This window comes from Grampus griseus, assembly GCF_964374135.1.
Source record: "Grampus griseus genome assembly, chromosome: 4".
Lineage (NCBI taxonomy): Eukaryota > Metazoa > Chordata > Mammalia > Artiodactyla > Delphinidae > Grampus > Grampus griseus.
In genome coordinates, this window is record NC_138997.1 from 106069084 (window position 1) to 106213262 (window position 144179).

Here is a 144179-nt window from a genome sequence, read left to right on the forward strand (position 1 = left end):
AAAATAATTAGGAAATGATGCATTTTAAGTATTTATTACATTTGCTTTTAATATGTGTATTCAATTGTAATTTTATTTAATTTTTTTAGAAGACTGTGTTAACAACTGGCTTTCAAAATTCATGACATTTTTAACACTCAGCTCTGCTGTGTAGTGTGAGCCAACTCCAGTGCATCACCGTGTGTGGAAGGTCCCGTCATTACTGACTTTATGTTTAAAGACTTAGGGCTTTCTCTGAACACTGACAGTTACTAGATGACCTTGGGAAAGTTGTTTGACCTCGAGATCATTCCTCTCGTTTTCAAGTGGGGATGGTCATGCCTTCATCATAGTATCACTGTGAGGATTGATAAAGTGACCAGCCCTGTGACAAGACAGTAAACCTGCTCAGTAACTAAAAGTTTGCACCCTAGTTTTCCCCCTTCATACTTCCCGGGGCTCTATGCACAGACAGCTGCACTGGCCCCCATTCACTCTTCCCATCTCCGTCACTATCATTTCCAAGTTCTGTGCCCAGAGCTAATAGTGACCACATGATCTTCCTGATTAGGAGAATGCATACACGTGACAAGCAATAGTAAGTAACAAGGCTTTTCATGTATTAGCTCATTTGATTCTCATAACAGTTCTATGATGGAAGTGTTTTTATCCACCTTGTTTTGCAGATGGGGAAAATGCAGCACAGAGGGATCAGGTCACTTACCCAAGGTCACATTAAACCTATCCCACTTGAAGTGCACACAGATCCCATGGCCTCTTGGTACAATGCAGATCCTGGTTCTGTAGGGCTCAGGTGGTGCCTGGGATTCTACATTTCTAGCAAGCTCTTGGGGGATGCTGCTGGTCTAGGGACCGCATTTTGACTGGGGACGAATTGGACTGCTAGGCTGAAAAGGAGGCACTGTCACTTAGGTGATTCCAAAGCTCATGTGCTTATCTCCAATGATATTCAACTTCCTGGAAAATTAGAGCTCTGTGCCAAGCAGGAGTCTTCTGATGGGGGCTCCTGGGGGCACATGGTATCAGAAATGTCTGCAGAACAAGACAGGCAGCTCAGCTCCAGGAGCCTCTGTAAATAAGCTTCACATACCCAGGGCACCTGTCTTCTTCATGATGACAGTGTTTACCATTATTTGAGTCACTCACCAATGTGCTACACACCATACACCCAAGATGACTAATACCCCACACAAATTCCCCACCACTAGGCCCCTGCCTACATCTCACCCAGGCTTCGGCTGGAGAAAAAATTTAATGCCTCACCCCATCTGACCTCATTCACCAAAAGGCCATTGGATGGTCTTCCCAATCCATCCCTGCATTCAGTCCTCTTCAGCCATGCTGACCCCCTCACCTTGACTCAACTGCTCAACTGGCCTTCTGTCTTCAGGTTTTCACCCCAGCCATCCCTGGGGCTGGTTGCTCTTCCTGCAGATACCCCAGAGCTGACACCTGCACACCTCCTCATGGAATCCCACCTTGACCACCCCATGGAATAGTCACACCTGTCCACATGTCTTTCTGTGTATGGTGCTTGTCAGCTTTCTCCCCCACAAGGGTAAAACTCCTTTTCTGTTTTGTTCCAGGAAAGTTAGGAATCTTTATTTTGTTCACTGATATATCCCAACACCAAGAGCAATCCCTGGCCCATATCCTGCACTCAGAGGAAAAAAAACGTATTGTTGAATTAATTTTGAGAAAGATTTGCAGCCCAAATATTTATTGAGGAAGTATTGGATTCAAGCACTAAGTGTTTCGCATGCATTCTCTCATTTAATTCTTACAATGTTCTCAAAATATAGCAAAATCTAAACACCTCCCAGTGCTAAGTGATGCCATTAAAGAGTCCCTGGGAAGCACAGATAAGAGGATGTGTTATAACAATTAGATTCCACCCTGACTTTTCCATGTTTGATTGTGTTTTGATAAGTGCTTTGGAAACCAGTGTCACCAGACAATATGTTAAGATAGTTCTGCTGGGGCTTAGAGCTCATCAACGTGGGAAAGCAATTGGGTACAATGGACAGCATGTGAGTTCCAGGGTAAATCTGGGATCGTGGATCGTGCTCACCCCCCATTTCCATGAATCCTGGCACGATGTACTAGAAAGAAATGGTCCTTCAGTCAGACAGGCCTGACGTTGAATCCCAGCTTGGGCACTTATAGCTATGTGGCCACGGGCAACGTGTTTGGCCTCTCTGGGTGTTCTATTTTCCCACCTGTAAAATATAATGTATCAACAGGAAGAATTGAGGAAAGTGGTTGAAACACTAAGTAGTATTTTAGGTCAATTTGTCCATTCCTGATTTCAAACTCATGCTCCCTCACCAGGACCCTGATGGAAAGATCTGGTGTTAAAACTCAGCTCTGTCACGTCCCTCCAAGCTGTGTTGAACCATTCCTGTGGGTGGGGCTCCATACTAAGAGCAGGAAATACAGGAATGCCATCTTCTCACTGAGAGATGTGGGCAGGGTCCTTGAGTTCTGTCAACACTCAGTTGCTGAGAGGATAAAACAAGATGTGTGTGGAACGAGACCTGGCACTGTGTTCATCCGTGGACCTCGTGTAGAAAGTTGGAGATGTTTATACTTTCTCTACATACAGACAGAGATTTGAGGGGTCAGGCCCATTCAAGGACAGGCCAATGGTGCATGACAGCTGCCATTAGGGCACAGAGATGGGGCTGTAGAGAGAGAACTGTGGAGAGAATGTCAGGGACCAGATCATGAGAGGCCTATGTGCCACGTTCAAAACATAGACTGTAACCTTAGGCAGTGGAAACACCAGATTTTAGAATGAGGACTCCAGCTGCAGCTTGGCGGACAGGTTGAAGAAAAGGAGAAATGATGTAATGGAAGTAGAGTGATTACTGATAAGGGGCTGCAGATTCTAGAGCACAGAGGCGACGCCAAGCCCAGGAACTGTCACATTATAAAACTTCCTCCTCTCTCACCCCATTTCCCTTCTGTGCTTTGATTTCCCTTCCTTTTTCTTGGCCCTCTGGAGTCAGGAAGTGCTGGACTGGGAGATGGAGGAAAAGATACTGTCGTGAGGAGCCTCATTCTCTACATTCTAAGCACAAGGTCCCTCCCTGGCGCCCCTGCCGACCACCCTTTTACTCTTGGGTTTTTATGGAGTGTGTACTAACCAGGCACACATCGAGTTTTTGTTCTGAAGGTTTTTAAAAGATAAACATATTGCTTTTTTCCTGTTGCTTTCTATCATGCATCCAGAATCTTTCAGGCATGACCATCTATAAATTAAATTCCACTATGAATACATCTATGGACATATAAAAAGGGTAATTCACTGTTGTTATTGTGTTTGCTCATTACATACATTGATGGCCTATTAGAAGCTACATCCTCTGACAATCAAGACAGAGGTGGGGGGAAAAAGGAGAAAGCATTTGAAAAGATATGTAAGGCTTCTATTTCTTGGTTCATTTGTTTCCTTTTGCTGAATCAAAATTTAAATAACAACAAGCAAAAAAAAAAAAACAGGAGAAAAGGTTTCATAGGGTTTCTTGAAACCTGAACATAAAAGGATTCAGGATTACTTTCTTGTTTTCTAAATTAGGTTATCTTTCTTTTGTCTTTCTGGCCTCAAGGAGATTCAAAAGAAAAAGAGATTTTATTTAGAAGGCACACAAAGAGGCTTAATTAGAAGACAAGCACTGAGGAAGCCCAGGCGAAATGAAAGGGACCTCAGGCACCACGCATGGAAACAGGAGCGGATCCAGAATCTTCTGTGTCAGCCTCTGGTTAGCGTGGGCAAGCCACTTTACTTGTCTGGGCCCAAGTTTTCTCATCTGTAACATTAACAGGTTCAAGCAGATGATATGCGTAAGGGGCTGCAGATTCTAGAGCACAGAGGCGACGCCAAGCATGGAGCCCCATGCTCTGGGACTCTCTGAAGCTGTAACTCTGGGAGAGCAAAGAGTTACATTCAGACACCACCCTCCACTCTGCACCTGCAACCCACAGGCAGAGCTGGTCTATGCTAGAATATTCCGGCTCCATTTTCTGCCTTAATAAGCAAGAATTAGTAATTCCCTCCAGAGATTCCTGCCTCCATATATGGATCTTCTCATGAGAAACTGTTTGCTGCTAGTCTGTGTGAGGGGAATAGCAGGAATTAAGAGCTTTGGTGGGGGGATGTACACACCGATCATGATCACGCAGGTGGTAGCCCCTGAAAACTGAAGCCTGATCCATTTCATCAGAGAACCCACAGCTTCTTCCTGAGTCCAGAGAATCGGGAAGAAGAAGTGCAGCCCAAGCGGCTCCCAGAGGCCTGAAGGAAGCCCAGAGGTAGCTGGCCAGGTATGAATCTACGGGCAGCTGTCATAGCTGTGTACAAAGGGAAACTCAGGGAAGAGCCTGGTGGACTGTCCTGAAGCCAGGGAGCCATTCAAATCAGGAGTCAACAAAGATAGGAAGCCGTGGGGAAGAAAGAAAGACAGAGGAGGTGAGCTTCTTGCTCATTAGCTTGGTTCCCACTCACAGGCTGCCAGCTTCGCAAGGGTAGGACCTTTTGTGTCTTGTCCACCTGTGTCTCCAGGCATAAGACAATAACCAGCACATAATAGCTACTCAATAAATATTTGACTGAAGGATGGCGCCAGGGCCCACTGCTCAATTTCAATTCAGTTCAGTAGAGGACTTAAGTCTGAGAGGATTTTGTTCACAAGACCATGGGACAGAGCCTTTCAGGAGCTGTCAAAGAGGAGAGGGGCCGGGTCCAGGATGGGCTGGGGGCTTAGGAAACATGGCTGCCATCCACTAAGATAGAGAACAAGCACCGTTCTAGCTCACAGAGGGACTTAGGACATCTGCCTAGTCACATTTGGAAAACATAATTGGAAAAGATGGTATCTGTGCTGGGCCCAGCAGAACAAGGAGAATTTGATGATATGGAAAAGTTAGGAGAAGAGAAAGAGAGAGAAATGAATCTCAGGTAGAAGAGACCACATGAGAAGAGAGAGTTTCAGTGTGCTGTGTTTCAGGTAGCAAGAGGTTCGGTTTGCCTGGAACATAGGTTTGTAAAACAAAACTGGAGAGTTGAAATGATGGGTGAGATAAAATTAGCAGAGGATCTTTGAGTAGAAAGGGACTGATGTCAAGGAAACTGACAAGGAGCTCTTGAGACCCAGGCGAAAGATCTAGGGAGCTTCAGTGAGCACAGGACCCTTAAGTTAATTCATTCTGCCACTAAGTTCTCAAAGCATGTTATACACACACCCCTCTTATGCCATAGTTTTTAGGACTTTGCCACAAGACTTTCATCTGCTTATGAATCAGGACTCTTATTCCCCTTTGTTTAATGCAGGGACAGGAAAGTGTTCAGGATACACAGAGTAATGATGCTTCAGGGAACACACCAACCAGTCCCAAACTCCGATTTTACACATGGCATAACCATGACCGGGTTATAGTTAAGTAACATGATTGAGATAACACAGTGAGGCAGTGAAATATTTAGGGCCCGAACCCTAACCCTAACCCTAAGGTCACTGGACCAAACTCTCTTTCCTCTCCAGGTGGCTGTCCCTGACATTATTGTCCAAGGTTGTAGCTATAAGTTCCACAAATGGGAGACACTGGACAAGACAGACAGAAGGCTCTGAGCAATGCCCCCAACGTTGAAGCTGCTTTGGAATAAAAGTCTGTCTTGTATCTGGGTCATTCCCCTCACTTTCCACTATACACATACTGTCAGGCAGGGCAGGGACACCTCCGAATTTGGTGTGTTTTTATCTCCTGGTGTGTACAGACACAAGGAAGTACAGGATCTTACTGCATCCCCATCTGTGAGCAGAGTTTGAAATCATGCCTTATCATCAGCGTCTGCTTCCAAGTAAATGTAGCTTCCCATGAGATATCTAGGCATGGGTTTATTGCAACAATCCAGATAGGCAATTAGGCCACATCCCATGGACAACAGCATCCACTGTGTCTTCACTGGCAACTCAAATTCCACTATGACTCAGGCACCAGGAGAGAGAGAATGTCCCACAGTGGAGGCCAGGGCAACCTGCCAGGACCATCTCACACTCAGGCTTCCTGCAGAAACTTACTCAAAGCCGTGCTCAATTCTAGAGGGACACTTTAGGACAAAGAGTCTTCTGTGTGTACATCTTTCCCTGCTCCTCAGACACTGTAGCTTGGAGTGAAACATCTATTTTCTATATGGAGTCCGTTCCGTGAAGGAACAGGTTTCATACCAAGGTTTGTCTCAATAACCGGGGTGCTGAGTCTTTGTTTCTTCATCTGTAAAATAAGGATAACATGAGTATCTGATATGAAGCACTGTTGTGAGGATTAAATTAGAAGTATATTAGTCAAGGTTACATATATTGAGAGAGAGATTTATTTTAATGAATTGGCTTCCATGCTTATGGGGGCTGGCAAGTCTGAAATCTATAGGGCAGGTAAGAAGAGTGGATGTTGCAGTCTTGCACCCAATTCCATGGGACAGCAGACTGGAAACTAAGCCAGGGTTCCTATGTTGTAGCCTTGAGGCAGAATTTCTTCTTCAGGAAGGGAAACCTCAGCCTTTGCTCTTAAGGCCTTCAACTGATTGGATGAGACCCACCCACACTAGGGAGGGTCATCCACTTTATTCCAAGTTTGCTGATTTAAATGTTAATCACATCTAAGAAATACCTTCTCAGCAACATGTAGACTGCTGTTTGACCAAACAACTCGGCACCATAGCCTAGCCAAGTTGACAGGTAAAATTAACCATCACAAAGTCATGAGTAATAGCAACTCTCTCATTTCAACTCTCCACTGTGGTCAATTTATTACTGAATGGACCTTCCTCTCAAATTCTTCTGGGGAGGTCACCAGCTCAAATCTTCAGGGCTCATTCAAGCAATCTAAAAGTGCAAGAGAGTCGGGAATGAATGGGGAGGCTGCATGAGCTTGAGAAAATCAGCCCTATGTAAATATATTCAAACTCTAACTTTAAAAAAAAAAAATCTGTGTGGCTAGAAGCCTGCGTATGTCCTTCAACTTTTCTGGGTTCCGCAGTGCAAGCACATAAAAGGTATCCATCATCCAGGCTATGGCATGTCAAATCCCCAAGAACCTGGGCTTTCCTCAGATGCTCAGAGAGAGTGTTAAACATTTCCTAGGTTTAAAAGAAACTGTGTGCAGGAATACACAGCTTGAAGGAAGTTTGTACATACCACCCCCTTGGCTTAATGACCAAATAGAATGAACAAAATAGATATCCATCACTTGGAGAAGTTGTTTGTGACAACTAGTGCAGTGACTATTTTAAGAGAGTTAGAAGTATAGCATGCTGCTGCAAAAATAATTACAATGACCCCTCACATGCAACAGCAAAGAACCAGTGTCTTCTGGGATTAACTGAAAAACTTTTGAAAACAGGCCTGACATTTTCAGGAGTCACAGAAGGTTGTAAAACAGGCTGCAGAAAGATTCTAGCTTATTTGGTTTGCAGGTTTGCCAAATACCTTCTGAATGTTACTAACTGTTGTCGCCTCTACTCACACTTCTACATTGAGGGAGCAATATTATGTGGCAGACAGACACTAAAGTGGCCCCCAATTACCTCTTCTCCTGGTACTTATGTCCCTCCCTGTATAATCCATCCCCATCCCTCTTAATTGAGAGCGAGGCCTGTGACTGCTTCTAAGCAACAGGAGATGGCAAAAGTGATGAGACGTCATCTCTGTGATTACATTACATGAGATTGCAACTTTCCTCTTGTCTTCTTGGTTTGCACGTTTTGATAAAGCAAGTGGCCGTATTAGGGAGGCCCACGTGGCAAGGAACTGAGGGCATCCTCACACCAACAGACACCAAGGAAGTGATCTTCTCAGTCCAATAGGCCATAAGAAACTGAACTCCGCTAACAATCACATGTGCTTAGGACCAGATAGATCCTTTCCCAGTTGAGGTTTCAGATGAGACTCCAACTCTGGCTGACACTGTGAGGTCTCTGCAACCTCAACGGAGACCATAAAACAGAGGACCCAGCAAAGTCACGCTTACAATCCTGACCCACGAAAACTGTGAGTTAATAACCCACACTTTTGCCCTGGCTGAAATACTTTCATTATCAACTGTCTTTCTTGGTGCTTCTGGCTGTCCACCTCTGCTATTCCTTAATTATTTGAGTAAGAATTGGGTCCTAGATAATGAAAATGATCACTAACATGCAATCAACATGTGAGGGAGGGAGTTATTATATAACTCTGCCCTTCCTTGTGGGTAAAATGGAGATGATGAGATAAATTAGTGACTTATTCAGATAAAGTACAAGTGTGTGCTCTTAACCTTTGTGTCCACACCTCATCACATTCCACGGAGACTAGCATCTCTCTGACTTGCTTATCCACTCCTTCCTAGGGGACAACCTGCCCTCAGGATCATACTGCCCTTGGCCACATCCTTCCTTCCTTCCTCCTTCCATCCTCATTCTCTCCTAATGAAAAATATAGCCAAGACCTATGTTGATCATAGGACCTCAGACTCTAAAGAGTCAGAATGCAATATGATGTTACACTAGACTTTGGGAGTTTCGCCATAGCAACCTCCTTTGGGAATTGTCTCAGTTGAATGGAGTTGCCTCACCTGGGGCAGCTCACATCCACTAACTGGTCCACCTGGGAGTACCAAAACACAGGCCCCACCACAACTTGGAGTAGTTCTGAAGGGGCATCATACCAATCCAAGAGCACTGCCCAACTTTTCCCCATGCCCAATCCTGCTTCCTTCCCTTCCCTCCACAGGGGCGGATCCCAAGATCTCACCCTAATGGACTTCCTGCACCATCATCTCCTTCTCAGAGTGTTTCCTCAGGAGCCTAATATGCGGCAATTCCTCAGGAGATGGAGCATAAACAGAGCATGAGATAAAGAAATCCAACAGGACTGGGGAAAGACTAGGACTGACCTCATAGGACAGTTGTGAGCATTTGATGGATTAATATGTGTGAACTGGCAAACAATGGTTAGTAAATTGTAAATCTTATCTCAGTTTCAAGCTGTTGTTATTATCATAATTATAACATTATACATTATTGCTATTCATGATCTTGGAGTCAGCAATCCAGCTGCACAGGCCCTTGAAAGAGAATTATGGCTTAAGAGCAATTTGTGTGATTTCTCAGAAATCTGCAAGCTCAATGGGAGTGTATAGAATGAGAAGCTTCTGGAGAAAGCTAAACTTGATCTGAAAGTTTATTTAGAGAAGTGTAGTTTCACAACAGAAGAAATGGTAGTTCTCTTTCTGTTCTGGTCAGACTGTACCTGCCATGTTGCGTGTACCTGGGAGTACAGGTAAAGGTGAGAAATTAGAGGAAAATGGCCAGGACAGCTTGGAGCAGGCATCTTTAACTCTCAAAATAGGTTGCCCCGCCTTACTCTCCACCTCCCAGTTCACCATGTCATCTGTCTGGCAAATGCCTGTACATCCTCATTCATCACTCTGAAGAAGCCTTCCTTGACTACCCCCTCACTTAAAGATATGACCCATTTCTTTTCCTTTCTTTTTCCTTTTATCATTACACCTAATGTCTTGACCTGCTTGAGCTTTGGGTCTGATGCATCTTCTGTACCTTGGGACAGGTTAGATGTCCTGTGTGTTAGTTTCCTAGAGCTGTTGTAACAAATTACCATAAACCAGGGCTTAAAACGTCAGAAACGTATTCTCTCGCAGTTCTGGAGCCCAGAAGTCTGAAATCAATTCAGAGGGCTGTGCTCCCTCTGAAGGCTCTAGGGGAGCATCCTTCCTTTCCTCTTCCAGCTTTGGGTGGCTCCAGATGCTCCTCGGCCTGTGGCAGCATTACTCCAACATCTGCCTCTGTCTTCACGTGGGACATTCACATGCCCTTCTCCTCCATGTCTTCTCCTCTTCTAAGAACACCTGTCCTTGGATATAGAGCCACCCTAATCCAGGACGATCTCATCTCAAGATCTTACCTTGATTACATTTTCAAAGAACCTCTTCCCAAATAATTCACCATTTCTAGACAGACACATTTTTTTATAGACCCTCTTCAACACAGTACAGTCAGTATGTATTGATTCAACTACGCAGAACTGGCTTCTGTTAGATCTACCTGAAAAGTAAAGAGGATCTGGAGAGGGCAGACTCAGAGGGGGTGTGAGAAAGGGATGAAGCAATAAGACATGTGAAGGAGGACTGGATGGGTTTTGTCAACTGACCATGCAGGAGGGAGGTGTCAAAGAGAAAAAGGAGGGCTTCCTTGGTGGCGCAGTGGTTGGGAATCTGCCTGCCAATGCAGGGCACACAGGTTCAAACCCTGGTCCGGGAAGATTCCACATGCCGCAGGGCAACTGGGCCCATGAGCCACAACTACTGAGCCTGTGCATCTGGAGCCTGTGCTCTGCAACAAGAGAGGCCGCAACAGTGAGAGGCCCGCGCACTGCGATGAAGAGGGGCCCCCGCTCACCACAAATAGAGAAAGCCCTCACACAGAAACGAAGACCCAACACAGCCAAAAAAAAAAAAAAGAGAGAGAGAGAAAGGAAATCAGAGATCTCCGAAAAGTGTAGAACAAGAAGTGTTGGGTGTATAGTTAAGAAGAGAAGCTGGTTCCTGTGAGGTGATATGCTCTTTCTCAGAGGAGTAAGAGGTGATTTCAAGAACAATTCATTGGCTCACCCATTGACACTCTGTACCTCATTTTCCCCACAAACCTACAGCACTTCCCACTTTTCTGGGATGTGTTGAGTTCTCTGTGTAATAAATTAGCCTGTGTTCCTTCCCCTACTCTAGGGGAACATGAACACATACAAGGCACATACAAGGCAATATGATAAAAATATGATTGTTTATTTACTTGTTTATGGCCTATCTCCCAACAACAATAAAAGATTCACGAGGCAGACTTCATGTGTCTTCTTTAATGACTGCATACAGCCTGGCACAAGATAGATCCGATATTACTTGCTGAGTTAATGAATGAATGGATTCATGAACAAATGAATGAATGGTAAAACAGAGATATACCAAAAATACTAAAAGGGTTGAAAGAGGAAGCAGCACAGAAGACCTCATGGGGAATTAATATTTGAACTAAATCTTAAAGAATGGAAAGTATTTTGCCAGATCCAATGGAGGCAAAAGAAAAATGGAATCAATCATCTGGGAGCATACAAAAGTATGACGCAGAAAGAGGACAACGCGGGGGCCTGGCAGAGGGAGAGGGTGGCAGGAAATGAGAAAGCAAACAACAGAAATTGTATTCAAGGCCACTGGGGCAGGGATCTTGGTTATCATGGTAAAGAGTGTGGACTTTGTCCTGCAGAAATAGAGGCGTGGTGAGGATTTTCAAGCAGGGAGGTGACTCAATAATATTCTGCTAATTAGAAAGATGGTTGTTCTTACTGCAGTTTGGTGGGTGGATTGGAGCCCAGGTGGCTAGGGGGCCAACACCAAAGTCCAGACTGGAGAGAACTTAGTTCTAAAAGTAGAACTAAGACCGGGTATCACTTATGGGAGTGGAGAGAGAAGATGTTCGGGAATCGATTGTTAGGACCTGGTAACAAATTGTTGAGATGGTGAGGATGGAGAGGAGAGGAAAGAGAAGACTTAAGGTGAGTCCCCAGGCTGCTGGTTGGGAAACTATGTGAGCAATGGAGCTGCTCACTAGGAAAACTCACTAGGAAAAGGGCCTGGGTCTGACAGAGGACCAGAGGACCAGTGAGAAAGGTCCCAAAAATAGTTAGGTGTTCATGTTTAGAACTTAGAAATGAAGTCAGAATGCAGACATAGATTTACGACTAGAGCTTTAACACAGATAAATTTTTTTTAAAATGAAATAATAAAATATATGAAATAATACAATGATGAAATAATTGTGTAATCATGGAATAACAAAAGAAAAATAACAGAATAATGCCATCATCTTTCTAGATGATCAATTTACACAATGACAAAATATATCCAAACAACTCACTATTTTTTGTATTTATCATGCTGCAATCATTAGGCTTCACACAAAATCCTAGTTGGAGATAGAGTCTCAAGTCATCTTTTGGTATTTCCTGGAGACCTTTGTTCACATGTGCAGCCATGTACATCCACTGCAGGTCGGGCACTGACCCAAACCCTGGGCATGCAGAGTCCTGCAGTCCCTGCCCTCATGGAGATGGCAGTTCTGCAGCTTAGCAGACATGAATACAAGCTACATGTTAAACCAAAGGACAATGAAAGTTCAGACAAGTTCTGTGAAGGGGTCCGTCTCAGAGGGGAAGGAAGGTTTCTCTGAGGAAGTGATGTGAGCTGAACTCAGAAGCATGAGTTAGATGCAGGAGAAGAAGGAAGACAACAGGTGCTTGAAAAAAGAGGGACCAGTCCCTGGAAGAGACCTGGGGGAGGGAGGAGAGAAAATCTAAGGACCAAGAAGTAGCAGGTGTGGCCCAAGGGGAGAGAAGTAGGGGGGCAAAGGGGTCAGAGGAGCTACCCAGGTAGCTGCCAGGAACATTTGTGGAGGAAAGGATCATCCTTAAATGTCTGATAAAGCTCACGAAATGCCTGCACAAGAAATGGAAGTATATTAAACTTGGCTAATGAAATGAACGAGAGATGGTTTATGATAGAATGTCTTACTGAATTTAAACAAATTGACTCAATTTAAAATAAGTTAATCTCTTCATAGAAAATATCATCACAAAATGACTAAATTATACAGAAGTTCAATACAAATTATTTTAATCCAAGTTGCTATTTCTAAATCATCTGCCTCCCTAAACCGGATGATGTTTGCTAGTTTGGGGCCGAATTCAATTAACATAGGAAAGCATCTAGGACATTCCTTAGCACATAGGCACTGTCTTTGTTTGACAGCCCCCCTTTAACCAGGTGTGATGCTCTTCGCTGTACAGAGCGATGTCATGGACAATCAGAGAGCTTAAGGAGGGCACCGCCGTGACCTCCCTGATGTGGGAGTGCCCACGTCCTCATTCTGATGGGGGCGGTTATTCTACCCCACGCTATTGCCACTTGTAAAATAAAGCACTTACATTAAAAAAAAAAGTTAGAAGTAATTGGATTACTTTAAACTCAGATTTTGTTTAACCCCAGTGGAAATGCAAAGAGAGATTTCGAATTTCGTGCGAGATGCTAATTGCTTACATCTGACTGGGTGGTTGTTTCTATGAAGGAATGCACTTAATTATTTTTTTTTCCCCTCTCTTCTTACAATTTCCTGACTATAATCTATTTTCTTTCATCACAGGGGCAATAGAAAAACAACAAAAGAAGAATCCCGTGATTTGAAATTCCAGAACTTTCCTCTGCCAGAAATTAGGTCAGAATATTTCCTTCTTTGTTAATAGAGGAGTAAAAATTTTGATGCTGCAGCAAATTAGCTGACCAGCACGTGCACACACACGCACCCTCACAAACACACTCACGTACGTACACGCACACGCACGCACACGCATGCACACGCACACACACGAAATGTAAATGGGATAAAATTGTATTGCTGTCATTGTTCTTAAAGGTTACACGATGACCAAGGCCCAGAACAAGAAGGGACTTGACTCAGGTTGAACTGCCAGCAAGTATGTGATGCAGATATAGGCTATGAGGGAGGGATGGAGTGGGAGATGGGGGTTAGCAGATACAAGCTATTATATATAGAATGGATGGACAACAAGGTCCTACTGTATAGCACAGGGAACTTTAGTCAATATTCTGTGATAAACCACCATGGAAAAGAATATAAAAAAAGAATGTAGATATATGTAGAACTGAAACACTTTGCTGTACAGCAGAAATTAACACAACATTGTAAATCAACTATACTTCAATTTAAAAAAGTAAAGATCAGATGCAAGGAAAAACAGCCAATAAAAAAAATTTTTAATTGAAAGAAATTTTAAAAACAGGCCCCCAGGTGTCCACAGCATTTCAGACCAGGGCTATTTCCACCACCCACCCAGGTCTCTCAACAGCCCAAGAGACAGCCAGGGGGAAGCTTACATCCTGCAGCTGCTGAATGACTTAAGTGATGAATCATGGATGGATCAGGCCATGAGCTCACAGCCAGGTCTCGGAAGCGAGGAGACTAGAGGGAACCTTGTGCGCATTTGGTTTCTTTTCTTTGTCCTTCAATTGAGCAAAATATTTACTGAGCAATTATGGCATTAGGACTTGCACGGGCTCTTGAAAATGCAGAGATGAGAGGCAATGTCCTGTCTCCAAGGGGCTCACAACCAAGGCTTAGAGCTTAGAAGGAAAGCTACTTGATGAAATGACTGACAAGGGACCAATCCTGAAGCCAGCTCCAGCTCTGCACTGGCCAAGGTCTGATCCTGGACGGCACCCCAATGCTCAGAGGGATTGCAGGCCTCCCTCACCCAGCCAGAACCCCCTTGCCGAGCCCTCCAGAGCTGTCTCTGTGCCTAGAGGGACGCAAGGGTCTCTGACTGCTATACCAACCCTTGCAGCCCAGTGAACTTCAGCTCAAGTCAATTGCCAAACATCTGTTCAGTTCCTACTAAGTGCCAGGTACCAGAAGCAATCTTGACATGCTAAGATGTGCCTGAAGAAATATTTTCCCTAAGCAGAGTGGACGTGTGCCTATAAAACAGAATACTTGAAATATTTTCAAGATAACATTAAGCAAAGGAAAATTTGTGGCTGTTCTCAGACTTCTTCAATGTTTACATTAAACACAGTTGAATGCTGCATTTTAAGTTGGTTTTTCTTATTTCTTGACAATAGCAAGAGATGAGAGATGGAAGGGTTAGAAGTCTTCCTTCAAATGGAAATGGTTGCAGCAATTACATACATCAAAGTAATATTTACAGTTACATTTGAAAAAAAAAAAAAGAGAGAGAGGGCACAGTGCTTTTTTCCAAAGCAAATTATTTCAGGATACATCAGAGCATGCTCAAGATATATTAAAAAGAGCAGCAGATGATGTTTCTGCAACCTGTTCCAAACTATTTATAAACCCAAATTTTTAAAAAAAAATCCCTTATACACACAAATCTCTGTACCTTTGCATATTTTATAATGAAAGTATTATAGGAATATAAATTAGTAAATGAGATCTATAAATCAAATCAAAATGTGTGAAAACTACGTATTGGATCTACCATCATACCTTCATAACTATTAAATTGATGTTTTCGTTCTCCACACAAATTATAATTCTTATCAGCATCTGATGATGATCAAGTAAGGACAGTGCTACAGGTGGGCAGGGCAGCAGAACAGAACGGGTCTGTGGGTGCTGGATTGAAATTTCAGCTGACCTGTTTGCTAGCTCAGCAGCGACCTCACTCTGGCAACCCATTACCATCTCAATGCTTTGCGTATTTTAGAAATGGTATTTGAAAACCAAGGAGGAAAAGGTGGGGGGGATGAATTGGGAGATTGGGATTGACATATATACACTAATATGTATAAAATAGATAACTAATAAGAAAAAAAGAAAATATACAAATAAAAATGAAACATTGAGAAAAGAAAAACAAGAGTAGATTGAATTCCCTGGCGGTCCAGTGGTTAGGACTCTGTGCTTTCACTGCTGAGGTCCCAGGTTCAGTCCCTGGTTAGGGAACTAAGATCCCACAGGCAGCACAGCACAGCCAAAAGAAAACAAAAAATACAAGAATAGACTATTTTGACCACCAGGGATCTGTTGGACCTAAAACAGTTCCTGTGCTTGGGAAATAAATGCATGACCTCTGTAGTGTGCCTGGAAAATAGGAGGTTCTCAATAAATAACAAAGGCTAATAGCCACTGAGTACTCACCACGGGCTAGGCGCTGTTTTAAGAGCTTAATAGGCAGAGAAAGACAAATATCATATGATGTCACTTATATGTGGAATCTAAAAATAAATGGTACAAATGAACCTATTTACAAAACAGAAACTGAGTCACAGATGTAGAAAACAAACTTATGGCTACCAAGGGGGAAAGAAGGGGGAGGGATAAATTGGGAGATTGGAATTGACATGTACACACTACTGTATATAAAATAGATAACTAATAAGAACCTACTGTATAGCACAGGGAACTCTATTCAATACTCTGTAATGTGGGAACAAAATCTAAAAAAGAGGTGATATATGCATATGTATAACTGACTCACTTTGCTGTACACCTGAAACTAACACAATATTGTAAATCAACTATACTCCAGTAAAAAAATGAAAAAGAAAGAGCTTAATAGGTAGTGTCTCACTGCATCCTAGCGATCACATTCTTACTAGGTTTCCTTTTATAGGAGAGAAGAATGCAGACTGGAGAGGGTAAATAACTTCCTCGAAGCTGAATAGCTGGGTGTGGTATATAGTAAACAGTGGACATAATCGTTAGTACTAATCTCTGAAACAATCCGGGCACTCCACGTCACTGCCCTCACTATTCCATCCCTTAGTTACGTGTAGGGGTCAACTCTGGCGACAGAGGCAGAAGGGCTGTCCTTCCCCACCCACCCCCAAACTCAAACATGCGTTTGTACCTCCCCGTAAGGTACAAAGGAAAATATAAAGCTCCATGCTGGGGTTTCACACAGATGATACAGCCCAGGAGACTAACCAAGAAAAACACACGATCCCATGCACATCCATTACCCCCAACCTGTCAACAATATTATGATGAATGTTTCCTAGAATGTCCCATGGAATCTCTCTTGCTAAATCCCCAATACCCACTTCTATTCTGTGCCCTGTGCCCATGTGGAAAGAAACAGAAACATCCTGATGGATGTTTTCCAGTCAAGTCCAAACTTTTATCAATAGCTGAATGCCTAACCAGTACCAGAAACCATGAGAGGAGCTGTGGCATTTAATCCTCACAATAATTCTCTGAAGTAGGTAATAGTGTTCCCATTTCACAGATGAGGAAAGAGAGCCTGGGAGAGGTGACATGTCTTGGTCACAGTCACAGAGCTGGTAACCGTTCACAGCTGGATTTGCATTCCGAGTCTGACTTCAGATTGAGGGCCTCTTCTGGGTTCCAAGTTGCCGCATGTGAATTTTGTTTTCTAATCCTATGAGTCTCAAATCTACTCATGTCAAGACTCTCCACTATGAAGCAGGGGCACATGCATTAAACTCCTGAGAAGAACATCCACAGCCATAGCTACGAAGCCTCCTGGCGGCGATTCTTAGGGCTGGTCCCTGGGCCGGCAGCGTCAGCATCACCTGGGAGCTGCTTAGGGAGGCAGGATCTCAGGCCCCACCTACTGAATCAGAAACTTGGGTGTTGGAGTCCAAGCACTTGGGTTTAAACAAGCTCTCCCAGTGACTATGATGCCCATTCAAGTTTGAGAACCGCAGCATCAAGCATCGTTATCAAGAGGGCAAGTTTTGGAGCTGGAGCAAGAGACCTCTGGGCCCAGCTCTCTCGCTCTGCCTCTTCCCATTATGTAAATGAGACGGAGGGAAGACGATATAAGACAGGGACCCAGTGTGAGAGAGCGGGAGGGAGATGGGAGAGAATGTTGTCCCCACCTGGGAGAGATCCCTGCTTTGGGGACCAGGAAAATCAAAAATAAAGAAGACATAGCACCTGCCATCAAGATGCTCAGCCTCTTGTGGAGACAAACATAAAAAGGCATGTATAATAGATCACAAGATACTGTGCCACATGTGGGACAGAAGCAGATGCAGGCCTGTGGGAGCCCAACCAGGAGGCTAAGGAACGGAAGGGGAAGGGCTTTCCCAAGGCCACTTTCGAGAACGGAGCAAAGCCAAGGTTCACACTCCAAGTGCAAGTCTCTTTCTCCTCCATTCCTGATGGAGCTATTCCTAACAGTGTCACTCACATTTCCCACATTCAGACCCTTCCCAATTCATCATCTCATGGACTATTGATTTTTCCCTGCTGTCACTAAGACCTGCAGCAATAGTTAACTCCAGAGGACAAGGTACAGGTGGCTGTCATTTCTCACATCCCAGCAGGCCACTCCTCAAGGAGACGGCCTCCCTGTTCTATTCCGTGCACAGGGAGGCCCCTGTGCCAGCCTTCCTGACCAGGCACACCTGAGGTCACAGCTCGTGCCGGGTGGCCACAGCTGCTGGTCTTCTCTCGACTTCTCTGCAGCTGCCCTGGGTGTCTGCTCCCTCTGGACCCCTGTAGAAAGTGTCCTCCCAAAAGAGTTCACAAGCTTAGAGCTTTACAGAGGGTGCCAAGTGCTTTCAGAGGATGCATGCAATAGGGTGGTGTCCCGCCATCTTTCTGTGGTTGTCCACAAGGAGCTCCTATGCAGGAGATGCTCCGTAAACATTGCCGAAAGGAGGGGAGTACGAAGTGGGGAAGGAGGAAGAATAAGGTCAGGACCCAGCGGGACGCACCAGGATGCTGTGAGATTGTACTACTCCCAGTGCCTGGCATAGACTGGATCCTGAAATAGAGGATAAAAGAAACTTTTAACAGAAGGATAAGAATGGAAGAAGAGAGAGAAGACAGAACAAGCAGGGGAGAGACAGAGAGAGAGTGGAGGGGATGGTGGACTCAGGAGTTGCTCTGCCCACTGCAGCTAGAGTAGAACAGCAAGGCATCCTGCTCTGCTCCACTCACTCGTCTGCTGAATATCCATCAAACTGCCAAATAATTTTGTTTTCATCTTTCAATATTTGTCAGGAACACAGATAGCCCATGCACAGGGATTACAGCTTACCAGACATGCTTTTTGTCCTCAAAAAACTTAAAATCTAGTTGAAGAAAGAAAAAACCCAAGTAAAATTTAAGATAAAATTTTTATAAGAAATTAATAACTCTACACTGCTTTTTAACTATACTAAGTATGCTATTAGAGCCAGCAGTGCTGCCATAGGAGCTCAGAGGAGGGAAGGCCCAAGAGCCTTTGCAGGGCAGGATGCTGAGGGGGTAGGCGTGGGGTTGGACCTCCCCCAGCCAAGAGGGTCATGGGGGGTTTGAGCTTTTTACGGTTCGGAATAATGCCAAACACTGTCAATGTTTCCCTCGGGATCGCCTCAGGGAGATGCATCCTCCCAAATATTTTTTTGTAAAAACAAAATAGAACTCAGGAGATTCTTAGAACTAGTCAAGGACATCTTTCACAAAAAATGAATCCATAACACTTCTACACTGTTGGAGGGAATGTAAATTGGTGCAGCCACTATGGAGAACAGTATGGAGGTTCCTTAAAAAACTAAAAATAGAACTACTATACGACCCAGCCATCGCACTCCTGGGCGTATACCCAGAAAAGACAAAAACTCTCATTCAGAAAGGTACAGGCACCCCAGTGTTCATTGCAGCACTATTTACAATAGTCAAGACATGGAAGCAACCTAAATGTCCATTGACAGATGAGTGGATAAAGAAGATGTGGTACATGTATACATTAGAATATTGTATGTTCATAAAAAAGAATGAAATAATGCCATTTGCAGAAACTTGGATGGACCTAGAGATACTAAGTGAATAAGTCAGAGAAAGACAAATATCATATGATATCACTTATATGTGGCATCTAAAAAAAATGATAAAATGAACATTTACAAAATAGAAATAGATCCACAGACATAGAAAACAAACTTATGATTACCAAAGGGGAAGGAGGTGGAGGGATAAATTGGGAATTTGGGACTAGCAGATACATGCTACTATATATAAAATAGATAAACAACAAGGACCTACTGTATAGCACCGGGAACTATATGCAATATCTTATAATAGCCTAAAATAGAAAAGGATCTGAAAGAGAATATATATAACTGAATCGTTTTGCTGTACACCTGAATCATTATAAATCAACTATACTACAATTTAAAAAAGAATATTTCCATCACCCCTCCAAAAAGAGAATGAATCCACTTTTCACTTATTAAATATGAGTCTTGATCTGATTCCACCTTGGTGTGAATTTCATCTGCTTCAAAGGAATATGGAGTTGGGAGATGTTCTCCAACGTTGAATCTATAGTGAAAATGAAGAACCTATTCCCAGGGGGTTTTGTGTGGGAGGTATGCACACCCGTGTATCAGGTTCCTAATGTGCTGGGCACACTCCAGGCCTTGCTGGGGGAGCGTGAGTCTGTGTATAGACACAGACAGGGACTGCGGTGTGGCTCAAGGCTGTCTTACTCGAGGGATGCCCTCTTACCTGTGCTTTCCCTGCACCTGTGCACTTTGCCTTCATCCACTCATCCATCCTCTCCCTCATGCCCATTCAACAGCACGTTTTTGTGTACGAGCCATGTTCCAGGCACTGCCTTACGTACTTGGTCTCCCTTTTAGGAGTTGGGGGCCTGGTGTAGAAGGTTTGAGAAACGGCGTTGTGCTCTGTTCTGGTGATACAAGTGTGAGTTCCACCAGGCAGGTGCTAGGTGATCAGAAGAGAGCTTTGGTGGCCACGTGGGGAGGAAGAAAAACACCCAGTGTTGAGGCCTGTCACTACCTCTTACTAAGACTGTGACATCCCAGTCCTTCCCTTTCCACTCCATCATATGCGCTCCCGAATCACCTTCCTAACATGTGGCTCTGAGCATCCTTTATCCTCTGCCTTGCAAAGCTCCAGGACACCTCGAGATTGACACAGTCCTTCCAGCTTATCCTTCAGGTTACCTACTCTCCAAGCTCACTGTGCATTTCCACACCTTAGCTCCCATGGCTCCCTGATGCAAACCCTACCCTTCCCTCAGAGAGGTGGAGAGAAGAGGGTGAGCCTGCCATCAGACAGGCTGGATGGGACGCATGACACCAGTGACTCCCCCATGAGATTGACCTGGGCCTCTGTCAATCCATCTGCAAAATGAAAAGGCCAGTTTGTGGTCCCATCCAGCATAAACATCCCATCATAGCCCTAACACTGAGATAAAGATACTGTCCAACAAGAATTGCTAGGAAGTTTGGGTGAAATGATTTCTGTAAAGTGCACAATTCCCAACATGGAGTAGATAATGTTCAAAGAGCAGGAAGATGAGAATGAATTTAGAAACTTTACCTCCATTTTCATTTCTTTCTGGTTTATATTGAAAATGAGTTTACTGACTCTTAAAAAGATCAATCATCTTCCCCCAAATGAGAGAATTTTATTCTAGTCTTTTCCTTTCAGGGGCAGAGCTTAAAGTGAGGTATGGAGCTGAGCCAGTTAATCTTGGAGGTTTGAGAGGGGGGGATGAAATCACCCCAACCATTCCCCAAGGGTTTTGCTGCCGCATTCTGGACCAGTGGCGTGTGCCTGGGGAGACCCAGAGGGGCCCACACACACCAGACTCAAGGATGTGATGAGGAATTAGTCTCCATGCCAGGAGCCTGACCCTGGAGACAGGACCAAGTCCCATCTCTATGGGACTGGAATAACACACCATCCAAACTCTGTTCCCATAGATAAGAGAACATGGGTGCACTCTGCCCATTCCGTCAGATCAAGTTCTCCCAGGCAGCGAGGGTGGGGGGAGTTTAATTTAGTACCCTTTAAAAATTATTAAACCTTTTAAATTATTAAGAAGTATTAAAAATTCAAAATAATTTAGAAATTGAACATCTTCATTTAAAATGAGCCTTAAATATTGAAAACCACAAACCTCCGGAGGCCAGCTTTGTTCAGTTCATGCTCCATGCCTACCACGTGGACGGCTGCCTGTCCAAGCAGAAATAGAGAGGGAGACCTGCTTCACTCAGGCCCAGATGCAGAAAGGAGCAAGCGGGTGGGAAGGGCAGAAGGATGGCTGCCAAGCTACACACCATCCAGCTGCAGCTCGTTCACGTGTGGCCGTGTGATGGATGCTGTTGACTAAAGGAAGCCGGGGAGCATCTTTGTAATTCCCTGGCAAGAGGCAGCTTGCTAACACATGGGCCTTCCTTGAGCACTGAGAGAACACATCAAATCTCCAGCAAGTTTGCAAGCAGCATCTTTCATTAATCACCCTGGGCTGTCAGGCTGCAAAGAGTGTTAACACAGGAGCCTTTTCAGAGTGCTTGTCAGCTGCCGGTGTCGAGATATTGTCTGCACTCCAGCCAGACAGAGCCGTGGAGTCCGGCACGCCTCACCAGACCCCTCCTTCCAGCCTCCCTCTCCGCTTTCAGGCTCAGCTGAAATAACAACATCGTTCCCTGCTCTGCCACTGCTTCCTCTGCTAATCCATTTGGCTTGCAGTGACACACAGAGGGCCCTGGGGTGCACCGTCCCAGAGGATACGACATATGAATGAGCACCATCACTCTGGGGCCCCGCCAAGAGGAGTCAGCAGATAAACCGCTTCCAGACAGCCTTACAATTAGGAGGAAGCTTCCAGATGCAGGGAACTCAGTGGGCTGAGTTGTTGCATCGGCTAGTAATTAATAAGGCCAGTCCCGGTGCTCAGTTGCTTGCTGTGCCACTTTAGACACGTCACTTCTCTCTTCTAAGCTTTAGCTGCATCTGCAAAGTAGGGAAATCCCACCAGCCAGAACTGAGCCTTGCTTGTGCCTGAACAGGCATTCTTCCCTTCAGATCCACCCTTTTTAAGCTGTCCAAAGACCTCAGTCCCACCTCCAAGAATCTGAAACTTGGAACCACGAATTGGACATTACCTCCAACACACTTTCAACGTTAGTGATCTTTGATTCTAAAAATCGGGTGAGGGGAAAAATAAATAAAATAAAAATAAAAGTCAGCTGAGGCCAAGGTCGGAAGGAGGATGAAATCCTAATTTAAAACCTGAAGTGTGTACATGTCAGTCCCAAACTCCCAATCTATCCCTCGCCCCCACTCTTCTCCCCTGGTAACCATAAGTTCATCCTCTAAGTCTGTGAGTCTATTGATTTGTTGTAAATAAGTTCATTTGCAACATATTTTTTTAGATTCCACATATAAGCAATGTACATGTACATACTGCTGTATTTAAAATAGATTAGTTCTAACAAGGAACTACTGTATAGCACAGCGAACTCTGCTCGATATTATATAACAATCTAAATGGAAAAAGAATTTGAGAAGGAATAGATATCTGTATATATATCGCTGAATCACTTTGCTGTACACATGAAACTAATCTAACATTGTTAATCAACTATACTCCAATATAAAATAAAAAGTTAAGGAAAAAACAAACAAACAAAAAAATGATCTCAGGTCATCCAATGGAAAAGTACGGGCATTGTGATAGGGCTGACATGCTGAAGGAAACGACAATGACTTTGAAATAACATAGACTAAGGTCAAGTGGTGGAAGCAGATTTAAAACTCAATTCATGTCTAATCTTCAACATGATTCTGATATACGTCAATGGATTGAAAAATAAATCCTGGATGTATTGATGTGTCATGATAAAATGTGACAAAACAAAAACAAACAACAAACAAAAGCCCTGAAGCTCCTCCTAGGATCCAGGGAAGAGGGTGCCTCGTATTCAAAGTCCCTGGGCTCAGGATTGCATCCTGCCTGCTCTGAGGTGCTGCTTTCTGTCCGTGGCCTGGCCTGCCCTGCCTGCATCAAGCTCCCTGTACACAGTCGCAGAAACATATCATTTCCATGTCACATGTCAGGAGCTGCAAGTCTGGGGAGTCTTTTGAGGCTCTAATCAAAGACCAAGATGTCAGGGAAGGGGCTGCGAGTGGAAAGTGTCAAAAGAGATCTCTCAGGACCCAGATAAATGATCTGCTCCTTCCTGACCGATTTACTGTTAATTTCTGCAGCATCTCAGGCAACTTGAAAGAGCGCCAAGAGCTAACCACAAAGCATCCCAGACGGCAGCTGCAAAATCCCTCCAAAGCATGACTCTCCACTGCCTGCAGGCAAGGGCCCCAGGAGGCAACAAGGATCTGCGGGTCCAACAGGCTGGTGGCAATTCTCTTGCTTCCCATGGGACTGGGCAAGTCATGGAGCCCTCCGAGTCCTCTGTTTCCTCGTCTATAAACTTGGGACAGGGAGAGCTACCCAACAGAATCACTTTGAGTATTAACGTGGTGAGCAGAGAGCAACAGTCTGAGCTGGAAGTGGGACACGTGGGCTGTGATCTCCTGGTAACAATTATCTCCTAGTTTAACTATTCTGTGCCCGGTGTCGCAGCCACCAATGAGGCCTCATAAATATTTACAGCTGGCGTGTGTTGTGATGCTCAATTAATTGCTCCTGTGACGCACTTTGAGAGCCTCAGAGGATAGGTGCCATGCAAAGGGATTATTAAAGGCACAAACCAGTAAGCTCACAGAAGCCGCATCCTTCTGAGCTTTCCATTGCCCCAGGGCTTTTCAGATCATTGCCCCAGATCTAGGGGAAATGTGCTTTCAAAATCACACTGTCCAAGGCGGGATGTGGCAGCCAGGAGAAGACCTCGTTGGTCTTTCCAGATAACTTACCACCGAAGAAATGCAAACGGCCCAAAACCATTTGAAATAAATAATAGTTAATCTAACTAGGCATCAGGGAAGTGAAACAGATAAAATAAGGAATCAAGTAGGAAAAGTTGTTTTAAATGGTCGTAGATTTAATGGTGGTAAGATATGTTGAGATGGTCACTTCACACTCTGTAGATAAGAATATAAATTCATTCAACCCATCCAGAAGGCACCTGAGTGATATGAAACAAGGGGCCTAGGAGACCCACATTATCATTATCAGACACCTTCATCGCAGTTGCACTTGATAGAGTCTCTCCATGGAAACACTCAGAGATCAGATTAAAAAGCATATCATGTTGCAGCAAAGGTACACACTGCAACATGATTTACAATTGTAAAAATGAGCAGGAACCTAATTTCCCTCTCCAAAAATCACACAGCTGATAAATACCATGTTTTCGAGTAACAAAGATCTGCAATGCATTTTTAACATCAGGAGCCTATACATTCTTTTATATTATTTTTAGACATCTGTATATTGAAATGCATGAAGACATCTTCATACACGCGTTCACATATGTGCCTGAGGCTCGCCAAAATATCACCTGTGGTGTTGACTGTTATTTTCTTCTCCATGCAGTTTTCTATGTTCTCTGTAATGAGATGTTCCTTTCGGTCTAGAACAGCACAAACATAAAGGAAGTGTCCCATAAGTTGATTTGTGATCTGCGTTTGATGACTACCCACTCCTCCGGGGAGGATGGTGAATCGCTTGCAACTGACGCTTACCTTGGTTCTCTTTTCTGCCCTAGGTCATGGCCTCCAATCCACAGTGTCACAGGTGAGTCAGGGCCCCCCAGACACCTAAGCAGTGGGAATGTTAGCAGGAGTCTGTTACTCTTCTTTCCATTCTTTTGTTTTTCTTTGGATAAAACTATTGGCTGGTTCAAGGTGACACTGGTTACTTAGGGTCTTTCCCTCTGGTGGCTCCCAGGCTGGAAGTGTGTGACATCCACAGCTTTGGAGGCTGGCAGACGGCGCGGGAATCCTGGCTCTCCATTTCTTAGCTGTGCAGCCTTGGATGAAGCACAGATCCCTGTGGGCCTGAGTTCCTTCAACTGCAAAATGGGTATAAGTCTGCCTGAATGCCAGTATTGTGGCTACTCATCAGTGTTCATTCAACTAAACTGTACATAATGGGCTCCCCCCAAAATATGTGTTGAGTAAGTGAATGGTTCAGAAACCACATTTTATGCTTCTCCTGCATCTCTTTTCAGAGCCCAGTTCCTGTTACTAGACACAGAGTAAGACGCCACTAAAGTTTGAATAAAGTATGTACTTACTTTATAAAGTAAAGTAAAATAAAGTATACTCATATTGGAGTATTATTATATCAAGGAAAGTCCCATAGGACTAACTAGAAAACTGGTGGCTAGAAATAATGACTGGAATGAGACATAAAAAAAGAGAAATAGGGAGCTCCCTGACAGTCCAGTGGTTAAGACACTGCGCTTTCACTGCCACGGGCCTGGGTTCGATCCCTGGTGAGGGAATTAGGATCCCACAAGCTGTGTGGCCCATAATAAAAGAGAGATAAATAAAAGAGAGAGAGAAATACAGGAAGTGTGCAAAGAAGCAATAGATGCATTGGGAGTGATGTCATCTGCAAATCAATTCACAGGATTCATTATAGCACATGTTGGAGAATATAAGCAGCACCCAGCCACCCAGGGTGGCTTGCACAGCAGGGAGGAGAAGGAGGAAAAAGCAAAATCAATGCTGCAAGTAGGAATATAAATAAGAGACAAATGAGCACCCAGCTCTAATCCCTCTTGCAGAACGTGTTTTTCTTCTGAAGCTTCTCAGGTCCTAAGAAATGTTACATTCTCTCAAGGTAGATGTTTCCAAACTGTACTGAGTCCTTGGTGTCAAAAGTAGCCCCCCTCCAACTACTTGTCACCTCTCAGACCTTCCTACCATCCACTTAAAGTCTTGGGGGGACTGTAGAGAATTCTAAAGGGGATGGTGCTTGGAAATGAGGTTGCTAACCTGATTTGGTGACTGGTGAATTATAAATGTGACCTGTACCCCTCCCCCTTTGGGCTCATTCTCCACCTGCCTTAAGGTAGAAAAAAAACTGACAGGGGGGATTCCATTTCATTAACAACATTCTAGAGACACAAGCAGGGAAAAGAAAACAAATCAAAACCCCCCAAAAGTCAACTGAGATAAAGCTGCCCAGACCTGCCCATAGGCACTCAGATCTGTACCCTGACAAAAATACTTAGCAAACCACACCACCCCAGCCTATGCAAGCTTAGGCGCCAATACCAGTGTCTACTACACTATAACAAAACTGATATAATTAAAGATGCACATGATGATTTACATAAGAGACTGCTCATCGTGGTGCTATTTATAACATTCCCAGATACTTTAAAGTTGTTTGCAATTTTTTACCATGGGATTTGTTGAAAATGTGGTAGGGCATCTATATGAAAGAATATTACATAGCCATTAAAAATGATGACGTTGAAGCATATTCAGTGATGGGTATGTTATAGCATGCTATTATATGAAAGGGCAGGCAAGAAAACAGTGTGCATACATTTTGATCATATATACATAGATTATGTCATGTGTGTATGTGTTGTTAGTGATTTTCTGTAATCAAATATTTATAGTTGTTATCTTGGTATGGGGACGTTATAGTGATTTTTATTCTCCTCTTTTTTGCTTACCTGTATCTTATAATTTTTCTACAGCAGCATTTTTTTGTATACTAAAAACAATCTATCAAAAAAAAATTCTCTAGGCCTGGAGAAGACAGACACATATTCAAACTTGGACAATCTGTCTGTCAATACCAACATCTTCTATGAAGTTGATATATAGAGAACAGGGTCATGTTTTTCCGTAAAATAAACTCGGGAGATTTTCTCCTTCCACTTAATAAAAAATGAAATTGAGAGGATAGCCCTATTTAGAAAGTGAGGTTTTCTGTCTTAAGTTACCACACACAATAAAAACTGATAAAGATGTATATTGGTTGACTCAGACAGACAAGAAATTTCATTTTGTCCAGGAACACTTGTTTTGTTTTGTTTTTTCCTAAGGAAATCAATCTCTTTTTTTTAATTTATTTATTTTATTTATTTATTTTTGGCTGTGTTGGGTCTTTGTTGCAGCGCACCAGCTTTCTCTAGTTGCGGCGAGCGGGGGCTACTCTTCGTTGCGGTGCACAGGCTTCTCATTGCTGTGGCTTCTCTTGTTGTGGAGCACAGGCTCTAGGCATGCAGCTTCAGTAGTTGCGGCGCATGGGCTCAGTAGTTGTGGCTCGCGGGCTCTAGAGTGCAGGCTCAGTAGTTGTGGCACACGGATTTCATTGCTCTGCAGCATGTGGGATCTTCCCGGGCCAGGGCTCGAACCCATGTCCCCTGCATTGGCAGGCGGATTCTCAACCACTGTGCCAACAGGGAAGCCCAGGAAATCAATCTTAAACGTTGGTTTTTCCCACTTCTAAAAGAAAAATTAATACAAATTTTAGGACTAGAGGGAGGAAAGGCGGGTATGGAATATGTGAGCATCCAGTGCCTCCTTCTGGCCATTTCTAGATAATTCAGTACCTGTGTTAATTTATCAGAGGCTGGTTCTCTCCAAGATGTTGAGGAAATTGGTGAACAGAAACAAATTGAAACGTTAACAGTTGAATTGCAGGGAAAAGGTGTCCACCCAGTTCTTGTAAGCACAAGCCAGTACTCAAATCATCTAAGGTTGATATGCCCAAGGATTTACAATGTCTTCACAATTCATCATGTATCAGAATGACAGCAGTGAAAAATGCGTCTCATCAAGCCCACGCCAGGGTTTATGCTTTGGTAGAGCTATAGTGAGGCCAGAGAATCCTTACCTTTAACACGATAATTCTAATTCAGGTAGTTCTAGGACAGTCTTTTGAGAATCATTGACTGAAGCAAAAACATATATAGATAGGTGGATGAAAACTATCAAAGCTGTCTCCACCAAGAGGCAGCTGCCTTAACTATCACTGTTCATTCATCCATCCATCCATTCATTCAACCAATTGTGGTAGTTTCTTAATGTGACAGACACTCTAACCAGCTTTGGCCACAAGCTTTTAAAAAAGGAAATAAAAATGAAAATTTCTGGGGACTCAGCTAGTCTGAAATTCTAAAACTGTGCTCTACAGATGAGGAAACTAAGAACTAGAAAAGGGAAGTGAATTTCCAAGAGCCATCTAGTGAGAACATTAAGCCTGTTCTCACAACTCCCAATACATGTTTCCCATGTAACTGTGAGTTTAGACTATTTATGACTTGGAATTCACAGTTTATAATCTTCAGATCAAGAGACTGTGGTTCAGTGAATAAAACCAAAATTCCCGGAAGTGCTAGATGACTGAGCTGATAGATACATAGGTAGATAGATAGATAGACAGATAGATGATAGATGACAAAGTCAATATATAATAGATATATAACATACATACATTATATGTGTGTATATATATTCTATATCTCTATTTCTGTCTCTTTCTTTCCCTTCCTACTTCCCTCTTTTCTTCCCTTTTCTTTCTCTGCTCCCCTTGACTATACAAGTCATAGTCAAGGCTTATTGGACATCATAATCCTTTACTCAGAGACAGTGAAAATAACTCTAGGTAAATTCCTTCCTGCCTTTCCCTATAACCATGGATCGATGCCAAGCTGAAGATGTTCGAAAGTTTGGGAACTGCCAGGGTAAAGAGTGTAAACTATCCTACTCCACCATAGTGAGAGGAAGATCAGGCCAATGCCCTCCATCCCCAAATACTTTCAAGTTTTTAAAAGATAAAAATGGAGAAAGGCAGCATCTTGTAGAGGAAAGAACCAAGGGCTGTAAGTGTGGAGCTCAGAATTTGTATACTGGTTCTCTCATGATACCAGCAAGCTCTAGGATCTGTGAATGAGAGAAAATGAAAAGAAACTAACATAACTTTGTGCCAGACCTTTTATAAACTTATCTAATTTAGTTGTAAGGTACAGATTTTATTATCCTTGCTGTATAGATCAGCTAAATGAAGCCCAAGTGAAGTTAGGGAACTTGTAAAGACACCAGTAGTGTAGAGCTCAGATCCATCATAGCACACATGTTAAGTTAGGCACCAAATATTGTCAGCCTCGGTTTTCTCAGTCACTGAATCCCAGAGCTTCACGGCTAGAAGGGACCTCAGCTTGAAGAACCCTTCTGAAGAACTGACTGGTGCTCGTCAACACAGCTGAATGTTGGAAAAGGCACATACTTTGTTTGAAAATGGGCACTAAATAATGACCAAGATATAGATCTGAAGATCTAAAGATCTGGATTGAGTGAAAAAGATTTGGCCATGAAGTTGAACTTGAGAAGACATGAAACACAGAACACAGCAATTCCTTAGTGGCGCACTGAGCCAGGGAGTTACTTATATACGCTTCTCAACAGCTATTTGGGGTAGATACTCTTATTCCCACCCGGCTTACAAGCTTGCCTGAGGTCACACGGCCAGAAAGTGAAACGGCCAGGATTTGAACCTAGAACTTCTCATTCAGCTTCTGTGAAACATGTGTCCATGCCTTTGCTCAGAGGCTCTGCTACGTTATTGGTGAGCACCAAGACTGATTAAAAAAAAACATTTAAGACCGCAAGACACTTTAAAAAAGAAATCGTGGGGCTGAAACATGACACATGTTTATGTATTTTTTTTATGTAAGTCAAGACCAGACGCAAGCAGTCTAAGGCTGTTTGGCAACTCTTCTCCTCAGGGTCCTCAGAGACCCTGCCCCTCCTGCATCCCTCCCCGCCTCGAGTTGGCCTCCATACCATCGCCTAAAATAGTGATGTCTGCGCTCTGGGCTGCAGGAGGGATGAAGGGAAGGAGAAGAAGGAATGAATGCTGCACAGTAACTTCCCTCAAGAAAGTTTCCTGGAAATGGTGAGTTGATTTTCCACCTCTTCCATCAACCAAAACTTGAACTCATGCCCACATGAAGATTAGGACAGGTAATAAGGACTTACTCAAGGTGGCCATGTACCCAGCCAATCAGGAGGAGTTCTAGTACAGAGAAGCAAGGGAAAAATGGATATGCGGAGACACAGTGGTCTCTGCTCTGGAGCACTTAGTGACGGGAAGTTGGGATTCACTGGCCTCTTGTTTTTTTCTACATATTTATAAGTCCAGCTAGCAGCCTCTGGAATTGGAGGCAACCCTAACCCTCACCATTCCTCTCTCCCCCTGTGCCTCTCCCTCTGAAGTTTCATGACTGAAATGAAAGCAGAAGCGGGTTTCGCTTGGGGAAACTGTCTGGTTTAGAAATACAGTCATCTGAAAGGCCTGTTAACTCATTTCCCTTCCTAGAGAAACAGAAAGTTCTAGAACTCTGCAGGCTTCCTACTTTTACCCTTCTTCTCACACCAGGGAAGCATATTCTCTTCATGGGACTAGTTCGGGATTTTCTTCACCTTTGCCTATCCCATGGCAATGGCACTTGGGTGCTCAGCCAGCTACCCTGCCCCTTTAAAGGTACTAAATGGGGACGTAGACAAGGCACCAGCCTTGCACCTCCAGGGGTTTAAGTTCATGGAAGTGTTTATACGTGAAAATAGCCTGAGAGTCTCTCTTCCTCACTTTATTTAACTCACATGGCTCACCTTCCACTGGACAAGAGTGAGAGCTTCTATGTCACTAATTCTCAGACTTCTGAGACCAGAATAAGTATCACCATAGGAGCTTGTGTAAAAAGCAATTGATTTGTTCTGGGGCCCAAGTTTGCTTTCTTTCTTTCTTTTTTATAAAGCATCCAAGATGCCAATGGTCAGGGGACCTAAATTTGATGGGCATTGGTTGTACACCTTTGTCACACCTCTGCAGGCATGAGGTGTCCATGTTCACGACTAAAGTCTGGGGTAATTGCCTCTGTCAGTCAGGAAACCCCCCGAGCTTTACATGACACATATTCATCTTCACTTCCCCCTTAAAAATAACTGTTAGGGAAATGTTGCCTTTTGTAAAAAGATGTTTCCTTGAGGGTCACGTAGAAATCAGTTGTTCTCTGTGGCTGTTTGGTTCCAGAGGGCGATGAGGGACCCTCCACTGTCACAGCATCACCATCACTCTTCCAGGATGGTGATGTGGAAAGCTACTAAGCAGCTTCCCTCATCTTTCTAAAAAACGGCTCTCTCTGAGAAGCCAATCTATCCTTCAGTTCCAGGAAGACTCAAAGATTGGGAAGAATTTGGGGGACTGTTACTATGGTGAGGATCTGGGCCCAGCAAGAGGGAGCGCCAATCTCAAGTTCGCTCAGCAAGGGAGGGGATCAGGTTCTACTGAAAGTTCTGTCGCTGGTTCCAAGCTCTGGGTGTTTCCACAGCCGACTGTTCATTTATTGTCACTTACCATACACAGGGTTACAGGAGTGATCAAGAGCCTGGAATCTCACCACTGCCTCGGGGGAGACAAGCACCACCGTCTGTAACTGTGTGATATATTCATTGGCTTGCTTTGTTCTTACCTGCTAAGGAGAAGCTGAGCAGGGTGTATTCATCAAGGAGGACTAACATCTATAATGCATAAACTACAAACGTTAGTAGTTTAATAAAATAAAGGTTTATTTCTTGCTCACATCATAATCCAATGTAAACTGAAGGAGGTCTTTTTCCAAACATTCATTTGGGATTCACTCTCCTTTTACCCAGTGGTTTCCATCATCCCTGAGGGCCTTGGGGTCCTCTGCCTCTGGCCAGCCACTGAGGCAGGAATGAGAGGTGGAGAGTAAGCGGGCCAGCCTGGAGTGGAATCCGTCACACCTGCCTCATCCCAGTGTCCATAGCTCCATGCCAAGACCGCCCAGTGCAAGGGATGCCAGGAATTGTGCGCCAGCCGAGCGCCCACAGGAAGAGGAAAGGGGGTTTGGTGAGCACACAGCATTCTCACCACTGCCAGGCGCCTGAGCTAGTGATGACCGGGGCTGGAAGGTGCTCTTTAATTTTTAGCTGAGATTGGTAGTCAGGGAGTGTCCTCCAGAGGAGATGACATTTCAGACACAGTAGGATGGGTGAAAAGTATCCAGGCCTGGGCAGAGCTGAGGAGAGAACTTTCTGGACTCAGGGACACATGCGACATCTCTGAGGTAGATGTACTGGATGAACTTAAAAAGAGGCTGATATGGTTAGAGCTCAGAGGAGGAAGAAACTAGAAAGAGATGAGATCAGAAACAGGCCAGGCGGCAGGCTGTGCTGGCCTCTGGGAGCAACGGCAGGGAATCTGGACTATGTTTCATGGGCCATGAATGACACGTGCTGATTTACAGTTTTAAAACTATGCTTTTAAAATTGCATTTGCAGAACTCTGCATTGTTCATAACACAGGTAGGTACTGAGGGAGATAGAGATAAAAGATCATTCCTTCCCTATAGAAGGGCAGTGGACTTAAACAGCAAAGAAGTAATCAGACGCTGCTTCTTTTTATTTGCATAACGGTGAGTAAAACAGAAAATGACGGCTGTAACTGATTCAGTGAGATTACAGTGACCTGTAGTGGTCAGAAAGTGAAGCCCCAGGAGGATCTCAAAGTTTACTGAGCATTTTGGAAAACAAAATGGAGGAGGCAGGGACTCCAGGTGGAACCAACACGAGCAAAGACCCAGAAGTGGCACGCAGCATATTTGGGGAATCCAGGAGGGTCTGAGACTGCAATGCTGCTGAAAGAAGAGATCCTCACAGCTCTGCATGAGAATGTGGGTATAATGACTATGTTCAATGAAGCCAATATCCTAAAATGAAATGATATTGAACCCTGAATTAGACAGTGGAGCTGCTCTCCTAGATCACAAGTGCCAGAGCGGATCCCCAGTAAGTCTGTGCTCATTTGTGCCTGCCAGACCAGCTGGTGTTTAATGGGTGACATTATTAATTTAACTCAATTCATGAGAGAGTACAAATTGCTAAAGGGCTGGAAAACCTGTAGGTTTCTCTGCCAGGGATCTCACTATGGGTGTAATTGTGCTGGGACAGGGAGATGTTATTAGTGCCCCAGGGTAGTGTTTGCTGCTGGTCCTACCACCAGAATAGACTGTAACTGGTGGCAGGTGCAGACAGGATTCTCCTCCTCCTGGCTCATTATCTCAAGGAGATTAGCTCTGGCTTAACATTTCCCCCATGCACTGGTCCTAGGAAAATTCCATAGAACTGTGTTTCCACTGAGCCAAAGTTTCATTAATTTATACATTACACCCTACAGAAGACTTTGGCATGCTGGCACAAATTCACAGCTATTAATTTTGTATTTTGGTATGGGAAGAGAATTCAGGGTGAAAGGACAAAATTTAAGAACATGATGAAGCCAGACCAAAAGGTAGAAATACACATCATACCATGGTCCTCTGCACTATTTGGACGCAGCCTAGAGATTTGCCCTGAGAGTCTTAACAGCTAAAGGAGGAAGGGAAATGTGATCTCTTTTAAGATTGATGCTTTCCATTAAATCAAAGCAAAGAAGTGTGCAGCTTCTGGTCCTGAGACCTACTAGAAACTTCTCATATATATGCTAATAAAGAGAACATGATAAGAACATTTTCTGCCTACAATGTTCCCAAATTCAGACTAACAGCATGAAATTATACTGCAATTTAGGAAAATGAAGTGTATGAGGAAGCAAAAAAACCTGCAGGTCATGTGAGCAATTCTTTGGTGGTTTTGCATAATCTGAGGGTAAAATGTAAAACATCGAGCACTGAGTACACCAGATGACCTTCTGGCAATCTTTCATAGAACAAGTCTAAGGGAGGAAGTTGAGTGTCAAGAAACATCTGCTGAACAAGATTTATTCATCAAACTCCTATCAAGAACTCATTTGGGGCTTCCCTGGTGGCGCAGTGGTTGAGAGTCCACCTGCCGATGCAGCGGACACGGGTTCGTGCTCCGGTCCGGGAAGATCCCACATGCCGCGTAGCGGCTGGGCCCGTGAGCCATGGCCGCTGAGCCTGCGCGTCCGGAGCCTGTGCTCCGCAACGGGAGCGGCCACAACAGTGAGAGGCCCGCGTACCGCAAAAAAAAAAAAAAAAAAAACTGATTTGGTGAAGAGTGCCCTGCACCTCAAGCCAGGGATAGATGAATAAGTAGATATGGTCCCTACTCTTAAAATATGTAGAGTCTGTTCAAGAAGACAATGTGTGGACAGATTATTGCAAATGCAATGTGTGCCAGAGGGCAAGGGGAAACACATGTGGTCATTGGCTGAGATGCTGCTGAGTCATCACTTTGGGTGCTACTGATTGGGGGGCAGCGTTCCTTCTAACATTGTTTCTCTTTCAACGAGAAGGTTAGCTTGCTGTGGAAAGGCTTCTTAGTCGGGTATTGATTCTCTTTCCTCCTTTTCCATCGCCCCTGTTATGTAAGAGCAGCTGATAGAATGAGAAGCATGGAAATGTGCACTTCATTTTGAGCAATTACAGTCAAGAAAAATTAATTGAAATGAGCACAAGATTTCTGGAGAAAAACAAGGGCCCAGTCTTCCCGATGTTTTGCAATAACATTTTGGTCTCTTTTTGTTGGCAGGCCAGTACCAGACTATTAATGAGCCTCTTCTTGATGGCGTAAGTCAGCTGCTTTCCTTACCTATTTTGTCAGTGTTTGATATTTACAAAGTAAGTGGCTTTTATCAAGGTACTTAGTGAATTTAAAACAATTAAACTTTTCCAAATGGCATAATTCCCTGGCAGAGAAAACTGCATTTCAGTTCTTGGGTAGAAAACTGTATTCCTACAATATATATAAATCAAATCATCATGCTGTATGTCTTAAACTTATACAGTGATGTATGTCAATTATTTCTCAGTAAAACTGGAAAAATAAATAAATATTGAGGCATTAATATAGAGAAAGGGAAAAACATTACATTTCCATTCCTCAACTATACAATAAAGACAAAAATTAACTCACAATGGCCATTGTGAAGATTGAATAAGGTGAAAATACCAACACATGGTGCTGGCAAGTGTGTGATGAGAAAATCACTTCCTAAAACTCATGGTGAAATTTTAAATTGCAAGAAACTCTTTGGAAAGCAATTTCATAATATTAACTAACAAATATAAAAGTGTCCATTTTCTTAGGTCCCATAATTCTATGGTTGGGAATTTAAATTAAAGAATTAAGCTAAAATTTGGATTAATATTTAAATACTCATTTATATTTTATAATATATTTTAAATGGCAATACACTAGGATCATGCTAAATATTCAATAATAGAAGAATCATTGAATGTATTATGATATATTCATATTATGAAGTCAATAATATTTACAAAGAAGTTTAATGACAAGAAAATTTTAAATTTATAACATGAAATCAGATATCTAATACTATAAATAATTTAATTGTTAAATTATAATTTACATAATTTGAATACTTTTAACTAACCTATCTATAGATGATAAATGGGATAGATAGAAATGATAGAGATAGATAGATGATAAATAGATGATAGATAGATAGATAGATAGATAGATAGATAGATAGATAGATAGATAGACAGACAGGACTTACCTGTAAAATCATTGGTTCTTTACTATTTGAAAGACTTCTTTAAGAATTTGGATTTCCCTGGTGGCACAGTGGTTAAGAATCCGCCTGCCAATGCAAGGGACATGGGTTCGAGCCCTGGTTTGGGAAGATCCCACATGCCTTGGAGCAACTAAGCCTGTGCGCCACAACTACTGAGCCCATGTGCCACAACTACTGAAGCCCACATGCCTAGAGCCCATGCTCCGCAACAAAAGAAGCCACTGCAATAAGCCCACACATGACAACAAAGAGTAGCCCCTGCTCACATCAACTAGAGAAAGCCTGCACGCAGCAACAAAGACCCAATACAGCCAAAAATAAAAATAAATAAGTTTAAAAAAAAATTAAATTAAAGCTATGGCTCTTCATCCCAGGACACACACTCACACACACATACACACGATGAATCAATCAGTCACAAAATATTTTATAAAGTATAAGGCTTATATATACTGAGCTTTTAGTAAGAACCCTGATAGTGACAGTAGACAGATACTAGATAGGTTAACAGATAAATAGGTGTAATGCATTATATTTAAAATAAAACTCTGTCCCTTTCTCTTTCTGGGAAAAAATAAACCAAAATATTTATATTTGGTCCTGGGGACAAGTTTCTGAGGGTCTGATGTAGATTCTCTTCAGACCTGGAGCGGTGGTTGCTGTTCCTGCTGGCGTCCCTTTGTGCCCTGAGCCCATGAAGTCTAGCAAGGTGACGGGATTAAAGATGGGCTCTGTCTCACATCTCCAGTTCTTCCAGCAGGTCCAAGGCTTTCCCAAAGAGACTATGCTCTGAGGAGTCTTGGTTGCCATGATAGTATAAAAATGATGTCCTTGCAAAAATGTCTATCTGTCAAATCCCAAAGGAGTCAAATACTGGTGCTTCAACTCAGAGCTCACTTCTGTGTGCAGTTCTGGAGGAGAACAGCCCAGTCACCTCACTCACTTTGCCAGGTCAATTGTGAAAACTCCTGGAGTGCACCTCCCAGCATCTTTGCTTTGCCATGGGCACTCAGCTCCGCTGATACTCAGCACGTCAACTAGAGAGAAGGGATCTAACATGTCCTGAGCTCCTGTCATGGGCAGGCACCAAAGTAGAACCTTTATATACAATTTGCTCAATTAATCTCTGACTGCAACCAAATAAGGTAACTTTAGCTTTCTCCAATTTACAGACTGAAGTAAGGGAGGTTAAGTAACCTCCCCAAGGTCATAAAGTGGACTCACAGTTTAGATCTAGGATAGGATGACTCCATCTTGGATCCATGCTAACACTAAGCAGACCAGTCTCACCTGGTTTCCCATCCAAGGACTCCCAGTCTGATCCCTGCTTACCTCCTGAGACCTGACCAAGTAGGCAGGGTTTCAGGGCTATAATGACCTGTTGCTGGGGGCACAGCATGAGCGCAAATATGCAAATGTTTCTACTCCAACTTTGTGTTCAGTGACGTAATCTTTTTCCTTTGGGTCACCAAGCTCTCCCCTTCTAACCTGTTCCTGCTCTTAAATCACTATGTCACTCCCTGGTCTCCTGCACCTGAACTCCTTACGTTTGATAAACGGGCCCTTCAAAACTTGCCTAATTCCTCTGTTCATGTAAGACTCAAGCCTTGCTTTCCATAGGAAGCACTTGGGAAAATCAAGGGCTAGCACATTGAAAGTCAAAATTGTTGTCTTCAGTGGGTCCATCTCCTTCTTCATGCTGTCCCATGAAGAACACAGATTTACTAAATTGCACTCTATACCTCTTCATTGAATGAGCAGAGTTGCCTTGAGCCGAAGTGGAGCCCAAAATGTCCTCCAGATAGGGGCCTGGTGAGGTCCCCCCATGCTATTGCTTACCTGGAAAGCAGACTCATCCTGTAACTAGTCTTTACTTTTACCAAACTGCTTTGATAGAGTGATGATAAAAAAAAAAGACATACACTTGGAAGCTTGGGACTACAAAAGCACTTGTCTAAATATATTTCAGAATGAGAATAATGCCAACCTAGAATTTAAACTCAAGCCTATCTAATTCCAGGTTCCTACACTATAGTAAAATCACCTCATAGATATTTCTGCTTATACAATGAAATAGAGTACAGAAAGCACCTAACACATATAAAGTACTTAACAAATATTAGAGAGACTTTAAAGGGAGGAGAACAAACCATGATTGGTGACCTTCTCTTATCTCAAGCTTTTTTTAATAGTAGTTGTTATTACAGTAGCAGTCATAATAATATTTACAACTAGTGCTTAGTGAGTGCTGACCATCAGGTATTTTGCTAAAAATTTTACATTCATGATCTCAGTTAAGACACTTCTGGTTGAGTATGATGTTAACTGTGGGTTTGTCATATATGGCCTTTATTATGTTAAGGTATATGCCTCCTATACTCATTTTATTCAGTTTTTATCATAAACAGATGTTGAAACTTGTCAAATACTTTTATGCATCTATTGAAGTCAATATGTGATTTTTTTATCCTTCGTTTGGTTAATGTGGTGTATCGTGTTGATTGATTTGCAGATTGAACTATCCTTGCATCCTTGGAATAAATCTCATTTGATCGTGGTGTATGATCCTAATGTATTGTTGTATTTGATTTGCTCATTTTTTCTTTAATATCTTTATTGGAATATAATTGCTTTACAATGGTGTGTTAGTTTCTGCTTTATAACAAAGTGAATCAGCTATACCTATACATATATCCCCATATCTCCTCTCTCTTGCATCTTCCTCCGAAACTCCCTATCCCACCCCTCTAGGTGGACACAAAGCACCGTGGCTGCTTCCCACTAGCTATCTATTTTACATTTGGTAGTGTATATATGTCCATGCCACTCTCTCACTTCATCCCAGCTTACCCTTCCCCCTCCACATGTCCTCAAGTCCATTCTCTACATCTGCATCTTTATTCCTGTCCTGCCCCTACGTTCTTCAGAACCTTTTACTTTTTTTTAGATTTCATATATATGTGTTAGCATACAGTATTTGTTTTCTCTTTCTGACTTACCTTCACTCTGTATGACAGACTTGAGGTCCATCCACCTCACTACAAATAACTCAATTTCATTTCTTTTTATGGCTGAGTAATATTCCATTGTATATATGTGCCATATCTTCTTTATTCACTCACCTGTTGATGGACATGTAGGTTGCTTCCATGTCCTGGCTATTGTAGATAGAGCTGCCATGAACATTGTGGTACATGACTCTTTTTCAAGTATGGTTTTCTCAGGGTATATGCCCAGTAGTGGCATTGCTGGGTCATATGGTAGTTTTGTTTTTAGTTTTGTAAGGAACCTCCATACTGGTTGTATCAATTTAAATTCCCACCAACAGTGCAAGGGGGTTCCCTTTTCTCCACACTCTCTCCAGCATTTATTGTTTGTACATATTTCCATGATGCCATTCTGACTGGTGTGAGGTGATACCCCATTGTAGTTTTGACTTGCATTTCTCTAATGATTAGTGATGTTGAGCATCCTTTCATGTGTTTGCTGGCAATCTGTGTATCTTCTTTGGAGAAATGTCTATTTAGGTCTTCTGCCCATTTTTGGATTGGGTTGTTTGTTCTTTTTTGATATTGAGCTGCACGAGCTGCTTGTAAATTTTGGAGATTCATCCTTTGTCAGTTGCTTCATTTGCAAATATTTTCTCCCATTCTGAGGGTTGTCTTTTCGTCTTTTTATGGTTTCGTTTGCTGTGCAAAAGCTTTTAAGTTTCATTAGGTCCCATTTGTTTATTTTCATTTTTATTTCTATTTCTCTAGGAGGCGGGTCAAAAAGGATCTTGCTGTGATTTATGTCATAGAGTGTTCTGCCTATGTTTTACTCTAAGAGTTTTATAGTGTCCGGCCTTATATTTAGGTCTTGAATCCATTTTGAGTTTACTTTTCTGTATGGTGTTAGGGGGAGTTCTAATGTCATTCTTTTACAAGTAGCTGTCCACTTTTCCCGGCACCACTTATTGAAAAACCTGTCTTTTTTCCATTGTATATTCTTGCCTCCTTTATCAGAAATAAGGTGACCATATGTGTCAAGGTTTATCTCTGGGCTTTCTATCCTGTTCCTTTGATCTATATTTGTGTTTTTGTGCCAATATCATAAGTCTTGATTACTGTAACTTTGTAGTATAGTCTGAAGTCTGGGAGCCTGATTCCTCCAGCTCCGTTTTTCTTTCTCAAGATTGCTTTGGCTATTTGAGGTCTTTCTGTTTCCATACAAATTGTGAAAATTTTCGTTCTAGTTCTGTGAAAATTGCCATTGGTAGTTTGACAGGGATTGCATTGAATCTGTAGATTGCTTTGGGTATTATAGTCATTTTCACAACGTTGATTCTTCCAATCCAAGAACATGGTATATCTCTCCATCTGTTTGTATCGTCTTTAATTTCTTTCATCAGTGTCTTATAGTTTTCTGCATACAGGTCTTTGTCTCCTTAGGTAGATTTATTCCTAGCTATTTTATTCTTTTTGTTGCAATGGTAAATGGGAGTGTTTCCTTAATTTCTCTTTCAGATTTTTCATCATTAGTGTATAGGAATGCAAGAGATTTCTGTGCATTAATTTTTATCCTGCTACTTTACTAAATTCATTGATTAGCTCTAGTAGTTTTCCGGTAGCATCTTTAGGATTCTCTATGTATAGTATCATGTCATCCGCAAACAGTGACAGCTTTACTTCTTTTCCAGTTTGGATTCCTTTTATTTCTTTTTCTTCTCTGATTGCTGTGGCTAAAACTTCCAAAACAATGTTGAATAATAGTGGTGAGAGTGAACAACCTTGTCTTGTTCCTGATCTTAGAGGAAATGGTTTCAGTTTTTCACCATTGAGAATGATGTTGGCTGTGGGTTTGTCATATATGGCCTTTACTATGTTGAGGTAACATCCCTCTATACCGACTTTCTGGAGAGTTTTTATCATAAATCAGTGTTAAATTTTGTTGAAAGCTTTTTCTGCATCTATTGAGATGATCATGTGATTTTTCTCCTTCAATTTGTTAATATGGTATATCACATTGATTGATTTGCATATATTGAAGGATCCTTGCATTCCTGGGATAAACCCCACTTCATCATGGTGTATGATCCTTTTAATATGTCGCTGGATTCTGTTGCTAGTATTCTGTTACGGATTTTTGTATCTATGTTCATTAGTGGTATTGGCCTGTAGTTTTCTTTCTTTGTGACATCTTTGTCTGATTTTGGTATCAGGGTGATGGTGGCCTCATAGAATGAGTTTGATACTGTTCTTCCCTGTGCTATATTTTGGAAGAGTTTGAGAAGGATAAGTGTTAGCTCTTCTCTAAATGTTTGACAGAATTTGCCTGTGAAGCCATCTGGTCCTGGGCTTTTGTTTGTCAGAAGATTTTTAATCACAGTCTCAATTTCAGTGCTTGTGATTAGTCTGTTTATATTCTCTATATCTTCCTGCTTCAGCCTTAGAAGGTTGTGCTTTTCTAAGAATTTGTCCATTTCTTCCAGGTTGTCCATTTTATTAGCATATAGTTGCTTGTTGTAATCTCTCATGATGCTTTGTATTTCTGCAGTGTCGGTTGTTACATCTCCTTTTTCATTTCTAAATCTATTGATTTGTGTCTTCTCCCTTTTTTTCTTGATAAGTCTGGCTAGTGGTTTATCAATTATGTTTATCTTCTCAAAGAAACAGCTTTTAGTTTTATTGATCTTTGCTATTGTTTCCTTCATTTCTTTTTCATTTATTTCTGATCTGATTTTTATGATGTCTTTCCTTCTGCTAACTTTGGAGGGGTTTTTGTTCTACTTTGTCTAATTGCTTTTGGTGTAAGGTTAGGTTGTTGATTTGAGATGTTTCTTGCTTCTTAAGGTAGGATTGTATTGCTATAAACTTCCCTCTTAGAACTGCCTTTGCTGCATCCCATAGGTTTTCGGTCATCGTGTTTTCATTGTCTTTTGTTTCTAGGTATTTTTTTATTTCCTCTTTGATTTCTTCAGTGATCTCTTGGTTATTTAGTAGTTTTCCTACAGATTTTTTCCTGTAATTGATATCTACTCTCATAGCATTGTGGTCAGAAAAGATGCTTGACATGATTTCAATTGTCTTAGATTTACCAAGGCTTGATTTGTGACACAAGATAGATCTATCCTGGAGAATGTTCCATGAGCACCTGAGAAGAAAGTGTATTCTGTTATTTTTGGATGGAATGTCCTATAAATATCAATTAAGTCCATCTTGTTTAATGTATCATTTAAAGCTTGTGTTTCCTTATTTATTTTCATTTTGGGTGATGTGTCCATTGGTGAAAGTGGCATGTTAAAGTCCCCTACTATGATTGTGTTACTGTCGATTTCCCCTTGTATGGCTGTTAGCATTTGCCTTACATATTGAGGTGCACCTATGTTGGGTTCATAAATATTTACAATTGTTATATTGTCTTCTTGGATTGATCCCTTGATCATTATGTAGTGACCTTCTTTGTCCCTTGTAATAGTCTTTATTTTAAAGTCAGTTTTTTCTGATATGAAAATTGCTACTCCAGTTTTCTTTTGATTTCCATTTGCATGGAATAACTTTTTCCATCCCCTCACTTTCAGTCTGTATGTGTCCCTAGGCCTGAAGTGTGTCTCTTGTAGACAGAATATATACAGGTCTTGTTTTTATATCCATTCAGCCAGTCTGTGTCTTTTGGTTGGAGCATTTAATCCATTTACATTTAAGGTAGTTATCAATATGTATGTTCCTATTACCATTTTCTTAACTTTTTTGGTTTTGTTATTGTAGGTCTTTTCCTTCTCTTGTGTTTCCTGCCTAGAGAAGTTCCTTTAGCATTTGTTATAAAGCTGGTTTGGTGGTGCTGAATTCTCTTAACTTTTGCTTGTCTGTAAAGGTTTTAATTTCTCCATCAAATTTGAGTGAGATCCTTGCTGGGTAGAGTAATCTTGGTTGTAGGTTTTTCCCTTTCATCACTTTAAATATGTCCTGTCACTCCCTTCTGGCTTGCAGAGTTTCTGCTGAATGATCAGCTCTTAACCTTATGGGGATTCCCTTGTATGTTATTTGTTGCTTTTCCCTTTCTGCTTTTAATATTTTTCTTTGTATTTAATTTTTGATAGTTTGATTAATATGTGTCTTGGTGTGTTTCTCCTTGGATTTATCCTGTATGGAACTCCCTGTGCTTCCTGGACTTTTGACTATTTCCTTTCCCATATTAGGGAAGTTTTCAACTATAATCTCTTCAAATATTTTCTCAGACCCTTTCTTTTTCTCTTCTTCTTCTGGGACCCCTATAATTCGAATGTTGGCGCGTTTAATGTTGTCCCAGAGGTCTCTGATACTGTCCTCAATTCTTTTCATTCTTTTTTCTTTATTCTGCTCTGTGGCAGTCGTTTCCACTATTTTATCTTCCAGGTCTCTTATCCATTCTTCTGCCTCAGGTATTCTGCTATTGATTCCATCTAGAGAATTTTTAATTTCATTTATTGTGTAGTTCATCATTGTTTGTTTGCTCTTTAGTTCTTCTAGGTCCTTGGTAAATGTTTATTGTATTTTCTCCATTCTAGTTCCAAGATTTTGGATCATCTTTACTATCATTACTCTGTACTTTTTGTCAGGTAGACTGCCTATTTCCTCTTCATTTGTTTGGTCTGGTGAGTTTTTACCTTGCTCCTTCATCTGCTGTGTATTTCTCTGTGTTCTCATTTTGCTTAACTTACTGTGTTTGGGGTCTCCTTTTCACAGGCTGCAGTTTCATAGTTCCCGTTGTTTTTGGTGTCTGCCCCCAGTGGCTGAGGTTGGTTCAGTGGGTTGTGTAGGCTTCCTGGTGGTGGGGATTGGTGCCTGTGTTCTGGTGGATGAGGCTGGATCTTGTCTTTCTGGTGGGCAGGACCCCGTCTGGTGGTGTGTTTTGGGGTGTCTGTGACCTTAATATGATTTTAGGCAGCCTCTCTACTAATGGGTGGGGTTGCGTTCCTGTCTTGCTAGTTTTTTTGGCATAGGCTGTCCAGCACTGTAACTTGCTGCTCGTTGAGTGGAGTTGGGTCTTAGCATTGAGATGGAGCTCTCTGGGAGTGCTTTTGCCATTTGATATTACATGAAGCCGTGAGGTCTCTGGTGGAACAATGTCCTGAACTCAGCTCTCCCACCTCAGAGGCTCAGGCCTGACACCTGGCCAGAGCATCAAGACCCTGTCAGCCACATGGCTCAGAAGAAAAGGGAGAAAGAAAGAAAGAAAGAAAGAAAGAAAGAAAGAAAGAAAGAAAGAAAGAAAGAAAGAAAGAAAGAAAGAAAGAAAGAAAGAAAGAAAGAAAGAGAGGGAGGGAGGGAGGGAGGGAGGGAGGGAGGGAGGGAGGGAGGAAGGAAGGAAGGAAGGAAGGAAGGAAGGAAGAGAAAGAAAGAAAGAAAATATAATAAAATACAATAAAGTTATTAAAATAAAGAATTTTTTAAATTTAAAAAATTTTAAAGTAATAAAAATGAAAGTGCAACCAAACCAAAAAATATATCTATCAATAGTAATAAGTGCTAAAAACTATAATAATAAAAAAAAAATGACAGACAGAACTCTAAGACAAATGGTAAAAGCAAAGCTATACAGACAAAATCACACAAAGAAGCATACAAATACACACTCACAAAAAGAGGAAAAGGAAAAAATGTATATATTTTTTGGGAAGTCTGAGGTCTTCTGTCAGTGTTCAGTAGGTTTTCTGTAGGAGTTTTTCCACATATAGATGTATTTCTGATGCATTTGTGGGGAGGAAGCTGATCTCCACGTCTTACTCCTCCTCCATCTTGAATGTCTCCTGGACTTTTGTTTTTGAAATGTTTTTGATTACTGCTTTAATCTGCTTACTAGGGATCAGTCTATTCAGAAAATCTGGTTCTTCATGATTCAATCTTGGAAGGTTATATAATTCTAAGAATTTATATCCATTTCATTTTGGTTATCCAATTTGTTGGCATATAGCTATTCATAGTAGTCTCTTATAATCTTTTGTATTTCTGTGGTATTTGTTGTAACTTCTCTTTTGTTTCAGATTTTATTTATTTAAGCCTTCTCATTTTTTCTTAGTATATCTAGCTAAAGGTTTGCCCATTTCATTTATCTTTTCAAAGAAGCAGGTCTTAGTTTCATTCATCTTTTTCTGTTGTCTTTTTTTCTCTATTTCATTTACTTCTGCTCTAATTTTTCGTATTTTCTTCCTTCTACTGACTTTGGGCTTTGTTTTCTCTTCTTTTTCTAGCTATTTTATGTATAAGGTTATATTATTTATTCAAGATTTTTCTTATTTCTTGAGGTAGGCCTGTATTGCTACCTTCCCTCTTAGTACTGCTTGGCTGCATACATAGGTTTTGGTATGTCATATTTTCATTTTTATTTGTCCTCATGTGTTTTTTTTTTTTATTTCTCCTTTGAATTTTTCCATTAACCCAATATTTGTTCAGTAGCATGTTGTTTAGTCTTATGTTCATTTGTCTATACAGGTTGTATCCTTTTCTTCTCCCCCTCATATTTTTGTTGCCACAAAAACTTCCCTTTTTATGTTGTGAGTTCATTACCAAATTTAAGTAGCTATAGTTATTTTTAATGTTTTTTCCTTTAACCTTTATGCTATAATTAAGTGTTTAACAACCTATTCTGATATAGAGTTGCAATTTTCTGATTCTCTCTCTTTATCACATTACTCAAAGTTTTGTATACTTTTACCTTTTTGTTTCAAGTAGAAGAGCTCCTTTCAACATTTCTTGTAAGGCAGGTCTAGTGGTCATGAACTCCCTCAGGTTTTATTGTCTAGGAAAGCCTTTATTTCTCCTTTATATCTGAAAGATAACTTTGCTGGATAGAGTATTCTTGGCTCACAGTTTTTATCTTTCAGTATTTTGAGTATGTCATTCCTTTCTCTCATGGCCTACAGAGTTTCTGCTGAGAAGTCTGCTGATAGCCAAATGGGAGTACCTTTGTAGGTTACTGTCTTTTTTTTCCCTGAGTGCCTTTATTACTCTTTCTTTATCATTGACTTTTGACAGTTTTAATATAATGTGTCTTGGAGAAGGTCTTTTTGCATTAAGATAATTAGGTGTTCTATTAGCTTCGTGGACTTGTATATCCAGTTCCTTCCTCAGGTTTGGGAAGTTCTCAGCTATTATTTTTTTAAATAAGCTCTCTACTCCTTTCTCCCTCTCTTCCTTTTCCGGTATACCCGCTATCTTATGGTGCTTTTTTCTAATGCAATCAGATAATTCTTATAGAATTTCTTCATTTTTTAAAAAAATCTTAGTTCTCTCTCCTCTTCTACCTGAATCATTTTTAAATTTCTATCTTTGAGCTCATTGATTCTCTCTTCCACATTATCTGCTCTATTCCCAGTGCTTTCTAATGTATTCTTCATCTCATTTACTGAGTTCTCAAGCTCCAGAATTTCTGTTTGATTATTTTTTAGAGTTTTAGTCTCTTTGGTAAAGTATTCCTTCTGTCATTGGTTTTATTCCTGAGCCCATTGAACTCCTTTCTGAGTTTTCTTATGGCTTGTTGAGTTTCCTCATGACAGCTATTTTTAACTCTACCAGTTAGATCACAGTCTCCTGTGACTTAAATTTGGTTTCTGGATAATTGTCATATTCATTTTGTGATACTGTGTTACCATGGTTTTTCATGGTGCTTGATGAGTTGTTCCTCTACCAGTGCATTTGAAATAGTAAACACCTCTCTTGTTTAGGTAAAACTTTGATTACTTTGATTCTAAGAGTTCCACAGATTGGTAATTAGAGACCTTTCTTTTGTTTTTCAGTAGGTGCTGCTATAGCACGTTTTTGTTTTTTCTTATCTGAGCTGCCTATTTGAGAATCAGCAGTTTCCACCCTCCACTGCCTCTACCAGAGATTTCACTGATGCCCATGTCATTGCAGCTTATGTCTCTGGGATCACTGGTGCCTTGCTGATGTCAATGTCACTGCTGCTACTGGCATCTTCATGTCCAGTGTTGCTTGAGTTATCAGCAATGCTACTGTAGCAAGGGATGGGGAGCCATGGGCAGGGGGTGCCAGAATCACACACACACCTGGTGTTTGCAGGTCCTGCTGCTGCTGCTGCTGCTGCTGCCCAGTTCCTTATGGCCATGGGCACCACTGTAGCCAGGAAATAAGATTCGTGTACCACCTCTGCTGCTGCCACCAGGTTTTCTGGGGGTCAGAATTATGGGCACCACCTCTACTGTTCCCCTGATTATACTCTCTCTATGTATTCCGATCTACCTACCTTCAGATGTACAAACATGTGGATCTCTCTGGAGTCCTGGTGTCTTGGGCAGAGGAACCTTTGTTGAGTTATGGATGTTTTACTAGTTGTAGATTGAAGGGGAGAGACAAAGGGAGTGTCTCACACCATCATAACGCTGATGTCATTCTAGGGATAACGTTAGAATTCTGCCTACTACAAGAATTTAACTGCCTCAGATCCCAGACTCTCAAATCTTTAACTCCAAGCTAAGAGAATCCGTATTACTCCCCTAGCTAGCATGGTAGTCTATAATCTTTGTCATTATTGTACCTTTCCTTGACTCACTCAAACGTTCCCTCCTTAGGGAAGGAAATTAGCAGCAGTCCTCGATGGAGCAGAAGGCCACACAGACGAGGACTATGAAGACCTTGAGTTTCACATGGTAGAAGCACAGCAATCAGTGAAAATTTTACCAGCCAGGCCTATAAAGGAATCTGAATATGCAGGTAACATTTGGGGGCTGAAATCTAAAAATGCATGTCCGTGCTGCAATAATGCATAGCAACTAAAGCTGCAGGTTCTGAATTAAACAGCTCTAGTTTAAAATCATGCCTCTATGTCTTATTAGCTGTGTGACCTTGAGCAAGCATCTAAAAATCATTTTCTCTATCAGAAAACAGGGTTCATAATAAGAGAACTTACCCCCAGCGTGTTTTTTGAAGATCACATGTATGATGCATGCTGAGTTCTCACCAGAGGACTTAACACAGAGTCAGAGCTCTGTGACTATTGGTTATTATTATCATGATGCTCATCTTGAGTCCTAGAAACAACTGATGAGCATGACAGAACATTGACCAGCAGGAATGTGGGCAACATCTCTGTTAAGACAAAGTTTGCATAGAGGAGATTACAGTAAAAGGGAAGACTTTTTAATATGGCTGACCTGTTTTGCCAGTAACCAGCATATGAGTGCAACTAGGGCATGGCAACAAAACCAAGCTTTTTAAGAGAAAGAAGAGCTTATTACAAATCCACCTTTGCCTCTTTCTAACTGGGGTGTTTTGGGCAGCTCCAGCAAGTTCTCTGAACATTAGGTAAAGCACACTGCTGTAAGGGAAAAGAGAAAGCATTTGTGATTTCTGAGAGCCTGATCTACTAAAATGACTCTACTGGGGAGAATCACCTTGTAAATAATAATGATATTCCTTTCTTCATTTACTCAGCAAGCATTTACTGAGTATGTACTGTGTGCCAGTTATCACATTAAGATTGATCAAGTGACATAAAGATAAACAAAGCATAATCCATGTTCTCAGGAAGGTCACAATCTAATGGCAGAAAGACAGGTAAACAGATAAGTATGATAGAATAAGTTAAGTAGATAATGTATATAATTATGTTAAGTATATAATTAAGCATATGTTAAGTATATGACATGGAAAAGAGAGCCAGGGTGGTGTGCAGGTGTCTAGGAAGATTTTCGAAGGGCATGACACAGCCCAAGCCTTGACAGATGAGTAGGATTCTCCAAGTGGATAAGAGAATGAAGAATGTTCAGGTCCAGACTTTGACATTTACGTGTATGGACCAAGAGAAGTGACTTCTCCTCTTTGAACCTCAGTCTCTTCATCCGTTAAGTGGAAGTAGAATTACTTGCCTCATACCTATATTGTGATGATTCAATGAGTTTGTAGATAGGCAAATAGTTTATAAATTATAATATGCTGAGCCATGTAAAGTATGAACTTAAACTTTTTCTCTTCTCACAGATACACGTTATTTCAAGGGTGTGATGGACACACCCCTTTCCTTAGATGCCAAGACCTCTATCCCCACAGACAGGCAAACCCGGATGAGGCTGGAAGAAGTGAGTAAAGGCTTGACCATATGAACCAAACATATGGAGAGCACATCCTAGCAGCCTAGAGCTTCCCCATCTCTCATTCCCAAGGCATCTTGTTAGGTGATGAGCAGGTCAAGCTCAGTGAGGTGCAGGGGGATTAGACTGGTGGGGTCATCGTCCTGTAGAGTAAGCCTAGAAGGGAGAAGAACATTTGTTGAAGATTTTCTGTGAGCCAGGCAACAGGCTTTCCCCTGCACCTCATCTAATGCTCATCCTGTTCTCCGGAAGCAGAATTTAAACTCAAAGCTTTTTGATAATAACATCATTTTGCCCAGATTTTAGGCCCAAAGATTCCAACTGCTAATTATGTGGTAATAAGTACAGTCAGCCTTCCATATCTGCCAGTTCCCCATCTGCAGATTCAACCAAGGATTTAAAAAACAAAAATTCCACAAAGTTCCAAAAAGGAAAACTTGAATTTGCCACACACCAGCAAGTATTTACGTAGTATATACATTGTATTTACAACTATTTACATAGCATTTACATTGTATTCGGTATTATAAGTAATCTGGAGATGATTCAACCAACCAAGGATTGAGTAGTACCATAGTATGTACTTAGTGAAAAAAATCCAAGTGTAAGTGGACCCACACAGTTCAAACTCGTGTTATTCGTGGGTCAGCTGTATACAGGAGTATGTGTGTAGGTTATTTCCAAATACTATGCTATTTCATATAAAGGACTTGAGCATCCACAGATTTTTATATTCATGGGGATTCCTGAAACCAATCCCCTACAGATACCAAGGGATGACAGTAAGTCAAACAACCTCTCTGAGCCTCTTTGTAAACCCATCTAAAAAATAAGAATAAAAATCTCTGCCATGCTTACTTCAAAAAGCTGTTGAGACCACAAAAGATAATCTTATGAAAATATCTTGTAAATGTAAATGCTCTAAACACATATAGAATTTTATTTGTAATAACACTTTTGCTAATGTTTAATTTTCTTAATGCATAAATGCATAAAATACAAATTAATCATCCCTGGGGGTGCAGGGCTATTAGTCATAACATTTTGGGTACATTTCATGTCAATGTTTTCTATGCTGATAAGTTTTGCACAAGGGAGTCCTTATTATATAGCATACACCAGTTTTCTTTCCTTTTCACATTAACTTTCAGTCATAAAACAATCTCTCATGTGACAAAACAAGCATTAATAAGCATAATCTTTACAGATACATCACTCCCCATTATAAGATTTTTAATTATTTTACTTAACCACCGAGTGAAAACATTTTAAATGGTTTTAGTACATATTGTTAAATTTCTTCCTGAAAAATCATTTCAATTTACCCTCCCGGAAGCCCTATGTTGGAATTTCCACCTCATAGAATTCTCACCCAAACTGGATATCACATTTTTAATCATAATTTAAAAAAACAAAAAAGAGACTTCACTGTTCTTTTTTTAAATCTGTAGCACATTTATTAGTGAATGTGAACATGCTTTTGAATATTTATAACACATCTTCCTTGTGCATTATCTGTTCAAATAGTTTACCTACTTAACTTGAGGGTTTCTGTTAAATATTGACAAGAAAAGGAAACTACAAATTTTACCAAATAATGTCATTTACACAGAACACAGCCAATAGAGATTGGGAGAGCAAGATGAGGGATAAAATACTGAACACTTCCTCTTTACACAGACACCAAGCTAAACACTTGAATCATTCACTCAACAAATTCATTCAAGACATATGTGTTGGGTGCCTGCCATGGACCAGACAAAATTATAGGCATCAGTAAACCACCAAGGCCCTGCTCTCGTGAAACTTACATCTAGTGGGAGGAGGCCTGTGATAAATAAATAGGTAAATAATAGATACAAAGACAATATGTCAAGTGATGAGTGCTTTGAAAAAATAATGAAAGCAGGGCACTCATGGAAGGTCTTTCGGAGGATAGATGGCAATGAATGAATGAATGAATGACATTTAATCCTTAAAATGACCTTGCAAGACAAATGTTATAATCCCTATTTTAATGGCTCCAATACTTACCTTCTCTGAGCCTTTACTGTCTCAGCTATAAAAACTCATAGCTTTATGATAATACATACAAAATACAGTGCCTGGCACAAAGCAATCCGTTACTAAATGACACCTCCATGAGGACAGGGACCATTTTAGCCCCAGTACCCAGCACAGTGCCTTTATGTAAGAAGTTTTCAACAGATGTGGGTTAATTGGATAGAAATGAACAAACAAACTCTCAGGCATTTGATCTGAACCTTGAAATACGAATAGCCCGAAATATTAACAGGAAAAGAGACACAGTCTTCTTTCCCAGTTTGATTTCTATTCACATGGAACCCTTATTCCAGTCTGTTCCTCAAAGTTGTCACGTGAATATTTGCTACTATTCCCAAGATGTAAAACTGGGGCAGCCCCACAGGGGGCTGTTTGACAGGGAGGAGGACACTTCAGGGCTCTCATCACTAAAGCATGAAGCATATTCAGGGAACAATAGGAATTTTAGAGTCATTGGACCAGAGGCTAAAGACACAAGTTCTTATCTGGTTATAAAGAATAGAAAATTCTGACCTAGAAAGTTAAGTTTTTCTTTCCCTAAAAATCACTGATAATCCCCCTTTCCATGTAAGTAAACCTTCATGAGAAGAATGCTTTTTAAAAAAATAATAATTCTTATTTAATTTTTTTTAAAACAACTATGCCAGAATTTGTCTCCATTTGTATTACTTTATATCTTTTCATATTATCTTTGTAGCTTTCTGTTACAAATTTCTTCTTTTAGTTAGGTCACTTTGCAAGTGGAACTATAATCTCAACATATTAAGTCAAGTGAAATCTTGTGAGTAAAAGGATATGGGAGATTGAGCACAATTTTGGCCAGGAGGGAAGTTGTCTTATAAATTAATTATATAAGGACTTGGCCTCGATTCAGATAAAAAAGGAATTTTGCTTTTATAATCAATATTTGAATAATCAAGTTTTTATGGTAAGCAGATTTTTTTTATTATAACCTCATTCTCAGGAGTTAATTCTAATTCATTTTGCACATTTATGTTGAGATTAAACTCTCTGTGAAATGGATCTTCAACAATCCTTACAGGGGCCAGTTCTTACGATGACTCCTTAGACTGGTTACAACTGTCTTAAACCACTAGACCACTGTCCAACTTTTCATTTATTGAGCGCTTGCTGTGTACAAAGCACTACGTTCAACAATGGGGGTAAAAAAAAATTAGCCAATGCCCACAGTCTAATGGAGGAGGCATTGGCCCAAACAGGCAGCTTTGATGTAATACAAAGCGTTAAGACAGAAGTGACACAGGATGCAAAGAGCAGGGAGCTGCATCACTTAGTCCAGCCAGAGGCTTTTAAGAAGCCTTCTGGAGGAAGCAATGCAAAGCAGCCTTTGACATCAGTAACATATTGCACTGTAATCAGTAGTTCTGATCCGAGACCATTTTGACCCCTAGTGGTCATTTACAATGCCTGGAGACACTTTTGGTTGTCAGGACTTGGGGAGTGCTACTGACACGTGCTGGGTGGAGGGCAGGGATGCCGCTCAGTATAATGCAATAACACAGGGCAGCCCTCACAGCAGAGAATCATCCGACCCCAACTCTCAATGATGCTAAGGCTGAAAAACTTCTGTTGTAATTAAACGTGTGTTATAATATGTTGTAAACTCAGAACTGCGTGCATGTCTGAGTCTTCCTTCACCATCCAAGTTCTTATTCCTCTTTGTTCCCACATAATCCAGCATTGATACAGGTATAAAGTAGGCACTAGTAAATATTTATTTGATAGAAAAATGGGAGTAGTGCTGGGGGAGGGGCAGGAAATATTTCTAGGCCCAGGATCCTATGCTAATATCATCAGAGGGTACCTCCCCCTGCGGAAGATGCAATGCAAAGAAACTCTCTCATGCGAAAGATCCAAATGGATCCAAATGTTCAAAAGGGAAAGTGGACATTGGCCACCAAAGGGGAAAAGAACAGAAACACTAAGGAAGCCCCATCCCTAATACCCTAATCACGCACGGCCCAGCTGAGACAGAGACAATGGAGAACCTCTCCTGCTCCGGGCTAGCAATGGCAGGTGGGCAAGGGCATTGGGAGAGACCCGCTCTGCAGGGCAGGTGCACAGGGAAGGCTGAAAGCTGAGGATGCAACAAGAACTTTGCAAAACTCCAATAAAGATGTTTAAAAAAAAAGCTACTATAAAAATATAAAATAAAAACCCAGCACACCAGCCTCCATACCCTGGTGGAATTGGAAGCTGATGGTGTGACGAAGGAAGCCATAACAACAGCAAACACAAACCACGCTCAAGCCTTGACTAACTTGGCCAGCAGAAGAGCCACCACTTTCCAAGCATAAATAAGGTGTTTCAATGTTCCACAGAGGAAGAGGTGGACGTTGAACATTAAGACATGAGGTAACGGCGTTCAGTGACCCTTCCTCCCCATTCACCTTGGCCAACTCAACTTGGCACCAATAAAGTGTAACACTGAGACTCTCTATTAGTCAGGGTTCTCTAGAAACATAGGCGGTAGATGATAGATAGTTAGATAGATAGATAGATAGACAGATAGGTGATAGATAGATAGATGATAGGATAGATACAATAGAAAGACAGAAACATATAGACATATATAGCCATAGACATACACACATACATATAAATAAATTAGTGATTATGGAGGCTCAGTCCCACAATCTGCCATCAGAAAGCTGGAGACCCAGGAAAGTCAGTGGCATAAGTTCCAGCCTGAGTCCAAAGGCCTGAGCACCAAGAGAACCAATGATGTAAATCTCAGTCATCGAGGGCAGAAGACCTTCGTCCCTGGTCAACAGTCAGGCAGAGAGATCAAATTCTCCTTTCCCCTGCCTTTTTATTCTATTCAGGCCCTCAATGGACTGAATGATGCCCACTGGCATTGGGGAGGACAATATGCCTTACTCAGTCTACTGATCCAAATTCTAATCTCATCTGGAATCACTTTCACAGACACACAGAAATAATGTTTAATCAAATATCTGGATACCCTGTGACCCTGTCAATTTGACACATAAAACTAACCATCGTAGACCCCAATACTGATCTAGGCTTAAAGGCTTTCAAAGGCATTGGACATCATTAGGATGTCTCTATCATCTTCTTCACTCTCATGCCTAATAATTGTACAGCCATCCCTTAATAGTTCAGCAACACCTTTAATACTATTAATAATGACAGCTAACAATTATTCAGCTTCATTTGTGTCATTTCCCGTTCTAGGCACATTGACTGTCTCATGTAGTCCTGCCACCCTTGTGAGGTATCAGTTCTTTTGCTACCTCCACTTCACAGATGAGGAAACTGAGGCTTAGAAGGTTAAATGACTGGCCATGTTCTCATAGCCAGCACATGATGGACGTGAAATCCCAACACGGGCATCCACACGAGGCCACACACTGAACTGCCTGCTCCATCGCTTTCATGGACTTGATCATGAATGTTGAGCTTCACAATAATTCAATGACATGATTGACTAAATATTTTCCCTATTAAAAAGATGAAAAATCTAAGACTCATAATATGGTAAATGCTTTTCCAAAGTTTCACAGCAATAAGATTGGATTGGATCTCAATTGGATCTCAAACCAAGTATTTTTATGCCAAATTACCACCTGAGGCCACTACCCTCATTGCTGGCACAGTGGTACATGTATTTACACGTATTTACACGTATTTACACGTATTGACTGATTGCCTCCCATACTCATAGGGTGATCTATAAGAATGATGAGTCCAGGGACTTATGCCTTTACCTTGGGAATCATCAGATTACAGTTATATACTGAGTGGCAGGTCATGAGATGATATAGTCACAATTTAAGAAATAATGGTGCCACGTTGTCTTCTACAGGTGGAACAACCCATTTCCAGGGATATCAGAAGGCAACATGTTAAAGGTAAAGTCAAATCACAAAGTTTGAAATATAAGTATATTTGCATCTTTCTTTGCTTCCAAGATCCTCTTACATTTTTGCCTGTGGTCACAGATTTCTTCAACAAGGTTATCTATTGACTTAACCTTCATGAAATAACTAATTTTGGAAAGAGTCTCTCACGTCTTATGCCTTTTTATCACCTTACCTTATTAATGAAGAAATTGATCGTGAAAAGTCATATTCCATGTTGTGCAATTTGGGAAAGAGATTGTTTTGAAACATATGGGTTGCATCAGATACATAACTAAGTTATTTCTCTAAGCATACCCCTCTGTAAAATTGCAAGATAGAAATCTAATTTTAAAATGCTGATTAATTAACATGAAAATAGATTTTAAAGCTTCAGGCAAAGAAACTCAATTTGGAGATAAAGATACAGGTAAGAACCTGAAAGGAAATAATCAATTTCAGTAGTGCTAGAAGCACAAATGGAGGACAGCCAAAGAAATTTAATTGGATCCTATACATTATAGCTTCTCTCACCATTTCCCCCAATGTCCCCATATTCTCTTACAATATTCAGTTAGAAAAGATGACAATGCCATGATTTACATTTCCCAGTAACTGAAACATCGAAATCAACTTTTATGTGTCTGATGCTATATTCTATAACATATTATTAACATCACATTTTCTTTAATGGGAAAGTGTAATAGTTAGGGTCCTAAGGGGAAACAGATGGCACTCACCCAAATTAGGATAATTTAAGGAGGTTTATTTACAAAGGAACTATTGACTAAGGTGTGTGAGGTGTAGGAGAAGAATGAGGGGTGATGCAGAAACTGGGGCCAACAGCAGTGGTGCTGTCACCACCCCTAAGCCCAAAAGGATGAGGGGACAGCTACAGAAAACCAGAAGGAGCTCACCACCTTGAGAGGAGCAGTGACCATTGGTTGAGGAAACACCACCAGCCCATGTGGACCTCCCAGGGTGGGACTCAAGGGAATACATGCCCCAACCTCCCTCTCCAACTTTCCTCTGATCTCCTGTTCGGACTTCCTAATGGCTGAACCCAACCTGAAACCACGGGGCAAGGTAGCCTGCATGTGCTGGTTGGTCTCCCAGGATGGAGAGTGAGGTGGAGCAGGGCGGACAAGGTGAACAGTGGACCTGGAGGCACAAAGGGAAGATATGCACAAAGGGAAGCAAGGTGGAAGGAGCAATGAGAGGAGCCCAAGCCCAGGCTCTACTACTCCCTGGCTGTGTTACCTTAAGTAAGGCACCTAACCTTTCCGAGTCTTACTTTCCTCCTCTTGAAATGGGAAGTGGGCAGGGCTTTTCTGACTCATCAGTTCAATTGAATTAGCAGAGGCAGGAAACAAGAGCTGTTCCCTATTCCATCTCTCCTCTCCATCCTTCACAGCCTGACAGATCCCTGTCTATCTTCCCTCTAGACCACTCCTAAACCCCTCAAAATAGGGGAGATTTCCTATCAGTGCCTCTTTAGTCCTTAAACATGGAAATGCCTTCCATGCACACAGCACTTGATTCAGAGCTTTTCTCCATTAACTGATGTATTTTAATCCTTAGAAGACCACATGAATCATGTAGAGGAAGTTTTTTCATGCCTCTTGACAGAGAAAAGGAGCAGAGCACAGAGGCATCCCAGAGCAGATCATAATCATTTGATATATAGATGTCTTAGGTCCTAATAGAAGTTTTATAGGCAATTTATTGAGAAATGAGTCCTGGGGAGAAAGCAGACAAGAAATGGATTTCACAATTCCCCTCTTTTTTTAATAGTTCACTATAGACATGCACCTTCATTTCTTTGATTGCAGAATCTTCTTTGACCACTATTCTACATATATTAATATGTCTGTGTCACTATCAGGATGGTTCTAATTCCAATTCCAACATATGCAGGGGGGCAGTTTCCACCCACGCACCATCAAGCAATTCTCTGGATACCAGCTGGGTATCCTACAATTCAACCCAATTCTCACACTATCCACCCAGAGACAGCACCAAATTCTACAAGTTAAGGGCTCAGTGCTACCAGACCGTACCTCACCACCACTTCAGATGCCAGTCACAAGCCCAGATTGTCACCTGTGTTTCTATAGATGGGAGGTTCCAACCACTCCCTCCTTAGGTTCGATTAATTTGTTAGAGTGGCTCACAGAACTCAGAGAAACATTTTACTTATTAAATTACCAGTTTATTGTAAAAGGATATAACTCGGGAACAGTCAGGTGGAAGAGACATATAAGGGGAGGTATGAGGAAAAGGCAGGGATCTTCCATGCTTCCTGAATCTCTCAAACTCCAAACTTTTGGGGTTTTATAGAGGCTTCATTACATAGGCATGGTTGATTAAATCATTAGCCATTGTGGACTGAACTCAATCTCAAGCCACTCTCCTCTCCCTGGGACGGTGGCGGGGGCGGGGGGCCAAGGGAGGGTAGACATAGGGGACTGTAAGTTCTTCTAACCCTTTGATCCCGTGGTCTTCGGCTAACCACCACTGACAAACAGTCCCCATCATTAGATGGAGTCCAGAAGTAAGTCACCTCCTTAACGTAACAAAAGACACCTTGATAGCTCTCATCACTATGAAATTCCAAGGGATTTAGGAGCTCTGTGCCAGACACAGGGACGAAGACCCAATATATATTTCTTATTATAAATCCCAACATCACACCTATTCATCCATATATTCATCTATCAGCTTACAAATATTTGGAGTAGTCAACAAAAACTTGCATGGTAAAATGGAGGAAAAATTTTTTAAATCGTAGGAAGTATCTAGATAGACTGTAAGACTAAGGCAAAGATAAAATTCAGGCTGCTCGGGCACACATCACTACATTCTATTACAATTAAACTGCTAGTTTTTCTCTAAGCTTCCCGGTAACCTAAGCAAAAAAGCGATCACGCTTTTTTTATGTGAAATTAATTACCCAAAATAAAAAAAGAGCAAAGAAATTCCTCCAGGAGTGCAAGAAAGACACATCTTTCAGAGCTAAGTTAGTGCTGTCAATTTAATAAGGGTTGTTGGCTGATATCCAAGTAGCATGGCTATAAAATATGACTTTTTTAAAAGTAGACCCCAATGTAAACTGAAATCATAACTGCAGAGATGACCTCAGTGAAAGCAAGACTCACAGGAGTTGAGCTTGTAGGTTGCATGGAAAACTTCTTCAATAAGAGTTATTTCTTTATGTCTTCTTTTCCTGCACTTCCATAATTGATGGTTTTGTATTACCACCCAGAGCTCTAAGGTACTGTACAGAGAAAGGAGATGGAAAGGGGAAAAGTAATATGAATACCCCCATTTTTTGGATCAGGCATCTTGCTGGAAAATGCTTGAATGATTTATGTGTTTATTATAAAATTCTGTATTTTTGATGCAAACGCGTTCTCAGATAATTTATTCATTCTCACAAAATGTCATAGAGAAAAACATATTGCGTGGTTCAGTAATGGCAGAATTTTATGGTGATATTTTTCATCAAGTTGAGCAGTTGTAGATTTATGTTAATGTACATTTCATATTATTTTTCTTGCAATCATATTCTGACATTATCTGGAAACTGTCAGATTTCAAGAACTTATCTTCCCTGAAGCTTGGTATTTTTCTTTTTTTTTTTTCATTCCTAAAAATGGGTAAAAGTTTATTTGGAGGCAAAGTATGTATATAGTGTAAGTTGTTTATGATGAACCATTAATTAGCATTAACCACAGTTGCAGAAGAAATTGTCTCTTCAGGTGAAGATAGCTGTAATATTCAAAAATGGTGTGTCTTAGCTTCTTAATGCTGAGAATAAGTGAGCTTAAAATGAGTTTCTCTTTGGCTTCCATGTGAACCAAGCACAAACTTTAAACCAGTTTCCTTTGAGGTAAAAAGCATATCATATACAAGAATGAATTTATAATGAAATACAATGAACTATCCATGAGAAGAAGAAGGAATTATGCATAGATGGCTAAACACGGATATCCAGAAACATGAGCTTGGTTGAAAAGAAGCAAGATAGAATTCTACATAATGCCATCAAAAGACCTTTCTACTAGTTTGATTTTATTCGAATTTAGATGTCAAAGAGTTTAGAGTTAGTCTGGTTTTACCCCCTCATTTTATGCCAAGAAGCCTGGCAAGAGAAGGGGCTCACTCAAGGTCACAGAGCAAGCGGTCCTAGCCTGGACCAGAACTCAAGTTTTGTCAACTATGGCAATGTTTCCATGGTTTTACTATATTTGCTAGTATCTAAAATTTTTTCTGCAAACTCTCCCTGTTCCCTGATTTCCCACTCATCCAAACTATGCAATTTTTAGTGCAAAAGACATGAATTGAGGGATGATACTGTCCTCTAGTGGCAGAACACGGCAACACAAAACATCACAAAAAATGGTGGAATTTGCCATCCTATAGATTATTTCCTTAACGAATGACAAGCTTTAGGCCCCAGGCCTAGAAATGATAAGAAATAAATTTAAGATTATTCTCCTACTATTTTAGATTTAAATTTATTTCAGACACAGCCAGTGGCTCAAAAGTGATAGAGGTCATATACCTTTATTTGGGAGCAAAAAAGAAAGAAAGAAATAAAAAAGAAAAGTGAGAGAGGCATTGATACAATATTCAGTTCAAAGCCAATGTTATAAATGTTGTAAAATCACTCATTAATGGAACTACAGGACAGTATTTTGTCTCACCAACACACAGAGAAAAGAAAAAGCGTTTGAGTAGCAAATACACTCTTCAATAGTGAAATATAAAGTAGCCACAATTAGAAGAATTGAAAACAAGGCAGTTACAACATCGTGTGATAACTGCCAGGGGAGAATGCCACTTCTATTCACTTTGTGCCAGGGCACTGAGTCACAGAAGACCTTAGACCACGAGGAGTCCACAGTCTGGTCGGGTCTATACGAACTCAAAAAAGTACATACATACTTAATTCGGCCCCTGCAGAAGAACTGTGAATCCTGGGAAGGATTCACACAGCAACGGACATTGGGCTGAGGTGTGAGACAATGACCTTAGGGGAAGTTAATTATGTTTGAGATGTAGCAGCAGCTAAAATATGGTTGCATGAATGTTAGATTTGGGGACAAGGAGACCTGCGTTCAAATCCCAGCATTACCGCTTTCCAAATGTGAAATCTACAAGGAACGTAACCTCTCTAAGTTTGTTTCCTTATCTCTAAAAGGGAGGAAACGCACCTACATTGTAATACATCTGTCTGTTTTAAAGTTTATAACCAACGCAAATCCTATAGCATGGTTATTGACACGTGATGGACACTTGACAAAGGGATACTGACCTGAACTAATGGTTTCTGGAATTCATTCCTCCCTCTTTTACCCTCTGCCATTCTCCCTACACTGGAATGTATTCCTGCCTCTCTGTGTAGGCTGAAACTATCTCATGCTCTATCTACTTTGGTGTGGAGCATACACAATAAATCTGTTATCAATGAATATAAAAATAAGCTCCTCAATCACAAAGACCAAAGTTTACTAGACATTGTTTTCCTTACAGCAAACACATGGCACCGTGCTGAGCACATAGTGGATGCATGGTAAACACTAAAGCAACTCTAAAATTTAACCCATTTTAATAAAAGCGTATTAGATAAGCACGGCAGGCTGTCATAGGACCAACTAGAGACGAGCCTGTGATCCTCAGCCATGCGATCCCATTAGGTAGAGGCCCGCAAGAGGCAAGTCAAGAAGCCTGGTTGCTTCTGGCTCTGTCTCTGTCTGTGCTATGAATTTGTGAGTGCAAGTTCACATGCCTGATGAACAGGAAGGCCAAACAAACTGAAACATAGGAGTTTGGAGCAGAAAAAAGTTTATTGCAGGGCCATGCAAAGAGACTGGTGGCTCATCCTGTAAAAAATCTCGAGCTCCTGAAGGGTTTCAGCAAAGCATTTTTAAAAGCCAGGTGAGGGGGTGGCGGTCACAGGGTATGTGATCAGCTCATGCACAGTTCGCTGATTGGCTGATGGTGAAGGAACAGGGCAGTGTCACAGGGGTTAACATTATCAGTCCTTAGGCTCCAGGAGGCCTGGGGGCTGTGTGCTCATGGTCATAAAGTAGTTAACATCTTCCGTGTGGTGCAGGGTTTTCACATCCGTAAAAAAATTCAGGAAATGTGCATCAAATACACTTATCTATGTACTTCACAGAGAAGATAAAGCAGAGGATATGGCGGAAGGCCTGTCCCAGGAAGATCCCATAGGGTCCTGCTCCGTTACAAATTTAGGCAAATGATATTCCCTTACTGGCCCTTAATATCCCATCTATAGAAATGTGGGAGAACACAACGGCCTCTAGCATTTTGTGTATCCATGGATATGGTCCATACATACAAATCCACCCACCCCACTGCCCATGTCATCGCCTCTGAAACCTCAGTCCTTCCCTTCACCCTGCCTGCCCACCTTTCCTGAGATACCCAGGTCAGCGGAAAAGATGTCTCCTGGGCTTGTTTAGGAAAGATGCTTCTATCCCACATCTGTCACTAACAAGGTGCAGCTGTTGACATACATGTTCCTAAGAAACTGCACTTTCCAACCTTATTTGAGGAACTGTTAAATCTGGCAGGTCCCTCCCACATCCTTGGCTTTGCCTAACTTAATCCCTCCCCACTCAACCCAAAGAATGGTTTCAGCAATTTACTGCTGGAATTAATTTCTGAAAGTTTCCACAGACGTGGAGAGGTTTCTCAAACAGGCCTTGTGAAATATGCACTAGCCACTTGGATCGTAAGTTGCTTCTTTGGACGCTTCTGCAATTAATCATCAGGATGTGAAATCCTAAAGGTTCACTTTTATACATCATAAAACTTTTAAACATAATAAATACGGCGACTGAGGCCAGGTTTTATCCAATTTTGTTCAGAGTCTATGTCTCTAATTACAGAACATTACACGGATGGTATGTTTCCAAAAGCGTTGATTGTGATGATCATATTTCATAGATAAAGGGTACTGCGTATATTTAGCACAAATTGACTAGGAGCTAATTGAAAAACAAGTATCATTTTATTTAAGCTTGGCCATCCAAGGAACTGCACTTCATTATCTGCATTTTACAGACATGGAAACAAGCCCAGAACATTTAAATAATGTGCCCAAGATTACTCAGTAAGTGATTGAGGGGGGATTAGAACCCAACACGAATGATTTCAAAGATCCCATTTGTGACCACTCTATTGCATCATTGTCCCTTCTATCAAGAAACAAATTCTTGAAACCCACATATCTTCTCTTCCAACCATTTAAATCACAGATGAGGAAACCAAAGCTCAGAGAAGCCAAACAACTTGTACTAAGTCACGTGGCACATCAGTAGTAGCACTAAAACCAGATCACAAGCAGTGGTAAATGTGTAATATCCAAATCTCTGAAAAAAAGGTATGAGAACAAAGTTGGAGGACTGATGCTACTCAACATCAAGGCTTACTATAAAGCTCCAGGAATCAAGACAGTGTGGTATTAATGAAGGACTAGAAAAATAGATCAGTGGAACAGAACAGAGAACCCAGAAATAGACCCCCATAGAGTCAACTGACCTTTGATAAAGAAGCAAAGGCAATACAATGGAGCAGAGGTAGTCTTCTCCACAAATGGTGCTAAAACAATTGGATATCCACCTACAAAAATATAAATCTAGATACAGATCTTACACCCTTTGCAAAAATTAACTTGAAATGCGTCATAGACCTAAATTAAAAATCAAAACTATACAACTCACAGAAGATAGCATAGAAAACCTAGATAACCTTGGGTATGGTGATGCCTTTTTAGTTACAACACCAAAGACATGATCTATGATTGATAAGCTGAACTTGATCAAAATTTTAAAACTTCTGCTCTGCAAAAGACAATATAAGAGAATAAAAAGACAAGCCACAGACTGAGAGAAAGTATTTGCAAATGAAACATCTGATAAAAGACTATTCTCCAAACTATACAAAGAACTCTTAAAGCTCAACAATAAGAAAACAAACAGCCCAATTGGGAAAAAAAAAAATGTGTCAAAGACCTCAACAGAGACCTCACCAAAGAAGACATACAGGTGGCAAATAAGAATATGAAAACATGCTCCACATCATATGTCACCAGGGAAATGTAAATTGAAACAATAATGAGATACCCCATCCATCTATTAGAATGGCCCAAATCAAAACACTGATAACAGCAAATGCTGGTGAGGATGTGGAGCAACAGGAACTCTCATACACTGCTGGTGGGAATGCAAAATAGTACAGCCACTTTGGAAGACAGATTGGCAGTTTCCTACAAAACTGAACATACTCTTACCATGTGATCCAGCAATCACACTCCTTGGTATTTACCAAAGGAATTGAAATTTTATGTCCACACAAAAACCTACACACAGATGTTTATAGCAGCTTTATTCATGATTACCAAAAACTTGAAAGCAACCAAGATGTCCTTCAGTAGGTGAATGAATAAATAAACTGTGGTACAATCCAGACATTCCACTGTGGAATATTATTCAGTGCTAAAAAGAAATGAGCTATCAAAACACAAAAATACATAGGGGAAACTTAAATGCATATTACCAAGTGACAAAAGCCAATCTGAAAAGGCTACATATTATGTGATTCCAACTATATGACATTCTGGAAAAGGCAAAACTATGGTGGCAGTAAAAAGTTCAGTGATTACCAAGAGTCTGAGTTGGGGAGAGAGATAAATACATAGAGCACAGAAGATTTTTAGTGAAAATACTCTGTATGATATTATAATGATGAGTACATTATACATTTGTCCAAACCCATAGAATGTACACCAAGAGTGAGCCCTTAGGTAAACTATGGTCTTTGGGCGATTATGATGTATCCATGTAGCTTCATCCTTGGTAAAAAATGTAACATTTGGGCTAGTGATGTTGATAATGGGGGAGGTTATGCATGTGTGGGAGCAGGTGATAAATTGGAAATCTCTGTACCTTCCTTCCAATTCTGTTGTAAACCTAAAACTGCTCTAAAAAAAATAGTCTTTATTTTTTAAAAAAGTAATTATGCTCACCACAGACATATTAAAGAAAATATCGCATCTCAAAAAATAGTATGTACATACATGCATATATAGACCTATTATAAATTTTACTGATAAAAGGATGTATATAGCACACAGTTTTAAAATAATAGTAAAATATACAACACTCTATCATAAATTTTATATAGCCAATTGATTTTCACAGAGTGCTTTCACTGATTTTTTCTAAACTCTTGTATCTGCAGCCAAACGATGACTGCAATTGATGTAATTACATGAACAGCTTCTTAGCTGAGTCAGATGACAGTTTTTCAATATCAGAAGTATATTTCCTCAATTTTCCTCTTTTTACAATGTAATGCGACAACGTACAGACACAACACACTTTTATATTTAATTTGCTTTGTCAACATTTTCTCCATCTCTTTAAGTATAGACAAGCAGTAAAGCAATAAATCAAACCCTAATTTGCAGCATTTGCCAATTTCCATGGTGTAAATACTTCCCCTACAGCAGATTTCAAGCTACCAACATGATCATTGAACAGGTAGTTGGGAAGAGATACCATTTTTTAGTATTTCCATCATAGACACAATAGAGGTAAATAACTTCAACAGCATAGATAAATGTGGTAGAATAACTAGGAAGTCATGAGTTTTGAGCAGATGCTACCTTTGTTTTTGAAATAACTTAAGTGTACATTTACATAATTATTTTTTTAATAATGGCCGTGTTTAACACCTGCATGGCAAAATCTTGAAAAATTAACAACCAGCTCCTATAAGCTGGCACCAGTAACCCTCCCAGCCCCCCACCCCCACCCCGAAATGCCACATGCAGGTCTCGCGATACTCTAACTTCACAGAACCCTCTGAGGTTGAGAACTTGTTCATGACTTCACCCTAACAAGTTATGGAGGTAATAGATTCTACAGCAATGCTGTGTTCAGCTCACTACATTATCTCCCAAGAAGCAATACATTTTTCAGCAGAAGTGAAAACTGCCTTACTGCAGACTGAAGAGCAAAATAAGGACACAGTCTCGGCAGATGGTGCTAATTACACATGCAGCCAACAGATGGCGAGCATGCCAGCCTCCTCCTAGTGAAAACTGCTTGACTGAATGTCAAGATGCGAACTATCTCGAATAACAACTGTTTGGGTCTTCTGATGGGACAGGGAATTTTTCATAGCATTTGGGGTATTTGTGTACCTCCTCAGGAGGGTCGATTGCCATTTTCCCTCTAATCTTCCATTACACAATAATACTAGTTACAGTGGGGATGCATTCAAAGCCATCACGTGAACTTCATCAATTCATTTATTCCACATACGAAGTCCCATGAAGTATGAGTAACCATGTCTCACTCTTCCAGATGAGAAATTGCAACCGTTCCTCAATCCATTTGTTTATTTCATTAATATTTATTGAGATCCTGCCATGACCCTACCCATAGTAGTAGCAGAATCAAGGTTCAAACTCAAGAAACTCAGCTCCAAATCTCATCTTCTTCCAGTATGTCAAATACCTGAGTTGTTACTACTTTCTTGAAAAAGCCCCACCCCTGCAAAAAAAATATGGTTGAATTTTATCTGAATTATTATCAAAGCTGTATGACAGTATGACAAGTTATTTCACCTGGTTGATCTAGTTTTCTCCCTCGTGGAGTCCCTGAAGTTCGTTTCTACCTCTTAGTCTATAACGTTTCAGTTATCTAAGCAATAAATAAGAGAAGCTCATGGCATAAATTACTGCTGTTAGATATATTTGACATAGCTGAAGGCTTCAGGATTTTTGATATTGCATATAATATCAGAAACACATTTTAAAAAATATTTTAAACATCTTTATTGAGATACAGTGCACATACTATAAAATTCACTAATTTAAAATGTACAATTCAATGACTTTAGTATATTCATAGAATTCTGCAACTATCACCACAATCTAAGTTTAGAAAATTTTATCACCGAAAAAGAAAGCCTGTATCCATTAGAAGCCGTTCCTCAACCCTTGCCCTTCCCCAAGAAACCACTAATATACTTCCGATCTCTACGGGTTTGCCCATTCTAGATTTTTAAAATATAAATGAAATCATCCAATATGTAGTCTTTTGACTTCCCTCATTGAGTACAATGTTTTAGAAGTTCATCCATGTTGTAACATGTATCAGTACTTTATTCCTTTTTACTGACAAATAACATTCCATAGTACAGACATACTTGTTTATTCTTTCATCAGTTGATGGACATTTGGGTGTTTTTTTTACCTTTTGACTTTTACGAATACGGCTGTTATGAAAACTCATGTACAAGTTTTTGTATGGATGTATGTTTGCATTTCTCTTTGAGTATATACCCAGGAGTGGAATCTGCATACACACATTTTTTTTTTAACTTTTTTTTTTTTTTTTTTTTGGCTATGTTGGGTCTTCATTGCTGCGTGCAGGCTTTCTCTAGTTGCGGCGAGCAGGAGCTACTCTTCGTTGTGGTGCGCATGCTTCATTGCTTTTCTTATTGCAGCGTGAGGGCTCTAGGGCACGTGGGCTCAGTAATTGTGGCTCACAGGCTCTAGAGCACAGGCTCAGTAGTTGTGGCACACGGGCTTAGTTGCTCCGCGGCATGTGAGATCTGCCTAGACCAGGGATCAAACCAGTGTCCCCTGCATTGGCAGGTGGATTCTTAACCACTGCACCACCAGGGAAGTCCCCACACACAGTTTTTAAATGAAGGGGATACTAACTGATGCCAGGGAAAACCTTACATTATAATGAAGGCACACGACTCACAGACGGTGTAGGGAAAAGATGCACCACCGTTAAGGCAAGGTTCTCACCACAGCCTACAAGACCCTGTGTGATCTGGGCACCCCTCCACCTCCACCACCACTGTGGGGACAGTAGTGCCCCTTTGTGCTCATCCCACCTTTGAGTCTTTGCACTTGCTGCTCCCCCTGTCAGTGATACTCTTGCCCAGGTGTTCATATGGTGTGTTCCCTCACTTTCTTCAAGCCTCTGTTCTCATCACCTATCCACAAAGGCCTTCTGGGGTCTGTCTGAAAAATAGTAGCCCCGTCCGCCATCTCTCACTCACCCTACTTCATTTTTCTTTGTAGCACCTGTCATCACCTGACAACATATACTTTTGTTTATTTCTTTTCTATCTCCTACCACTGGAATGTAAGTTTACATGAGAATAGCAACTTTTTTTGACATTATATTCCCCAAAACCTACATCAATAAATGTATTAAAAATGAATCCATGCCTGACATACACTAAAACCTCAATAATAAGTAAATGAATAAAAGCAAGATAGATGTCCTTTTCTAAACTCACAGTCACTGAAGCAAATGGGATACATATCTCTGAAGCAATAAATGGAATGTTCCTATTGAATTCCAGATGCTCAGTCTTTTTATTGAATTCTTTTTCCAGTGAATTGAATTGATCCCCAATAGTTATAGTGGTAGCTATGAAAAAAGATGTCTTAGACAGCCAACATCTAGCTTCACAGGGAAAGTCATCAGAATAAGCCATAAGGTAGTTCCACAGGGAGCTCTACTGCTGAAGCCAATGCACAATAAAATGAGGGCAAGTTAGTTTTGTTTTCTAATTTCATGCCTTAAAGAAGCATCCTGTGGCCTAAGTTTTTTAGTAATATCATTGAAATAACCAAAGATCTAACATTAACTAGGTGGCCACAGTTGTTGAAATACGTTCTGGGTCATATTTTGTGTTTTTACAATGCCTGGAACATCTACGATTCATGTCTTCCATCAGTGTTTGAATTCATGCAGAGAAGTCTATCCTATCTGTTTAAAAGTGTTTTCCAAGAACAAAATAGGGAGAGTGGTAATTTTGTTCAATGAAGTAGTTATTTTTAGACCTGGAAGAACCCTTAAAATCATCCAGGACAGTATATGTTGTGTTATGCTGTTTTTGGCCAGCTGGACCTTTCCCCAAAAGAAATCTTAAGAGGAGATCCAGTGGGAAGTGAGTGGAGGTAGAGTCCCGCCAGTGACATGGGGTGATGAACCAGAAACCAGCCGCCCCATCCTGCCGTCCTGCAGTTTCCTTGGGAGTCCCCAGGGGGACCACAATGGACTCTTCATAGCAAAGTTAAAAAACACAGATTTAATCCAACCTTGTTGTCTCACAAATAAGGAAAGGAGGCTCAGCCAGTGCTCAGTTGAGTTTTAAGTCTCCTACAATAAGATACAGACATTGTCTCACTGACTCCTCCCACCCCCTATAAAGCAGCATTTATTTGGTCACATCCATTTTTACAGATAAGTGAGCATTACTTCCTCAAAGAGCTTTTTCTGACACCCCAGACTAACTTGTCTCCTGTGTGTTCCTTCAATACCATGCCCTCTCTTCTTGAAATTATCATCACGATTTTAATAGTGTTTTCAGTGCATCTCTACCCTCTTAGTTATAAGCCCTATGGCAGCAGGGACAGTGCCTCTCACCTTTCCAATTATGTCCCCAGAACCTGGAACTTGGCCTGTAAACAGAACAACTGTAAACACCTTGAAGAGAAGGATCGTGTTGTGCCTAGTGCCTGGTCCTGTGCACAGTTCAGAGTAGCAGCTCAATAACTGTCTTTGAGTAGAATTGAACTGTGGAAATAAAACTACCTAGAAGTTGGGAAAATCCTTTCCGGGCCTCATTCAGGCTGTTCTAGGATTGGGTGGTCTTGGGCAATTGTCTTACCGAGTTTGTCCTTAACTTTATCATTCGTAAAATAAAACAGTTGTTTTCTGGCGTCTTAGAAAACCCTTCCATCTGGAAAATTTCGTGATGCTATTTTCCTCTGCTTGGAAATGTCCGATGAAGGTGTGAGGCAGGGACTTGAATTAATAAGATGACTGTATATATAAAAGAATGCTAATCAAGAGTTAATGGTTAAGAGAGGACCTTAGGGGTCACACCACATGCCATGAAATCTTCATTCTACAATTTACTAACTGGGGGACTGGAGGTGAGGTACTTAACTTCCCCACACCCCAGTTTCTGCATCCAGAACAAAGGCAAGCATTGAATGAGGTCACATAACTAAAATATTTAGCATGGTGCTGGGTATCTAATAAGAGCTCAACAAATGTTCATTGGCGTTATCACCAAAATTATTCAAAGAGGAATGATTTCCATTTAAACATATGTGAAAATAGCTTGTTGACATTTTCCATAAACTCACTGATGTTCCTTCTTATGTTTTAGGAGACAAACCCACAAAGGGAAACAAGGTAAGAAAAAGCATTGAAATGCATTTGTTACCCACCCTTTGTTTTAGAAGCACAGGAATATGGACAATGTGAAAGTTTAGGTGGCACTTGAAATATATATCCTAGAAGTTTGGTTGGGATTTGTCATGTCTACCTGTAAACCAAAAAATCACTAACCATTTAGCTCTGCTCAAAGAACCAGGACTTTAATTTCTGATTCTCTTTCCTTTTGCAGACTCCTTTACCACCTCCTCGGTAAGACACTGAAAATAGAACTTTGTTTTGCTATATACTTAAATGATTAGTTCTATCATTTGAGAAAGAGAAACACAAACATCTGATACTGAAAGCTAATGAGTTGGTCAATGAACAAGATTAAATAAGCCTCATTCATCCATTTAATCATTCATTCATTCACAGTCATCTATTCAATCTACCTCCACTTATCGATCTTTAATGAATGCCTTGCTTCCCTGCTTCCTGTTTCTTTCCCTTTGTTTAGTACAGAAATCTCTCCTTCCTTTTAGTACAGAAATCTGCCAGAGAGTCCTGGCACTGGGAAATGCCTTCAAGGGACCTAGAGTACATAAGTATATAATCATATAAGTATATATATATTTATATATATAATACATATACAAATGCAAATATTATTATACTTATATATATGGAGGCAAAAGCAACAGACTTGATTTCTTAGGCTCTGAGTTAGTCACTCTGTTGTTCTGCTTGGGCCCGTGAGGACCTCCATCACAGCACTTACTTCCCTGGCTGGTCATCTTCTCACCACTTCTCTCTCTGCCCTCCCAGAGGGAAGCATCTTGAGCCAAGGACTGTCTTTTTCCTTTCTGCATCTCCAGCATCTACCAACAGTGCCCGATACACTTTGTGAATGAGTGAGGGCATGGGTGAATAAATGGGTGAGTGAGGCACCCATTGACTTTGGAACATTTTCCTATTTCTTTGGGGAGATTCAAAAGCTCATGTCTTCTAGTCTGGAGCAAAGGAAAGGCTGTAATCATATTTTTACTCCAGGCCTCCTAAAACTTCAACAGATGGCAGATTGATAAAGCTATGACACCCTATAGAAAAGTACATAACACTCTAAAAAATTGAACCAGACCAAAGGGCAAGTTGCAAAGAGAGAGATTTAAGCTGATTAGAAGAATGAGTATTCTGACATTCGAAGCTCCCTATAGAGAGCTGCCACCCCCCGCCCCCAAAACTGATGTTTCCAGCCCAAAGCTGAGGGCACAGCGGGCAGGGCTGTGTGAATTCCAGGTCTGAGGAGCCATCTGTGCAGCAAACCTTCTCAGGTCCCCACTGTGACTCTTCACACAGGCCGCCCATCACTCTTCCAAAGAAGTACCAGCCCCTGCCCCCTGAGCCGGCGAGCAGCAAGCCACTCTTCCCTCAGAGGTGCACCTTTGCCGAAGTCCAGAGAGAGTCCAGGTGAGAGTCTTGCTGTTGCTGGTGGTGAGATGACCAGGGAACGGGTGGGCAGGGGGAAGAGAGCAACAATAACCAAACCAGTCGCCTCTCTAAATGGGCTGCCCAACGTGGTGGGGACAGCCATCCCATACCTTGAGGGAAAGCACCTCAGAAACCTGTAGTTTGACTCCTTAATGGAAAATACACCTTCTTTGTAATAAAATCAGTTACTGGAAGAATGGCTCACTTACGATGTGAATTAGTTATTAAAGAAAATGTTATCATTGCCGGAACTGAAAGGGGTTCAGACTGTATGAGGACCAATATTGGCACGCAGCTTCCCATCTCCCAGGCCGGAGAAGTATAACCGCGCACGTGAAAACCCATTTGTCAAAAACGTGATTGCCTTTTTAACAAAGAAATATAAAAAATCCAACCCTCTGGTATTAAGTGCTGATGCCAGAGCCCCGCTCCCAAATGTATGGGGCACGGGGCAGCCGAGCAGCCAGCTCTGATCAAAAAATGTCACAAACACGAAAGGACCTCTTTTTCTTTTCCCCGAGAGAGTTTACATCTCCAAAATTACCTTATTTTAGAAGTCAAAACAGAGACTGGTGTTTCCCTCGTGTTGCTGCCCAGAGTGAGTGATGCTTTCTGACTGCGAGCTTGGATCAGCCGGTGAGGTGCAGGGCACTATTTCGTCCGTGAGCATTTCTCGTGCATACAGAAATTCAAAATATCAGGCACATTTGGCACTTCTGTGGAAAACCCTTTCATCACTGGTTCTGATGGCGGAACGTAAAAGAGCCGAAAATGCCATTTCCCCCTTAGTTTTTTTGGCAAATGCCTCTTCCCTTTCTGTCCTTTAGAAGCCCACACAAACATACATCTTCCATGCAGAAACCTCTCCTGCTCTTCCTCGTGCAATTTCCTCTCTCCCCTGTCCCCATCTCGAAACGCAGGTTCTCCTTCTTATAAACTAGCAGAGGAAGGGCAGCGGGGGCGGGGGGGGGGGGGGGGGCGGAAATGTCTTTGCTCCCAGGGGAGTTCATAGTGTCTGGAGACATTTTGTCGTGACAGCTTGAGTGCTGGGGATGTATCTAGTGGGTAGAGGCCAGGAATGCCGCCAAACACCCTGCAGTGTGCTGAACTCCCCCAGAACAAAGAGTAATGAGACCCAAAAGGTCAGTGGGCCAGAGACTGGGAAACTCTGCCCCAAGGCATATGACTTGCTTCTCTAAGCCCAAGGCTTTTCTCAGCAGTAAAGTGAGGTTAAGAATAATGCCTACTGCCTACCTCCTGGGCTAATGTGAGAATTAAATAAGATGATTTCTATCAAGTGCTTATCAGTACCTGCCTAGCACATATTTATTACCAACATGTGTTACAGTTACTACCTTGAGCCATTTTCTATTGGTGCCTTTGCCACCGCATATAATATATTTGGAAAGAAGTCTGTCCCTTTGACCTCAAAAGGAGGGGCTAACTCACTGCAGTATGCATATGTCCTAGAACCCCGCGAGGCAGTTTCCAGAGGGTCTGAGCCAGACCAAGAGTCACCAGATTTCCTCTCTTTTGATTTCTGTTTTCAAAGAATGAGTGTCTTGGAAACAACAACAGTAATAGAACATCATCTGAATTGGAAATGTGAAATGCATTGTCCCTAAAATTCCTGACCAAGTCGTCTAATATGACAAGAACTGGCCCAAACTCAGAGAAGGAGATAGAAAATAAGATGGGGCTTCCCTGGTGGCGCAGTGGTTGAGAGTCCGCCTGCCGATGCAGGGGACACGGGTTCGTGCCCCTGTCCAGGAAGATCCCACATGTCGCAGAGCGGCTGGGCCCGTAAGCCATGGCCACTGAGCCTGTGCGTCCGGAGCCTGTGCTCCACAACGGGAGAGGCCACAACAGTGAGAGACCCGCGTACTGCAAAAAAAAAAAAAAAGAAAATAGGATGAATAAATATCAAAGATGATGAGGTTGTTCAGTGTGGAGAAGAGAGGATTTTTATTTTCTTTCTGTTTCTTTACATTGGAAAGAGTAGGATATGGGAACCCAGCAGGACGGGGATTGGATCCCTGCTGAGCCACTTCTGGCTGTAAAATTTCAGGAAGCTCTTAAACAGTTCTGAGTCCTGCTTTCCTTATTGGTAAAAAGAAAATAACCAGCCCCATGAGATAGAATTGTGGTAAGGAGGTATGTGATTTTTCTAAAGTACTAGGATAATATCTGTCACAGCATAGGAAAGAAGAAAGAAAAACACTTAAACAGCATCTCCCATCTGTACCCGACAGAATTAGGCACCCATAACCCTATTTTGTCTTGAAATAGAAGCTATAGATTCTAGGGCAATGTTTCTCATCCTGGCTTTACATTGAAATAATTAGGTAAACTTTTTAAAAATTACTGTTCTCCAGGATCTGTTTTAATTGAGAGCATCTCTATAGGGCATTAGTATTTTTCAAAGCTCCCCAGATGAATCTGATGTACATCCAGGGCTAGGCGCCCAGAGGGACCCAGATTCGAGGGATATTTCTGCCACTCAAGCTTCGAAGGTGCTTAGGCCTTACCTGCCTGTGTCCAAGCTTCTAATGTCTAAAATAATACTCTCCAGATTTCCAGATGAGCCCCTCTGCTGTCTGGATCACACCAGCCTACTGTCAGCCATGTCAGTGGTGTTGGAATCTTTAGACTTTCGTGTTTTGTAACTTTGCAGTGTCTCTAGTTGTAGTTTACAGTGTTTAATCATGCTTAGATGTGATGAGAGCTGTGCTGGGTCTCTTCACCAGAGGATAGTTACATTTCATCTCATTGAATCCTTTCTGCAGCCCAATAAAGTGTGATTTTCTAAGGCTTGGAAAGGCCAAAGTGCCCAGCCCAGTAGAGGCATATAATAAGAACCTGGTAAAAATCACTTCCCTACTCACTGGGCACAAAATGTCATTAAGATTCAGAGAAGTTAGGTGACTCGGTCAAAATTATAGAGTTGGTATATGACTGTTGAGAGGGCAAAAACATGCAAAGCCCAGTGCAAGACACTGGGAATGCCACGAGGGCTAAGAGAGCTTTGCTTTATTCTATTTTATTTTATTGTTTAATTTTTATTGGCATATAATTTATTTACAATGTTGTGTTGGTTTCTGTTGTACAGCAAAGTGAATCAGTTATACATATACCTATATCAACTCTTTTTTTAGATTATTTTCCCATATAGATCATTACAGAATATTGAGTAGAGTTCCCTGTGCTATACAATAGGTCCTTATTAGTTATATATTTTATATACAGTAGTGTATATATGTCAATCCCAAGCTCCTAATTTATCTCTCTTCCCCCTTTCCCCCCTGGTAACCATAAGATTGTTTTCTACATCTGTGACTCTATTTTTGTTTTGTAAATAAGTTCATTTGCACCATGTTTTTTAGATTCCACATATAAGCAATATCATATGATATTTGTCTTTCTCTGTCTGACTTACTTCACTCAGTATGACCATCTCTAGACCCATCCACATTGCTTCCAATGGCATTAATTCGTTGTTTTTAATGGCTGAGTGATATTCCATTGTATATATGTACCACATCGTCTCTATCCATTCCTCTGTCAATGGACATTTAGGTTGCTTCCATGTCCTGGCTATTGTAAATAGTGCTGCAATGAACATTGGGATGCATGTATCTTTTCGAATTATGATTTTCTCTGGGAATATGCCCAGGAGTGGGAATGCTGGGTCATATGGTAGCTCTATTTTTAGTGTTTATAAGGAACCTCCTTACTGTTCTACATAGTAGCTGTACCAATTTACATTCCTACCAACAGTGTAGAAGGGTTCCCTTTTCTCCACACCCTTTACAGCATTTATTGTTTGTACATATTTTCATGATGCCATTCTGACTGGTGTGAGGTGATACCTCATTGTAGTTTTGATTTGCATTTCTCTACTAATTAGAGATACTGAGCATCTTTTCATGTGCCTTTTGGCCATGTGTATGTCTTCTTTGGAGAAATGTCTGTTTAGATCTTCCACCCATTTTTTTGATTGGGTTGTTTGTTTTTTTTGTTATTGAGCTGCATGAGTTGTTTGTATATGTTGGAGATTAATCCACCTGCTAGAGAAATGAAAATAGAAACAAAAATTTTAAAAATGCAATCTAATTAAACTTAAAAGCTTTTTCACAACAAAGGAAACCATAAACGAAACAAAAAGACAACCCACAGAATGGGAGAAAATATTTGCCAACGAAGAAACCGAGAGCTTTGCTTTAAGAGAGGTTTCAATTCATTTTTAGTTGGGCCCATCTAGGTAGTCAGATGGCCGTTACTAATGACCACATGTGAATGACCACGTGAGGCTGCTGTAAGGTTCACTTTCCATGAAAACAGAAAGAAGATTGGAGATCTGAGCTTCTTTGGCCAACGCAGGAAGAATAGTGCCCGCTGCCTTCCTAACAGCTGCTCCCTAGGCCCCTGCGATGAATCGCCCTCCCTGGGAGGCTGTGATTTACGTCCAGGAATCAACTGCATCAGTGAAGACAGCTGCAGCCTTACAATTGGCCGTGCTCACTGTGGATGACAGTGGTGGTCCCCGCTATTGTGTTTCAGTCCCCATTGGTCTCTGCCAGCTCTGCCCTTCTCTATTTTATAGCTAAGTCTTGACTTCACAAAACAATTGCTGAATTGAAGCATCTCAGTTAAGGAAAACGCCATTTAGAACATTCATTGACAACTTGAAACTAGGAGAGAATGTTGACATTTGGGGAATGTTGGTTAGACATTCTCAACCACTTATGGGTCATTATTATGATGTACTTTATATATTTTGTCAGCTTATTTTTTTTTTTTTTTTTACTTAAATAGATGTATTTAAGAGGGAAACATATCATCACCATAAACAACCACAACATAATTTCAGAGCAAAACTTTCAGCCTGGGGGAGGTTTTCTCTGTTAGAAGGGAAGAATAGTAAAGTTAGAGTGATGTTTAGGATATACTAACCGCCACATGGAAACTGTCTCCTTGACATAATTAGAAAGAAGAAAAAAAAAAGTTTCCAACTATGTATCCATTGTAATTTGAATACCATGGTCCATGCACCAAATAAAACTCACCCCGAGAAATCATGAGAGCAATCATCATTTGCTGTAGGTCTAGCTACACATGGCCCACTTTAGAGTCCTCAGCGCTGTGCAAAAAGCAATGCTACAAACCTTAATTTTCTGATGAGGACATAGAACTGCAGACTGGTCATCGAGCCATGAAATTTCCTTTAAACTTCAGCAAATTCAGGGGCCCAAGGTGGGGGATTCAGCCAAAATTTAAATAAAGTGTGTGATATTTTACCAACAAAACACTCACTTGCCTAACTAAGGTTTTACCTTTTCAACTAGTAATGCTGACGCTGCATCAGTTCAAGCAACCTTAGTGGCAAAAATGCATATTCTGATGATTTGGGTGGTGGAAAAAATCATTATACATATCAAGAAACCATAAAAAGAGAGAAAGTATGGATTACAAAGAAGGTAGACAAATTCACACTCATGAATGGAAACTATTGATTTTAAAGTGTAAACTTTATTATCATCATAGTTTTGCAAGATGTTGCCTTTGTGGGAAACTGGGTTTCTGGAGTTTCTTCTGAGACCCCTCCAATGGTCTGATGTCCACTTTATCAAATGCCATGTTGAATTCTTTCCCTATCATGCAGTTTCGTGTTTTTCCTGTCTCAGATCTCCTTTAATTATCAGCATCCTTTCTCTCATGCATGCCTTCCTGGGGTCCGGCTGTACCACAACTTCACATTTAAAACCTTTTATACTCCCTCAAAGCAAAAAATGAAGAGCTTTAAAATGAAGGTAATAATAGCAGGTCCTTCTGTGCTAATGAAACTTGACATAGAAAACCAAATGTCAGGAGAAATGATGATGTTATTTAAATTCTCTTAAAGTGAGAAGCAAGTTTATTCATGTCCTTTCTGTCACCACCTTTTATATTGGCTCATAACTTCTCCTTTTGCTTAGAAAATTATGAGAAAAATAAACAGGGTTTAATTTTATAGAACAGTGATAAATATCACACTGGACTATGGGCTATTAATTTGGCAATGAAAATGTAATCAAAGAGTTTTTAAGGACTCAGAATGATTTTATCTTGATCATTATGAACTATATTTTATGTAACACCATACTTCTTTTCCTTGCAGACAGATAAGCTTAAAGAACTTAAGTGAGGTAAGTAGCAATTGTGTCCTAAGAAACAAAGAAGGGAATTTTTGTGCAAAGTGTCTGTGATTGGCAAGATACTTAATTATCATAATAGAAATGCTCAATATGTATTAATATCCCTATTTTAAAGGTGATAAAACTAAAGCAAAACAAAGTAAGCTCAAGATTTTAAATCAAATTCCATTTTGCCACCATATTCTGTGTTTATTGGTACAGTGATGAGAAGACCATGTCCATGATCCATGGAGGACATCAGGTTTCTACCAAGGGCTTCCAGCCTCTAGCATTTCAGAAATAAATGTTGGAAATTGTGTAATACTTTGCTATTTGTTCTTCACAAGAGAGAGAGGACTGCAGAGTAGAAGGAATATGAGATACAGAGTTGCACAGACCTGAGTTAGATTCCCGCTCTGCCACCAACTACTTTGTGAACTTGGGCAAATCCTCCTGCCCCCACCCAACCACCCCGTTCTGTTCTGTTTTCCCAATAAAAAAATAGAGGTGGATATCCTCAACTTGGCAAAGCTGTTGTGACAAAGTCAGTCAGTCAGAGTCAGCACGTAAATGACCAGGCGAGCAGTAGAGGCCCAGTAAATGGCCTGAAGATCAGGTAAGATGGAACTATCTTAGAGCCCTCTTAGATGTTTACTTTCTTAAGCCCCCAGAGAAGTTCCTTAAGCAGATGGTAGGTCCTCACTTCACTCCCACTGGCCTCCTAAGGGATTTGGTTCTTATCTTAGTATTTGACCTTTGCTCTTACATCATCTAGAACGTAAAGGTTGATCCCTTTCTTTCTCTCCTTCTTTCTTTTGATGTTGAAAACTCAGACTCTGTGTACCAGTGCCAAATTGAATCTCGGAGACAGTGTTTTGGGTAAAGTAGAAAAGAATAGCTTTATTGCTTTGCCAGGCAAAGGGGGACACAGTGGGCTCCTGCCCTTGAAAACTGTGTGTCCCAACGCCGGAGGATTTGGTGAGGAGTTTTTATAGCAATAGTTCAAGGGCAGGGTTGCTGATAAGGATCAGGGTGTGGGCAGGGCCTGCATTTCTTTAACCGGGCCTCAGGTGGTCTCCTGATATGTTTCTGTGGTTTTCAAGGTTATCAAACTGTGACCTTCTCTCTGGAATGAAGAATGCTCCCTCAAGTAGTTAACATCTTCCAGTTGTTGGCGATTTTAGCTCTGCAGAAGAGCTCAAAGATATTGTTATGTGTATCCCTTGAAGGGGAACCAGGACCCTGCCCCAAGGCTGCACTATTGTTTCTTGACTGCTCCTCCCTTGTCTCGGTATCTCCTCCCTTCCCTGATTAGCAATTGTTTGAATCTGCCCTTTGGGACTCAGAGAAGGTCGTGGAGTCTGGAGTCTGTTCCCTATGAACAAGGAACAGGGAACACAGAAAGGCTTCTGTGCCCAGGAGCCCCACAGGATCCTGCTCGGTTTTACTTTCTCCCTTTTTTCTTCCTTCCTTTCTTCCTCTCTTTCTTTCTTTCTTTCTCTCTCTCTCTTCCTTCCTTTCTTCTTTCCTTCCTTCCTCCCTTCCTCCCTCCCTCCCTCTTTCTTTTTCTTTCTTTCTTTCTTTCTTTCTTTCTTTCTTTCTTTCTTTCTTTCTTTCTCTCTTCCTTCCTTCCTTTCTTCTTTCTTTCTTTCTTTCTTTCTTTCTCTCTATCTCTCTCTCTCTCTCTCTGTCTCTCTCTCTCTTTCTGGTGTTATGACAATGTTAAAATTAAGAGTCACATTTCTAGCTTGTCTGTCAAACAAGATATTTATGACCTCTAATCCACAAGACAATCATGTGAAGGAGAAAAACACGTGACTGCTAAATGAGAGGCGCTGTTCAAGACTTCACTCAGCTTACCCTCTTCTGGGAGTTGCTGGACTTCCCAAGTGCCACCAGGAAGGAGAAAGTTGGGGTGGTTCTCTGCTGCTGGGGAACCCACACATCTAGAAGAACTCCACCTCTTTCTTCCTATGGGTTGGTTTATGTGTCCCGAGTAGGCAGCTACTCAAGATGACTTATATCCATAACTCACCAGTCAGTCTAAAAGGACAATAGCCCCACCAATCACAAACAAGCAAGAAGGAAATGGAGAGGTCAGTCTTAAACAGCAGGGACCATGCAGGACTCTTTGTTTTTCTTGCAACTTTGGTTGGCCTTCTGCTAGAAGTTGATATTATCTAAAGAACAACAAGGCCTAGTGGAAAAACACGTTCTTCCTCCTTATCTTTTGCCAAGACACTTCCTCTTTGTTTGTTTGTGCTGAGAGTCAAGGCCATTTCTCTATTCCAAAAGCCCATCTCATAGGGCACATGCCATGCTTGTGTGAGTGTTAAGTGCTTGCTCAAATTATATCTTGGGGACCAGAATTCATTCCAGCAGAAATGATGTGCCATCTGCCCCAATTCAAATTCACATAGCACTTTATAGTTTTCAAAAAGTAGAAATTTATTGTCTCCTTTAATTCTTAAAGAAGGAAAGAAAAAAAACCCTAAGAGAAAAAGAAGCTTCAGAGAGGTGACAAGAATTGCCAGGGTTCCCACAGCTGGCAGATGGAGCCACCCTAGAAAGCCCAGAGTCCCGATCTAAGCCCCATGCCCATGACTTTGCCCTAGAGAATACAGAGGCACCCCTGAGGTGAAATAGTGGGGAAAAAAGGAAGTAAGGAAGGAAGGAAAGGATGAGAGGGAGGGAAGGTGAGAAATAATAAAGAAGGCATTACTATTTAACTTGAATATGCTAATTTTCTAACCAAAAAAAAGTTAAAGTAGGGAAACTAGAGAGATTTCACTCCATTTTTCTAATTGCATTTGATTTTAAATTCAGAGCCCTCAAGCAAAATATTGGCTGGGTCTCAATTCAATAAAAAAAAATTGCTCCCCCAGACAGATGGCTTCCAGGCTATTTTTACAGCAAGGCTTTCTCCCCTCCTTTGACAAGCCTGAGAACCACAGCCGCAAATGATTGAGCACTTTGAACTGCCAGGTTCAAAGTCCTGAGGAAGACTCAGTGGGGAAGCTTTCAAAACACCCATAAAAATGGATTCATTCATTACCCTTTTTACATAGCCTATAGTTTTGCCTTTATTTGCTGTCCATGATGAAATGTATGTCCTCTTTCCAGAAAACTAGGGGATGCCAAGCTCTTTGAAACAAAAGGGCTTGTCTGGGCTTCCTTGGTGGCGCAGTGGTTGAGAATCCACCTGCCGATGCAGGGGACGCGGGTTCGTGCCCCGGTCCGGGAAGATCCCACATGCCGCGGAGCGGCTGGGCCCGTGAGCCATGGCCGTTGAGCCTGTGCGTCCAGAGCCTGTGCTCTGCAACGGGAGAGGCCACAGCAGTGAGAGGCCCGCGTACCACAAAAAAAAAAAAAAAAAAAGGGCTTGTCTGTTGGTTAGCCTTAGAAAAGATGTACAATGCCTCTCTAAGCTATTTATTGGTAAGTGATTCTTGTCTATGAAGCCAATGTGAGTCAGGAGACCTGGGCTCCAGGGTCAGCTCAGCCACAAGATAACTCTGAGAATCTGAGCAAATGGCACCACCTCTTCGGACCTCATCTGCAAACCACTGACTTTAACTTTTCGTGGACCTCAGACCCCTTTGAAATTTTGATGAAAGGTATAATAAAACTTCCTCACCCCAGAAAAAAAAAATGCACATATTTATAGAGGAAAAAAAATTTAGCTTTTCATGTCAGAAGGTTCATGGACCCCACGAGGCCATCCAAGGACCTCTTACATCCCCCAAGTTAAGAAGCTTTAGTCCAAATGATACCTGTGGACTTCCTCAGCTGATGCAATGCATGAAATGGACTTTAGAAAATTATTTGCAGTTAAGTAAATACTTCAGCAAATACTATACTTCTTGCGGCATTTTGATTCTTCAAGAACATAATAGGACTCAAGAATACAAGTCCCATAAGCACATAGACTTTCATAATGAAGAATGATCAAGAATTCTACTACTATTAAGGAAAAAAAGAGAATGAAAATGTTTGAGAAGAGAAATGGCTACGTTTAACAAGAATACTGTGAATATTTTCATGCTAATTTTTAAAAATAAAAATTCCAAAACAGGTATAAAGAAAATTAACTATGGCTTTCATCACTTAAACACAACCTCTATTAATATAATATTTTATCATATCTCTTCAAATCCTTTTTTCTACAAAATATGTCATAAGCCCAGTTTTTAATCCTGAACAATTTTATGTAACTTTGAGATATACTTACAGAGTAATCTTATTCCATACTCTACGTAAATACTTGCAATGCATTTCTAACATTCCAATAGTGAGTATAGCACCAAAAATTACTTAATAGTTCTCACTTAGAGGCTTATGTAGATTGTTTCCAGTGTTTCAATATTATAAGTAATGATGTACTGCACATCTTTGTACATGGAACTTGATCCAGATTTCAGGTTGTTGTCTAAGAAAAAGAAACTCATCAATGGAATTTTGGGGATAAGAATAAGAGTATTTCTAAGGCTCTTAATAGCTATGGTTAAATTGGTTTCCAAGAGTCAAAGCAATTTATAGTCCCATCAGCAGACTGTATATTTGCCTGTTACATCACACAAAGAGTATAAAATTTTTATTTTTGCTTAGTCTTTTGGAGGATTATTCGTAGATTTTTAAAAATCTATCCTAAAAAAACTAACCAACTGCTCTAAAAACATACATAGTATAATGTAAAATTCTCTGTCACTAAGAGTAACTCAATGTTTTGTTTTTTTTTAATTCAATACAGGTTCTTGGAACAGAGAAAGGTGAACTATTTATGTTTGTTTTCTTATCCTAATATCATTAGGTTAAGTCCTATTTCCAGGTTAATAGCATTAGTCATTTTTTTAAACGATTACTTGTTTCAGGGCCTGGGCTGTATGGACACGTACGTGGGTGCATGATGACGTGATCCAGATGGTTCCAGGACCTCAGAGTCTATTCAGGAGTCCTGTGGTCTGAACAGGGTGATTTAAATTGGGGGTGGGGTAGAGGTCTTTCTTCAGCTACAGGCTACTGACAAGGAGGCACACTGTCACCCCCTGCCACTTGGGAAAGACATTGCTGGCCTGCTGCTCCAGAGAAGCTCTTGGTCTCTCCATCTTTGATGTCACCCGTGCATACACACATAAGCCCTCATGCGTGCACGCATACACACTGCGGATGTCACTGTTGTGGAAGCATGCAATCCAACACTTGCTAGATGGCAGGATGCTAATCTGGTGATACCTTCATGCCCACATTTGGGATACTGTTCACCATTCACTTAGAATGATGAGTTATGTCCAGAGCCAAAGGACCTGAGCTACGGCCCAAAGAGTTAACACAGGCAGCCTAGTTTGACAAAGCAACATTGGGCTAAGATTTCAGAGGCTCACCACCAGCTCACTGCGTGTTTTGACCAAGTTGCACTGATTCTGTGAGTCTCAAGTCTGCTCTTTTTACATTGAGAAAGTTAGACTGGAGTGGGACCTAACCTGGGTTTGTGGATTCCCAAGGGTTTCTGATAGAGGAGTGAGGGTCTGTTGGCAATTCTAAATAATTTTAAAATCTAAAGGAAACTGCACCCTTTTCCACAATAAAGCTCAGCATCCTACTGAAATGTTGAGGAGTTGTCGCCTCAGGCTTCAGTGATTATAAACCCAGCAACGTGACATTGATCAGCTCACAGAGGTGGCTGTTGATGACCTGAAATGATTTTATGGGATGTATGACTAGTGGACCAGTCACTGACTCCAATCACTTTTCAAGTAATGACAGCCCTTCTGTCAAAGGTGTTGAGTTTGTGATCAGCCTTGGACACAGCACAGAGTAACAGCCAAAATTAAGACATGTCAGTGTTTATGCTTCCTTAACTTTACTACTTACCACTGCAACTAGAAGAGTGTTTTATGGGATTCCCTATCATAGTATTATTATGTGCCCTTGGTAATTCTGGATGGCTAGTTAAAATCTATCCAGGATGAAAAGGAAATAAAAAGTGGTAACACCAATGACATATGTAATTACTGAATAAGTCCAGTTCCTGTGGTTGTCAAAACTTTTCAAAACTTGAAGATCAAAGGGGAACAACTGAGAAAACTCACGTCTGGTGGGAACCAGGTGGAAACCGCTGGTCTATAATAGAATCCTGGGAGCTCTCCTGCCCTATCACCGCAGAGATAGGAGAATTCAGGTGTGCCTGGGCCAGCATCAGGCATCCCCCTACCCTACATTGCTCAGAATAGTTCTTAAGCTTAACATTTTTGTTTATGTTTCTATGTAAGTTTTCATTTGAATGGAGAATTCAACCTCAGTCCACTTCCACTTCAAGCCCTTCCAATACCAAATACCTTCCAATGAAATATTCTATATATTGGCAAGTTCAAGGATGAGTTCCAAATTTAATATTTTTATAATATTATTGAATATTCAACATTCAAAGCAATTTTTATAGCCTCAGGGAGAAGCCAGTCCCAGGAGCCACGGTTACTGCAGAACACGTGGGTTACAGTTTCCACTAACCATGAACAGCTTACTCTTAATAATCAGAGATTACTTGGATGAAATTATAGCAGTTCCGCTAGACTTCTAATGGTCCCCTATCATTTTCCTTTTGCAACCTGCCCAAATTCTGTGACGCCTTTACACAGTTCCTCATCATCAGATGAAGCCTGAATTATCTCACCTGTCACAAAACCAAAGTCCTCAAGAGATTTCTCTTGCCATTACCAGGTAAGGAGCCAGGAATCCCTTGCTGGGTCCCAGCTTGGGGGTCAGGTTATGTGTTGTCTGGGATGATGACTCACAGAGGCTTCCTGAGAAAGAGAAACTCTGGCCTTTCATAATGAGGCCCAGTGTTGAGGCCCCAGGGAAACCTGTGAATCATTGTTGTTGTTGAAGTTAATAACATTGTTCTTCCTGCACTTTATAAGCGATTGATTGCATGTTAGAGACGATATTTGAAAACATGGATATTAAGTAGGGAGGATTAACTGGAATGGAGGCTAGTCAACCCTGGAAGAAAAGTTGGCTTTTCTAACTAGTCTCAGTGGATGACACACAGAAACTGACGATTACTTTGGAAAAGCACTTTATAAATGGCCAGGGGTTGAAAATGCCATTATCTGATTAAAATCTTGCCTGATCAGGTTATTGTGACAAATGTCATCCCAACAGAAGAGTCAAGGAGACTAGTAAGGCTCAGGCTGGTGATTCATTGGCCAAGGTCACGTACATTAGTGGTAGCTTCCTTAACATACAGTCTCCAAAATTAGTGCTATCAGACCCTCGTGACCCCAGTCTGACCAGTGGCTCCAGCTCAGTTCATGTTACTCTCCACCGCCTCCAACACAGGACACTTGCATGTGCTATTCCTCTGCCTATAACAGCACACCCCCATATTTCCCTCTCTCCACCCTCTCCCTACTTGGAAAACTCCTCTTTATCCATCAGACCACAGCTTAAAGCCACCCTGAATACAAGAGGTAGTTCTGACCCATTCCCCAAAGGGAATAAATGAGGCCCAGAGAGACTGAGTCTCTTGCCATTGAAATCAAGTCCAACTCCACTCTTCAGTAGCCCATGATGCCTACACTGACTTGATTTTAAAAATGCAGCCCATAAATCTTGACTTTCCTTAGTGCCTGCCCACAGTTAAGGTGCTCTTTTATTATTTAATAATACGCTGTTTGTGACGGAATAGAGTATTGCTTAAGAGGGAGCCCCTGGAATCATACTGCCTGGCTTCCTCACTTACAAACCGTGTGGCCTTGGGCAATGTCACTCACCTTCCATGTGAAGCTGAGAGCAGGGCCAGACCTGTTCAACCTGCCCATGTGCCCGCTAACCACCAGCTCTCAATGCCATTGCCAGGCCCTGTATGTCAGGGGCATGGTCTCCATCCCCCACTCCCTTCCTCTCTCTCACTTTCTTGTCCTATTTCACACCTTCAGCAACTTTGTTCTCAGTCTTTGATCTGTGGACATTAGGACTGCAGTTTCATAACTCTTATTAGGCTGTTTTCAGTTTAAGACCCAATCTGACACAAAACTCTTGCCCATACAATAAGTACATACTCTTTCTTAATGTAATTTTCTGAAAGGAAACAAAAACACATCATATTATAGTGAAAAGATGAGATTTTAGTTGGGCCCACATCTGTAGTAGTTGTTATTCAGTGTGGTTTGGCTTCTTTTGTTTGTTTGTTTAATTGAACAAAGTCTCCTGATTTTTCTTCCTCTCTTAACTGGCTGCTTCTTCTAAGTCTCCCTTTTAGGCTTTTTCCAAAACTGAACTCTGAATGTTGGTATTCCTCAGATCCTTCTGATGTCCTTTTTTCTATCAGTAAGAGTGTAGGCAGTTCATCCATCCCTACAGTGTCAAGGGTCAACTCTATGTTGATAATTACTAACTCTCTATTCTCTGCCCCAACCACCCTTCCTAGCCCCAGACCCATATATCCAGCTACCCAATGGGCAGTTTTCCTTAAATCAGTGACAGATATCTCAAACTCAGTGTTAGAAACTGAACTCTTCATTTCTACTTTCATTTCTGGACCAACGCTCTCCTCCTACAAACTTTCTCACCTCAGTAAATGGTATACTGTCTTTCCCATCTTCACTCTTCCCATCCAAATCATTAAAAACTCCCAAAATTCTCAAATCTCAACTCAAAATGGGTCTTGAGTCTATCCATTTCTACCCATTTCCCCAGCTCCCAACATAAACCAGCCACCATCAACTCTTGCTTAAACAGTAGCCTTCTAATGAAACAGTAGCCTTCTAATGATACATCTTCATACCCTACCTTCCATCCATAAGGAACTACTTTCTGGTCTCTTGAAGAATAAACCATGTTTTCTTGCCTCTGAGCCTTTGCACCTGCTGTTCCCTCTGCCTGGAACACACCGTTACTCCTCACCAATCTCCTATTCACCTTTCAGAAGTCAGCTCAGTTAGCATATGTCCCAGGAAGACTTTCCTGAGAATCAAATCTATTTTGTCTGGATTGTGACCTTCTTCTGCTACCACAGGATCTTCTGCTGTGCTCACCTCAATTGTGGTGTTTACCCCAAATTGTGATTATGGTATAATCATGTCTTCCCTCCATAAATTAAGCTGCTTTAGGATAGAGGCCATGTCTTATTCATTTGATATCCCCCAAAACATATCACGTACTTGGTAAATGCTCAATAAATGTTTATAAAATGAAAGAATTATTTCTATTTCAGTTTAGGTAGTTTTTTTTTTACTTATATTTTTATAAACTTTGTACACAAAACCTAGAATATCCTCAGAGGATATCCCTATTCTCTCAATATTTTCTAAAAATCCTGAAAAATTAGGGCAGTGAAATTTTGCTATCTGTGATTATTTTTCCAGATATTTAAAAAATTGTACACTGGCTCCTAGTAAAGGGATCCTGATTTTAACAGAATCGAAGGCTTAGATAGCAGGAGAAGTCTAACCAGTGATGACAGCACAGTGTGGTGGTTCAATGATCTAATGGCATTTTTATCTACCAAGCAAATCATAAGACCCCAGGCTTCCGTGGAAATAACAAAAACCAGATATGTACTCAGTTGATTTCATTGGTGCTGCAAAAGGGCTAGATTTCATTGAATTAACCCAGAGGCTTTGTTCAATTGTACAGTCGTGGCATAGAACATGCTCCATGTAATTAGATTTAACTGTAGGAGCAACTAAAGTTTAAAATGACAATGCCAACAACAATACAAAATGAACCAGAAAATCAGAGCTGCATGTTACACAAAGCCAAACATTAAGTAAAGCACCAAGTAAAGCCATTGGTAAACAGTCTTTTTTTTAAATAAATCTATTTATTTATTTATCTTATTTTTGGCTATGTTCGGTCTTCATTGCTGCACGTGGGCTTTCTCTAGTTGCGGTGAGCAGGGGCTACTCTTCGCTGTGGTATGCGGGCTTCTCATTGCAGTGGCTTCTCTGTGCTGCAGACCATGGGCTCTAGGCACATGGGCTTCAGTTGTGGCACACAGGCTCAATAGTTATGACGCATGGGCTCAGCTGCTCCGCGGCATGTGGGATCTTCCCCGACCAGGGCTCAATCCCATGTCCCCTGCATTGGCAGGTGGATTCCTAACCACTGCACCACCAGGGAAGTCCCAGTAAACAGTCTTTGTGTGTTTAGAAATGCATATCATTTTATTGCCTTTTATTATGCATATCATTTTATTGCCTTTTATTATGTTTTTATAATCCCTTTTTCTTTATCAATTTCCTTGTAATAATCCACAATTTTCTTACCTAGCTCACATTAAGAAGGAATAAAATAATTTCTATTCTTTTCTTCTTTGCTATGGCTGACTCTCCTTCAATTGGTAAACAACTACTATAGAGTAGGAGCCCCATCCAGCTACATAGCATTTTCTATAGTGACTGTAGCTACAACGCAAGTCTAAATTCATAGCTTCCAAAAGTAAAGAATTTTGATGTGTGCTCACTGAAGTGACATGGAAGGAACTTATGTGGTTAAGTCGCTTTGTTCCATATCTAATGTTCATCTGTATTGAGAAAGGAAGGAACCAGCATTTTATCAACCTTACAAAACAGACAATTTTTCATCCAGTAAAATATAAAGTGCTCTGTAAATATGACAGGCCATGAGTACTGACCCAGCGTGGGAAATACTAACGTTCTTTCAATTGTAACATTTCCTTTAGCTCTTCATTCGTGACTCACAACCAGAGTGTACAAAACAGAGGTAAGAACACTTTATGAAATAATTATAGAAATAAGTAGGTTAAGTCATACACTGCTATATTCCTGCATCGTGACTTAGCTTTTGTGAATCTCAGAGTCTCTGAGCTGATGCATGTAGATATAATTCGCTTGTTTTCATTGATAGGCAGCATTGCATCGCATTAATATAATGTTTATCCATAGTTAAATACCATCACTTAGGTGTTTCCAGTTTTTTCCTCTTATGAATGTTAGTTTGTTGTGAACAATATCATTGATGTCTTCCCCTGTGTATAATATGTACATGTTTTCCCAAATACTTAATATGATAAGTTCTTTTTCTAAGAGTGAAATGGCCATGTCTTAGAATATTCCTCTCTTCAGTGGCACTAGATGTATTTTCCAAAGTAGTGTATCACTTTGTTTCACCAAAAGCGTGTGAGACCCCATCGTTCCCCATCCTTTCCAACAGTTGTTTTTTGGCAAACTTTTAGTTTTTGTCAATCCATTCGGTGTAAAATAACTTTATCTTAAGAAGAGTCTGTGAAATGGAGAAAATAAAACTGACCTCTCTTACTAATTGATTGTAAAGATAAAAATCAGAAGCATACCATGTCCATGGAGATATCAAAAGCAGCATATAAATATAGTGTTATATTACTGTTGATGATGGGTTTTGATATTGTTAGTATTATTTGGCCCAAACTAGATCTGTCATGTTCTTTTTTCTTTCTTTCTTCAATCCTATGCCATGGATATTCTGTGTTCAGGTCTAATCTTTTGATCTCTTTCTTCTGAGCCACAAGAGAGGGCTTTAGGGCTGGAGAAAATGAACTCCATGGGATACAGTGGGAAGACCGAGGGCTCTACTGACCTTGGTCCCAGTTCTGCCTCTCTGAGCTTCACCCTCCTCCATCCATAAAATTCAAATAATGATATTAACTCTCAGAGTTAATACACACACACACACACCCCACACACAGAGCCCTCACTTTGCACATAGTAGGCAACTGACACATTTTAATATCCTTCCTTCTTTTTTGCATTCCCTTTCCCTCTCCAGGGATTCTCCACCTAACTGATCCTGTGAGACCAAGAGTTTCCTCCCTGGCCTCCATCATGTCTTTATTTCTCTTCTACCCTATGCCATCTGGGCCTTAGGTTGAAAACTAATTTGGCCCATGTACACATTTCTAATAAGAGTTTCCCAAGAAAGAACTCTTTTTCTAAAGTGCGATGAACAAAGGGGGCTGTGATTAACCCAATGGCTCAATCCCTGGAAATTAAATGATAGGAACAGTAGTCCTAGAGGCCATATCTTGGTGTATGAAAATGAAAAGACTTGGAGTATCCAGGTGGAAGGTTCAAGGCCTGAATGGGCCCAGAAAGGGCTTTACTGATGGGGGTTTTGAGAATGGAAATGTTGCAGAGATAGAGAAGCAGAATCATAGATCAAAGAGGAATCCAGAGTCTTAACCTGAAAGACAAAATCTTGCACAAATAGAGAGTCGGGACCTTCAAGTTGGTGGAGGACTAAGACGTGGAGATCACCTTCCTCCCCATAAATACATCAGAAATACATCTACACGTGGAACAACTCCTACAGAACACCTACTGAACACCGGCAGAAGACCTCAGACTTCCCAAAAGGCAAGAAAATCCCCACGTACCTGGGTAGGACAAAAGAAAAAAGAAAAAACAGAGACAAAAGAATAGGGATGGGACCTGCACCTCTGGGAGGGAACTGTAAAGGAGGAAAAGCTTCCACACACTAGGAAGCCCCTTCACTGGCGGAGACTGGGGATGGACAGGGGGGAAGATTCGGAGCCATGGAGGAGAGCACAGCAACAGGGGTGCAGAGGGCAAAGCGGAGAGATTCCTGCACAGAGGATCAGCGCCGACCATCACTCACCAGCCTGAGGCTTGTCTGCTCACCCGCTGGGACGGGTGGGGACTGGGAGCTGATGCTCCAGCTTCAGAAGTCAGACCCCAGGGAGAGGACTGGGGTTGGCTGCGTGAACACAGCCTGAAGGGGGCAAGTGCACCACAGCTAGCTGGGAGGGAGTGTGGAAAAAGCTCTGGACCTACCTAAGAGGCAAGAGACCATTGTTTTGGGGTGTGCGAGGAGAGGGGATTCCTTCCCTGTCTGTCCACAGAAGGCAGAGCACTGCCTAAATTAGCTCCAGAGATGGGCGCAAGCCATAGCTATCAACTCAGACACCAGAGACAGGCATGAAACCCTAATGCTGCTACTTCAGCCCCCAAAAATCCTGTGTGCAAGCATAGGTCACTATCCACATGTGCCACCTGTCCCACCGACCCCAGGAGCCTAGCAGCCTGCCACTGCCAGGGTCCCGTGATCCAGGGACAACTTCCCCAGGAAAACACATGGCACTCCTCAGGCTTTTGCAATGTCACACTGGTCTCTGCCACCTCAGGCTCAACCTGCATTCCAATTATAACTACAGTACCCCTCCCTCCCCACGGCATGAGTGAGCCAGAGACCCCTAATCAGCCGCTGCTTTAAACCCATCCTGTCTGGGTGGGAACAGAAGCCTGAGGGTGACCTACATGCAGAGGTGGGGCCCAAACTAAAGCTGAACCCCAGGAGCTGTGCGAGCAAAGAAGAGAAAGGGAAATTTCTCAATGCAGCCTCAGGAACAGCGGATTAAATCCCCACAACAAATTTGAGGTACCCTGCATCTGTGGAATACCTGAATAGACAATGAATGTTCCCAAAATTGAGGCGGTATATTCTGGGCACAACTGTAGACTTGGGGTTTGCTGTCTGCGACTGACTTGTTTCTGATTTCTATGTTTATCTTAGTATAGTTTTTAGTGCTTTTTAGTGCTTGTTATCATTGGTGGATTTCTTTATTGGTTTGGTTGCTCTCTTCTTTTTTTTTATTTTTTATTTTAATATAAAGGCAGCACATGCACCTCAATATCAAAGAAACAAACAACTCAATCCGAAAATGAGCAGATCTAAATAGACATTTCTCCAGAGAAGATATACATATTGTCAACAAACACATGAAAGGATGCTAAACATCACTAATCATTAGAGAAATACAAATCAAAACTACAGTGAGGTATCACCTCACACTGGTCAGAATGGCCATCATCAAAATATATACAAACACTAAATGCTCGAGAGGGTGTGGAGAAAAGGGAACCCTCTTGCACTGTTGGTGGGAATGTAAGTTGATACAGCCACTATGGAGAACAGTATGGAGGTTCCTTAAAAAACTAAAAATAGAACTACCAACAATACAAAACAAAGTAGAACTACCATATGACCCAGCAATCCCGCTACTGGGCATATACCCTGAGAAAACCATAATTCAAAAAGAGTCAGGTACCACAATGTTCATTGCAGCACTATTTACAATAGCCAGGACATGGAAGCAACCTAAGTGTCCATCGATAGATGAATGGATAAAGAAGATGTGGCACATATAAACAATGGAATATTACTCAGCCATAAAAAGAAAGGAAATTGAGTTATTTGTAATGAGGTGAATGGACCTAGAGTCTGTCATACAGAGTGAAGTAAGCCAGAAAGAGAAAAACAAATACTTCCTGCTAACACATATATATGGAATCTTAAAAAAAAAAAAAAAAGGTTCTGAAGAACCTAAGGGCAGGACAGGAATAAAGACACAGACGTAGAGAATGGACTTGAGGACACGGGGAGGGGGATGGGTAAGCTGAGACGAAGTGAGAAAGTAGCACTGACATATATACACTACCATATGTAAAATAGCTAGCTAGTGGGAAGCAGCCGCATAGCACAGGGAGATCAGCTCGGTGCTTTGTCTCCACCTAGAGGGGTGGGATAGGGAGGGTGGGAGGGAGACAGAAGAGGGAGGGGATATGGGGATAGATGTATACTTATAGTTGATTTACTTTGTTATACAGCAGAAACTAACATAACACTGTAAAGCAATTATACTCCAATAAAGATGTTAAAAAGAAAATATTGCTAAAAATAAAGAACAATTAAGGAATGGAACAGCAGTGTTAGTGAAGTGGGACGGTCTTCAAAGTCATGAGTCCAGTCAAGTACCCTCTGGCTGGAGTGGATCATTAGTACTGGGGTCATGTAGATTGTTCTCTACTCATCTTAGAAAAAACAGGCTGCTTAAAGAAATGGCCTGGGGTGGACGAAGGAAATGTTTTGGCCTCCAGTGCCTTCAAATACCATTAATTCCTTTTTTAGTCAACAAATATCTCAATTTGCTATACAGCAGAAACTAAATTGTAAATCAACTATACTCCAATAAAAATTAATTTTTAAAAATATTTTAAGAACAACAAAAAAACCCCAAATATCCATCAAGCACATGGTTTATACCCCATTGGGCTGGGCCCTAAGTGTACAGAATAGAGACAGCCCCATCCTTTAACTACCCAGTGCTTGAACTCTGTGATGCTATCAGCTTACTGAGTGATGTTCATTCTCCTGGGTAAAAATTCACCCTTGGGTCATCAGTGCTTTGCAGAAATTAGATGTACAGAAAATAGCACACAATCCAGGCACACATAGAGTTCTGAGTCTAGTGGGCTCGCTAAAGCTTACTGGTTTTAAGTTGAACACTTCAGATGAGGGAGACAGTACTCTTCACTTAGACTCATGATAACTACTTCTCTGTCAATGTAGATATCATTATCCTTATCCAACAAATGAGAAAATATTCAGTTACTCTTGATAGCTAAGTTACTACTTGATAAACAGACTTTGCTCAATTCTCTGATAAATGAATTCAAGCTAAGCTATTAAGAGGCTAAGTAGATGGATCTCAGGACAAAAAGAAAATGATTTTGATATATTGGAAGAGAATCCAGAAAGGTTTGGTGATACTCCAAATAGTAACATTACTCTCTAAATTTGGGGTGGTGGATGATTTCTTTTCTCTTTTGTTTGTTTTAGTTTTTGTTCATTAATGTTTTCCTTTCTATCTGCATTTTATAAATGTTCTTTGAAATATATGACTCTTTACTTAGAAAATTATTTTTTAAATTTTATGTAAGGGTAAGGTTAAAATTTGCTAATAAGTATGGAGAGCTGCTTAAAACAATGGTTTTATTCTAAGTTTCAAAAGAAACATCTAGAGCTGTTTAATAACACTAACAGCAGTAGCATTTATTGAGTGACTAGTGTGGATCAGGCACTGTACTAAGAGTTTTATATACATGAGAATTTTCAAATATTAGTAAATATTGATATCAGTATGGTTCTACAACCCATACCGTTTTTATTAGACTACCCTAATTTTATTGCCCACCTACAGATTGTTCTCTTTATTGTTCTTCCATCTACGCTGTGTCAACCTCTTTTTTAATGTAAGCCTCTATTCTCCAAGTAGGACAGTCCTATTTCTTGCAGTTATAAAACTCAAATGCAATGTTTTATATAAAGAAAACTTTCCAAAGATTACTGCCATTACTTAAGAACAAAATCAATTAAATACTTGTAGGGGATTACATACTCAGAATTTTATTCATTTATTAAGCAAAAATCCATCCAGGCCTTCAGGGGAAATAGCATGGCAAAGTTGTTTTTTTGTTTGTTTGTTTTGTTTTTTTTAACTCATTCTCTGAATAGACTACAAATGCACATAGCTGTTTCCAAATTCTTTTTCAAGTAGGATTTTTAAATATTCAAGCAAGGCCCTCAGAGTTGAAATATATTAAATCAGTTGCCACAATATCAAGAAAAATTCATAATCACTGAACTCTTATTACATATGCCACACAAACTGATACGAAACGCTGATAATGGTTATTTTTTTACTCTGAAGTATGTTCTTACTGTTTCAATCCATGTTGAAAAGATAGCTATGGCCATTTAAATAATGTCTCTATGTATTGATTCACTATGATTTAAAATAAAGTTGTTAAAGTCTTTTTTTTATATTTCAATAACTCTTTTAGTTTTCTCTTGGTTAGGATTTGCCTGGTCTACGGTTCTCCATCCTTTCATTAGTGATCCTTTTGTGCCATTATATTTCAGATGTGTAATTAGCACAGACCTGGAATTTTTAAACCAATCTGCACCTGATTTTTAAGTGTTAAACTTACACCATTGATATTTATTGTAATTACTAATATTTTTTAATCAATTTTTATATTTTGTTGTGCCTCCTATTTGCCAATTTTATTGACTTTTTTTTCTTTTCCTGCCATATATTGGATTCATTTCTTTACTCCTCTTTTTTTCTCTTTCTAGAAAGTTATACAAATTCTATTCTTCCATTGCTTACCTTCAGTGTTTAGCTAAATAAATAAATAGTATGCTTGAATTTTAAAACTCTGAAGTTCATATCCTCTTCCCAACAATACAGCAAACTTAAGATGATTTTGCTCTGATGGTATGGATGCTGTACTGTGTTTGAAAGTAGAGCTCTTTTCCTTATAAAATAAAATTTGAAAAGGCAGAAATGTCTTTAGCATTATTCCTATTTTTAGTCATAAATTGGTGAGTGAAATTAACTTACTATGATGAATGTAATTTCAACTTTAATTGATCAAACACTTATCTAAAACAAACATTTTGATACATGTAATTCCCTATATTCTTAGACTCCTCATTAAAAGCCACAAACCTTGGAACCCTTGAAATAGAACTTTCAATGTTGCAGGAGTATTCTTTGCTCTTCTTAGTAAGCCTACAGAGAAATTTGGCATTTTGATGACAAAGAGCAGCATAAATACATACATAACTTGCGTTACAATAACTGGCATATAAAAATTTGCTAATGTTTTATTTAGTATTTTGTCTCAAAAATATACTGTGTGAATATAACTATTCCATTTTTTTCAATGCTCTTATTAATCTACTAACCAGAACTATAACTTGGGTAATAGACTGTTTTCTAGACTGAATTAAGACTAAATAGCTTATTATTCTGCCTTAATACTAATCACCCCTTTTCCATTTTATATGTTATTACTGTCTAATATTTTATTTTGATATTGTTTTTATACCCTCAAAGCCTTATAATTTGTATACACTTAATCCTTGCTTTAAATTACTAATATATTTATAAATATCTTTTTTTAAGTATTCCTTCTAACACCTCACTCCTTCCTTGTGGGCTTAATTTCTTGAAATTCATTTTTTATTAGTGTTTACTGGAATGACACAGTGGAAATGTTATTTTTATTGAAGTACGTAGAGAAAATACCACATCAAAACTGGACAAGTGTTTCAATGAACTTTTTGTATTCTGTTACTTTAAAATCCATCGATCTATCTTCCCTTCTAAAGAATCTTTTACACAGGCATGATTTTGTAGCATCATATATTAGTCACTTGGAAAGCAGTGGTTCACAGACCTGAGCAGTTATTTTCTATGTTAACTTATTTTAGTACATAATATTGTTTTAAATCACATTTGCACGTAACACCTCCAATCTCATCAGAAAAGTCAAACTGTGGATATGCTATTCAGTCACGGTGGCAGATACAAGTTTTTCCAAATTCCAGTTTGCACTTGAAAAGTCTAATTTTAAAATTGGCCACAAATACTACCAGTTGCTTTCCATGAAGTGACAGGCTTACTTTGTTCATTTTTATTAAAGTATCTGCCAAGTGCCCAAGTCTGAATAATGATAGTCTGTGTTAGTCATTCTTTCAGGTTAAAAATGATGTTCCATTAAAACAAAAATTTATTCTTTTACATTTAAAAAATGGTGTTTTCTGAGTTGGGAACAAGCTTGGCTTGTTAAAGAAACTGAACAGAGTTCTTTATGGTTAAAACAGTGTGGAGGATGGGGGCTGGATGAAGAAATAAAAGAAAGATTATCTGGGACCTTATTGACAGAAGTTAAAACGTTTGGATTTTCTTCCAGGTGTAAAGGAAATCATGGAAGGATTTGTACTGGGGGGCGGGGAGGTGGCAAAGTCAGAATTACATTTTTTAAAGATGACTCTGGATACCCTAAAGAGACAGGGGCAAAAGCTGAAGCAAGAGAACAGTCTAGAGGAGACTGCTGTCTGTAGTGAGATGATGGTGGTACAGACCAAGGTTGCCATAGACACAGGAGGGAGGGATGGGTTCCAGCTCCTTGTCAGAGGGACGCAGTCATATTTAAATGTGAATTTATTTTTCCAGATCATAAAGAAAGCATGCAGTCCTATCCTCCTCAGAGATGTCCGTCTTCAGCCAGCTATGGCCCTCTGGAAAATTCGCTACGTTGTAAAAACACGAGCAGGAAGAAACCTCTCCCCACAAGGTCTGACGAAGAGGTAAAACAGACACTTCTCTGCAATATTTTTCTAGATGAACTTAGCATCTAAAGAGAGCTTTCTTGAACAGTGCTTAAAAGGAGATCATTATGACTGGATCTGAGTGTTCCCCTTCTGGCTATGTATTATTGGGCTTTAATATTTTTTTAAGTATTTTGCTATATAACTTTTTTTTTTTTTTTTTTTTTTTTGCTGTACGCGGACATCTCACTGTTGTGGCCTCTCCCGTTGCGGAGCACAGGCTCCGGACATGCAGGCTCAGCGGCCATGGCTCACAGGCCCAGCCGCTCCGCAGCAATGTGGGATCTTCCCGGACTGGGCCACGAACCCGTGTCCCCTGCAACGGCAGGCGGACTCTCAACCACTGCGCCACCAGGGAAGCCCTCACTAGATTCTTTAACTTGCATATTTCCAGATTCTAAAAGTGCTTTTTTAAAATTAATCCAAAAAATAGAGATTTAGGACTGTTTTATATTTATTGACTGTTCAGTAATCTTTTAGAATTGATGGGTATTTACATATTGCAATTGTTTTTCCAACAAAAGATCCACGTATTGTATGCTCATTTCATTTGAACAGTCTAGGAAGCATGTGTTGAGCACTTATTCTATACCAGACAACCTGCTAGAAGCTATGGTCTCTGCCCCAGAGGAGACATACAGAGGAGGGAGAGATGAAAATAGATAGTAGATGGATTCTTGCTTGCCCTTCATTTATTTCCTGGTCTCTTTCTAAAATATTCTCCATCCCTACAATCAGTTCTCAGACCACGTTGCACTTATACTTACCTATATGGGGGGATAAAACTTTCTTTGTAAATTCTATGCTCTTTCCTCAATCATCTTGCAACATTACTTATTAAAGTCTTTCACAATAAGGCACAAAAAGACATGCTTCGTCTGGGTCTCCATCCCATATCCTCATATGCTCAGGGTTCTGCTACAGAGCTTGCAAAAGATTTTAAGCAGAAGCAGAGTACATAGAATACCTCTGTGGTCAATTGCTCATAATCCCTACAGCGTCCCAAGCGCCATTGGTTGTCCTTATATTTACATTAATTTTGACCTTAATTCTAAAAGAAGTCTCATACAGCTAAGTTTGACTTTGGGGAATGTTTTGCACATAATTCTTTTGTTGCCCCTTCTTATAGACCTGGTTTCCTTTTCCTCATCATCTCCTTCATAAGCGCTGGAATCCCAGGGTCCTAACTAGATGTCTATCCAAAAGTTACATCCCTCCCAGAGCCTGGATTCCTCAAGCATGGGAAAGTCTTGCACTAAATAAGGATTGCCCTGATTTCAACTATTTGAACGCACCTTTATGATCTGTGGCCTATCCATGTACTATCAATAATAATGTTATACTTAATCAAGTTAACTTTTTACATTTTATATCACTACTCCAAATAGAAAACCAGTATTACATACATATAAAGTAATCTTTTTTTTTTAATTTATTTTATTTATTTATTTTGGGCTGTGTTGGGTCTTCGTTGCTATCCACAGGCTTTCTCTAGTTGCAGTGAGCAGGGACTACTCTTCATTGTGGTGCACGTGCTTCTCATTGTGGTGGCCTCTCTTGTTGCGGAGCACGGGCTTTAGGCACACGGGCTTCAGGAATTGTGACACGCGGGCTTCTGTAGTTGTGGCTCGCAGGCTCTAGAGCACAGGCTCAGTAGTTGTGGCACACAGACTTAGCTGCTCCGCGGCATGTGGGATCTTCCCAGACCAGGGATCGAACCTGTGTCCCCTGCATTGGCAGTGGATTCTTAACCACTGCACCACCGGGGAAGTCCCAGAAAGTAATATTAAAACTAATTGCAGCATTCTACTTCTAGGTATATACCCAAAAGAAATGAAAGCAGGGACTCAAACAGATTTTTGTACATCCATGTTGACAGCAGCACTATTTATAATAGCCAAGTGGTAGAAACAACCCAAATGTCCATCAACAAATAAATGGATACAGAAAATGTAGTAACATTATTCAGCTGTAAAAAAGAATGAAATTCTGACAGGTGCTACAACATAGATGAACCTTAAAAACATGATACTAAGTGAAATGAGTCAGACACAAAAGGACAAATATATGATTCTCGTTATATGAGGGTAAAATAAGTAAATTCATAGAGACAGAAAGTAGAATGGTGGTTACAAGGGGCTAGGGGAGGAGATAATGGGAGTTGTTGTTGAAGGTGTACAGAGTTTCAGTTTGGGATGATGAAAATATTTTAGAGCTGGATCGTGGTGCTGGCTGCAAAGAAATGTGAACGTGCTCAATGCCACTGCATTGTATGAACAATTGAAAATGGTTAAGTGGTAAATCTTATGATGTGTATATTTTATCACATTTTTGAAAAAAATTTTATTGTAGCTCAAACAAAACAAGGCTATTAAATTGTAGCAGGAGCGGTGGAATAGGGAGGGTGGGAGGGAGGGAGATGCAAGAGGGAAGAGATATGGGGATATATGTATATGTATAGCTGATTCACTGTGTTATAAATCAGAAACAAACACACCATTGTAAAGTAATTATACTCCAATAAAGATGTTAAAAAAAAATTGTAGCAGGATGCCATCACTCGCTAATGAGTCTCAGCATAAGGAGAGATTAGAAATACCAGAGAGATATTAAGGACAAAATAGCACCAAAATGAAATGCCCCTCTTGGATTATTCAAAGGGCTAGAAAGAGAACTGAAAGGGAACCACTTCCCACCCGCCCCAGGTAATTCAGAGTTATCTAATTCTGTGTTTGAGCAGCACCTAAACTCACCAGCCAGCACTCATGATCACACCTGGAGAACTACGGGGTTATAAAACCTCTAAGTGTCTTCCAGCTTGAACAAATAAACAAAATCAGAGTAGATGAAGCACACCATGACGGAGCCCTGCCAAGCCCCGGGACTGGCAGAGAGGCCCCCAGAAGCAGCAGACCACTATCAGCTCAGAGAGCTCCCAGTTCTGCAGAGAGATGCCCTTTCTGAGCTGCCCTTTGTTTCTGGAGCCTGTTGCCTGGCTTTGCTGGAGTGGAACAGGTCCTGCCTCTGGACCTTCCAGCACCAACCCTCTGCTAGGGGTAGGGACTAGGTAAAGGAATTCATTCCAAAGGAGGCCTCATATAAGAGGTGACTTTGCCCCAAAACTTGATGGAAGAGCATGGCAGAGCCAGGGAGAAGGAGAGTGAGGAGAAGGAGGGATTCCAGGCAGGCGGCGGGGCTAGCTCATGCCAAGCCCTGAAGCTGTGTGTGTCTAGACAACAGCAAGCACATCTGGCTTGTCCTCAGACTGGGGAGCAGGGCAGGGAGAGGAAGTGAGGCTGGAGAGTTGGGAGGGAAGCTAACTCATGCCTTTCCCAGTGGCGCTCACATATGTTTGCTGTACCCATCATTGGAAGGATCAAGATTGTGCTGGGAGGACCAGGTACTTTGGGAGACCAAAGACCTGATGTCACATCCCTAGTTCTTGCCACATGTAACAGAAGTTGACTTCCTGAGCCTCCACTGTCCTGGCAATGCCTGCCTCACAGGATTCTTGCAGGCATGGACTGGGATAATGAATGAGGGATATCCTTGGAGACGTTGGACTCATGCAAAGGATTATTTAATATTATTATCCTTGGGACTCGGTAAAGGCATTGCAGATCCATGGTGCATCTCTGACTGCCCTTCCTTCTCTCTGTTATGTGGATTTTACAATCAAAAGAAATAAATTAGTATAAATAAGGTAGTATGGCACAAGGAGAAAGCCAGACAGACGAGGGTTCAAATCCCAGTACTACTACATGGGACTTTAGGCAATTGGCATAAAGATGCTCTCAATCTGTACCTGTCTTCCCCTCCCCTGCTGTTTCTATGGTGCCTAGGGCCTCACAGGGATCATAAACAATATATATCCTACCTCAATAAGCTTCAGCAGGTACAGGTTCAGACAGCATTGACAGATAAATGGTTTATTATCCATTTTGAGTTTGGTGCCAAAGCACCTTTCTCAGTAGATGGAGTGACATTTCTGGTTACTCTCAATGACAGACAGATTTTGTCATGCCAATTTTGTAATTCCTAAGCTGCCATTACATTTTCTGTGTCTAACTCAAGATCCGGGGACAGAAATTTTATACTGCGTATCTCCCATAAATCCAACTGTGATTTGGCACTAGTGGAATAAAAACAAATTTTAATTAATAATTAATCGTTTCTTTTGACCCTAAAATATTCATCATTTAAACCTGTACTGCAGGATATCCGGCACAACGAATGGTACATTGGAGAATACAGTCGCCAGGCAGTGGAAGAGGCATTGATGAAGAAGAACAAGGTAATGGCTTCTCCTGTTGTTGTTTCTGTAGTCATCCTATGGTTTTCTGCCCATAGGTCACAGGATGTAACAAGCAGTGCGCTTTGATGTAGTTCCTGCCTCACCCTGTATTTCTCATCGTTGGGGAGGTTGTCGTTGAAAGTGGGCTTTCAAACAGAGTTTTAGATTTGAGACTTGGTTGTACCACTTATCAGCTGCGTGACTTTCTCAAGTTCCTACATATCTGTAAATGCAGGTTTCTTTCTTTGTTAAATGAAAATAGTAAAATCAACCCTAAGGAACTATTTTGGAGATCAAATGTGGAAGCTGGGGTATAAATGGAGGTTGCAATGGAAGGTGCCATCCTCCTGCTTTGTTCAAATTTCATCTCCTTCCTACATGTCTGCCCAAGGTACAGTTGGGTTTTTATGTCTCACTTCTTCAGGAAAGGAGCAGGGATCGTGAATGCTGTAATAGTCAGTATGTGATAGGTTATGCTGTAGTAACAAACAGCCCTGAGATCTCAGTTGCTTAGCATAACAGAACTTTATTTTTTGTTTAAGCTCCATGCTCAAGACAGGTTTGGGTGGGTAGACCCAGACTGCTAGAGGCTCCATCTCAATGTATGCTCACACCAATCACATACTGCCTCTCAACACATCCTCTCAAATTTAACATGCCACATCTTTGCTCACATTTCATTGGCCAGAGTAAGTCCCATGACCAGACCTAACTTCAAAGAGGGTGAAAAAAGTACAAAGCTACATGTGACCAAAAAAAGAGGAAACCTGTGATATTTGTGATCAGAGCAAATGACTACTGCAACCATCATCACAAATAGAAAATAGTTATTAAGCAACTACTCTACTATGTGCAGAGAACTATACTAGATTGTTTAGAAATGGTAGAAAGGCTCTCAAGACTGATGCGACACCAAAACCTATCCTCAACTAACCAATACAATGGTCACTGCTGAATGAGGAAACACAAAAATGAATGAGTTAGTTAATTAGTGGATGGCTGAATAAATGATAGGTCCTCAAAAAATTTAATAAAGCCTAGCTTTTAGAATTAATATTAAAAAATTAAATAAGATAAATTATATGTAAGTTACTATGGTAAACAGAAAATGCTCCCCCTATCACGATATATCCACATTCTAATCCCCAATACCTGTGACTATGTCACCTTATTTGGAAAAGGAATTTGCAGGTGGGATTAAGTTAGGAATCTTGAGATAGGGAGATTATTCTGGATTATTGGGGAGGGTTTAATATAATCACAAGGGTCCCTATAAGAGAGAGGCAGCAGTATCAGAGTTAGACATAGAGGGCCACAGGTAAAGGCACAAGTGGTGGCTTCTAGAAGCCGGAAAAAACAAGGAAATGCATTTTCCCTTAGAGTTTCTAGAAAGAACACAGCTTGGCTGAGACCTTGATTTTAGCCTAGTGAGACCCATGTTGGACTTCAACCCCCAGAATTGTAAGAGAATAAATTTGTGATGTAGTCCTTTAAGTTCATAGGAATTTGTTATAGCAACAGTAGGAAATTAATACAGTTGTTAAAGTATCTTGAACACATTAGGAATTAATGAAACTATGTCATGCTCTAGATAAGGAAACCGATGCTAAGGTTTCAATTACAAGGTAGAGAAAGTGGCAGAATCTATATTCATGATCAGTCCTCTTTTCACAAAGTCACAGCTGCCTCTAGTAGCCACTAGAGTTCTTTACATTCTGGAAGGGGAGTCATAGGTGGCTGGGTGGTGCCTTGGCTGGAGCACCCTCCCTTCCCTCTCCCCAGGGAATCTCATGCACAACTGACCTCTGCTGGGTCTAATGGTGGCACAGTGGTTCCAGCTCCGACCCTGTCTCTTCTTGGCTAATCAGCGGTCGGTCACACTCTCTTAGCCTCTTTCCCAAGGGAAAATAGCTCTTAGAAGACCTGCTTCCGGGAGCCCCTGTGTGGACGGTACTAAAAGGGCAATGTACATGCCACATAATGTCCTTCCAGCTATGTTTGGGCACTCTCAACGCTCCCTTGCCCTATTCTCTGTGCCTGTTTCTGCCTCCTCCCAAAAAGCACTGAGAAACAGAAACTCAGTTGAATGACTTCATATTTTCCTATTTTGTTTGTCTCAGTTAGTTTTGTCAAAACGTGTTTCCCATTTATGTAAGATAATTTAATTCAAATTGCAGGACTGCCCAGATTCATTGTGACAAACTCATTGCAGAGTCTAAGATGATAAACCCCAAAACTGGCCACATGTCTTGGCCTCCTCTCCCTTTGTGATCTTTGGCAATGTTCTGTGTTTGAGTCTTTTTTTTTTTTAATTTTTTTTTCTTATTGAAGTATAGTTGATTTACAATGTTGTGTTAATTACGGCTGTACAGTAAAGTGATTCAGTTATACACATATGACACAAAAGAACCTATCTATGAAACAGAAACAGACTCAGGGACATAGAGAACAGACTGGTGGTTGCTAAGGGGGAGGGGGATGGAAGAGGGATGGAGTGGGAGGTTGGGGTTAGCAGATGTAAGCTTTTATGTATAGAGTGGATAGACAACAAGGTCCTACTGTATAGCACAGAGAACTATATTCAATATCCTATGATAAACCATAACGGAAAAGAATTTAAAAAAAAAAAAGAATGTGCTTGAGTCTTAAGGCTTTAATTACAGCTGAATGTTTTTGGCAGAACAGGTTCCAGAAAATTCCTTGAATCCACTTTATGTACTTGGAGGTTGGTATATTTATAGAAAGAATTTCACCTTGACTTTCAGGTATTCCATTGATTAGCTGTGATGTGTGAGAGGATCCACTTAGACAATTAGACCCTAATTCCCTTACCTGTAAAATGGGGATAAAATACCTCCTCAAATTTTATGTAAGGATCAAATGAAATGTGTGTAAAGTGCATGGCATCTTGAGAGCAGTTTTCAGTAAACCTTAGCTGCCAGCATCATCATGGCATCACTGTAGTTTTATAGTATTGTTTATAAATTTAATATACTTATAGTATTGTTATACAGTATTATAATCATTATTATATATGTACACATAATATCTATAAATATTAGTTACAGATATATATAAACATATAGATATGAAATATATTCTATAGAGGAGATTATATATATAACAGCTATTATAAATATAAATTATCATATATAATATCTATCTATATAAAGAATAGATAGTAAGTACCACACACACCTAATTAGATTTATTCTTTATGGATTATTTATAACCACCTACACAGAAATCTATGCAATTACAGTTACAGATTTTTCAGTATTTTTCGTCATATAAATGACACAATGTAACCACAAAACTAAACCTTGTACGTGTGTGTATGTTTAGGAGGATTGCTCCATTTCTTAGCCTTTTACGACCAGACCTTCATCCTAAGCTACTCTCCAGGGTGTGCCTGATTATTTTATATTATATTTATAGTTGGCCTACTCACATCCCTCAGACTATTTCATACTGTTGACCTTCTTTTGGAAACCCTCGCTCTCCCCCCCCCTCCACTTCTATGACACTGAAGCTTCTGGGTTTCTGTCTGTCTTTGAGACATCTCCTTAGAATACTTCCTGTCTCTTCTTGCTTACCCTGAACATCCTTTTACCTCACCTCAGCCTATATTTTCTTCTCCTTCATACAGTCTCTTCACTCATTTTGACACCAGTGACTTTGAAGCCCCACATCTGTTTTGGGGACCCTAGTCCTATGTTGACATCTCCCCACGCAGAGTAGCAACTTATAATGTTCAAAGCCTCTCCTGCTCAAAGCCTGTGATGGCTCCCACTGTCTCTAGGATAATAACCTGAACGTCAACAGAACAGGAAATGGGAACATTGGCAGATGGAGGGAGGCACCCCCAAGGAGGGAAGATGCCGGTGCATCTATCCTTGAACATCATGCTACAGTTGTCGGCGTGTTGCTGAGGACAGCAGGGAATATTGGAAGATTTCGAAGTAGGGGGTGTTGTAATCTGACTGGTGCACTTCTCAGAAAATTAAGAACCCTTTAGGCAAACTAACCCTCAATAAATACTTACTGAATTAAATTGAATAAAGAACTGGTTTGCCAAACACTAAAGCCATTTGGGAATCTCAGGCATACAAGCTTCACTACTGCCACGGTTGGGAGGTTGGATTCTGATTCTGATGCCTGAGAAGATCATTGTTCTTCCTTTTGCTTCAGGATGGCACCTTCTTGGTCCGAGACTGTTCCACAAAATCCAGGGCGGAGCCCTATGTGTTGGTGGTGTTTTATGGGAACAAAGTCTACAATGTGAAAATCCGCTTCCTGGAGAGGAATCAGCAGTTTGCCCTGGGAACAGGGCTCAGAGGAGACGAGGTGTGTATAACCCAATGATTTCCCTTTTCCAGGCTAAGGACAACAACACGGGGAGAACTAGGGGATGCTGGCCGAGTCACCCCCATATCCCCCTGACTGCAGCACTGGAAAGAGCCACCCTGGAGGTGCAGAATGTAATCTAATCCTTCCAGCCCCTTCCACAAGCATTCCCGCTCATGTCTTAGCTCATGGGGCTGGCAGCCAATCCTGACCCTTCCATGCACCCTCTATCCTGCTTTGCCCATTAAAGACAACTCATTCTGTAAAACACATCTACATTCTGCCTGCCAGAAAGCCTCCACTGAGCCCCACGTTAATGCCACACTCCTTCCCCACCCATCGCTGAACTCCCACTGCAGCCATTTCTGATGACATCTGATGGCGTTAGGTAGGTGTGTGTCCCTACATTGAATATGACCTCAATCACAGCATCCAGTGCTACACTGAGCATGCCTGTGCTTGGTACACATCTGCTAACAGGTGGCTAGGTGAAAGAATGACTCAATTAAAGCATTAATTAATAACTGTATAAATAAATCAGAGAGAACAGGGAAAGGAGATTGATTTTCGCTGTGTTTATACTAGGCTTGGTCTGTCTGCATTATCTTATTTTAACCCTCAACAACTCTTCGATATAATGGTCATCCCTATCTTAGATGTAGGGAAACTGAGGCTTAGAAAATTAAGTAAATGGCTAGAGATGCACAGGTAGTGAGAGGGCAAACGGAGGCTGGTCTTTCAATTCTTCTAGGAAGGAAGGAAGGAAGGAAAGAAGGGAGGGAGGGAAGGAAGGAAGGAGGGAAGGGAAAAAGGGAGGGAAGGAAAGGCAGAGCTCAAATTCTGTCACCATTTACTAAGTATGTGAGCTCAGGCCAGTCACTTAACTTGTCTGAGCTTTAGTTTCTTCAACTGTAAATGTTCTTTTCAAGTCTAGACTTCTATAATTCAGTGATTCTCCCTTAGCATCTCCAGACCTCAATTTTATCTGTTGGTATATATTATGGGCTGAACTGTGTGCCCCTCCCAAATTCCTATGTAAAAATTCTAGCCCCCAGCACCTCAGAATGTGACCGTATTTGGAGATAGGGTCTTTAAAGAGGTGACTAAGGTAAAGTGAGGTCACTAGGGTGGGCCCTGATCCAATATGAGTAGTGCCCTTATGAGAAGAGGAGATTAGGACACAGACACACACAGATGTGAAGTCACAGGGAGAAAAGGGCCATTTACAAGCCAAGGAGAAACCTCAGAAGAAACCAACCCTGCTGACACCTTGATCTTGGACTTCTGGCCTCCAGATCTGTGAGAAAATGAATTTCTGTCATTTAAGTCGCTCTACCCCCACCCCGGTCGGTGGTACTTTATTATGGAGGCCCAAGAAAACTGGAACAGTATGAAACCAGAACTGTCACACAAATATCTATTGTTCTTCAATAGATATCAAAATAAGGACTATTGCCAGGGCTACCAAAATGCTTCACGAAGGCGTGTGTGTGAAGATTCCAGCTTAAACCCAGGGTCTGACCCAGAGTCCTTTTCTGAGACTCATATGTGGCTGGAGAGGTGTGGTCAGCACCCGCTAGGCTACCTACCATAGGATCAGTTCACCATCCTTTGCTCCAGCCTGAGAATGTTTTGGCATAAAGGAGAACATGAGTGAATAAATAGATTAATACATAAATCTGTCAAATATTGCCACAGTAAGAAAGGGTTACAGCAAAACTAAAAAGAGAAGTAGCCAATTTTTTCTTTTGTGATGAGGATTAGTGAGTTAATGAATGTAAAACGCTCAGAACACTGATTACTGACATATCGCTAAATGTTAGTTATGATTTTTTTTCATTATTATCACTGAGTCATGGCAATAACTAAAACATGGTTCCCCTTAGGTCCAGATATATATGGCTAATGGAATTTCCAGCTCAGTATCCCTTTATCCTCCTGTATTTTCTTCCAGCTCATAGACGTTCTCATTAAAAAAAAACCAAAAAGCTTTTTTCCCAACAAGCCATACTTTGGTCTGCTTATAAAAGAGAAGAAACAGTGACCCTGTGATAACTTCCTAATAGTGTTGAATCAGATTGCCAGCCAGTTCCCTGCAGGCCTCAGCCGGTTGTCATAATGACAGCCCCTGGATTAGACCACCAGCTTTCAGGTGAGCTGCTCTAATTATTGTCACCAAGGACCCCTTAAGAATTCAAATGCCTATGTATAATTGAATCACTTTGCTGTACACCTGGAACATTGTAAATCAGCTATACTTCAATTAAAAAATAAAAATTAAAAAAATAAAATAGACATCATTTTCCTAGATTTTTATATTTGCAGTATTTTTAGGCCAAAAATATTGTAATATTTTGAGATTTTTTTCTCAATCTAAATAAATTTTCATTTATATAACCTAAAAAAAAGAAAAAAAAAGAATTCAAATGTCCATTTTAACACTTTTTGTGTTATTATGGAATTTTCTCCTCTCATGCAACCCCCAAGCAAAAGTCTCCTTTTCATATGTTTATTTAACACTTACATACGTTTATTATGCACAGGCGCTATTCTGTGCAGTTAACAATTATTCATTAACTTGATCGGTTTAATCCCATAGCAACCCTGTGGGGTAGGTGCTGTTGATACATTTAACAGATGGTGAAATTGAGGCACAGAAATGTGAAGTAACTGGCCCACAGCCACAGCTAGTACATGCCAAAGCTGGGGTTTAATATAGTCTGCAAAAATATTGACTTTCTCACATAGTCTCAGATAGCATCATAGCAAATGCAAATGATCCCCAGCCCATTTGAAAACAGCCCAGAATTTCAGTTGAAAAAAAGCTAAGATTTCCATGGAGCTTACTGTGTGCCAGGCCCTGGGTGAAAAAATCACAATTTACAGGTAGTTTTTCCTGCCTCTCTTCTGAACAAGCCGTGCCCTGGTGTAAGAGGGGGATGATCTAGATTGTTCTCAGCTCCTGCACACCTTTCACAGTTCGAGCCCTTTGCCTTGCTGAGGAAGAATCTCCCATCTCTAAGAAAAGATAAAGAATTTGCTACAGCAAGGCTCTGCTAAATGCAAGCCAGGTACTACTAGCTACTTCATCTGGTGTTTGAATAAAGAAGTAGCATCTTAGTCCAACTCTGCAGGAGAAACGTAATGAGGCACAGGGTTTTCAAGGATAATTTTGATTTCCTGTGGCTTTTTGATTGTCTTTCAAACTTTAGACTTTATCCCCACATACAATGCAGTGACACCTATTCCAAGGGAGGTATTCTGAGTGTAAGATGAGATGCTGTAAAGAGAGTGCCAGATACATAGAGGCAGGTGCTAAGTATCATTTCTCTCTTAAATGATACCCTAAAGCCCTTTCACTGGGTCTGTGTGTCCCGGACACAGATGAAAAGCTCACATGGAGCCATGAGAATTGCAGGAGAAACCTGGACGGGTCCCCTGGGAAGGCACAGCTTGTCGACACCTGTCACAAGCACAGAAGGCCAGCAAATCCACACATGCCTGCAAAGAATGAGACTGGGAAGGTCCATTTTGCTGTATATTATAAATTTGGGTCATTCTGCTAGCCATGTGGCTAGAAACTCGTGTCTGAACTTAGATTCAGGGAGCACCCAGTATATTCGTTTTCTGAGATTGCTGTAACAAAATGCCACAAATTGGTAGCTTAAAACAATAAATATGTATTCTTTTGAAGTTCTGGAGTCTAGAAATCTGAAATCAAGGTATTGACAGGCCACCCTTCTTCTGGAGTCTCTGGGGGAAGATCCTTCCAGCCTCTTCCAGCTTCTGGTGGCTGTCAGCAAACTGTGGCTTTCTTGGCTTGTGGCCATATCACTCTGATCTCTGCCTCTGAGGTCACACGCCTTCTCCTCTTCTCCATGTGAATCTCCCTCTGTTTCTATCTTACGAGGATTCAGGATTCAGGATATCTGCTTTTAGAGATAACCTAGGATCAGCCCCTCTCTCAAGACCTTCCTCCCAAGATACTTAATGTAACCCTAACTTTGCCATGTAAAGTAATATTCACTCTTTTGCTTAGAAGGTCATATTCACAGCTTCCAGGAATTAGGACATGGGATATCTTTTGGAGGCCACCTTTCAGCCCGGGTCTCTCATTTGTTCAGTTTTGGGGCCAAGCCTTAATTTTATGCCTACATTATGCTAGATTCAATGCTTCATTCTGAGGACACAGAGCAGAGCAAGGCAGAGTCCCTGCCATCCAGGGGATACTCTGTTAATCTCTGCCCATCTATGCACGCACCTATTTATCACCTGGTAGAACACTGGCGGCTCTGGACCAGCCAGCAGGGCACCTGCTTGTGAATAACCTGCAGAGCTTTACCTGCTGCCAAGTTTTAGAAATCACATTTGTCAACATTTCTGTGGAGTCTAGTAGAAGCGAGCAATTTTAATCGGACCGTTCCTTGTCCTGCAAATGTTTGTGATAAGTTGCTAAAAAATTATGATAGACGTTTAGTTGATAAATTCAAGTTCAAAGACTAGGAAGCAGAGACAATTAACCAATGAGTTTATTTCTCACTTCCCTAGTCTGCTTCTCTCTCCTCCTTCTGTCTTTGCACCTCTCTATCTTCCTCTTTTTCTCTTTTCTTCTTTCACTCCCATGTGTGTATCCAAGCAGATTGATTAAGCTTTCTGGCAGTGAAACATTGCCTATCATTGGTATTTAGGGCAATCACAAAAGGTTTAAACAAATTTTAAGATCTAATATTAGGATGGTATTTGCTGTCCTCCTGAAAAAAGGAATTTAATATAAAAGTAAGAGCTTAATTATAATCTTTTTAAAAATAATCTTTAGGGTAATATACCAGTTGTTAGCCTATCACTAGAAGTCAGTAATAAGAAATGACAGAATAACTTATTTATTCCTTCCTTGCTTGCTTCCTACTACTTGTTAAAATTACACTTTCATATAAAATATCATCCCTGCAGTAACTGTAAATAATTAGTATTCAGTTCACTATTTTGGGACCATCCTAAAGAAAACAGGACTGAGATTATAAAGCAAGATTAATCTTTTTCCCTCTAAAGATTAATCCCAGGATAGAGAATTTCCTTTGTGCCATGTGGGTTACCCAATTTTGTAGAAGAGTTCTGCATGGAAAATCTCTTTTCATAAATTATTTTTTGTTCCAAGTATGAAGAAAGAGAAAGAAAATTCTGTCCTTAATTTATGACTAGAAATGAAATACAAAAACGTCCTTCCTTTCTTCCTAAAGGCTTACAATGAGAGTCTATAAACTTCTACAGTGATTTCATGGCTCTTTCATCATGTTCTTGGCAAACTTGGAAGGGAGGAGGTCATAGCAATGACTGACATTTACTGAGCAGTCACTGCAGAAAGAGCTCCCTTCTAAATGCTGTGTATGTCAACTCAATGAACCCTCACAATGACCCTCAGAGGTAGGTCCTAATATTACCATCACTTCTCCTAGACAGAGAAACTGAGACAGAGAGTGTAAGAAACTTGCCCAAGGACACACCGCTAGTGGGTGGGAAAGCCTTGCTTGGAACTCAGGCATTTGGGCTCCACAGCCCTCCACTTACAACTACTGTAGCAGAACAATTACTGTCCCTGCTGGACAACCACCTTACCTTAACATCAGGTAGAGACTAGTATTGATTGTGTACTTACTAGGGGTGGTCAAATAGGTTATCTCATTGAAAACTCTGCCACAGATCCAGTATCGGGCTCAGAGGGGCAAGTTACTTACAGATTTAATCAGAACTCTTTTCAGATGAAAAGACAAACCAACTCAATGAGCTTAAGGGTGTGGGCGGAGGTTTGTTGACTCAGTTCCCAAGAAGAACAGGAATGGAATGGATGCAGGGACTGGTCAATATCAGGAAGGCCCCGGGAGGACTGTGTGAGGTTCTCAAGCCCCAGGTTGATTATTTCCACAGCAAATTAACCCTAAATGAAATGATCTATCTGGATAGGGAATTACTTTCTGTCTGCCCCAGCCTGAATGCAATGCATGAATCCCCATGAGGACACGGACCTTGACAATCTCATTCCCTCTTGAGTATCCCTCAGGCTTGCAAACGTTTCTGTGCTGGGCAGAGGGAGGATGTACAAAACTAAAGAGAATCAAAGTCGTCCCCAATGCAGCTCCCTCCTTCAGGCTGCATCATCTGGACACTGCTCTGTTGGAACAGTGGGTTCACAAGCCACAAGCAAAGCTGCATCAGGGAAGAAACTGATACACGTCCAGAAAAACCAGATTGCATTCCTGGTCCTGCCCTCTGGCTATGTAACAAGTGAAGCAAGCCAGTCTTCACTCTGAGCTGCAGTTCCCTTGGCTCTTCAGGGAAGGTCCGCTCTTCCCTCCCTGTTCACTTCACAGTGTTGCCCTAAGTTACAAAAGGCAGGTCGTGCAAGCTCTTTCTTCCTGATCATCTCCAAATAGCCCCTTTCAAGAACTCAGCCAAACTCATCAGAATTCCTATCTGTGCCCACGTGTTCTCAACACCTGCACACTCGTCTTCCTCTGCTCTTAGGATCTTTAAACCCACTTTGTCCACTTGGCTCACCCAGAATGTGTAGCCCATTTCAAGTCTGTATCTTCCACAAAGCACTTCCTGATTCTCCTACACTTGAAATCATCTTACTTTCCATTAAATCACCCCAGCACTTTATCTGTACATCTCTAGAAACATAAAAGTGTAATGATTCACTGTCACCTCATTATTTCACAAGAAGCCCAGGGAAGGAACCTAAGTTGGCCAAGAACTACCAGGAGCCCTGTGGTCATCAGTATTCTTTCCTTTTTTTTTTTATTAATTTATTTTATTTTTGGCTGTGTTGGGTCTTCGTTTCTGCATGCCGGCTTTCTCTAGTTGGGGTGAGCGGGGCCTCCTCTTCGCTGCTGTGTGAGGGCTTCTCACTGCGGGGGCTCCTCTTGTTGCGGAGCAGAGGCTCTAGGCGTGCAGGCTTCAGTAGTTGTGGCTCACGGGCTCTAGAGTCCAGGCTCAGTAGTTGTGGCACACAGGCTCTAGGGCACAGGCTCAGTAGTTGTGGCTCGCGGGCTCTAGAGTGCAGGCTCAGTAGTTGTGGCGCACGGGCCTAGTTGCTCCGTGGCATGTGGGATCTTCCCGGACCAGGGCTCAAACCCGTGTCCTCTGCATTGGCAGGCAGATTCTTAACCACTGCACCACAGGGAAGCCCATCAGTGTTCTTTCTGATTAGTCTAGAATGCTTTAGAACAAGAGGGGTGTACAGGAGAGAGATTTCACCGCAGACCTTTCCCATTAATTTACGAAGTGAAGGTCAAACCCTGATCTTCTAGATTTTAGTATGTCACAGTTGGGGACAAGGTAAGGGAGGCACCAGGGATTCTCTGTGGCTGACTGCTGTGTAATTAACCCATCCGAACTGCTTACGGTAGGAACATGTAACCACAGAGTGGAGCTTGTCCAGTGTAACCTGATTCTGGTGAACATTCCGTGGGTGGGAAGTTTCGAGAGCTGCGGAGGGCTCACTTTTGGTCACCTTCGTTACCTTAATCTTATCACTGATCCTTCAAGGGCTTCTTTGTCACATCCATTAAAAAAAAAAAACATAAAAACATTTTCTGTTACCCCTTTACAATCTAAAAAACATTAAATGAGTTAACCTCTTCCCTAAATAAAACGAAGCATGTTAGGCTGCACTTTAATCGACAGACACAAAGGTACCTAAATTTTCATTAACTTTCTCTTCTGTGTTTCAGAAGTTTGACTCAGTGGAAGACATCATCGAACACTACAAGTATTTTCCTATTATACTCATTGACGGGAAGGATAAAACTGGGATCCACAGGGAACAGTGTTACCTGACTCAGCCCCTCCCTCTCAACAGACACGTCTCATTTATGTAGCCTGGTCTTTGTTTCATCTTCAGTTCAGTGGATCCAATGCCTCTATCATTTTTTTCCTTTATTTCAAAAGATTGTTTTCTGTGGTTTCAAGGGATTACTTCTCTGATTCTGTAGAAAAGAAAAACATTCTATCATGGAAATTGGAAAATCAATTGTGGTTTTGAAAGCTCTAATTGCAGAAGAAATATTTATAAGATGAAAAAATAAAAACTGGCTTTTAAAAAATATCTTCTAAAGAAAAAAACAAAAACACGGTCCTTATGCTCATGTTACAGATGAGCAGCAAAGGTTACAGGAAGCTATTGCTTCAATGTTTGCAGCTGGCAACTGACAAGTCTAGGTAAGAGTCCCAAATCTGTGATTTTTATAGGACTCGGTGCTGCCTTTCTTTATTTCAAAATTGTTTGGACTTGTGCATTTACAATGTTTTCATGATTCCTTATGCTAAAGATGTTGGTGAATGTTAGCTCTATTTTATTTGTAATTCTGGAAATTCAATTTTAGTGAAGGGTGTGGTATGGAAAAACAAATCACTTGTGAACACCACTTGAAAGATAGAAATCAGAAATATTTTTAGTATGGTGTGAAATGGCCATAGGACCATCTCCAGCCTACTCTGTTTAGAGTAGCTTTAAGCCCAGTGGAATTAGCAAATTCACAGAAAGGGAGGAAGCTTAAGTCTGAGTGAAAGTATAAATTTTTAATTCCATTTGTGGACTTCCATTCAAAGGAAAAGAACTGTCCTCGAATTAGTGCTAGTGTCTTGCAGGAACTTGACACATGTCATGATGTTGTCCCCACTCAAAGCTAAGAGGATTACATTTTCTTCCTGTTTCACAACACAGATGAGGAAACAGGCTCAAAGACGTCATTGATCTTACTCAATATAAGAAGAGATCCCAGATTTTTATCCATGTGCCTAGTTTCATCCAAGCATATCTTCCCCTGTACATTCTCTGCCCTAGGGAATTTTATAATCAAGTGGAAAAGTTAAATTTAAAAGAGACAGAGAGAAACAATTTGAAAATGCCGATTTACCCACGTTAAAATATATAAATAAACAAACTCTTGTAGTGGTGTAAAGTTTAAAAACAAAAAAGTGCTGATTGAAATTAATAGTACACAATGATTTCAAATGTTTCCAAAGCCTACATGTGAAATATATGGAGTATTTATGTAATTGTAGCTTTAATGCAGAAGTAAAGCCAGAAAGAATGAGAAGGCAAGAGATATCAATGAAAACAATACAAATGAAGCCCAGGACCAGCATAGAAACAGACTCTGCAGAGAGGACACAGGCTTGAGGGCAGAAAGAATATGACCCTCACCCTAAAAAGTTATTGAAAGATTACAGATGACTCTGCTGCACTTCTCACCGGGGCCATGCCATTCAATGCTGTGTTCGCAAGAAATGTTTCAGAGTTTCCTCAGGCACTGTTGTTGTTAAAGTCCATGAACATCAGGTGGTGGTTAGCACTGTATGAGGCTTACATTTTAAAAAATGCTTTATCACCTATTATTCATAAGTGCATGAGATGATGATAAAGGAAAAAGAAGTAGAGCCATCTTAAAATGCTCACAATGCTTATACATATGAAAATCTCTGGAAAGAAATATAACATTCATAATAGTGACAATTTGGGGGGGCCACGTTAGTTGAGTCTTCTGGAACTCAGATGCCAAGACAAGAGTTACAAGTGCTAATATTTATTGGAGGAAATGCCTAAGAAAGATCAAGGGAAGATGTAATAGGAATAGACAGGAGAGACACCTGTGAGAGGAACAGGGAAGGAGAGAGGAATGGGCAGGAAAAGCATCAGACTGAGATGCAGCTCTGGGAGAGGCTTGGCTAGCCCATTGGTGAGATCCAGAGCAAAGACTGCCCACAGAGGAGAGTGCCCCGTGTTGTGCAGAAATGGCCAGGTCTTAGTCACCATTATGCCAAGTCATTGCCAGAGGCTGCCCAGGAAAACATGACCTTCACATGCTCTGGGAGACCCAGAAGGTGCTATTAGCTGCAGGCCGACAAAAAACTTTTTGATCAGCATGTTCTTATTTCAAGAGAGATTCAAGGGGCTCACCTCCATGTCTGCCACAGTGACATTCTAATTTTCAGTGTTGATTGTAATAAGGACATTTTGCTTGTAATTGATTACTAAAGAATAAGAATATATAAATGTCAATTGTACTTGATTTTTACAACAATTCTGTAAAGAAGGCAGGGCAGGTATTCATAACCCATTTTATAATTGAGGAAACTATGTCTCCTTGGCCAAAATCTTAGAGTGACATACTTGTGGCTGGAACCAAGGTCTTCATACACAATTTTTCTGTTTAGTGTCTAGATGGTCATTGAATCTGTAATTGAAAGTCCAGTGATTTGGGCTTGGCATGCCTAAATTCCAAAGAGTTTTAATCCCTTTTCAACCATTATTTCATTTTCAGTTGTAAAGTGTCGCTTGCCTAGGCTCAATATAGTAGTGGAATTTTACCTTTATCTGATTATAGCATCTATTCATTCAAGATATTACATTTGACTAAATAACTTCCATTCTGGATCAGTTTATATCTTCCTCATATTTAATAATATCTTGTCATAAGCACTTGTTTGTGTACTGCATATGTATTCATTACTATGCATTCTTGTAGATATTAGAATAATAGCAGTGAATTAAGTGGGAGAAACAGACAACAAATAAGTATACAATGAATAAGACAATCTTAAGTTGGTTTCCCATTACTTTGTTGTATTTCTTTAACACTTATCACTAAGTGCTTGTGAGCAGGGCCAATATTAGATATTTTGATGAAGCTCATTGAATTGGCTTTAAAAAGTTTTGAACCAGAAAATTTTTAATTTTCCCAAAGTTACTTGGAAAACTGCCTCTCTTGGGGGTATGTGTGTGTGAATAACCATGTCATAGCTGAAATCAATTAAATCTTCTCTTCAAATTACTATAGAGGAATCAAATTTTACCCCATTGCCAAATTTAGTTCATTGCTCTGTGTGTGTGTGTGTGTGTGTGTACACATACACGCATTTTTTTACAAGATAGTCTATGCAGTATATGATTAGCACTATATTTCTGTATCTACTTTTTTATCCTGAATATTTGTTCTAGCTAAGCACATTTCCTTTCTTTTTTTGCACATTATGGCTCTAACTTAAATTAAAGCAAATAAGTAATTAAATGTCATAATATATCTGAAACTGAGTATTAAAATAAATTTAAAATACAGTTTAATTTTGTTTGAGTCATGCTCTATTACCTCTAACGCCCTTTTGAAATCAAATTTTGGGTTAATTTATGACAAAGTTTCTTGAACAATTTTTGACATACAAGCATATGCTGGATTTGGGAGATAAAGGCCAAAAAGACCTAATCCCTGTGCTAGAGAGCTAAGAGCCTAGCAGACAAGATACACATATCATTAAAATCATGCAGTGCAGAATAATAGATTTGGTAATTCTCTCCCTCCTACCACCATCGCATTGGTAGGCCTGGATGTGTGGGGCAGGGTGTAATCAGGGAAAACTGCCCAGGGGATGTGTCTAAGTAGAGAGCTAAAGGATGGCCCTAGGACTGCAAGCTTTAGAATTACAAAAACCTTGTCAGTTTGTTTTTGAGCACTCTTATCTTTAGGGCACTATTCTAGGTCATTCTTATACTACTGAAGCAGTGACTACCTGTTGAATGGGTAAGTGAACACAATAGAAATAGAGGTAGCTTCCCTGGGGAAAGAACAAATGACTTATTAAGTGGCTCTGGGGAAATTTCAACTATTAGTTGGAACCCTGTAGTGTAGGTACCTGACAATTAGCTTTTTTGATTATAATGTAAGTGCCTGACATTAAGCTTTTGACTGCTGAGGCATCCATTTCAAAGACATCCATCTTGGAAAGAACACATTTCCATCTACACAACTAGATAAAGAGCCAGGCTGCCCCAAGCATGAGTCTTCCTCATTGGAAAGCTCTGGTGGACCTAGATAACTGACTGACCCACTGCTTGCTTTTCCCTTCCTGTGCTTTAATTCCTGCTTTTATGTTTTAATTTCACCAATAAAGAGTGAACCTTCAAAACCCCAGTACCCCACCATCAACCCCAATAAAGGCGGAGAGAGCACCAGTGAAACAGGAGGGAAGGGGGCAGGGCACAACCTTTAAAAGAATGATATAGCCATAGTACATGACAAAGACTGGTTAGAACCAACTGGGTCCAAGATGGCAGAAGATTCAACTTCCAGTGGACCTTGAGCCTCATTATACTCTTACTGTAATACATTAGCTTGCTAAATGACATACCCACCAGTGCCATGACAGTTCTGACTGAGGCCAACCATAAAAGGTCCAAAAGTGGTGGCCCAATTCCTGGAAATCCCCGCCTCTTTCCCAAAATAGTTGAAATAATCCCATTCATTAGCCTATGAAATTACCCACCCCATAAAAATTAACCATGTCATCTTTCAAGGCCTCTTGCCTCTTGCCTTCCGAGATGGCCCACACTCTGTCTGTGGAGTGTGTTTCTCTCTAAATAAATCTGATTCTTACCTATCACTTCATCTCCGAATTCCTTCGCTACAAAGAAAGAAACTTAAATTCACCAGCAACACCAGGCTCACACATTCATATTCTCTCTCTCTCTCTCTCCCACCTCTCCCCCTGCCCCCTGAACATTGCTAAGTGGTGCAGGACATGGCTTGTACCCTCCAGGACATGTGAGTAATAAACCTTGTTTCTTCTAAGTTCCCTGATAGTAGTTGCTGAGGTGTGTCTTGCAATCATAAGAACCAAAAGGGCTGGTCCAGCCTCAGCATTGGCTTCAGTTGGGGACATGTCTGTGAGGCTTGCCACAAGTAGCCCAGAGGAGTGCCCTCTGCCATTTCTAGAAAATAGCATCAGTATGGATAGGCTGAGACCAACCCAAAACAAACATAAATCAATGCAGCACTTTGAAAAGCAATTTCACAGTATTCAGTAAAATATAAAATATGTACCCACTGCAATAAGACTTCCAGTTAAAACATGGCTATATATGAACTTATCTTTCATCTCTCTGGAAACACCACTTTAATGACAATAAATAAATTGAAAAGGCAAGAACATAGGATAAAAAGAATAGAAAAAAATATGACAGATGAAGAAAGACATCAACAAAATTTCAGATGAGAGAAATTAAATGGACAATGCATAGTAACTGAGTTAACAAAACTTTAAAAAGCTAAAATGTAAGCCTGCTAGGAGGCAATTCAACAAGAAACAAACTGGTTTCTGTCAACTGAAAAAAATGCACAACCTATTCGGCAGACATTCTTAGGACTTCGAGCCCGGGAGACAGCCTCTCAGATAATGCTGAGAAAACTGTTCTGAGGAGGAAGGGGGGATGCCAGGATATACAGGAGTTTCTGTAACAACACCAGGTAATCTGAGCAAAGGATTACTGTTAATAAAAGAAAACCAGACGTCTCAAGTTAAGGAAGTTAGCGCTTTTCTGTGTATGGGAAGATACAAAGAGTCCAGGCTCACTAAAACCATCCCTTTGATATGCACCTCAGCTGTCTGGGGCCAGTATCCTGTGTTTTCTCATCCTGAGTCTCCTCAGGGTACACTGCGGGGAGAGGGGTGTGGGTGGGGTGGGGTGCTGTAGCACTTGACTGCCAAATGGCAGGCATTCCTGGTTTCCATCCTGAGCTCCCTCAGGGTTCACTGTTGGGGATGGCTGCAATTGCTGATGACTGCAGCATCCTTTGTTTATTGATGTGGTAGGCAGCGTTCTTAGTCCACATTTCCATTACAAAAATCTGGAAAGGCTCAGAAATTGAAGTCACTGGTAACACTTAAATGCTGGTAAAGGGACTTGGGTGAAAAGGAGATTCACTGATGGTCATTATAAGTTTTAATCAACACCCCTCCCCTAGAAACCAGAGGCTTCCTCAGCCAGGCTACTATTCCTCACTCACCCTGGTGTCCATCCAGAGAATACATCTACAGAAAATGTTCAGAAAATATTTAAATACAAAAAATACATGCAAGATACTGCTGAAAATGGTAAGCGTGTGCTGTGCTGAAAAATAGGGTTTAAGTGAAAGTGTCATTCCAAAGTTTTAGAACTCCAACCCGTTTGAAATACTTTGTTCCCAGGAGAAGGAGAATCATAACCCTAAACCAAGAGAACAGATTAATTCTGCCACAAATACTAGCATGTGCTGGTCCCCAACAAAACAGCCTGATCCCCACTCTATCATGCTACAGTGAAGTCCCACCCATAAACATACATGTTCCAACTAGCATTTTTGTACCTCACTCTTAAGTCAAGACCTTGGAGAAGATATGAAAGACATTAAACAAAACCTACAAACTGGAAAAAAATTACAGGGAAAGATAAAATGTGAGATGCTGAAGAAAACTAAAAGAGAAATACAGTTGATATGAGCAGAGAGATAAGACATTGAGTCCACAAAACATGAATAGAATGCTATTTAAATAAAAATATGCAGAAGTAAAAATTGAGAGTACTAAAAGAAAAAAACAGAAAAAATCCCAGTGATAGTTGGAAATCTTAATATACATTTCTCAGAAACTGATAAAGTAAGCAAGCAAAAATGAATAGAACTATAGAATATTTTAACAACACCAAAAGCCAACTAGACCTGTCATTTACAGAGTAGTTCACAAAACACATATAGAATACACATTTATTTTTTTTCTAGTTCACATAGAACTTTCTCACCAAGAAAGATCATCTTCTGGGACCTAAAATGAGTTTAATAATCTTTAAAGGACTAGGAAAAAATAAAAAAAGAAAGGAAGGAAGAAAAGAAAAAGAGTTAAATTAGAAATAAATAACACTAGTATATCTGGAAAAATCTCCAAATATTTGGAAATTAAGCAACACATTTCTAAACTACCCATGGTCAAAGAAGAAAACACAACAAACATCCAGAAATATTTCAAAATGAAACACAGTATGCCAAAATTTGAGGAATATAACCACCCTTTAAATATAATGATTTAATATAAGCATTCATAGCTTAAAAGCCTTAAATGTTTATATTAGAAGAAAAAGGTAGATAATCAAGCATCTAATTTTCACTTTAAGCTATAAAGAAAGTATAAACTAAGCCCAAAGTAAGTAGGAAGAAGGAAATAATAAAGATAAGAACAGAAGTCAAGAAAACAAAAACACAAACAGAAAAACAACAAAGCCAAAACCTGGCTTTCTTTAAAGTTTAAGAAAATTAATAAATAACTGGCTAAAATAATTTTTAAAAAGGTAAAACAAAACACAAATTACAAACATAAGAAATAAAAGAAGAGACAACACAACAGATCCTACAGACATTGAAAGGCTATTAAAGAAATAGCAGAAGACCTTTATTCCAGTGAAATTGAAAAATTAACTCCACAGATACAAGACTAATACAAAAAGAAATTTAAATCTGAACAGCACTTCATCTTTAAAGGAAATTGGAAACTTTCCCAGACAAAAAAAGCTCTGGACTATGGTAGATTCTGTCAAAAATTTTTAAAAGTAATAATATCAAACTTATGAACTTTTTCAGAAAATAGAGAAAGAAGAAATACTTCCCAACTATTTTTATAAGGCATAAACCCAATCATAAATAAATGAACAAATAAGCAAATAAGCCTGACTCCGATAATATAAAGAAAGAAAATTACATATTAATATGTCTCACAAGCATAGATACAAAACTCCTTAGCAGAATATTAGCAAATCAGTGGGGAGAAAACTTGTTGACCTAAGTAATTTTAGAACTGCATGGAGACTATAATTAAAGACAAGAAGGTGCTTCCCTGGTGGCGCAGTGGTTGAGAGTCCACCTGCCGATGCAGGGGACATGGGTTCATGCCCCGGTCTGGGAAGATTCCACATGCCACAGAGCGGCTAGGCCCGTGAGCCATGGCCACTGAGCCTGTGCGTCCAGAGCCTGTGCTCCACAATGAGAGAGGCCACAACAGTGAGAGGCCCGCATACCACAAAAAAAAAGAAAAAAAAAAAAGAACAAAGTTGGAGGACCCACACTTCCTGATTTCAAAGCATACTACAAAGCAACAGTAATTAAGACAGTGTGGTACTTGCATAAAGACAGACATAGAGACCAATGGAACAGAATTGAGAGCCCACCAATAAAGCCTTGCATAGATAACCAAATGATCTTTGACAAGAGAACCAAGACTATATACTGGGGAAAGGACAGTTCTTTCGACAAATTGTGTTTGGAATATTGGATATTCACATGCAAAAAAAGAAGTTGGATCCTCACCTTAGACCATATACAAAAATTAACTCAAAATAGATTATAGAACTAAATGTAAGATCTAAAACTATAAAATTCCTTGAAGAAAATATAGGAGAAAAGCTTCAGGACACTGGATTTTGCAATGAATTTTAGATATGATACCATAAGCAGCAAGAAAAGCAAAACTAGACAAATATGACTACATCAAACTTAAAAATTTCTGTGCAGCAAAGGAAAGACTCAACAGAGTGAAAGGGCAACCTGCAGAATGGGAAAAAGTATTTGCAAATCATGTGTACCTGATAAGGAGTAAATATCCAGATTATACTAAAACTCCTACAACTCAACCATAATAACAAACAAATAACCTGATTTAAAAATGGGTATAGGACTAGAATAGACATTTCTTCAAAGTATATATACAAATGGTCAACAAGCATATGAAAACATCACTAATCATCAACATCACTAATCATCAGGGAGATGCAAATCAAAATCTCACACCCATTAGTATGCTCACTATCTAAAAAATAGAAATAACAAGTGTGGGCAAGGATGTGAAGAAATTGGAACCCTGTGCACTGTTTGTGGGAATGTGAAAAGGTTTGGCTGGTATGGAAAACAGTATGGAGGTTGCTCCAAAAATTAAAAATAGAATTACCATATGATCCAGCAATCCCATTTCTTGGTATAGATACAAAATAATTGAAAACAGGATATTGAAGAGATATTTGCACATCCATATTGATTGCAGCATTATTTACAATAGTCAAGAGGTGGAAGCAACCTAAATGTCAATCAATGAATGAATAAAGAAAGAAAATTTGGTATATCCATACAATGGAATATTATTCAGCTTTAAAAAGGAATGAAATTCTATCATACTATATGACATGGATGAACCTTGACAACTTATGCTAAGTGAAATAAGCCAGTCATAAAAACACAAATAATGCATGATTCCACTTGTATGAGGTATCTAAAGTAGTCAACCTTGTAGAAACAGAAAGTAGAATGTGGTTACCAGGAGCTGAGAGGAAGGAGGAAATGGGGAGCTATTGTTTAGTGAGTACAGAGTTTCAATTTTTCAAGATGACAAACTTCTAGAGATCTGTTGCACAAAAATGTGCAAATAGTTAACATCATTGTGTTATATACTAAAAAGTGGTTAAGATGGTAAATTGTACATTATGTGTATTGACAAAATGTGTGTGTATATACATATACATGTGTGTATATGTGTGTGTGTATGTGTGTGTGTGTGTATAAAATGGTGAGAATCTCACGACCAAATAGGGTTTACCCTAGGAATGCAATGTTGAGATAACATTTGAAAATCAATGTAATTTTCCACATTAACAAATTAAATGAGAAAATTATTTGATCATATGAACAATTGCAGAAGAAGCATTTGAAAATAATTCATAATAAAACTATTGACAAGCTAGAAATAGAAAATTTACTCAGTTTGATTAAAGGGATCTACCAAAGAAAACCCTTCAGTTAACATGATACTTAATCATGAGATATAGAACACTGAAAAGGAAAGGAATAAGTGGCATCTTTAATCCATTCTTCCCTGTTACCTGGGAGAAGCCCCTGGAAAAGACAGAAGACAGGTGACCTAATTCAATTTCCTTGTAAACATAAAATAACAAAACTCCTGACAAAGAATCTAATGGTATTTGCTGACAGGGAAATCCTTACCTATAGAATACATTTTGAAGGATGGATAGTAGTTTACTACTAGGTTGTAGTAAACAGCCTAGAGCCTATGGATTTATGGAGCATTGCTCTCTGGAAAATGTCATATAACTATCTGAGTATAAAATAGAGATGTTTCTCACAGCAATATCTTTTTGGATCCCCCTCCTAGAGTAATGAAAATAAAAACCAAAATAAACAAATGGAGCCTAATTTAACCTAAAAGCTTTTGCACAGCAAAGGAAACCATAAACAAAATGAAAAACAACACAATGGGGGAAAATATTTGCACATATTTCATGACTTAAATGGCGCACTGATGTGTAAGTAATGTGAATGGCACTCATTACTTTAAAAAGCACAAGAGGAAATCTAATGTGGCAAAAAGTACCTAGAGGGCTTCCCTGGTGGTGCAGTGGTTGAGAGTCCGCCGGCCAATGCAGGGGACGTGGGTTCATGACCCAGTACGGGAAGATCCCACATGCTGCAGAGCAGCTGGGCCCTTGAGCCATGGCCGCTGAGCCTGCACGTCCGGAGCCTGTGCTCCACAATGGGAGAGGCCACAACAGTGAGAGGCCCGTATACCGCAAAAACAAAAAAGTACCTAGAAAATTCTGTCAATGTTTCTGAAACTGTGCTTGCTTCATTCATGTAATTTGACTACTTGTAGCCTTTAAATTATTAGTAAAGTTTAATAGTGCTTAACATTTCTGATTTGGTGTGTCTGCTTTGATAATCTGATGTTTGTGTTACCTCAAATATGTTCACACTAAAATCAGAAACAGGCAAAGATGTGTGCTTTCACCACTTCTATTCATCATTGTACTAGTGGTTCTAGCTAGCACAATAAGACAAGAAAAAGTAACAAATATAAGGCATAAAGATAAGAAAGGAGGAGGTAGATCTGTCTTTGTTCAGAGATGACGTGCTTCTATATGTTAAATAACCCTAAAAGATCTATAATACAAACTATTAGAATAATAAATTTAGCAATGCCAAAAGATAGAAGGTCAATATACCAAAAGTAATTGTATATCTATATCTTAGAAACTATTGATCGGAAAATAATGTTCAATTCCATTTTGAATAACATTAATATATTTAGGAATAAACTAAATAAAAAATATGTAGTATCTCTCCACTAAAAACTAAAATAATTATGGAGAGAAATTAAAGAAGACTTAAATAAATGGAGAGAGGTGCCATATTCATGAATTAGAAGACTCTATACTGTTAAAATGTCACTTCTCCCTATATTTATCTAAAAATCCTAGCAGACTCCTATAGAAATTGAAAAGGTGATTCTAAAATTCATATGAAATTGCAAAGAATTAAATCTAGCTAAAATAATCTTGAAAACGAAGAACAAAGCTGAAGGACTTACACTACTTGATTTCAAGGCATTATATTAAAGCTACAGTAACCATAAATAGTCTCATATGTATGGTCAATTATTTTTGGCAAAGGCACCAAAGTTATTCAATGGAAAAGGATAGTTCTTTCCATAAATTGTGCTGGAAATACTAGATATCCATATCCACAAAAAACAAAACAAAACAAAACCCTCAATCTCAAACAAAACAAAGACATAGAAATGAATCATAGATATAAATGTAAAAGCTAAAACTATAAAACTGCTAGAAGAAAACAGGAATATACTTTTGACCTTGGGTAGGCAATGATTCTTTGTTATGACACCAAAAGCAAATAACCATAAAGGAAAAAACTTGATAAACTGGATTCTATTTTAAAAAAATAAGTTGGGGGCTTCCCTGGTGGCACAGTGGTTGAGAGTCCGCCTGCCAATGCAGGCGACACGGGTTCGTGCCCCGGTCCGGGAAGATCCCACATGCCGCGGAGCAGCTGGGCCCGTGAGCCATGGCCGCTGAGCCTGCGCGTCTGGAGCCTGTGCTCCGCAAAGGGAGAGGCCACAACAGTGAGAGGCCCGCGTACCGCAAAAAATAAAATAAAATAAAATAAAAAATAAAAATAAGTTGGATTTCATCAAAATTAAAACTTTCTACTCTTCAAAAAAGACTGTTAAGAAAATAAGAGGCTAGAGTTCCTTAAAAAACTAAAAATAGAGCTACCATATGATCCTGCAATCCCAGTCTTGGTATATATATGGAGAAATACATAATTTGAAAAGCTATGTGCACCCCAATGTTCATTGCAGTACTATTTACAATAGCCAAGACACGGAAGAAACCTAAGTATCCATCGACAGAGGAATGAGTAGAGAAGATGTGGTATACATATACAATGGAATATTACTCATCCATAAAAAATAATGAAATAATGCCATATGCAGCAACATTGATGGACCTAGAGATTATAACACTAAGTGAAGTGAGCCAGGCAGAGAAAGACAAATATCATATGATATTGTTTATATGTGGAATCTACAAAAAAAATGATACAAATGAACTTATTTACAAAACAGAAATAGACTCATGGACATAGAAAACAAACTTATCATCACCAAAAGAGAGGTAGGGATGGATTAATTAAGAGTTTGGGATTAAAATATACACACTACTATATATAAAATAGATAACCAACAAGGACCTATTGTATAGCACAGGGAACTCAACTCAATATCTTGTAATAACCTATAATGGAAGAGAATGTAAAAAAAGAATATATATATATATATATATATATATATATATAACTGAATCACTTTGCTGTATACCTGAAACTAACACAACATTGTAAATCATCACTTTAATAAATATTTTTTAAATTAAAATTGAAAATTTTTAAAAATTTTAAAAAGAGATACTTAGGCTTGAAACTGTCACATAATGAAAGCAAATGTATTTTTTCAACTTATTAAAATTATCAGAATAACAAAACAGAAGAGGCAAATCTCAGGTGGGGAGAAAATATTGTACATATATTAGATATATATTTCTTATCTAAAAAATATAAAGAACTTGTACAAAAAGACTTGAATAAACACTTCACAAAATAAGAAATATATAAATGGCCAATAAATATATGAAAAGATGCTCAACATTATTAGTTATTAGAGAAATGAGAACAGTTGAGTATGGTTGCCCCTGGAGACCCAAATTAGAGAAAGGAGATAAGGAAGAAGGAAGATGACTCTTGTTTTCCATTGTAAATGTTTAGTACTATTTGACTTTCCAAAACTAGGGGACTTTTTAAAGCAAACATTAATTTTTTTAAATGAGCACATCTTATGAATCCAATGTGTTAGTCTGGTCCTTATAGGAAAGAGAACTTATCCCAAATGTTCAAACCAAGAGCTTTTCATGAAAAGAATACTTAAGAATAGGCAGGGAGAAGGAAATAATGGATGGCGAAATACCCATAAACCAGAAATAGTGGGATCCTGTTACCTTGCTTTTGGCTGATTGGAAGAGAAGAGGAAACAGAAGTGCTGGAGCCATCAGACCTGGAACAGGGGAGGGGGAGTGGCCCAGATGGAGCTGCAGTCATGGAAGGATGGGGCTACTGCCAGATATATGCCACTGTAACAAATGGGAAAATATCCAGATCCCTCAAATCTCCTGCCAGGGACTCTCATTGGCCAAACCCAGTTTAAAGGCAGTAGGTAGTATAGTCCACAGATATCAGCATCCCAGAACAGAGCAGTCAAATAAGGATGGAGAATGGGTTGGAGAACAACCAGCAAACCAACAATTCCACATTTTAGATACCCCCTTGAGAAATTCTTGCACATTTGTGATGAGATGTACACAAAAAGACATGAACAAAGATGTTTTCTTTAGTATTGTCTATATTAGCAAAACGTTATGTTCCCTTGGAAGAAAACTATACACCCATGAAGAGGAAAGAGCTAGATGCTATCTTTCAAACTAAATAGGTCTCAAGAACAAATATATAATATTCTCTCAGTAAATTTTTCAACTACATAAAACAACATCATATATTGTTCATGGGTACATGTAAAAAGTAAAAAGTATGACTCATGGATTGTGTGTGGACACATTACATATATGATATGGATACAAGGAAATGAGACTGGGAAGATCAAATGATACTAAACTACATTTCAAGAATCCTAATATATGAGCAGTAGCAAGAAAAACTACAATCCTGCAGCCTGTGGAACAAAAAACACATTCACAGAGAGAAAGACAAAATGAAAAGGCAGCGGGCTACGTACCACATGAAGGAACAAGATAAAACCCCAGAAAAACAACTAAATGAAGTGAAGATAGGCAACCATCCAGAAAAAAGAATTCAGAATAATGATAGTGAAGATGATCCAGGACCTTGGAAAAAGAATGAAGGCAAAGATTGAGAAGAAGCAAGAAATGTTTAACAAAGACCTAGAAGAATTAAAAAACAAACACCTAGAAGAATTGAAGAACAAACAAACAGAGATGAACAATACAATAACTGAAATGAAAAATACACTAGAAGGAATCAATAGCAGAATAACTGAGGCAGAAGAATGGATAAATGACCTGGAAGACAGAATGGTGTAATTCACTGCCACAGAACAGAGTAAAGAAAAAAGAATGAAAAGAAATAAAGACAGCATAAGACACCTCTGGGACAACATTAAACATAACATTCGCATTATAGGGGTCTCAGAAAGAGAAAAGAGAGAGAAAGGACCCAAGAAAATATTTGAAGAGATTATAGATGAAAACTTCCCTAACATGGGAAAGGAAATAGCCACCCAAGTCCAGGAAGGGCAGAGTCCCAGGCAGGATAAACCCAAGGAGAAACATGCCGAGACACACAGTAATCAAATTGACAAAAATTAAAGAGAAAGAAAAATTATTGAAAGAAACAAGGGAAAAATGACAAATAACATACAAAGGAACTCCAATAAGGTTAACAGCTGATTTCTCAGCAGAAACTCTACAAGCCAGAAGGGAGTGGCATGATATATTTAAAGTGATGAAAAGGGAGAACCTACAACCAAGGTTACTCTACCAGGCAAGGATCTCATTCAGATTTGAGAAACAAATCAAAAGCTTTACAGACAAGCAAAAGCTGAGAGAATTCAGCACCACCAAACCAGCTCTACAACAAATGCTAAAGGAACTTCTCTAAGTGGGAAACACAAGAGAAGAAAAGGACCTACAAAAACAAACCCATAACAATTAAGAAAATGGTAATAGGAACATACATACTGATAATTACCTTAAATGTGAATGGATTAAATGCTCCAACCAAAAGACACAGGCTCACTGAATGGATACAAAAACAAGACCCATATATATGCTGTCTACAAAGGACCCACTTCAGACCTAGGGACACATACAAACTGAAAGTGACGGGATGGAAAAAGATATTCCATGCAAATGGAAATCAAAAGAAAGCTGGATAGCAATACTCATATCAGATAAAATTGACTTTAAAATAAAGAATGTTACAAAAAACAAGGAAGGACACTACATAATGATGAAGGGATCAATCCGAGAGGAAGACATAACAATTATAAATATATATGCACCCAACATAGGAGCACCTCAATACATAAGGCAACTGCTAACAGCTATAAAAGAGGAAATTGACAGTAACACAATAATAGTGGGAGATTTTAACACTTCACTTACACCAATGGACAGAATGTCCAGAAAGAAAATTAATAAGGAAACACAAGTTTAAATGACACAATAGACCAGATAGATTTAACTGATATATACAGGACATTCCATCCGAAAACAGCAGATTACACTTTCTTCTCAAGTGCTCATGGAACACTTTTCAGGATAGATCATATCTTGGATCACAAATCAAGCCTCGGTAAATTTAAGAAAAATTGAAATCATATCAAGTACCTTTTCCGACCAAAATGCTATGAGACTAGATATCAATTACAGGAAAAACATCTGTAAAAAATATAAACACATGGAGGCTAAACAATACGTTACTAAATAACCAAGAGATCACGGAAGAAATCAAAGAGGAAATCAAAAAATACCTAGAGACAGATTACAACAAAAGCATGATGATCCAAAACCTATGGGATGCACCAAAAGCAGTTCTAAGAGGGAAGTTTATAGCAATACAAGCCTATCTCAAGAACCAAAAAAACTTTCAAGTACACAATCTAACCTTATACCTAAAGGAACTAGAGAAAGAAGAACAAACAAAACACAAAGTTAGTAGAAGGAAAGAAATTATAAAGATCAGAGCAGAAATAAATGAACTAGAAACAAAGAAAACAATAGCAAACATCAATAAAACTAAAAGCTGGTTCTTTGAGAAGATAAACAAAATTGAAAAACCATTAGCCAGACTCATCAAGAAAAAGAGGGACTGGACTCAATAAAATTAGCAATGAAAAAAGAGAAGTTACAACAGATACCACAGAAATACAAAGCATCCTAAGAGACTACTACAAGCAACTCTATGCCAATAAAATGGACAACCTGGAAGAAACGGACAAATTCTTAGAGAGGTATAACCTCCTAAGACTGAACCATGAAGAATTAGAAAATATGAGCAGCCAATCACAAGCAATGAAATTGAAACAGTGATTAAAAATCTTGCAACAAACAAAAGTCCAGGACCAGATGACTTCACAGGTGAATTCTATCAAACATTTAGAGAAGAGCTAACAACCATCCTTCTCAAACTCTTCCAAAAAATTGCAGAGGAAGGAACACTCCCAAATTCATTCTATGAGGCCACCATCACCCCGATATCAAAACCAGACAGAGATACTACAAAAAAAGAAAATTACAGACCACTATCACTGATGAATATAAATGCAAAAATCCTCAAAAAAATACTAGCAAACAGAATCCAACAACACATTAAAAAGATCATACACCATGACCAAGTGGGATTTATCCCAGGGATGCAAGCCTTCTTCAAAATACACAAATCAGTCAATGTGATACACCATATTAACAAGCTGAAGAAGAAAACCTATATGATCATCTCAATAGATGCAGAAAAAGCTTTCAACAAAATTCAACACCGATTTATGATAAAAACTCTCCATAAAGTTGGCATAGAGGGATTTTACCTCAACATAATAAAGGCCATATACAACAAACCCACAGCAAACATCATTCTCAATGGTGAAAAACTGTAAGCATTTCCTCTAAGATCAGGAACAAGACAAGGATGTCCACTCTTGCCACTATTATTCAACATAGTTTTGGAAGTCCTAGCCATGGCAATCAGACAAGAAAAAGAAATAAAAGGAATGCAAATTGGAAAAGAAGAAGTAAAACTGTCACTGTCTGCAGATGACATGATACTATACATAGAGATTCTTAAAGATGCCACCAGAAAACTACTAGAGCTAATCAACAAATCTGGTAAATTGCAGGATACAAACTTAATGCACAGAAATCTCTTGCATTCCTATACACTAATGATGAAAAATCTGAAAGAGAAATTAAGGAAACACTCCCATTTACCACTGCAACAAAAAGAATAAAATATCTAGGAATAAACCTACCTAGGGAGACAAAAGACCTGAATGCAGAAAACTATAAGACACTGATGAAAGAAATTAAAGATGATACAAACAGATGGAGAGATATACTATGTTACTGGACTGAAAGAATCAACATTGTGAAAATGACTATATTACCCAAAGCAATCTACAGACTCAATGCAATCCCTATCAAATTACCAATGGCATTTTTTACAGAACTAAAACAAAAAATCTTAAAATTTGTATGGAGAAACAAAAGACCCCGAATAGCCAAAGCGGTCTTGAGGAAAAAAACGGAGCTGGAGGAATCAGGCTCCTAGACTTCAGACTATACTACAAAGCCACAGTAATCAAGACAGTATGGTACTGACACAAAAACAGAAATATAGATCAATGGAACAGGATAGAAAGCCCAGAGATAAACCCATGCACCTATGGTCAACTCATCTATGACAAAGGAGACAAAGATATACAATGGAGAAAAGACAGTCTCTTCAATAAGTGGTGCTGGGAAAACTGGACAGCTCCATGTAAAATAATGAAATTAGAACACTCCCTAACATCATACAGAAAAATAAACTCAAAATGGATTAGACACCTAAATGTAAGACCAGACACTGTAAAACTCTTAGAGGAAAACATAGGAAGAATACTCTTTGACATAAATCACAGCAACATCTTTTTTGATCCAACTCCTAGAGTAATGGAAATAAAAACAAAAATAAACAAATGGGACCTAATGAAACTTAAAAGCTTTTGCACAGCAAAGGAAACCATAAACAAGACGAAAAGACAACCCTCAGAATGGGAGGAAATATTTGCAAATGAATCAACGGACAAAGGATTAATCTCCAAAATATATAAACAGCTCTTGCAGCTCAATATTAAAAAAAACAAACAATCCAATCAAAAAATGGGCGGAAGACCTAAATAGACATTTCTCCAAAGAAGCAATACAGATGGCCAAGAAGCACATGAAAAGCTGCTCAACATCACTAATTATTAGAGAAATACAAATCAAAATTACAATGAGGTATCACCTCACACCAGTTAGAATGGGCATCATCAGAACATCTACAAACAACACATGCTGGAGAGGGTGTGGAGAAAAGGGAACCCTCTTGCACTGTTGGTGGGAATGTAAATTGATACAGCCACTATGGACAACAGTATGGCGGTTCCTTAAAAAGTAAAAAGAGAACTACCATATGACCCAGCAGTCCCACTCCTGAGCATATACCCAGAGAAAACCATAATTCAAAAAGACACATGCACCTCAATGTTCATTGCAGTACTATTTACAATAGTCAGGACATGGAAGCAACCTAAATGCCCATCAACAGACAAATGGATAAGTAAGATGTGGTACCTATATACAATGGAATATTACTCAGCAGGAAAAGGAACGAAATTGGGTCATTTGTAGAGACATGGATGGATCTAGGAACTGTCATACAGAGTGATGTAAGTAAGAAAGAAAAAACAAATATTGTATATTAACGCATATATGTGGAACCTAGAAAAATGGTACAGATGAACCGGTTTGCAGGGCAGAAATAGAGACACAGATGTAGAGAACAAACGTCTGGCCTCCAATGGGGGAAAGTGGCTGGGGGGGGGGGCGTGGTGTGTTGAATTGGGAGATTGGGATTTCCATATATACACTAATATGTATAAAATAGATAACTAATAAGAACCTGCTATATAAAAAAATAAATAAAATAAAATGAAACACTAAAAAGATGCACTTTCAGTCTGGTCTGGTTTAAGGGTACTTTGTCTTTATTTCATAGGAGAAAATTAATAAATAAAATCCTCTGAATAGTTCAGCCCTAAAAAAAAAAGAATCCTAATATGTGTCAAATTCTCTTTTAAGCACTTTAGATGTACTGTTTCATTAAATCTTTTCAGCAAGCCTGTCAGTCAGTGGCCATTATAATCCCTAATTTTTATAAAATAAAAGTGAAGCACAGAAAAGGCCAACTGCCTTCCAAGGTCCCTCACTCATCCTTTCCTTAATTCAGAAAATAGTGAGTTCCGTGCAGTGTCAGCCACTGTTCCAGACAGTAAGGTGACAGCAGGGACAAAATTATTCCCTCCTCCAGCTCACCTTCCAGGGTGGGAGAAAGACAATAGACATAAATGATAAAGTCTAGAGATTATAAATTATAAAGTCTGTTAGAGGAAATTGTGTCATGGAGAAATGAATTAGCAGATTGTGAGAGTCCAATGGTGCTGGACTGTTGGCAATTTTAAATCGGGCCATCAGGGAAGGCTCTGCTAGAAGGTGACATTAAATAGAAACATGAAGAAGATGACATAAGACACGTGGATTATGCGGCAAGGGCAGTCCAGGCAGAGGGAACAGCTGGTGTTAAGGCCTGAGGGAGGCACGTGCCTAGGAAGTTCATGGAACAGCCAAGGGACCAGCCTGTCTGTCTGTCTGTCTCTCTCACACACACACATTTCACCAAAATGTCCCAGGTGCCTCTAACAGTGCCTGGCATGTAGTAGGCACTCAATAGATATTTGATGAATGAATGAATGACTAGCTGAGAGGGAGAATAGTAGGAATAAAGACAGAGAAGGCATAAGAACTGGACCGTGCAGAACTTGGAGCCATTGTAAAGGCTGGCTTTGACTCTGAGTGTAATGGGCAGTCCCTGGAGAGATTTGAACACAACCAAACTTGTTTTAAAAGGATCACTCTGGCTGCTGAGTTGAGAATAGACTGAAGAAGGATGAGGGCAGAAGTAAGGAAAGCAGTTAGGAGGCCATTGAAATAACCCAAGCAAGTGATGTTGCTCTTGAAGAGCAAGCCACTATGATGATGATGCACCAGTCATTAAAGAGGATGCTTGATCAAACTGGTCCAGTTCTATACCCCTGGGGACCAGCAAAAAAGGAAAAACAAATAAACAAACAAAAAAAACTACACTTCATATGGAGGATAAATGTCCAAAAATAGTTAAGAAAACTTTAGTGGAAAAAATAATAGTGGGGAGCAGGTAAGGAGGCAATTTTGTTTTACTAGATTTTCTAAAAAGCATAAAGCCACTGTAACTAAAACATATTAGAAGTTCACAAATAGGGAACTTATGCTGTGATAAGGATGGTATTACAAGTCATTGGGAAAAGGGTGGTTTGTTTAAATAAAGATTGCTGGAACAATTGCCAGTCAAACAGGGAGGGAAAGTTAGATCCTTCCTTTCATCTACATAAAAAAATAATTTCCATGAGGATTGAAATACTTAAAAATGTATAACAATAACTATTTAGAAGAAAACCTATGAAAATATTTGCATGCCCTTGGCATTTGTGGCAGTGGTATGTGGCAGTGGGTGGGTTTCTTATGCAAGACAGGAAACTCAAAAGAAAAAAAAGGAAATGAAGAAATATTTGACTATGTAAATATTTTAAATACAACAAAACGACAATAAGAAAAGTCAGAAAACAAAGAATAGACTGTGAAAAATCTTTAAAGCACATCTATCAGATAAATAATTCCAGCATATCCTATATAAATAGCTCCCGTAACTTGACAATATAAAGACAAAAAGCCCAACTAAAAAATTGTCAAAGGATAAAAATGTTATAAAAGGGGAAATTCTGATGCTCATAGATACATTAAAAAGAAGTTCAACTTTACAATTAGCAGGGACATTACAATTAAAGTAACAATTAGTTAACATTTTGCCAACAGGCGGCAAAAAGTTTAGAAGAATGTTACATCCAGTGCTAGTTGAGGGGGTGAGGGGAGGGCAAGCCGGAAATTCTATAAATTGTTAATAACAATGGGCACTGGAATTGCTGCCACTTTTTGAAAATTAATTTGGCAAACTGTGTTAAAATTAAAAATGTATGCATCCTTCTACTCACCGATTCTAGTTCTGGAAATTTATCCTACAGAATTAAATTGTATAGAATTAAAAGTATATTTACTAAAGTAGGAAGTATAAAGGGTATTTATTGAAGCACTGTCTGCCAAGCAACAAAGCAAAAAAATTAAAATTCATTAGTAAAAGGATGGCTAAAGTAACAGGATTGTATCCAGCCTGTGGAGTATTATGTAACTTTTTAAAAGAATGTTTTAGCACTGTATCAGTTTTCCTATTAGAATATTCATTATGGGTTGTAAGCGATCAAACCACCTTGCAGAGAAACACGAATAGAATTATTCTATGTCTATAAAAAACAACTACATCCCACAACATGTATCTGACTATCTTTTTATATTATGGTTATATAAGGATGCACTAGAGGTTATTAAAATCTGATAGAGGTGGTAGAGGAACATGTTTGAGAAAGGAGAGATGGTTTTGAGACAGATGAGAGAGGAAGAGACTACAACATAAAAAATACCCTGGCATTGTGCAAGAGAAAGAGTAAACTAGAAAATTCTATTACTAGAAGAGCAAATGTGTAAAACTAAATATGAATGTTGACAAGGCTAGTAGGTAACATGGAAAAATGGGAACACTATCTTGATTGGTTACAAAAAAAAAAAAAAGCCATCCTTTGATACCAAACCTCATAATGCATCCCTCAAAATGGTGTTATGTATTTCCTCAACTTACTAACAGCAGCACCTCTCTGCAATGTCTCATGATACTTGCAAGCAATCACCATTCTTCACTTCCTGAATCTCTTTTCAAATCTACACACAGTGTATATCCCCCATATTTTCTTCTCTTAAAATAAAAATTAAAAAAATCTGAAACCTAAACTGCTAGCTCTTTAGCTTTATTTATTTATTGGCTGCACCACACATCTTGCGGTATCTCAGCTCCCCGATGGAACACTGTCCCGTGAGTGAAACTGCTGAGTCCTAACCACTGGACCTCCAGGGAATTCCCTAGCATTTTTAAAGACTAATTTTTTATGAATTTGGAGAAACTCAGCTTCAGTTTGAAACTGAAATTTAAAAACATTATCCAAATTCCTTAAAACAACCACATTTAAAATAATAGCTAAAATTGAAGTCTGTATGTAGAAAAATAAATAGGATTCATCTTTAATAATAAACTAAAATAACATAGTGAGCATCTGCTATTTATCAATGGTTTTATCAACTTGTTTAATCAATAAATAAGATGCAATGTCATCTTATTTACTCTCTGTAGATAACTTGTGGTGGTATCCGTGAGGTAGATTTTATCATTCCTGACTCAGATCTTATGATTATGGCTCCTTCCATGCTTATGGCCAAGTGTGAACAACTAGGAAATCTCTGTCCTTAAAAATACTGTAACCCTCTAATTAGAGGTCCCGGACTGATGGGTAAAATGTTGAATGGAAATGTTACTGTCCCTGAGACAAGTGTATACAGTATATATTTAGGTGGTTCACAATCTGAAGATGAAGCCCTTTCTATGTGACTGAAGAAGAGCCCTGGCAGCTGCTTCTGGAAGTCCCCAGCCTCTCTGTGTTTGCTTTCTCCTGCCCCACCACATCCTTAACCTTTATTAAAGCTCTATGTGAATATACTCTGTGGGGTCTTGGGAGTCCTTTCAGTTATCCAACACCACTGCACCCTGACTCACACTGAACACTGAGCTTTCACTCAACTAACTTGTGTGGAAACCAACCATGCCCCATTCTCACACAGTTATTGGAAAATGGTTGTCATAGCGGTTAGGAATGAAACCAAGCAGGACCCTGTGGGACTGCTAGGCACAAATGGAAATAGACTTCATTCAGCCTCCATGACTTTCCCTGAGTTCCAAAGGGTGGGTTCAAACAGTTGCTAAACATGAAAGGGAGAGGATGTGGAGACAAGGGACGAACAGTCAAGAGAAACTAGAGTGCAGCCTTGGGGCAGGGTCCTGCTTCCCCCTCGAGGCATATACATAACAATACCTTTGAGCTGTTTTGCAGATACTGAGACCCCCACCAGGTGGGAGGAATTAACTGTGTGCTGCCCACAAGCCCATAGATCCCAGACAGAAGGTTGGAACCAGAAGGTTGGTGATGCTGACTCCCGCTTACCTCACCACCAACCAGTCAGAAGAATGTCCACAAGCTGATCACACCCTCCTCTTTGAACCATTGCGATAAGACTCCTCACTACACCCTCCAGGTTGGGACACACAGTTTTAAGGGCATTTAGCCTGTTGTGGCCCCCTTTGCCTGGCTAAGCAATAAACCTATTCTTTTCTACTTCACCCCAAACTCTGTCTCCAAGATTCAGTTCTGTACCAGGGTACAGAGGCCAAATTTTGGCTACAGTCACATCCTTCAAGGGGTGGTTCCATCCTCAGGTTCAAAAGGTGGGTCCTAATGAGGACCAATTACAGAATTTTCAGAGTCCAATGCAAAATAAAAATGGGATCTTGTTATTCAAAAGTTATGAAAAATTTTGAAATGGTGACAGCACAGCATTAAACCAAGTGCAAGGCCCTTGTAAACACAGGATCCTATGTGACTGCAACAGGTCACCAGCACATGAAGCCAGCTCTGGTCCTGATCTAACTACAATTAGGGATGCCAGACCGTTCCAAGTCATGAGGAGAAATCTTCCAAGAAGCTTCTAGGAAGTTTTTTTTTCTCACTACCAAGAGCTACACACATGGCCAGAGTCATGCTCTTTTCCCTTCAATCTTTGTGTTGTCTGGAGGAGGTAGCTGGGCTGTTGCTAGTAGCCTAAGGATGACACTGCCAAACCCAAGATGGGAGCAAGTAAAGATGGTGAGAACCATGCCCTTGATCATGGTCTAAAATCTGATCAACCAACCCTGCAGTTCCCCTTCCATTGGACCCCGTGATAGATGAGATCATCCATTTCCTTACTGATTAAACCTACTTGAATTTGAGTTTTCTGTTCACTGGAAGTGAAACCATCCTTCTCAACTGAATCAAAGGCATCCAAAGTAGCTACTATTATTTCTCATTTTAGAGATGTGAAAACAAAAAGCCAGAGAGGCCATTCTGCTCTATATCCTAAAGCAGATACATGATAGAGCTAGGATTTAGTCCCAGCTCTGCTTTGTACACCTAATTTCATGTGAATAGTGTCACTGGACTTGTGCTATACAGCAGCCCTGCTCTAAAGATGGCTGCTTTTCAACTTCCAACATTTTCCCCTTATAAAGGCAGAGGCCATGTTCAATACTAGAAGTAAAGCAAAGTAATTTATTCAGTTGTGTGATCCCCTAGACTTCTTTTGAAACTTTCCCTATTGATAGAAAAATTCTTAATGACTGAAAATATAAGAAAAAGAAAGATACGCCCAAAACATAATATATCTTCCATTAGGACTGGCTCCATAAGTTACAGAATCCCAAGCAAAATGAAAGTGTGGGGCCCCTTGTTCAAAACATTAATCATTTTAAGACAGTGACAGCAGAGTATTAAGCCAAACATAGGGCCCTCCTAAGTGCAGGGACTCCTTTGACTGTTCAGGTCACACACCCCTGAAGCCAGCCCTGCCTTCGGTTAATTATTTTCATTGAAAAGACAATTGTATTAGTTTCCTATGGCTGCTGTAACAAATTACCAGACACTTGGCCACTTAAAACAACACACATTTATTATCCTATGGTCTGGAGACCAGAAGTCCAAAATGAGCTAAAGTCAAGGTATCAGTGGGGCTGGTTCCTTCTGAAGGTTCCAGGAAAATCTATTCCTTGTGCCTCCCAGTTTCCGAAGGCTGCTGGTATTCTTTGACCCATTGCCCCATATCACATAGCCCTTTTCCTCTGTTTCCTTCATCACATTGCCTTCTCTCTGACTCTTGACTCCTCCTGCACCCCTCTCATAGAAACCCTTGTGATTACCCCATCCCTACCTGGGTAATAAAGGATAATACCCCTGTCTCAAAATCCTTAACTTGGTCACATCTGCAAAGTCCCTTCTGCTACGTAAAGTTCCAGGAATTAGAACAGGATCCCTTTGGAGGGCCATATTCAGTCTACCATACCAATATAATCCTCTTTTTATGTGTCTAGTGTGCTTCTAAAGCAGCCAAGACAGGTAGTATCATGAAATCATTGAGCTGGAAAGGACTTTTGAGTTCTCTAACTGCTGGAAATTCCCAACTAAATATCTCATGGGCACACAAACTATTTCCAAAATAGAACTTGCCCTTTTTTCTACCCATCAATAGTCCTGTTGCCACTTTGGTATGTGCTATCTCAGCAAATGGTTCAAAAGTCTATACAGTTGTGCAAGGCAGAAACGTAAGAGTCATCCTGGATGATTTCCTCTGCCTCATGCCCCATTCCCACCCTCATTTCCAGCTGATCCCCAAGTCCTGCTAATATATAGCCTCAAAATTTTTCTAGAATCTGTTTCATCCCTGCCATTGTCAAGCTTTGGTCCTCATTATCTCCTCTAACTGCTGTCCCTGCCTCTATTTTCTCTCCATTCCAATACATCTTCTAAAGATCTGTAAAAGAGTATTTATTACAGCACTGTTAAAAGCACCAAAAAATTGGAAATATCCTAAATTTCTGAAATTAGAGAGCCATATTCATGATATAGTCATAGAATGGAATCCCAGATGGCATTGAAATGGATAAATTAGAGTTATGTGCATCAAAACAGATAACAAAACCATGATACTGAGATAAAGAGAGGTAGCAGAATATGTATGTTATGAATATATATACACCCAGATACATATATGTAACATATATACATATACATATGTGTATATAAAGTTAAACACATGTGAAACAGTACTCTGTATTATTGAGGGATAATACATAAGTAGTAAAGGTACATAAACATTCATCAAAATGATAAACACAAAGTTCAGGATAGGGGTGACATTAGCAAAATGATGGAAGAGAAAGAGAAAGCTCTAGACCCTCTTTCCTCCAATAGATACATCATATAGACCAGTTCCCTTTGTGAGAAATTCAAAACTCGGGATGATATTTTCTCGAGGGAAGGATGGGGACAATGTGTATAGGGGAAGGACAGAGGTGGCTTCAGGAATATCTGCAATGTTTATGTTTTGTCTTGTAGGAGGAGGATATCTGAACTAAATATAGTACAGACATTAGGAGTGTCTAAAGCTGGGTGAAAACTATGTGGATGCTTGTTAAGTATGCTGACCATATCTTGAAATATCCCATAATCTAAAAGGAAGTTGAAAGCCCCAAGAAGAAAGAAATTCACATTCTGGCTTTCATGAGTCTCCCAGCACAAATAACAGCTCCTACCCAATCAACCCAGAGTCATCAGGCCCTGCCACATTCCCTAATCTTCACACTTCATTATAATAAATGGAGACATTTATTATAATGAAGACAATCAAAGATCACTAGACATTTGAGGAAAACTTCTCATTGAAAACAAGAGAATAAAATGATCCCCACCAAAAGAAACTCTTTTAAAAATTCTCAGTAGGGCTTCCCTGGCGGCGCAGTGGTTGAGAGTCTGCCTGCTAATGCAGGGGACACAGGTTCGAGCCCTGGTCTGGGAGGATCCCGCATGCCACGGAGCGGCTGGGCCCGTGAGCCACAACTACTGAGCCTGCGCGTCTGGAGCCTGTGCTCCGCAACAGGAGAGGCCGCGATAGTGAGAGGCCCGCACATCGCGATGAAGAGTGGCCCCCGCTTGCCACAACTAGAGAAAACCCTCGCACAGAAATGAAGACCCAACACAGCCAAAAATAAATAAATAAATAAATAAATAAATAAATAAATAAATAAATAAATAAATAAGCCAAGCATTTGAAGGCCTTTAAAAAAAAAAAATTCTCAGTAGTATAACCCTCAGAGAGATTAAAGAATATACTGCATTCATAACATTCTATAGAAAAAAATTATATATATATATATATAGGAAGATAAAAATCTAAGAATTCTTCCAGAAAGTAAATAGAAAGGGAAAAAGGAAGAAAATATAAGAGATTGAGAGGCATAGCAGATCAATCTTGAAGTTTCATTATCTGAATAATAATATAATAATGAAGATGATGACAGAAATAGATACTATAAGGAAAACAAGAATTTTTTTAAAAAAAGCATATTTTAGAATTGAAGGACATAAGTCTCTAGATTGAAAAGCTATATTAATTGCACAGAACAATTGATAGATAGATAGATAGATAGTTATCATCACAAATGATAAAGAGAAAATTCTAAAGGTTCCAGAGAGAGGGAAGGGTAACAGTTTACCTATAAAGGAAATAGAAGTAGGTATCAAAGTTCTCATCCACACTGAAGCCAAGAAAACAATAGAGCTGATCATCCAAAGCTTTGATGAAATTTTATTTTCAACCTAGAATAACCCATTGGCATCATATAAGGGTTGAAAAAGATAGCTTTAGACATTCAAGGCTTCTGAAAACTTACATCTAAAACTCTTTCTAGTAGGTTATTTGAGATCATCTCTGGCAAGAAAAAGAGTAAGCAAACAAACAAACAAGCAACAAACAGAAAACTAAGGGATTCCAGTATCCAGGGTTTTAACAAAGAAAAAAGGAAAGAAATGAACTAAGATCAGAGGATGCCCAGTGGGAAGCAGGTATAGACACAAGTGCAGATTAGAACTGGAGGTCAAAAGGTGTCAGGAAGGAAATTTGGGAGTTGGGAGAGCGGGAGGGAACTTTTTAGAACATCCTATTGAATGCAGTGGTTGGAAAAGATTTAAAGTATATTTCTTTTCAGTAATGAAAGAAAACCTGCAAAGAAATTCCATGAAAATCAGAAACTCACAATCATGTAATCACAATTGTGTAACTACTTTGATTTTCCCCTTGTAGAGTCCACCTAAAGGAAAGGGACAATGACACTTATGGCTACAGAACAGAATGTAAATGTTCAGCCTTGAAAATGTAAAAATGTAAAAGTTGAGGATGTAGAAACCAGAGGGGGGCATGGAGAGGTGGACTGAGGAAAGGCACTGGGTGGGGGTGGGAGGTGGTTATCTCCATCATATAAAACGAGGAGCAAAAGTTCTGTCTCTATAGTGGAAAAACAAATTAAAGTGTAAGCACATTATTGCAAATTGCAAGGACAACCAAAAGAGAAAAACAAAGAGAGAAATGATTGTATATGATAATTCCAGGGAGGTGAAGTGATGATTCCTGTAAAAGAAGTAATTCCTCCTTTATTGTTGCAGAATAGAGAATTCCTAAAATTGATAAATCAAAAAAGAACATTATACTCCTGTTATTTAGCCATATGGAACTAATCTTACGTGATAGCCTAAAGAATTAAAAGTGGAGTTAATTAGAAACCCCTAGAATAATATCTGCCTGGCATGTAGCCATCCTCAGTCAATATTGATTTACTAAATGAACAGTTGAGAAGGGATGGAGTAGTGTGGACCGTTGTATTTTCGTCTTTCTATTCCATTGGATATTTTAGCCATAAGTATGCATGACTTTAAAAGATACTCACAGAGAAAGACAAACACTGTATGCTATCACTTATATGTGGAATCTAAAAAATAAAACAAACTAGTGAATATAACAAAAAAGAGGCAGACTTACAGATATAGAGAACAAACTAATGGTTACCAGTGGGGAGAGGGAAGGGGGAGGGTCACGATAGGGGTTGGGGATTAAGAGGTACAAAATACTATGCATAAAATAAATAAGCTGGAAGGATATATTGTACAGCACAGAGAATATAGCCAATATTTTATCATAACTGTAAATGTAGTAATCTATAAAAATTTTGAATTACTACACCTGAAACTAATATAATATTGTAAATCAACTATACCTCAATAAAAAAAAACTAATATTATCACACTACATGCTAAAATTTCTATGAAACAAAAAAATGTTATCAAAATTTTAAGCATTAAGGATTTGAACATGAACCTCTCCCAAAGAAAAATAAATTCACTATGTTTTAAAAAACAGATATCATGTTTTGGTTTGAGAACAGTTTGTATAAAATACAGATCAAAATACGAAGTACATTCTGCAGTACTGAAAATACAGTTTTCATGAATGGATATTTGGAATTCTTGCATTTTTCACTTAAAATTAACTGACTTCTTATCTATAATTCTCACAGTTTTATTTATAAAATGATAAGAAAGAATTTCCAACTAGTATTTGCAAGTACTTCTCTGCAAATAACACATCCCTGGTGTGGGTAGTCTTTATTTCCAATTAATGTAAAGCCAAATTGGATAAAATTATTATAATATTGGATATAATTTTCTTTTTATTATTTTTAATTACTTGAGGAATCTTGATATAATACCTATGAATTTGGATCACATACCTGCAACTCAGGTCACTAGAAAATCTCATCTTGAGGCTTGAATATGTTGAAAAATTATAATTTTTTACTACCATTTTCTTTCATTTCAACATCAGCATTCTCTTGGCCTTCTTATTTTGTCTGTTAGCTATTTTGGGTATTCACTAAATAATCTGCAATTATGAAGAAATGGTTCAAAACTTCATACTGATCACCATTCCACTGGGGAGCAATATCTAGCTGAGTGAATGACCTGCCAGCTGACAGCTTGATTCTGACTGTGCTCATCTGACCATCAGAAACCACGATATGCATGTAGAGCTCTCAAAGTTGTCTGTTTTAAAGGCAGAAGAGAAGATATATCATCCTTTACTCTAAGATTCCAATAAAAATGGTGAGAGGGGTTTCCCTGGTGGCGCCATGGTTGGGAGTCTGCCTGCCGATGCAGGGGACACGGGTTCGTGCCCCGGTCCAGGAGGATACCACATTCCGTGGGGCGGCTGGGCCCGTGAGCCATGGTCGCTGAGCCTGCGCGTCCAGAGCCTGTGCTCCGCAATGGGAGAGGCCACAACAGTGAGAGGCCCGCATACAGCAAAAAAAAAAAAAAAATGGTGAGAGAATCCCAATGGTAGGAGATGCAATGGTGCTCAATTTATAGCTGGGAATTTTTGAAGGGGTTGGAATGGGAAGAGAAAGATCACTTCTATTTCTTCTGCAGACTTTTCCCTCTGAGTTGTTGCTTCTGCTGAATTATTTGAAAGTGTAGATCATGCAACACATACTGTTCATTCTTCATATCATGTTGGCTCATGGCTTTGCCCATTCCCACCATTTACTTTTCCCAGCAACACTGGATGGGTTCACATTGGGTTTTGTTGTGAGTGACAGGAAATCCAAAACAGCAGTGTATTTCCCTCTTAAGTAAATTAAATTGGGATAATCACTGAATGGTAGGTATGGTAGCTCCATGATTGTCAGGAACCCAGGCTCCTTCTACCTTGTTGCTCCACCATCCTCAACAAGTTATATCTACTTTTATGGTCCATAATAGCTGTTAAAGCTCCAGCCATTGCTTCTTCATCCCTCTACTCAAGCCAACAGAATATAAAAAGGGGCAAAGAATTGCACTTGCCTTCCTTTAAGAACACTGCTAGATGTCATATATACTCTAGTTCTACTTGCTTTTCCTTGACTAGAACCTAGTAACATGATCATACCTACCTACAAGCAAGACTTGGAAATTTAATCTTTCTTTTGAGCAGAAAGAAATTGGAAGAGGCTTATTACTAAGAAAAAAAAAGGAAACAACTAGAAGACTCTGCTACCATTGTGATCTTAAACTGATGGCAAGTGCCCGTGGGCTGCCTATGAATGCTTTATAGAGTGCTCCTAAGGAAAGGAGCTCATAAAAGGCTACAGGTTTACATGCCCAGCTAAAAGTAGGCCTCTTGTAAGGAAGAAGAAGAAAGCAAACATTGGGAGAAAACTGGCAGCTTCCAACATAACCATGAATGCTGAGTTGTGTGTATCAGACTTTTCCTAAAGAGTCAGGGCAACAGAGGAAGTTTACATAAAACAGTGAAAAACACTGATTGTAATCTTAAAGTCTGTGACCATCCAACTCCTGGGAATTGATCACAGGTCACAAGGCATCTTAGGGTAAATTCTCCCATCTTCACCCCTTCTCACTTCTCTGATCTTTTCTCTCAAGTCTTCAGAACCTCGAATTCCTGGGAGCGACATCATTCTGCATAAGAAATCAACTCTCAGCTTTAGGTGTGGAAAGTGAGGTCCCAAAGTCAAGATCTAGAATTTTATTTTCCCTAACAAAGACAGTTTTTCCCCAAGAGGATTTCTAGTTCCAGTCGTCTTTGAAGTAATGTTTCCACCCAGTTTAACTTGTTTGTTAAATAAATGAATGGTCCAGATTTTTCTCTACAGGGTTCCTGGATAAAATGGAAAGATAAATTCTGGGTACTATAACCTCCATACTTGTATTCTCAGTATACAAAGGTGAGCAAAATAAAAATGATGTTTGTTCTCATGGGTCTTACCATCCAGTACCATCCAGATTTTGTGAACAAGTGGATCTCAAGACACCTGCCACCCACACATTTCTTAGACAGCAAGAGCTTGGGGCTATATACAAGAACAAGAAAAAAAAAAATCCATACGTAAGCTGAGCCTTCCCAGAGTTTTGTCACTTGCGATGCATATGGACCTCATGTGTTTTAGTAAGCAGACTTCAGGAATGAATAACAACAACAGTAATAATAATAGCTATTATTGTCTAGAAAATATTTCCAGTTCCCCGAGGCGCATGGTAGAATAGCCCTCCTCTGTCTCTTGCAGCTAGG

General features: G+C 40.1%; 1 protein-coding gene across 1 annotated transcript; it reads left to right on the plus strand.

Moving 5' to 3' along the window:
- Nucleotides 1-11166: 11166 nt before the first annotated feature.
- CLNK (cytokine dependent hematopoietic cell linker) lies at nucleotides 11167-112275 on the plus strand (the record flags this gene model as incomplete). Its single annotated transcript, XM_082654032.1, has 18 exons — nucleotides 11167-11324; nucleotides 13244-13315; nucleotides 25078-25106; nucleotides 34856-34893; nucleotides 47410-47551; nucleotides 48818-48915; nucleotides 54842-54887; nucleotides 69129-69154; nucleotides 69369-69388; nucleotides 70475-70585; nucleotides 76764-76791; nucleotides 81530-81548; nucleotides 83415-83496; nucleotides 87464-87504; nucleotides 95603-95736; nucleotides 99974-100051; nucleotides 104243-104398; nucleotides 112129-112275. The coding sequence occupies 18 exons, from the start codon at nucleotides 11167-11169 to the stop codon at nucleotides 112273-112275; spliced, it is 1425 nt and encodes a 474-aa protein (XP_082510158.1).
- Between the last annotated feature and the right edge of the window lie 31904 nt (nucleotides 112276-144179).